This window comes from Euleptes europaea, chromosome 14 (assembly GCF_029931775.1).
Source record: "Euleptes europaea isolate rEulEur1 chromosome 14, rEulEur1.hap1, whole genome shotgun sequence".
NCBI classification, from domain to species: Eukaryota; Metazoa; Chordata; class Lepidosauria; order Squamata; family Sphaerodactylidae; genus Euleptes; species Euleptes europaea.
The window spans coordinates 28,672,399-28,816,577 of NC_079325.1; the positions used below are offsets into that span (position 1 = coordinate 28,672,399).

Consider the following 144,179-nt stretch of genomic DNA (forward strand, 5'->3'; position numbering starts at 1 on the left):
GTCAGAGGTTCTTGGGGTACAGACAAAAAAGTAGTTAAGTAGGGTAAATACAGTTGATCAGGGAAAAGCTTGCAGAAGTTTAAGAAAGTTAACTCATATCAATAAAAGATTATGGAATGATCAAACATGATAGAAAGAGCCAATTAAAGTCTCTAAAAAGTGGGTCCAGTATAATTACTAGAAATTGTAGTGAGTAAGGAAAGCGAAGTCTCTGTTTAAGCCAGGATGACAGGTGATGTTTAATTCCTTGATGAGTTCTAATTCAGCATTTTCTTGTTGTATATTCCCTTTGAAGGCTTTGTGGGGGGGGGGTAGAACTGCGACTTTCAGTTCTGTAGCAGTATGTCCGGGGAGGTTAGCACGTTCCCTTACTGGTTTCTGAATGTTGTGGTTTCTTATGTCAGATTTGTATTAATTGATTCTTTCATGCAGACACCAACCCATTTGTCCAATGTAGATAGTAGAAGGGCATTGTTGGCACATAATGGCACATATTACATTGGATGATGTGCAAGTGGATAAGCCCAGGATGGTATAGCTGATGTTATTAGGTTCCATAATAATACTGCTTGAGTCCACATGGAGAAAGGTGAGCATCTAGGTCTGTTGCAAGGTTTGGTTCCTGGATCTGTGTCTCTGTTGGGGGATCTATTGTTATTGTTAAGAAGCTGTTTTAAGTTGGGCAGCTTGCCTGTAGGCATGGAAAGGCCACCCAGTGAACATCATGGGTGAGCACTGATTTGAATCTAGATCCTACTTGTATACTCTAACAACACCAGCTGTGTATGACAGAGATTCTGGGCACAAGCTACTGAGAAAATCTTCTACACATGAAACAATGAAATGAAAAGGAACTGTGCAACATCACAGTATTAAAGATATAATCAGATGCACTACAGGACTTGGTTTGGACTAGGATTAAAATGTGCCACCTTGGGAATGTATTAAAATTAATCTGGTTTAACTGTGCCCATGCTGAAGGAGGCCAAGGAGTACTGGCCCATCAGTAGCTTGAGTGTTCCACTATGTAAAATATTCCTCTAGCATGTTGAAAATGCTGTATTTAAAAAACAAACAGCATGTTAGAAGAAAAACTAAGGTCGAAATTTCCACTGAATATGCTAATTTTTGTATGCTTAAAAACGTTGTTTAAAAATTGAAATGGTGTTTAAAAATTGAAGGGAAAAAACCCCTCACTCCAGCAGCTGTCTGAAATGGTCTAGTCCAAGAACAAATAGTTTTGGGGTGGTCAAAAGCTGATCAAAACTATGCTAAATAAATAAATAAATAAATCCTGCTGACCTTTCTGTTTCATTGCTTGAGGTCCATGGGGGATTTGCTTTCAGCTCTGTGGGACATGGTCTGGAAAGAGGACAGGAGGGATGAAGGTGATGGCCAAGAGAGGCTTAAAACAAAGGGACCCTCCCATAAACACACCAGTTTTTCCTTTCATTATAAGACCCTCCCAGGAAGTTGTTCTGAATTATGATTTCTCAACTATCATTGCAAAGGCTATTCTGGAAGACAGCCTGGTGGTTTGGCTAAGGAAAACTGAACGGAGGAAGGAGAACATGGTGGAAAATGTCTCCTTATTGTTCTGAATTAAACCATATGTATTTAAAAATAAAAACTAATGGAAAGGGAACAGCTCCCCAGAACGCACTCAACTGAGAGTAAAAGGTCTTGCCTGAGATTTCCACCATTGGTGGTTGGGTGTTGCAACAACTCCACTGCCTTTAGATGTATCCATTTGGAAGTGATTAGAGGGAAGGCACTTGCACCAACAAAATAAACGTACCAACATGGAGAGCTGAACATTGGCTACTAGCAAACAGCCGACATAGGCTCACAGTTCCCGACAGAGGGAGACTGCTGGAGTACTTTCCCAGAGGAGTACCTTCCCAGAGGAGAAAAGGAAGACTTCCGTTGAAGATTGCTCTCTTCAGGCTTCCACTGGGCCTAGATAAGATATTTGATGGCAAATGTGGGGCTGAAATCTTGATTGCTGCTATACCACAAAACTGTGGGGAAAGGTTACAAAGGAGAAGCAGCAGCATTTCAGCCCTCCTCTCACTATTGCTTTCCCCCTGCAACCTCCTTCCTTAGCCACTTCCCCCACATCTGGATTCCCAGAAATATTTGTTACATGAAGAACAGAGGCACAAGGATTGCTTTCTGAATGAAAAGGTTCCTTCCATTCTGTTTGCCCCTGGAAATGGTACCCAATCCCAGCTTTTGAAGGTGCGGGAATTCCAGACCAGCAGTTGTATGTTATATGAATATAGAGACCACTCTACTGTGAAAAAATGTGAGGCAGCTACTCAGGGGGCAAACTTTGTGTGCCATTAGGGGCAACAGAGTTAGAGAAAGATTTGACCCAGCAGCCAGTGTGGCATAGTGGTCAGAGTGTCAGACAGGGATCTGAGACACCCAGGTTCAAATCACCATGCTTGCTGAGAGACTTTGGACTGGTCACACACACTCAGTCTAACCTATTTCACAGGGTTGTTCTGAGGATAATATTCAGGAGAGAAGAGCAATGTAAACTGCTTTGGATCCCCACTGGGGGGAAAGGTGGGGTATAAATAAAAATAAGAAAATAAATGAGGCACTGCAAAGTTCTTCACAAGACCCATTAAAAACAATGTGCTCTCGTGCAGCTCCTGTTCTTTTCAATAGAGCCTGCAAGGGTCACCCCAATCCTCTAGATTATGCCCTATTCTAATGTGTGAGACCAGGAGGAATCATTCATATTATCTACCTTGCCCAGGATGATGATACCAACATAATAAATGGAAGTGAGGATCAAATATTCTTAAATCCAAGAAGTATCATCCATGAACAAAAGTATATTGTTCTTTAAAATATTATATAATCCCTAAAACCAATTTTCAAGACTGACGTTTGAGCTGGAGAACATCTCTTGTCATCATTCTACCGAAGATTAAATTTCCACTGACAGGCAACATCCCTTGTTTATACCACACCCTTGGGTCAAGTGGGATGACACTTCTCGTTCCCCACTGAACATACACAAGGATACATAGAGCTACCTTATACTGAACCAGACCACTGGTCCATCAAGGTTGTTATTGTCCACTCAGGCGGACAGTGGCTCCCAATGGTCTCAGGCAGTGCTCTTTCACATTAACTGATCCTTTTAAGTGGAGAGGGTGGGGACTGAACCTGGGACCTTCTGCATGCAACAACCCCTCTCAGTTCCTTGGTCTTGATTGTCTTGCGCTTAAGACATTGATGAATTTTTCTGGAATACCATATAAACCCCATGTCAGTTCTGGGAGGCCCAGTGCCTGGACCCAGCAGTAAGCACCAATTTTGCTGGAAATTCGGCAAGAGAACTTACTCTTCCCCCCAACAAAAACAACAACAGATGAATCATGGAAAGAATTATTCTAACCAAAAAGCAAGGGTAACTTGGAAATGCTGAAAACAAACCACAGTTATAGGGGGCGTTTCCTCCCTAATTAAATAAAGCCTTTTTCCTAATAAGTTCCTTTTTTCCCTTCAGTTTCCTGTTTAACTGCTTCTGCCTAATGAAATTAATGTCTTTACAGCATGTGCTGACAGTATGTTGTTGACTAATCGTTATTGTGGCTTGTTTGACTTAATGGGTTTCTTGACTGTGTGTCTTACATTTCTGCAGATTTTCACCCAATTGTTTTGTCAGGAGGACCTCTCAACAGTTCCCAGCACAGAAGACTTAGGGGGATACTTCATAAGCAGTGTGGGCAGTGTTTCTGGGGCTTGAACCACATAGCTGAAAACTAGCTGAGAGAGGTACTCCAAACTGTATGGGCACAGCCTCAATAGAATTGACACCTTTTGATCAGATATTATGGACAGTCTATTCTAGGGTTGCCAATCTCCAGGTGAGGCCTGGAGAGCTCCTGGAATTATAACTGATCAGTTTTCCTGGAGAAAATGGCTGCTTTGCAAAGTGGACCCTATGGCGTTATACCTAGGGTTGCCAGGCCCCTCTTCACCACCGGCAGGAGGCTTTTGGGGCGGAGCCTGAGGAGGGCAGGGTTTGGGAGGGGAGGGACTTCAATGCCATAGAGTTCAATTGCCAAGGCGACCATTTTTCTCCAGGTGATCTGATCTCTATTGGCTGGAGATCAGTTGAATTAGCAGGAGATCCCCTGCTACTAGGGTTGTTGAATTAAAAAAAATTCGGTATAGTTCGGATTCGGCTGAATTCGGCCCGTTTAGATTCGGGATATGCCAAAGTCCGAACTCCCCCACTTCAGGTCCGTGCAAATCGAGGGAAATTCAAAGTTCGGGGAAAACATTTGGCCGAATAAAGCCATTAAAAACACAACCGCGCCTTTCCGTGGCTCTGGGAAGGCATTTTTGGGGGTAGAGGTCCCAAACTTTCAGCGGAGCTTCAAAGGACCCTTTTTGCCAGACCCCCCAAGTTTTGTAAAGATTGGGTCAGCGGGGGCTGAGATATGGGCCCCGAAAGGGGTCCCCCCCACCCTTAATGTGCATCTCTGAGCAGAGCTTGCCCCCCACGCAAAAAGCTCCCAGCCCCGACAAACAGCTGATGAGAGCAAGGGCGGGGCAGGTGCAAAGAAGTTTGCAAAGCAACAGAACTGCAAAGCAACACTGCAAAGCAACACCCACAACTGCAAAGCAACACCTTTGCAACCATGCAAAGCAACACCTGACACCTGGGAGTTTGCAAACCATGGAAAGGGACAGAGGCAGCTAGCTATGCATAATGAGCAGGAGGGGGTGGAATTTCCCCTTTTGCATCGGACCCGGGACCAGGCAAATGCATTCTTTAAGTCACCATTTGAAAACCAGTTTTGAGCAAGCATCAAAATAGACCTAACCGATCTTATGAATGAGGGAAAACCTGAGGACACACTGAAGCCCCCCCTCAAACCAGGGAGAGAGAGACTCGAGGGGGCACACCCCCCACAGGCAGAACGGGTGAAAGCCCCCTTTGGCTTCCCCCCCCACCCACAGAAACTGCTCCCTCCCCACACACACACAGACTCTGCTTTCCCCCCCACACACACACACACACAGGCGAAAAAGTATAGATTAAAGCCCCGAAAGGGGTCTTACTGTGGCTGTCTTCTGTTCCATCAGGAGGGGCTGGGAGGAGGACTGGGCAATCCAAGACTATTCCATTTAAGCACGGGACGTTTTGCTCTGGAGATGCATACAGGATCGTGTGATCCATTCATCCCAATAGGGAAAAGGGAAAAGGGGAAAGCCCATATCTCGGGGGGGCCTGACCCAATGTTTACAAAACTTGGGGGGTCTCTTAAGAAGGCTTGTCTGAAGCTCCGCTGAAAGTTTGGGGTCTGTACCCCCAAAAATGCACCCCCTGCAGCCACGGAAAGAGAAAAGGGGGGAGCTGATATTTCTGCCCCACTGAACCCATCTTTACAAAACTTGGGGGGTCTCTTAAGAAGGCTCGTCTGAAGATATCCTGAAGGTTTGGGGGCTGCACCCCCAAAAAAGCTCCCCATGCAGCCACGGAAATGGAAAAGGGGGGAGGGAAAAGGGGTGGAGCCCATATCTTGGGACCCCCTGACCCAAAGTCTACAACACTTGGGGGTCTCTTAAGAAGGCTCATCTAAAGCTCCGCTGAACGTTTGGGGTCTATACCCAAAAAAATGCGCCCCCTGCAGCCACGGAAAGAGAAAAGGGGGGAGCCCATATCTCGGGACCCCCTGACCCAATGTTTACAAAACTTGGGGGGTCTCTTAAGAAGGCTTGTCTGAAGCTCCGAATAAGGCAATAGACAATGGATAGCAGCCAGCAAAACAGCGAAAGCTATAACTATATTACATAAAGATGAAAATAATATACGACGATAAGCAACCGAGGTTACAAAGCGGAGGAATAACAACATATAGAAGAAAAAGAACCAGCTTAAAAAGCTGATGATATTTGCAAAAAAGTTCATATAAGACATAGTCATGTTCTAGTCAATGTCAACTCTAATTATACCCCACTTTCCCCCCCCCTCCCCAAACCCTCCCCAGGTTCTACCCTCAAATCTCGAGGCATTTCCCAACATGGAGTTGGCAACCCTATTCCTTTACCACTTCAGTGGGTAAGGCTGCCAACAGGCCTGGAGAAAAAAACCCTGTCCTTTTAATAGAGCCTTAATGTGTGGAAAGGGGAAGCTGAAGCTTCTCATGGTATGGAAGGAAATAACATCGTACTCATTCGCTATTAAAGGGACAGGGCATTTTCCCCTCCATTCCTGGCCATTGGCAACCCTATGAGTGAAGTAAAATAAGCAGGATACCAAAAGGGTAGGGTTGCCAGGTCCCTCTTTGCCACCGGCGGGAGGTTTTCGGGGTAGAGCCTGAGGAGGCCGGGGTTTGGGGGAGGGGAGGGACTTCAGTGCCATAGAGTCCAATTGCCAAAGCGGCCATTTTCTCCAGGTGAACTGATCTGGAGATCAGTTGTAATAGCAGGAGATCTCCAGCTAGTACCTGGCAGTTAAACCAAAATTCACACAGAAAACAAATATTCCAAGCAATTTCAATATAATTCCAATATTACCATCATAATGCAAAAGTCATATCCAAGCACAGGTCATAAATTACAAAGTCACATGTATTGTTCACCAGTAGGTGCATACAAACAGGTAAAATTTCTTCTTCTTTAGCAACAATATATTAATCAGAAGTCAGATTCCTGTCTATTATATACACAGAAGTGTCTACCTTTATAATAGTACCTGGCAGTTGGCAGCCCTACAAAAGGCCTATTGCATGGGCAGTACCTGATCTCTCTCTCTCACACACACACACACTCAAGCAAAGAAGTGGTTAGTGTGCCAGGCTAGGGCTGGGGAAACTTGGGTTCACATTTCCACTCTTACATGAGGCCTAATTTAGCTCACAGAATTGTTGTGAGGAGGGGGCTGGCTTTACACCACCCTGAGCTCCTTGAAGGAATGGCAATGTTAAAAAAAAATAAAATTAAAAATCCTGGTTTCCTAATGCTTACCTCACACGGTTCTTTACAGTCTGCCTTGTTTCCCTGCACTGCTTATCAATGCAGTTATATATATTGGGTGCAAAAAATATATATGCAGTGACTACATAAATAACAAACAATACATAAAAGACAAAAATTCACTTAATAAAGGTAAGTACTAAATGTAGTCACTTTATATCTATATATTTGTGTGTGTGTGTGTGTGTTGTATATATTTTAATAACAAATAATAAATAAATAACAAACAATAACAAACAATACATAAAAGACAAAAATGACAAAAATTCACTAATAAACGTAAGTACTAAACATAGTCACTGTATATATATATATATATATATATATATATATATATATATATATATTGTATATATATTTTTGCACCCAATATCTATAACTGCATTGATAATTTATGCTGTTGCTGTTTCTTTCCCACATTATACAGCACAAGAGCCTTTTTTCTTCCGATGTTTCCCTGCACTGACATGTCAGTTTTTTCAGAGTGGTGGTTATAACAAGCAACCTAATACTATTTATTACATTTTGACATAACTTACCATTATTAGGCTGCGACGTTTAGAAAACACATTTGCTGTTGCTCTTTGTTGTTTCTAAAACCTCTCTCTCTCTCTCACACACACACACACACACACAGTTTTTCAAAATACAAGCGGACGAGTCACAGTTGGACGCACAATTCTGCCTTCACCCACAAACAATTTTGACAAACTCCAGCTGTAATTTCTATTTCTGAGGGCAGCCCCTGAAAAAGCCTGCTCAACATATAGACCAGGGGTGCCCAATCTTTTGGCTTCCCTGGGCCACATTGGAAGAAGAATTGTCTTGGGCCGTACATATAATACACTAACGATAGCTGATTCATAATGTTTTAAGTAAGTTTACGATTTTGTGTTGGGCCGCATTCTTCCCCATCCCCAAGATATTTTATTAATATTTTAAACAAACAAGAAAGAGGAAAAAAAAACATACATACGCTTACAGTCACACAGATTATAGTCTTTCGGTGAATAAATTTCACCTTACATCTAATACCTCTTGTAAAATTATGTCGGTGTTATGCAATATGCTTAATTATTAAATTCAATAACTCCATAATCTAAACCTTATCTATGTTATCTCTGTTTATCAGATTTTAATCTATTCTTTCCATTTAGCATATTCAAAATAACATTCCCATTTCTTCCTTCCGTCGGAAGCTGTCCGTTGGCAGGCATGCTGGCAGTATGAACCCTTTGGGTTGGCCAGGCCTGGTATAAATACCGAGGGCCTGGCCTTCAGTCCTTGTGTAGTGCCCAAATATATGAGGGCTAGTATAAAACTGTACTATATGCACACATATGTAGATGTTTGGGAATGTTGGCATCCACAACTATAAGTTGCCAACAGCTTACACTTGCTTACCTGGTACTGCCTCACACCAGTAGAGAGAAAGCTGTCTCTGAGTTACTTCTATCCTTAGAAATGTGGTTTCTGGTTACTAGCTCACAAGATCAAGCACTCACTCAGTGACGCCTTCGGGCAATATCTATAGGCTATGCTAATTAACACAGGAGTAGACACCTAATGTGTATTGGTGCTTTTGTGTATCAATCTGCTTGTCAGTGTAATGTCCAGATATAAGGGCTGGTTTAGAACACTATGTATTCATATGCACACACATGGAAGCTTTGGGGAACTTGGCATCCAGGAGCCATGAACCAACAAATCATGCTCTCTGTGTCTGGTACGGGCTTTCACCAGTAGAGAGCTCTGAATTACCTTCATCTTTAGGAATGTGGTTTCTAGTTACTAAGATCACAAGACCTAGCACTTGCTTAGAGACAGCCTTCGGCCAAGATCTATAGGTTATGCTAATTAGCGTGAAGTAGACACCTAATGTGCATTGGTGCTTTTGTGTATCAATCTGCTTGTCAGCAGCCATGGTCCTGCCCCATGCGAATGCATAAATATTTCTGAGCTTCCTTTGTTTCTCGGGTGAGTAACTCTGCATCTTATTTGTGGGTTATTTCACCCCCAGGTCTGTGTTTAGCTAAATAAAGAACTGTTGCTTATTTTAACCTCCTCCTAGTTGTCTTCATTGGACTCTATAAGACAACCAGGCACTTCATCAGCAGCTATGGGCCTGCCCCATTCGAATGCATAAATGATACTGAGTTTCCTTTGTTCTCTGGTGAGTAACCCTGCATCTTATCTGTGGTTATTTCACCCCAGGTCTGTGTTTAGCTGAATAAAGAACTGTTGCTTTTAACTTAACCTCCTCCTTGTTGTCTATCATTGGACTCTATAAGACAACCAGGCACTTCACTTGTCAGGTCAACAGAGCAGCACTTTCTTTTACCGCATGTCTAGTTCCAGCCCTCATGCCTGTTCCAGCAACTTACCTCAGGCTGGGCAGGGGATCATACTTGCCAAAAGTAGATTTGGCTACGACTGCTTATAGTTGCAGCCTGGCTATGCAATGGTGAGAGTTCCATGCAAGGGCTGTAACTTTGGTCCTCTGCCCATAAATGCCAACAGTCCACATAGGGTTGCCAACCTCCAGGTAACAGCTAGAGATCTCCTGCTATTCCAACTCATCTCCAGCTGATAGAGATCACCTGGAGAAAATGGCCACCTTGGCAATTGAACTCTAGGGCACTGAAATCCCTCCCCTCTGCAAACCCCGCACTCTTCAGGCTCCAACCCAAAAACCTCCAGGTATTTCCCAACCTTGAGCTGGCAACTCTAAGTCCACAGAAGAATGTGGTGGTAAGGCAGACAATAGACTGCCATGACCAGATTTTCTTCCTTCCAAATGATTAATTTTTTTTAATAGTAATGGGAATAGAAAGCAAGGCCATTATTAATTATCTGTTTAGTTATTACTTAATGGGTTGGATTTAGGCTAAATTTTCCATCAGCCGAAGAGAACTTTCCTGCCATCCCTCCCACGGCAACTCACTAATCTCCAAGACATGCTGCCCCTGGGGGTATGGTTGCCAACCTCTAGGTACTAGCTGGAGATCTCCTGCTATTACAACTGATCTCCAGCCAACAGAGATCAGTTCACCTGGAGAAAATGGACGCTTTGGCAATTGCACTCTATGGCATTGAAGTCCCTCCCCTCCCCAAACCCTGCCTACCTCAGGCTCCACCCCAAAAATCTCCTGCCGGTGGCGAAGAGGGACCTGGCAACCCTAGTAAGCCTAGACATACCTGGATCAGCCAGGCCTGATAAAAATACAGGAAGACTGGACCAGACAACAGATGAGGGCCATTCTGTTTGGTGCTTGAGCCCCTGGCTGCAGAGCCCTTCTGCTAGAGAACATAAACTACTGATCTTTCTTTTCCTTTACTATTAAGCTCATATGACCAAAGATCTTGAGCATGAAGAATACATAAACAAAACATGACAAAATCTTAAAAGACTTAAAACATTATATTACAAATATAAACAATAAAAGAGATAATACCTCCAGTTAGCGCATAAGAAAATAAATACATAGACCCATCCCATTGGTATATAATCAGCAATAAAATAGTTTTAATGTAACTGTAAAGAAACTACTATTGCCAGATATTTTACAACACATCTAGTTATTTCTGGGTCAGAGTGTGCTAGTAATAGTGATACCACCCATGGTTCAACAGGAAGCCGATATTTAGATAAAATAGGAGCAATCCAGATTCTACTGATCTGAATCTTGATACAGCCATCTCTCTGCCCATCCCTGACAGAGATGTTATTCAGGGTGGTACTGTTAACCATGTATGCAACCAAAGCCAATAGTAGACGTCACTTCTTGTTCAGTAGAAAAAATCATGCTTGTATCCAACTGAGGGTTATCCTAGTTATGAGAGTAAACCAGATTCTTTCCAATGAAAGTCCCCCCCCCCCTCTCTCTCTCTCTGCAACCCGAGGAGTTGTGAATTGATAAAGGTTTCCTATCGGTCTATAAAATCTGCCGATCTTTTAGCCAGGCCATAAACTCATAATCGCATGCAGGCTCGTAAGTGCAAGCAGATGTATCTCCCTGCTGAAATGCTAAATTGGAGCACAAAGGCCCTCACTGTTATCTCCAATCATTGATTTATACAAAAAGCAAAGAACAGATTTTTGCAAAATAGAGCTGGGAGATTAAATTCCCGGCAAACGAGTCTTCCCTAAACACTTCAAGAAAACAAGACAGCTCAGGACAACAAAGACGTTTTGGGGAGTTTACAAAAAAAAAACCTCAAACCTAAACCCTATGCTAAATGAACAGCCTTTTTGTGACACCCCCACGCCCCCCAAAAAGCACAAAATGAATTTGTTGAAAGGAATCCCATTCCAAGCCTGTGGCAGACCTTTTTGGATCTGCAGTAATGCTCAGCAAAGGTTAGGCTATCAAGCTGACATCTTTTCAGCATTAGCTTTCTTGCCTTACACAATGTATAAGCAATGTTGGCTTTCAGATGTCTATATTAGCATGTGTAAAAACTGAAAGCTACCTCCCAATGAGCAGAGTGCTAGAGCTGAACAGCCCCCAACTCCAGGGAATCTGTAGGCTCAGTGGTGGCCTCTTGTCCTGTATAACCCAGGGCCCTCCTGCCCCATACCAAGAATCTCAAAAGCCTGAGGTTTCCATTGGGACAAAGGCTGCTAAAGAGCCTTCCAGCGAGCAGGAAATGCAGAGTGCTTGTGCCATTCAGAGGCAGTCACCCAGCAAAAAAGCAGGGGCAGAATCTAATCTCCTCACAGTTACCCAGGGAGATTATCCATTCTTTGCCGTTTATTGTGACAGAAATTGTCTGTGTTAGTGACAAGAGGGAATGGAACCTGCAAGGCTTTGTGGCCACCAATGCCCAGGGCATTTTCTCTGTCGCCAAAAGAAAAAGGAATGTGAGGCTGCTGCTGCTAAAACTGCCTCCTTGTCAGTTCTAGCCTGGAGGATTTTGGATATGGATGTTCTTCCGCCGTTCATAGAGGATGGCAGTCTGCAACTTGGGAATCTATGCAGAGTAGACAACAAGATTCTGTCCCAAAAGACATGTTAGATTGGCTTCTCTCCCATCAGGTCTCATCTGTTCTGGGAAGTTGCATGAAGAAGTGGTGCTGAAAGGCAATGACCTTGTAAGGAGTTCACCAAAGTTACTAGCTCACAAAAATGCTCACTAGCCCGACTTCGCACATATACCTATACTAGTCAGCTGTTGCTCCAAAGATTAAAAGAGTACACTTTTGTAGTACTTCATAGACTGCTCACCTGGAGGTAGTTCTTACTTTTGGTGACAAGGGTTATTTACATGTCTGAGTTAAGGTTTGGTGGTCTTTTCTTGGCACTGCTTGCAGTGCTGCAGAATGTGGTTGCAGGGGAAATGAGACTAACCTTTGATAAAAGGAACAATGAGGCATAGCTAGGGTTGGCCCAACACACACACACACACCATGCATAGGGACATTAATTAATATGAATCTTAATCTGCTAAGAAAGTTCTTCTGCACTTGCACTGCTAACACGAACTGCAGTTGCCCATGGGCACAGTAGTGGATTGTGCCATATCGGTCAGACCTCTTTATCTGTCACTCTGCTGCCCTTAACAGTGTCCTAAATCCAGTTCCTGAGACAGGTATTGCACCTTAAATCATGGGACAGCCTCCTCTGGGTATCGTGGGATTCTGTGTTATCATTCCCCTGGATCCAGTGCATAGTCCCCATAGCTAGTGTTCCACTGATATCCTTTGGCATGGGTCCTGCTGAGTGTCAATTTACAACCAATGCTTAGATCGCTAATGGCTAAAAAATTCAGGACAGCTGAAACCACTCCTGAAAAAGCTACCTTCCTCTTTGATGCTTGTAGCCACTTTTCCTCCCATTATTACTGCTTTGACAGCCATAATTTCCTTCTCAAATACTACGACATAACCAAGGATCACATTCTGGATGTGATGCCTTCATGATGCAATGTCACCAATCTGAACTGGCTATTTGCTGACGTCAATAAAGTGAAACTAGTTTAGAGAGAAGTACATATTGCCTGTACAAAACTGTGAGCATAAGCGGGGATAATAAAACAAACATTTTCACAGCCCTTTCACAATAATCCACAAAAAAAAAACCAGTAGAAAGAGGGTGCCGGCTTTCAATTCTGACTTTTTGCAAACTCATGAGTCCTGGTTTTACTACATGTGCCATCAATGTTATATTTATGTCACATCCGGACCTCGTAACAACTGAGTTTGATGCCCCTGCTCTATACCATACAGGAGGCAAGACAGGCTACTGAAGATGGGGAGAGGTCAGAAGCCCAGAGTGAGAGTTCAGAGAAAGAAACAAAACTAGGAATAGGCAAATAGCAGTCCAAGTGCTCAGTCTGGCTCTTGGGGGTCCCCATCTGTCCGCTAGCGTAGCCCCTGGTCTTAAACTTCCCTAATCCTCAGTGACCTCGGCCACTTTCTCCCATATCAGGTATGAGAAAGACAAAGGACACTTCATCCAGTATAAATAGCAACGGGAACTCCTTCAAGGTCCTGCGCTTACAACATGCCACAAATGCTCCCCCTCAGTGGCATCCTAAGGGGAATGCTCTTCCAGAGCCTCTGTTGCTCTTTATGCTGGGGTGGATAAGGTTAAAGAGTTCTTTGGCTTAGCTCGTGTGGCTATAGCCAATGTTTGTGGCCTTTCTTCCCTTGCACAGTTCAAAACAGGATGTCAAGGCCAAATCAGGCATGATCCTTTCTACACTTATAGGTCATGTGGAAGTACCATATCTTTTGGGTTATGGCCACTAGCATGGAAGTCGTGGGCCCTCCAGTACCTTGGTGGGGTGAATGTGCAGTGTGAATGTGTGAATGTGCTGTATGAATAGGGTTGCCAGGTCCTTCTTCGCTACCGGCAGGAGGTTTTTGGGGTGGAGCCTGAGGAGGGCGGGGTTTGGGGAGGGTAGGGACTTCAATGCCATAGAGTCCAATTGGAAAAGCAGCCATTTTCTCCAGCTGAACTGATCTTTATCCGCTGGAGATCAGTTGTAATAGCAAGAGATCTCCAGCTAGTACCTGGAGGCTGGCAACCCTATGCATGGAAAGAAGGAAGCTCAGAATTCCCTTATTCTTCACTGACATTTTCAGGTTCCCTAAGTAAAGTGAGAATGGAAGCACCTGGGGTGGGTGGGGAGGTGGGTCATTTGGGATCACAGCAAATGCTAACCTTGCCACCCTCTGGAACCAGCTTTCAGTGATTACCAAACTGTGTAAAACCAAGGCATGTTAAATTCATAGACCAAACTGTAGAGTAACCCACTGAGTTGCAACACGGGCTCAGAAGCAGCTACTCTGGCCCCAGCGCTGGCCTTGTCATGGATCAACTAATCACAGCCATATGTGCTCACAACTAAGCATGGCACAGTGACCCTGTGCTGTTAATTGGAGGCTGATCTGACAGGCTTAATCTCTTCCTCATCCATTAATTCAGTTCTAGGAACTCTTAGAATATTTAGCTGTGGATATTTAGACCACGTTTGGAAGTAGGATTGCCAGGTCCTTCTTCGCCATCGGTGGGAGATTTTTGGGGCGGAGCCTGAGGAGGGCGGGGTTTGAGGAGGGGAGGGACTTCAATGCCATAGAGTTTGATTGCCAAAGCAGCCATTTTTCTCCAGGTGATCTGATCTCTATCTGCTGGAGATCAGTTGAATTAGCAGGAGATCTCCTGCTACTACCTGGCAGGTGTAGAAAGAATAATACCCAGCTCAAAATATTCAAAATTGAAACTTATATTTTAACAGTGTATAAGTGAACAAGTGAGAAATAAAATTCAAAGAAAACTTACTAATGTAAACAACATACAAAGAACGAAAATACAAACGCTACAATGTTTTACAAGGCAACAAAGTCCAAGGTTTCAAGGTAAGTATAAATATCAATATCAAAATCTTTTTTTGCTTTTCAGAGTCAATTGAACGTGTAGAATCGAAGAACAAGATCAAGTTTCAATTTTGAATATTTCGAGCTTGGTATTTTTCTTTCTACAGCTAGTCTATTTAATACCAGTGCATTTTTAGGTTTAACTACCTGGCAGTTGGCAACCCTATTTGGAAGGATGAGGGGAGGCAGGAGTAAATTTCTCACCTCCCTCTAAAGACCCGAAAGCTTCATTTGTTGCGAACGTTCTCAACCGGAGTAGAACTGACAGGGTATTTAGCAAACATTTAAACCCAGGAAGCTTAATAGCTCTTTCAGGATTATTAAATAAACATTTAGAATGAGTGAAGAGGTAGGGGAGGAAATGGGGAGGGGGTTAATGTAAACTTTCCAAGACTCGGGGCCAGGGTGAGTAGGGTAGGGCAGGGCCGAATCCTGCCAAGCTGCAGTCCTTTACAAATTTGAAAAGCACCACCAGGCTTTGAAACAACGCACCACCAGCTAGTGTTAATTCTGGAAGAGAGACGAGACCGAGTGCAAATGTTTAGTCTGGTGCTAACATTCTGTTAAGGTCAAGGCCGCTTTCAGCAGAGCTGCCAACTGGCAAGGCTTTGTTAAATTCAATTAAACTGGCCTTTCCACAGGTGTTAAAGGAGTTTTGTGTTGGTGAACCACGATCTTTCCTTATTAGGACACTTTCAAGAGTTTGTATTATATATCAATAGATACTCAGGGACAGGGAGAGAGAGCCACTGCAATGTAGTAAGCAGTGGTCCCCAATCTTTTGGGCCTCTGCTAGGGTTGCCAACCGCCAGGTAGTAGCAGAAGATCTCTTGCTATGACAACTGATCTCCAGCCAATAGAGATCGGTTCACCTGGAGAAAATGGTCGCTTTGGCAATTGGACTCTATGGCATTGAAGTCCCTCCCCAAACCCTGCCCTCCTCAGGCTCTGCCCCCAAAACCGCCCGCTGGTGGCGAAGAGGAACCTGGCAACCCTAGCCTCTGCACACCTTTGAAATTCTGAAAGTAGTAGGCAAAGCCACAAAATGTAGTGTTTCCAGGTCCCTCTTCACCACTGGTGGGAGATTTTTGGGGTGGAGCCTGAGGAGGGCGGGGTTTGGGGAGGGGAGGGACCTCAATGCCATAGAGTCCAATTGGAAAAGCAGCCATTTCCTCCAGGTGAACTGATCTCTATCAGCTGGAGATCAGTTGTAATAGCAGGAGATCTCCAGCTAGTACCTAACCCTAACAAAATGACTGCTGCTGAAGGTGGAGCCACACACATAGAGGAGGCCCAAGTGCAGGGAGAAGAGGGGTAATTTTAAAAACGCACTGGGAAAGAGGAGTGAAAGAGATTTAAACCTACCCTGTGGCCAGCCTGATCTTGTCAGATCTCAGAAGCTAAGCAGGGTTAGCCCTGCTTAGTACTTTGATGGGGGACGACCGAGGAATACCAGGATCGCTACGCAGAGGCAGGCAATGGCAAACCACCTCTGTTAGTCTCTTGCCTTGAAAATCCTACTGAGTTGCCATACGTCAACTGCAACTTTACACACACACACACACACACACACACACACACATTTAAAACGCTTGGGAGAGTCATTCACAGGTCTTCCAGTGTCTTGTCTATTTTAACCCTGATTGCTAAGAAAACATGATATATCCACAACAGAAGTGCATCCCTGAGTGAAGACATTTACGATATGATTTAGATCCAACTAGTTTTTAAACTGATTAAAAAGGAAGGAGGTGTCCTCTTGAGCACTTAAAAGGCTATGCTGAGAATCACGAGACCTGCATGTACAAAAGCCATGTGGGCTGTAGTATAAAGGGGAACTGAATGAGACTGAGTAAAAAGTTGGCTGGATTCAACCCTATATCTATATCATACCATTCAGTAGTGATTCCCTCTGTCCCTTGGGAGCTGTAGTTCTGCGAATGGGCCTAGGCATCTCTAACAGGTTTCTTATCTCCCTCATCAAACTACTATTCCCAGGATTCTTTGAGGGAAGCCAGCATAGTTAAATTGGTATAACAACAGCTTAAGTATATAGAATGGCAATAGGCCCACAGATGATGTATAATAAACAAGAGCCAAATGTACATTTTGTTGCAAAGCAAAACCGTTTGCATGGAAAGAGCCTGAAGCGTTTCTCCAAGGTACGAGTGCTGCAAGAATCTCGTTATTATTTGAATACAGACACCATGATTTCTAATGATAGAAAGAACCAGATTTCAGCCATTTGGTCTAGGCCTTCCCTCTTTGCCAAGCAGGTGGATGCCTTGGGGGGGTTGTGGGTTAAACATCTGGATTCTGTCTGTAGAATTCATGAAGCAAATCACAAAAATGTAGGAACTATAGCTTGGATCTGTTTTTTTAACAACCACCCTTTTTCTCGACAATTCCAGAAAGGGAGCCATATGAAGTATGAGGGGGAAATAGATCACAGTGGATAAGAAGCTACTGTTTTCAGGTGAGGGATCATAGCTCACCTGCTTTATATGAGTAAGATCCCAGCTTCATAAATTGGCACCCTGAACGAGGAAATTATTACGACTTAGCATTCACATAGTGCTTATCAAGGGTTTAAGGGCTGTGGAATGGTATAGTATAGCCCGTGTTGGTGAACCTATGGCACGCGTGCCGGACTTGGCACACCAAGCCCTCTCTGTGGGCACGCGCAGCCATCGCATCAGCTGGGCGGCGGGGGCTTTGAACTGTTCCACGCTGCTTGCAGTTCAAAGTGCCCCGCCTTCCCTGGACTCCCTGCCGCCCAGCTGGGAGTAACCCACTGCCCCCCCTTCCCTGGACTCCCCACCACCCAGCTGGGAGGAAACCTCAGTATTCAGGTTAAATTGCCGTGTTGGCACTTTGCAATAAATAAGTGGGTTTTGGGTTCAGTTTGGGCACTCAGTCTCTAAAAGGTTCGCCATCACTGGTATAGCCTGATCTCGTCAGAGCTCGGAAGCTAAGCTGGGTCAGTATTGGAAGGGAGACCTCCAAGGAAGACTCTGCGGAGGAAGGCAATGGCAAACCACCTCTGCTTAATCACTTGCCTTGAAAACCCCACAAGGGGTTGCTATAAGTCAGCTGAGACTTGATGGCACTTTACACACACACAAAGGGCTAAAGTGGGGACACTGCAGAAACTGAGTGCCACCATTTTGAAGGTGACAATAACTTCTATCTCCCTACTTGGATTGGCAGCAGGCAGAGCTCCCACTCCCTCACCCCCACTTAAAGAAGAAAGCCCTAGGAGCCCCACAAGCTGGGCATGGAAAGAACATGGCATCTTGTGGAAAGTCCTAAATCAAGTGGGGGGCATGTTGTGTGCCATTAGGGTTGCCAACCTCCAGATAGTAGCTGGAGAATGCCACAGGAGAAACAGGGTGCGCATACTACACTCAGAGCAGATAGATGCACCAGTGGGGCTTCAGCAGGCATCCGACAGCATGCTTTTCAAAAGTGCTAGACATGCTCACGGAGCTTATAAATAAGAAATGAGCTGACGAAGCGTGTCGAAACGTGACACGGCTGGCTTCACGTTCTCAATTGCGAAACCATTTGCCTTCCGGTTCTCCTTGGACTTTCGTGCACCTATCTTTGCAACAGATTCTTTCATCTTGCTTGGAACCTTCGTGGTCAAGATTGGTGCAGACACTAGTGCATGTTGAAATTCCTACATGGACTTGCTTGCGTCAGTGTTGAATTGCAATTCCTTATTGTATTGTTCCCCTTGTATGCTTCTGTAACTAGGATGCTCAATAGTGAGATAGCATTTTATGTTTGAACTGTTTGATTTATGTTGTTGGCAACAGCATGACTTAATGCTATTAGTGCCTATGAATAAATAATATTTTGCAGTTTAAGATTCACCATTTTTCGACCTTTACTGTTGGAGCCTCCGTGCAACCTCCAGATAGTAGCTGGAGATCTCCTGCTATTGCAACTGATCTCCAGCCAATAGAGATTGGTTCACCTGGAGAAAATGGCCACTTTGGCAATTGGAATCTATGGCATTGAAATCCCTCCCCTCCCCAATCTCCACCCTCCTCAGGCTCCACCCCCAAAACCTCCTGCCGGTGGTGGAGAGGGACCTGGCAACCCTATGTGCCACCTAGGGGGAAATCCCAGTGTGGAAACAGCTCAAGTTTCTTTTTTTAAAATGTGTAGCCTGTCTCTGGCACTTTCCCACTTTCCTCAATTAAAAGGAAAAAAGAAAACCTAATTACAGGTAAATTGTTGTATCGATTTATTTCCAAATGGGTGATTAAATGCACTCCTTCATGAACAGCCATTTGGATCATTTGAAACACAACAAACCAGGGTTAGTAAACAGCATCCCTTTATAAAATACACACAGATTCTTGACACAGCAATTTTAGCAACTTTAGTTTAATGACTGACTGTGAATACACGGCAGGGAAAGTGTTAGAGAGGAAACAGAAAAATATCCATCTTGTTGTGTATAAAAATAAATTGTGCTACTGCAGGCAAGTTGTGTGAATCTGACCAAAATAGTTGATTTTTGTTTAGTGGGGGGAGCATTTCCAAAATTTTCAGCATCTTTTGGAACATCCATTATTAAGGGCTCCCTGATAATTTTCTTGGGAGTCTAACTTGTCAAAGAAGTTAATCCAGTAGTAATTTTTGCCAACAGCCACATACATGCACGGGGATGTTACTTAAAAAAAAATCTAAAAGATAACCCCTGAAAAAGCTGCATGTGAAACACCTAGAGCCGTGTTGGCGAACCTATGGCACGCGTGCCACAAGCGGCACGCTGAGCCCTTTCTATGGGCACGCATGGAGCCGCCGGGCCCCCCCGCCCGTCCCCCGCTCCCTCCTTGCAGCCTCGACGCCATCTGCCTCCGTTGCCCCGCTCCGCCTTAGCAGCAGCAGCAGCGCCGCCGCCCCACCCAGGCGCCGCTCCAGATCCGCCGCCGCCCGCTCATGCTCAGCCCCGAGGGCTGCCCTGCCGGCCGCACCGCTACGCCCACCGAATCGCCCCCGCCCCCTCCTCCGCCCCCTTGGCTGCCCGTCCCCCTCCTCCGCCCCTCCTCGCGGCCTCGGCGCACGTTTCCGCTGCGCTGCAGCCAACTTTGTCGAGGGGCGGGGGCGACTCGGCGGGCGTAGTGGTGTGGCTGGCAGGACAGCCCTCGGGGCCAAGCATGAGCGGCCGGTGGCGGCGGCAGGTCCAGAGCGGCGCCTGGGTGGGGCGGCGGCGCTGCTGCTGAGGCGGAGCGGGGCGGCGGGAGGCTTGCGGGAGGCTGGCGGCGGGCGGCTCTTTCGCTTGGACTTGCCACTGAGATGCACATTTACCCCATCCAGTCTCAAAACTGCATGGGGGGGTTGTCTATTTGTGAAAGAGAGGTTTTGCCTTGGACTTGCCACTGAGATGCACATTTACCCCATCCAGAGTCTCAAAACTGCATGGGGGGGGGTTTGTTGTCTATTTGTGAAAGAGAGGTTTTGCCTTGGACTTGCCACTGAGATGCACATTTACCCCATCCAGAGTCTCAAAACTGCATGGGTGGGGGTTGTCTATTTGTGAAAGAGAGGTTTTGCCTTGGACTTGCCACTGAGATGCACATTTATCCCATCCAGATTCTCAAAACTGCATTGGGGGGGTTGTTGTCCATTTGTGAATGGGAGGTTTTGCCTTGGACTTGCCACTCAGATGCACAACTCAACAATAAGCCCCCTGCAGAGTTTTGAGAATGAAGATGGGGAAAATGGTGTTTGTCAGTCATTGCCATGATTTAATTTTATGGATGACAAAGGATAGTACAGTTAGTTCTGAAAATGAAATCCTTAAAGTGTGGGATTCTCTGCCAAATAATTTTAAATCAATGAAAGCACTTGGGATTGCTTTCCTTACTTTGTTTGGATCATTTTATGCTTGTGAGCATAAGATGTTAACGTATGAGTTGTTTTTTCTAAACTAAAACCTCAGTATTCAGGTTAAATTGCCGTGCTGGCACTTTACGATGAATAAGTGGGTTTTGGGTTGCAGTTTGGGCACTCGGTCTCTAAAAGGTTCGCCATCACTGACCTAGAGGTTGCAAAAATTATTAAAGAATTCATTTCCCACTGCACAATTTGTTTCCCTGCCTTTGTCTTGCCTGGTGTGCCCCCCTTCTTTTCTTCACTGAGTCCAAAGTAAACCAGCGGTAACATAGCATAGAGGGCTTTTGAACCTGGACATCTCAGATCCTAGTCCAATACTCTTAACCATTACAACACACCGGCTGTTTTTAGGCATCTTTTAGAACAGGGGTCTCCAACGTCTTTGAGCCTGTGGGCACCTGTGGAATTCTGACATAGCTAGGGTTGCCAACCTCTAAGTGGTGGCTGGAGATGTCCCGCTAATACAGCTGATCTCCAGGCAACAGACATCAGTTCCCCTGGAGAAAATGGCTGCTTTGGCAATTGGACTCTATGGCATTGAAGTTCCTCCCGTCCCCAAACCCTGCCCTCCTCAGGCTCTCCCCCCAAAATCGCCAGTATTTCCCAATCCGGAATTGGCAACCCTAGACATAGCATGTTGGGTGCTGCCACAGCTTACCTTCAGTCACACAGTGAAAGTCCTTGTGCTGTGGTGGCAGCTGCTGCCAAAGCAAGGTTTTTTAACAATCCACACAGCCAATCAGTTCTGTAATGGCCAATCAATGGCCCATCTGGCCCTGCCCACTTTCTGAAAACATTTGGCGGGAACTAAGAAAGGTGTTGGCGGGCGGCATGGTACCCATGGGAACCATGTTGGGGACCCCATTCTAGAATAATGTTCCATACCTCAGCACATTTCTTCTCTACTAGTGAACTGTCATAGGCAGAAGATGTTCAGTGAGAAAGCTTGTGGGGAGGACCGTTTGGGAAAACTGAATTGTTCATCTAGGAAAGACCCCCTCATGTCTCTTTTTCCTACAAACTCCATAGGGGGACAATGCTAATTCATCATGCTTTACAGAGCTATCAGAAACTTGCTATGTCAGCCTGTTACCCAAATCCTTAAGCTCTTCTCAGATACATCCTAATGCACCTCAGGCTAAGGGAAGGGTCAACTATTTCCATGATTAATCTAGTCTGGAAATAAAGAATTATGAATGAATATGGCCACAGAGAAGCAAAAATAAACAAACAAGCAGGACTCCTATTGCCTATCCAGATAGCTAACTGCCTTGAAAAGGAAGGGATAAATTCTCTAGGCTTATGGGCCACAACCACAATTAGAAGAAAGATAACAGTAAGAAAAATTAGAAACATTCATATTATGCAAGTCCTTGCTAACTTCTTTTCAGGACACATTACCGCTAAAAAAAATATGTTGGTGGTCACCCTGCTAAAAAAAAAAGTAGCTGCTGCTGACACTTTGGGGCAATTTTCAAATGGTGTGAGGGGGTGTTCTTTAGCTGTTTGAAATCAACATATGCCCAAGTAGGGGTCCTGCAAGGAAGAAAACAATTGGGGCCATTCTCTTCACCTTTAGTGCAGTGGCATAAAATCTTTGAGTCCAATTGCTAGACCATTAGCTTCCTGCACATTGATACCAGAACCTCACCAGTTTAGAACTAGAACATCATTGCCCTGACTGATGAAATCCAGGGCAGGTAAGAAGGAAGTAGATGAACAGGGAGTAGGTAATGTATTCCTAAATCCAAGTGACAGAGTATGGGGAGGGTTCTTTAAATGGTACATCAAGCGGGCCTGTTTTCTCCCACTCTCTGTTTCATGGTATTTTAAACTATTAGAGGATCTTAAGAGAGTCCTTGGGGAAGATGCAGTTAACTAATTAATACACCTGGTGTTTTTCACACATCAGGTCTCTGATGTGTAATACCCTGGGTTGGGAAGACATCCATTATGAGGTGGTCATTCCCCAATCCTAATTCCCCCCTCCAAGATGCTATGAACTAAAAGGGGCTAAAGTAAGCCACACTCCCCCCCCATTTTCCCCCCATTCGGCACTTAACTTCAACATTGTGCACTTTTTGGTGGACAAGGAATATGCCCTGTCCTCATCAACTAAAGGGGGTTTAATTCACAAACTAATATTTTTCTGCTTATGTAGGTAGACTGCCTAGTATGAAAAATACTAATCTTATCTTGCGGGGGGGGGGTCCCTTTAATTTGACCATTGTCTGCTATAACAGCGAAAAAGCTTGGGACACTTGAAGGTGGAGGGGAAATAATCTGGGAAATCCCCATCCCTTATCTGAATTGCCCCCTACAAGATATTATAAGTGCTCATGAGTTTTAGTTTTTCTTTAACACCATCCTCAAGTGATTCTTGCTATCAAGATTTCATGCCTGCTAAAGCATGCTCAGTCCTTATCAAGCCATTTTTTCCCTTTTGATTAATGTATAAAGTCGTATTTCTATATACCCAGGGAGTCCTTTGAGTCTACATATCCAGAGATACAGTGCATGTGAGCATGGAGTGTTCATTTAGCCATCATGGGCAATAGCTGTTGATAGACCCATCACCCATGAGTTAGTCTAGTCACCTTTTGAAGCCATCTAAGCCATTGGCTCTCACCACATCTTAAGACCCTGAATGCCATGCTAATTAGGTGTTATGTGAAGAACTTCCTGTTCTCTAACCTTTTCAGGGCATCCACAGCCAGATGATCAGTAGTAGCAGGCTAGCTTCCTCAAAAGACAATTTGGCATCTGCTATGCACCTTCCCCTTTAATATGCAGCTGAAGAAGGACAGAAGCGTACCAATCTGTTTCCCCAATTCATGCAGGGCCCCAGAGAAGCTCACCAGACACAGTATTCTGGGTAAAGTGAGGGAACACCCTGGAACATGCCCTGGAATCCTTTCATGGGGCTCCTCAGCAGATAAATTGATGCAGGAAGTGGTCTCTGCCTGAAAATCACTGCCCAGTTTCAGGATAGATTCAAAACAGACAAAATGAAGTATTTCTTCATATAGTGCATAGTTAAATTGTAGAACTCTCTGCCCCCAGGATATGGTGATGGCCGCCAACTTGGAAGGCTTTAAGGGGTTCATGGATGATAGGGCTATTTATGGCTACTAGTCCAAATGGATACTAGTCATGATGCATACCTATTCTCTCCAAGATCAGAGGAGCATGTCTATTATATTAGGTGCTGTGGAACACAGGCAACATAATGCTGCTGCAGTTGTCATGCTTGTGGGCTTCCTAGAAGCACTTGGATGGCCACTGTGTGAACACACTGCTGGACTTGATGGGCCTTTGTCTGATTCAGAATGGCTTTTCTTATGTTCTTATGACATTCCAAAGTCAATTATCAAATCCTGCATTTATTCTGGTCAGAATTAATTATGCTGATTACTTGCAGTAGTTTCTCCCCCCCCCCCCACACACACACACGTTGAATGTTCATTTCTGGGAGTGGGTTTTTTCTAAGGCATTTTGTATTTTTCAGATGCAGAGAGACCCGATAAGCAAAGAAGTCAAGCAGAATGGAGTGGAGAATGGAGTGCAAAATTCATAAAATAATAGTGGGAAGAATTTGAACAGCTGAACACATGAACACATGAAGCTGTCTTATACTGAATCAGACCCTTGGTCCATCAAGGTCAGCATTGTCTACTCAGACCAGCAGTGGTTCTCCAGGGTCTCAGGCAGAGGTCTTTCACATCACTTACTTGTCTAGACCCTTTAATTGGAGATTCCGGGGATTGAACCTGGGACCTTCTGCATGTCAAGCAAATGCTCTACCACTGAGCCACAGCCCCTCTGGTCTCCATCAGGCAAACTACCTAAGGGGAGGTGGGAAGACTGAACTAAAAACTGACTTCAGAAGTCCTGAGCACTACTACTAGGGAGTAAGTCCTATTGAGCTGAGTGGTACCTTCTTCTTGAGCAAATGTGTCCATATCTCAACTAGGCAGGCACATGTGAAGTTTCATACACAATTACACAAGACAGAGCAGGTGGCCTGATGCTGACCCAATATACTGGCCGTTAAATATCTGCAGAGCTGAAAGGGGGCATCACTCTGCAGATCAGCTACTGCCACGTGGCACCAGTGTCTGGACAGCTGATTGCTTAATCGGCAGAAAATGTCACATCAGTCCTGATCAGAAATGGTCAAATCAAATCATCCTTGGCTTTGCCACAACTGGCCCTGTTGCTTGGATAGCTGAACAGGGCAGGAGCCGCTATTGTACAAGTTGCTGTATCCTTCTCTTCATTTCTTGGTCCCTAATTTCAACCTGCCCTGCCCTTGATGGCCCAGGCTAGCCTGATCTCGTCAGATCTCAGAAGCTAAGCAGGGTCAGCCCTGGTTAGTATTTGAATGGGAGACTACCAAGGAATACCAGGGTTGCTGTGCAGAGGAAGGCACTGGCAAAACACCCGTTAGTCTCTTGCCATGAAAACCCCAAAAGGGGTCACCATAAGTCAGCTGCGACTTGAAGGCATTTTACACACACACACAATTTCAACCTGCAGCACCTCACAGGAAGAAGAGCTCCTGAATCAGTTGCTGTGATCTCTTAGTAAGCCTGAACCCTGCCATACCTCAAGTAAGCACTTTCTAGAAGATGGGAGGAAGCTATCAAAACTAAGCAGCAAGACCTCTCCTTTCAATGGCATACTTGGGTCTCTCTTTTTTCATCCTTCTAAAAGGGGCTCCTAGATTCTGTAAACACAGAATATATGAAGCTGCATTATAGACCACCGGTCTATCTCACATTGTCTATTCTGACCACAACCGGCTCTCCAAAATCTCACACAAACATCCTGCTATTTGAGTGGAAAGTCTAGAGATTGAACTTAAGACCTTCTGCACGCAACACCCCATCTTTGCATGCCCAGTTCTTGTTATTCATGGATTCGTGTGCCAGGGTTGATATAGAGACAGGCCAATCAACTTTGAAATCGAAGCAGTTGTAACTATCTCCTGTGTGACAAAAAGCATGAAGCCAGAGCTAGGTTCAAAATAATGGCCAAGGAAAGTGACTGTGCCAATTCCTGAAAAGCCGGCCAAAGCGCAACGTCAGTTCCCAAGAGAAGAGTTTGCTGGACTTTTCTGGAAACATTCCAGCACACTTACTTGATTAGCTTGCTGATCAGACAACCTCCACTTGCACTCCTGAAGGGACACACATCCAGTATGTATCAGTGACGTGCGAGGGTGTTTGTTACAAAATCCAGATGGTTAATTTCGTTCACAATAATAATGAGCTCTTCCCTCTAGAGCCAAGACTGGCTTGTCCTGCACATGTCATTTGGCGCTTCCACTGCTGATGAGGGCACGGGATACCCTTTGTTAGTTATAAGTAGGAAAAGGCAGGACAAAAGATTGTAAAAGCCTATCACTTTTTAAAAGAAAGTTATACAATACAGGATAGTAAAATGGGGGTGGGGCAAGGAGAAAGGGCACCTTGAGTAGGCCAACACACCCTGGTGCTGAGGATGCTAGGGTTGCTGGAAAAAAATGTTCTGCCCTTTTAACCCATACTGCATCTCCTTCCCACATTAACCTCAACTCCTTCCCACAAGGGTGTACACTCAGTGTGAGACTGCACTGCAAGAGTGACTCTGTGCTCTTGGTTATATCTTAAATTAGAATTCGAGTTTGGTCTATATCTCAGTGTTACAGTTCCTTATTCCATATTCAGTGTTCCCCATATATGTAGATGAAATATTCTATGACTAGGGAAAGGTTAAGCAGAGTCCTACAAAATTTGCATAGTTCTGGTTGCAGCATTTTTTTTCTGCCCTTCAGATATCAAGCTGCCTTCTCCTCCTAAAGAGGAGGAAGTATATTTCCCCTGTATACTCCTGTTCCAATCAATCTTTCACATTTCATGGCCTCCAAGAATTGCTGCTTGCATAAAGAACTTTCTGAGGGCTAAACTACACCAAGAGATCTGCGATCAGACCTCGTGCCATATTTTTGCACGTTAAAAAAGCAACTGCAAGGAGATGGGGATTTGAATTGGGACCACAGCATAACAAGAAGGGCGGTTAACACTTCCCTTCCACTGTTTTCCTGATAGAAATCAACCTTTCCTTCAAGATGCTATTAGTTTTAGTATAGGGAAAAGACATGTACCGTGCTGATGCCTGTCTTTTTTTCCCCTCTAGGAAGGCTAACATCAGCTTCCTATCAGGAAAATGGTATCGGAAGGGAAGGATTAAGCCCCTCTTTCCTGCCACCCTTACACACACACTGAAGCCCCAAATCATACTTCAGAGATCTCCAATGTAGGACACAGTTCAGCCCTAAATTCACCAGTTTTAAAATTAAGGAATCTAAAATCTAAATAAAAACAAATCTACACTAAAAATGCAAATGGATGAGATGGAAATAAAATATGGATGTTATACAAATCTACATAAATTTATTAATTTGCAAAGCTAGCTCTGGCTGTTTTAGGTAACAAAGAATATTGTGCCAGTTCGGGGCTGGGATGGAAATTGGCGCAAGATTGCTGGGGCTCATGGCAAATGGGGGATAGTAATTAAGTGTGCAGAGACAAGGAAGTGTCTGGGGAAAGCAGGAAGTGCAACTAAGTGTGGTACCAAGCCATGAATCCCAGCCAGTTTCCTTTCTAAATTTTGGACAGTTTGGTCATGCTTTCTGCTTCTTCCAAACAACCATGAGACCCAGAAACCTGATTTTGTTCTAAAGTAAAATTTGAAGGCATCCAAGAATCTGCCAGAGCTATAAAGTTTTGTGTTAAGGGCCTTCTGCTAAGAATCGTGACGCCATTGTGGTTGAGTAGACTGAGACCACGTGAACAACAAATCAAAAAGGTACATGAATAGCCTTAAAAGAAAGCAGAATGATATCAGATGTATTTTTCTTTGAGGCACTGTTAGTTTTAGGAAAAACAATGCTACAGAAGAGGGGGGAGAACAGATGCATTAAGGCACACACTCCAATCTTAAATGTGGATCTTCATAATCTCACACTTACCAACAAAAGAACTGGACAAAAAGGAAACAAGCTGGAAAAACAAGAAACTAATATACTTTGAATCTTGAAATCTACTAAAAACAAATTCCAAAAGTCCTTCCTGCAAAACAACAACAACAAAACCCCCACACAAAAGGATTATACACAAATATGGCAATTCTGCCTCTTGGGAAAAGGACCGGACACACAGCAGAGTTAAAGCACTGTTAAAATAACTCAACACAGTAACTAGCAATATTCCATTAGATTACATTGTTAAGTAAATAACTAGAGCAGGGATTGGCAACTGGAAACCACTGACCAGATCCAGCCCGCGTGGCCATTTTTTCTGGCCTCCCCGGCTGTACTATGAAAGTTTAGTCAAGGTGAAGAAAGAAAGAAAGAAAGAAAGAAAGAAAGAAAGAAAGAAAGAAAGAAAGAAAGAAAGAAAGAAAGAAAGAAAGAAAGAAAGAAAGAAAGAAAGAAAGAAAGAAAGAAAGAAAGAAAGAGAAAAAGAAAGAAAGAAAGAGAAAAAGAAAGAAAGAAAGAGAAAAAGAAAGAAAGAGGAAGAAAGAAAGAAAGAAAGAAAGAAAGAAAGAAAGAAAGAAAGAAAGAAAGAAAGAAAGAAAGAAAGAAAGAAAGAAAGAAAGATTGACCCATTTTACTCATAAGGAAAAAGAAAAAGAAATGTTTACAAATTATGAGAAATAGTCCACACCTTTAATGTTACATATCTTTTTTGGATTTTGTATGCATCCTGCAAAGGTACATAAGAGCATGTTCTCCATCACTGTGAAGATGTTCGTGTTACATGGCGCCAACTTCATTTCAGAGTCTGACCGCTTTGGGGAGGGGAGGGTTTGTACAGTGAAATACACTTCTGCCACAACCTCAGAAGAAGTGGGGGGCTTCTACGATACAGATGCTGATCCACTCTTCATCTGCAATACAAAACTTTCTTTGCCCCATTCTGCCATGATGACAGACAACTCCTGTTACTTTCTGTTGCCCCACCTCCTGCCTTTGCAATTTCCTTTCCAGGAGGCAGGGTACAAAGCCCCAGTGAGTCAATGACTACAAAACTCTGCGGCTCTCACTCCTCCCATCTCCCCCCCTTTCTGAACTTCCTCTACTACTCTGTGGGGGGTCCCAACAAAACATAGATAATTTGTTCCAGAGTTGAGCATATGGCGATCTTTGTGCACCTCTCAGGCAACTTCCTTATGTAGGAGCCCAACTCTGCATTTGAAAAGAAACAAAACAGAATAGTAGACCCACCCTTCTAATAGTGGACCCACACATAGGGAAATTTCATAAGAACAAAGTAGCTGCTCTTCCTTAACTCCTTTCCTCCAGAATTATTTTTAGGTAGTGGGCCAGTGAAGAGGCCATCGCCCTCGCAAATCCAATCTGACCAAAGTTTCTCTGCCAGGGATCATTGAACCCGACCATGTCTTGGATGGTGTAGCAGGAGGAAGCCTCTCCACCTGCCTCATCCCTCCTCAAACTTCATGCTCCCTGCTTTCAAGTATCCCATTGCTTCCAAAGGGGAAAGGGACTGTCTTTTTGAGAACCACTGTAGTGATACTGGCCTTCACTGAATGATAGGGCATCAGTTACTGCTGCTGTCTGCAGAAATCAGGTGTTTTAAGATTAGGGTGGGTTCAAGATATTTTACCAACTGAAGCAGCAAGTGCAAATGGCACTCTCCTTTCACTAATGAACATGATGGTGACAATCCACCACAAAATTCCCTTGTACAAGCCTCACTGAAATGAATGGGAGCTCATGTTCAGCTCCTGTTCATTTCAATTGGCCCTCCTGTTGTCTCATTTCACAGAACTGCACATGTAAATGTTCCTGCTCTCTTGGTGACCTCTTCTTATGAGTATGAATGCCTTCTGATGTTGCAAACTACAGCTGAGCCAAAATGGCTTGGTTTCTCCATGAATGATCCCATCAGCAATTTTCTTGGCACTCCTTACTTTAAAAAAGTTTGTTTATGCTGTCTTTGCTTGTTCCCAGTGACATCATCAGACATCCATATTCAATTGGCTATGTCATATTGCAATGACATACTATCCATTGCATGATCCCTGATTGGGTGAGATCATTCATGTGACTAACAGAGAAAGGAAGATGAAGGAGCATGAGCACCTCATAAACAACTGAGGCAGGGGTGTTGAGCATTCACACACAATCTCTATGGTTCTGAGGGATTTCTACCCCACTGAAAATGCTGGCTTCTACCAGAAAACTGGATAACAATAAATGCAGGTCTATTGAAACAAATCCCCAGGACAGCCATGTTAGTCTGCTGCAGCCAAAACAACACAAGAGTCTTTGCTGCCTTACATACTAATGAATTTATTGTGGCAAATGTTTTCATGAGCTACAGCTTGCTTAGTCACACTTTGTGCATCTGACCAAGTGGCATGTGGTTCACAGAAGCCTCTGCCACAATAAATCCATTGATTCTTCAGATGCCACCAGATTCTTTGTTATTCTATGCAAAGAGTCACTTTCCACATGACCTCAGATGCCAAGACAGTAAACCCCAAGACCTACCTACATACCTTTGCACAGTCTCTTATGGGGATGAAACTGGGGCCAAGCAAGGGAAGGGGGAAGGCGCAGGAAACAGAAAGATCTACAAACACAAAGAGAAAGAAACACAACAGATTCAAGGGAGAGTGTCCGCTATGGCAGAAGGAGCCAAAATGTATGGGCCACCAAGTCAAGATCTGTGCAAGTTCAGGGCCAGCAAGAAGTTCCAAATCTGGCAGCAACCGATCATTTGAAGACTGACTGGAATGTAGGACACTCAGGGGTTTTCATTTTCTTCATGAATTTTTTGAACTCTTTGTTCTTCTTATCCCACTTATGAATAGCCGTCAGCAGGTACTGGGTCTTCACCTTGCGCCCCATGATAAGAAAGTTGTTGTTCAGGTTGTCCAGCTGGTGGCAAGGGCAGTCCGCTCCATTCTTTAAGTACAGCACCAGCTTCTTCAGGTCTTTCTTTTTGATGGTGCCCAGCTTCAAAGGCTTCTTCTTCTTTGGGATGATTTTCTTGTCTCCGTTTTCTTTTTTTACCTCCTTTATTTTCATCTTTAAAGCTGGAAGACAAGAAAAAGATAAACCTCAAAAGGATGACATTGTTCCTTGCAGGAAAAATTGGGAAGTGTAACCAGAAGTCAATGGGCTCAGAAGGGTATAGCTGAGTTTAGAATTGCGCTGCAAAAGTCCCCACCCCCAATTTAAAGAATTAAAAATTGGGTCTATATTTAAATATGTGGTTGTGTGTGTGTGTGTGTGAGTGAGTGTGTGAGAGAGAAAGCAGGGTTGAGGGTTGTTTTTTTAAAAAAAATAAATAACCTGCTTTAAAATGAAATCTGAATTTAATCCTAACAAGAATGCCAAAGTCTATACTCATAACTTCAGACTTGAATTAATTGCCTTTTATTAAATACATTGAGTTAAAGCCAGTTTTTTTTAATGTAAAAAGGCCAAAAATAGCTGACCTTTGAATTGAAACATTGTAAATATAACTCAAGAGGTCGTGCATTGTATTTATTACTCCACAAATTATGAACATTTATGACATCAACCAAAAAGTTTGTATACTTTCCGTCTCATGGGAATATACAGTTCTGCTGAGCAACCGCTTGCTCTCATATGCAGAAAGTTCTCAGCTGCTCTTCCCAACTAAGTTTTGCGCACTTGGTTGGATCCAGTGATCTGTCAGCGGAAGGTACTGATGGTCATGGATCTTTCCAGCGCTTCTCTCCTCCCAGCCCTTTCTAACCCTAAGAAAGTTTATTCCCATGTTGCAGGAACTGCATACAGCCACACAAGTCTGGAGGCTGCGGAGAGGCGAGGGAAAGTAATGAAACCACCTTTTATGCCTCTGCCATCAGTGCTGTTGAGAGCAGAGGGAGATTTCTCCTGTCCCCAGTGCAGCCCCTCTACTCTCCACCCTCTACATATGGGTCCTGCAACCCCGGGAATCCATGGATCACCCCCAGTCCTTACACCTGTGCAGAAAGCCAAAGAACACTCCATTAATTTCACTGTAGCCCTTTCCCCTTTGTCTGTAACCCCATACAAGTGGGCAGCTCAAAAGGCATTATGGGTTCAAGACCAAAGGTTTTCAATTATGCTCCTCAGTAGCATTTAGCTGCGAACTAAATAGGTCTGAACTGTTACAGCAACTGAGCAGGATGTTCCTTTGGTCAGCAAGGAAATGAATGCCGCTGTAAGATGCAGATGTTGCGTTACTGACATAAAATAGAGAACACACATATTAAGAGGATCACAGATCACATGCTGTTCCAGTACACGTGGTAAGAGCAATAAATAACTGGAAAGGGCTTCTCTCTTTTTGAAACCCTTAGTTCCACACTCTTCAGAAACTGAAGCTACTATACACAGCCTATGTCTCCTCCCCTGCCTTCCCTTGGTTGTCCTCCTTCTGTCAAAATGTAGATTGTAAGTGCCTCCGGGCAGGGATCTGCCTTCACTGTTGCTTGTGCTCTGTAAAGCCATTGCATACCTTGACAGTGCTCCAAAGATATAAATGATAACAACAAGGAAAAGACAACAGATTCATGCTTCAAATTTGGAGCATCCACGAGCTGAAAAACCCTCCTGAAAGACATTAGCATTGGGGGGCCCATATGTGCTTGATCAAGAAAGGAGCCAAGTGGCACAGAAAGGGATCTTTTAATGTGCAACACATTGTCGTCATTTTACCCCATAAACCAAATTCCACTGTACAGCCGCCACAAAAGGAACATAAACTTGGGACTGAAGCTGCAATCAATAACTTGGGGAAAGTACTGAGCCCAAAGAAGGGAATATTTTCCATTGAGGTCACATCAGATTAGCTTTCCTGCTCTCAGGAGACAGAGCCTGAAATGACCTTTGTTTACTCACTGTGAAGGGTCCTTCTCTCTGAGGTAAGAAGGACATCTTCAATTCTGGGTGGTTCTCATTTGCTTGCCCGGGGAGGCAGGAAGAAAAGGGTTAAAAAGGGTTCCGCCCCCTGCTCCACGGGCGGGAAACCATCCCTTTCAGTTTTTTATTCTTAACAAGCTGAAAATCAACATTGAAAGAACAGGAACAACTGACTAAAAAACTCGACAATAGGTTGCAACAGTTAAACAACAAGAATAAACATCATGAGTTAGTAACTGGGTTTCCTAGTTGATCTAAGTAATCCCTTGTCAATATACTGCCTTTTCCCCTTTTTTATTTTATTTTATTTGTATTACATTTCATTTCCAGTCTCTTCTTCAGTCTTCTCATCCGGGTGGGGAAGATGCCCTTCTTACCTCAGAGAGAAGGACCCTTCACAGTGAGTAAACAAGGGTCATTCTCCACTGAGGGCAGGGCATCGTCAATTCTGGGGCCTCCAAGAGCTGTCCCTTGTTACGGGTGGGAATGTCATTCGCTCGTCATCTGTTGAAGGACTCGCCTTCCAAAGGCTGCATCTGCTGAAGAAAAGTAATTTATTCTATAGTGACGTACGAAGGTTGAAATAGACGACCAAGTGGCCGCTTTACAGATGTCCTCCACAGAGGCTTGTCTTGCGAAGGCTGCAGAGGTCGCCGCACTACGCACTGAATGTGCTGTAATGCCCTCCGGAACCGGAATCCGACTGGAGGAGTATGCTTGGACTATGCATTGTTTGATGACCTGGCTGATTGAAGACTTAGATAACTTGTTACCCTTGCTGGCCGGTGACAAGGAGATAAACATCGCTTCGGTCTTTCTAATGGATGCCGTGCAGGCGATGTAAATCTTTAAGGCCCTGCACACGTCCAAGGTATTCCAGTCCTTCTCCATTTGGCAGGACGGATTTGGGCAAAAGGACAGAAGGTGGAGCTCCTGGTCTCTGTGAAAGGGGTTATTTACCTTTGGAATAAAGGTTGGGTCTGGGCGCAGAACCACTTTGTCTTTATGGAAGACACATAGTCCCTTGTTAACAGAAAGAGCGCCCAGTTCAGATACTCTTCGTGCCGAAGTGATGGCTACTAGGAATAGCATTTTCATCCTGAGTAGGATTATTGAGGTCTCCTTGAGGGGCTCGAAGGGCACCTTGGTTAATGCAGACAGTACAATATGTAACCGCCAGGTTGGAATCTGTGTACTGTGGCTGGAGAAACTTGGGTTGCTCCCTTCAAAAAGGCCCTAATGTGAGGATGGTGAGCTAAGTCGAAGCCATCCAAAGAAGGAATCACCATTGTGATAGCGGCTACTTGACGTTTCAAGGTGGTGGCCTTAAGTTTCTGTTTCAGTCCCTCTTGCAGAAAGGAAAGGACCTCAGACGTCTGTGGGTGTATAGGATCTATTGATTTCCTCCTGCACCACTGAATGAAGGCCTTCCAGGAGCAGTTGTATATCCTTCTAGTGGAGGAACAACGTGCTTCCATTATGGTGTCTACTACATCAGAGCTATATCCCGCATCTAAGAACAGCTTCCTTTCAAGAACCACGCGGTCAGCCTTTACCATCCTGGCTTTGGATGGTATAGAGGACCCTGTGTCAGGAGCTGAGGATGAACAGGCAATGTCCACGGCTCACGGACGGATAGTTCCTTCAGGGATGGATACCAGGGCCTTAGAGGCCAATCCGGAGCCACTAGGATCACGTTTGCCTGTTCCCGTAGAATCTTTCGAATAACCCGAGGTAGCAGAGGGAGAGGCGGGAATGCATACAGGATGCCCTTTGGCCATGGAACCATCAGTGCGTCCGTCTGCTCGGTCTTCCTGTCATGGAATCTCGAGTAGAACCTCGGGAGCTGATTGTTGCAGCTGGATGCGAATAAGTCCACTACTGGACTGCCGAATCTGTGAGCTAGTTCCTGGAAAATCTCTTTGTTGAGTGTCCATTCCACTTTGTCGACCATTGCCAGCTCAACCAGTTGGCGTGACTGTTCAGGATTCCCCTGATGTGCTCCACCTTTAAGGACTTCAGATGGTTCTCTGCCCAGGACAAGATGGGTTCCATCTCCCGGTGTAGCCTGGAGGACTGAGAGCCCCCCTGCTTGTTTAAGTGGGCTTTGGCCGAGATGTTGTCTGTGCGTACTAGGATGTGGTGACCTTTCAGAATGGATTGGAAGGAAAGTAATGCTTTCCAGATCGCCCTGATCTCCAGCACATTTATATGTAGGGTCTTCTCCTGCACTGACCAGATGCCTTGGGCCATGTGTCCCTCTAGGGTAGCCCCTCAGCCCTCCAGGCTCACATCGGAGAACAGCTGTTTCGGTTCTTTGTGAAAGAATTCTAGGCCCTTCTGCAGGCTGGAAAGTCTGGTCCACCATCTGAGACTCCGTCTGACTTGCGGTGTGATGATGACTCCCCTTGTCTCTTTGGCTAGGATCTGTAGCTGGTAGGGACGCAGGAGCCATTGAAGAGGCCTGGCATGAAATAGGGCCCACGGCACACATCCGATGCAGGCAATCATCAACCCTTGCAGTCGAGCAAGGGACATCAGTTGCACCGACGAGGACCTGATGACTTCTTTGGATGCGCATGCAATCTTTCTGGCTTTCTCCGCTGGCAGGGAGACCGTGTTGTTTTGAGTATTGATAACTACTCCAAGGTAAGATGTAAGATGTTCTGTTGAGGTGACAGGCAACTATTTTCCCAATTGATGAGATAGCCATGAGATTTTAAGGCTTGAATCACTCTTCGGGTATGTTCTGAGGTGAGAGTTTTCGAAAGAGCGCTGATCAAGCTGTCATCAAAATACGGGAACAACTGAAGACCTTCCTTGTGCAGGTGAGCAATCAGCGTCACCATGACCTTGGAAAATACCCGAGGTGCTAATGTGAGGCCGAAGGGTAGGGCCCAAAACTGACAGTACATCCCTTGATAACAGAAGTGCAGGAACCTTCTGTGGGAAATATGTATTGGCAGGTGTAGATATGCCTCTGTCAAGTCGATTGAAGTCAGAAAGGATCCTGGACGAAGATGGACTTTAACGTTTCCATGCAGAAATGTTTTTTGATGATGTATCTGTTTACGAACTTTAAGTTTAGAATGGCCCTCCAGTCCCCGTTCTTCTTGGGGGCTGTGAAAAATACAGAGTAAACTCCTTGCTGATGTTCCTCCGGAGGTACCATTTCTATGGCCTTTATTTGAAGCAGATGTTGAATGGCCTTAACAGTTCTTAGTTGCTTTGCTGGTTTCTGGGATGCTGGAGACTGAATGAACTTGTCTGGGGGAAGACTGCGAAATTCTATACCAGTGATGGCGAACCTTTTAGAGACCGAGTGCCCAAACTGCAACCCAAAACCCACTTATTTATTGCAAAGTGTCAACATGGAAATTTAACCTGAATACTGAGGTTTCCTCCCAGCTGGGGGGCAGGGAGTCCAGGGAAGGGGGGGTGGCAGGTTACTCCCAGCTGGGCAGCGGGGAGTCCAGGGAAGGGGGGGCTTTGAACTGCTCCGAGCTGCCTGCAGGCAGCCCGGAGCAGTTCAAAGCCCCCGCCGCCCAGCTGGGGGCGGGGAGTCCAGGGAAGGCAGACGCGACGGCTGCTCAACTTACCCGCGCGTGCCCACAGAGAGGGCTCGGCGTGCCAAGTCCGGCACGCGTGCCATAGGTTCACCAACACGGTTCTATACAATAACCATCCTGTATCAAATTTTTCACCCACTGGTCCGGCTGTAGTGTTTCCCATTGAGTCTGGTATTGTTGAAGTCCTCCCCCAATGTCTTGCGTCTTGGCATCATTGCTTGAATGACTTTTGTTGTTTATCAATGTTGTTGTTGTTGCCGCCGCATCCACTAGAGCTGGCGTACCTGTTGAACCTACTTCTTCGAAAATAACCCCTCCCACTAGACCAGCCCCCTCTCCTCTGGTCCTGTTGTGTCTGGGAAGGGTATGGAAGGATCAAAAGGAAGGATAGGATGAGGAAGAAGACCTCCCTCTGAAATGATTTAGGCATAGCCTTCTTTTTGTCTCTTGTTTCAACCAAAATCTTTTCTAAGGCGTCACCTACAAGGCGACCTCCCTGGAAGGGATATGCCATGACCGCACTCTTAGAATTGCACCCTGCTTGCCAGACTCTTAGCCAAAGAGCTCTTCTGGTGGCAGTAGCCGAAGCCAGGGCCCTTGCTGCAAAGGTCATTGAGTCCAGCGTGGCGTCCACCATGAAATTGGTGGCCTTCAGAACTCTGCTGAAGCCCTCTACCACCCTTCTATTTTCACTGGGAATCAATTGGATGAACTTCTTCAGCCATATCAAGGACACCCTGGTGAATATGGAGGCTGTAGCTGAAGCCTGAACAGCTAGAGCTGCTGCTTCATGCATTTTCTTACAAGTAAAATCAGCCTTTCTATCCCAGGGGTCCTTAATGGTCCCCATGCCATCATCAGACACGAGTTCTGCTGATTGCAGGGTTGTGATGGGACCGTCAACCAGAGGAACCTTGAGAAGATCCATGGCCTTCAGGTCCAGGGTGTAGAACTTCCTGACATTGGCATGGAACTGGCGATTTGAAGTGGGCTTCTCCCACTCCGCAGTTAGCAGCTTTCTAAAGTAAGCTGGGAAGGGGACAGTATCGCTCTGTTCCTCTACCGCAGGGAAATAGTCCTTATGGCTCACAGGCCCCGGTTGCCCTTTAGGGTCCTCTGCCTGTGTCTGTTGATTAAGATCCAGAGCAGGCAAGGCTTTTGCCAAAAGGGACTGATAGTCATCACTAGAAAACAGTGTAGTCTTTTGATTCTCTATGGGAGGTGCCTCTTCGTCAGAAGAGAACTCCCTTTCTTCTTTATCTTCCATATCAGACCCCTGTAGGGAGTCAGAAAGATCATGCTGCCCATAATCCACATAATAATGCCCCCACCTTTCTGGCTGCCTTGGTTGGCCAAGGGCCACTGTGATCTTCTTGGCTCTGCTCCCCTTCCCCTCTAAAGCTAGGGTGCCCAGGAGAGCCTTGATGGCTGGCACTGATAAGGGAAGCCTGAGAGGCAACCTGTGATAGGGAGAAGGAAACCTGCAAGTGGTCTCTAAAGACGCTCCCTGATGGTTCTGCGCTCCGTCAAAGTCGGTCTTGGCTCGACAGAGCGCTGCAGCGGCGTCTTCGGGGGCCGGCGCCATTTTTGCGGCTTTTTCTCTCGGCCCGCTTTGCCACTTCTTTTTGGTCACTCCGGCCTCACCAGAGGGTTCCTCATTGGCAAAACCACGTTTGGGGCTGCCAGGTGGGCTGGGGCCATCGTCCTGATTGGCTGTTAATTGCCCGTCATCGTAGTCTCCTTCTGAGAGGAAATCTCTTGAAGAAGCAGCATCCACCATTTTTTTTTAATTTAAGATGAACAGACAAGGACTGGGAGGAATTAGTGAGGACGGAAGGAAAAACAAGAGGTAAGCCACTCACACACACAGAGGAATAGGAACAAAGAGGGTAAAAGGTACAGAATCTAACTCTCTAGGAAAAATAGTGCAGAGCTGCTACAAAGCATGCACTCCCCGGCAAAGGCAGGAAGAGAAACTGAAAGGGACGGTTTCCCACCTGTGGAGCAGGGGGCAGAACCCTTTTTAACCCTTTTCTTCCTGCCTCCCCGGGCAAGCAAATGAGAACCACCCAGAACTGAAGATGCCCTTCCCTCAGTGGAGAATGGCAAACTGTTCCAAGCACCTTTGTGTGTGTGTGTGTGTGTGAGTGTGTGTGTGTGAGAGAGAGGGGGGGAGGCTGCTTGAGTCTACTAAAAGGACAGGGCCATACCATACATGGCTTTTCTACAACAGCCCTGCCATGCAACTGTGAACAAAACTTCTGGAACAATAAAAGAGTCTTGTGGTACGCTTAAAAGTACATGAGATATTACAGCTTCACCTTGCATGGGCCAGAGCAGTTTTGGTCTGGGAACACAGTCACCAACCTCCAGGTCATGGCTGAAAATCTCCCGCTACTACAACTGATCTCCAGGTGACAGAGATCACCTGGAGAAAATGGTCGCTTTGGAAGGTGGACTCTATGGCATTCTACCCCATTGAAGGCTGTCCCTTCCCCAAACCCTGCCTTCCCCAGGCTCCACCCCCAAAATTTCCAGGTATTTCCAAGCCCAGAGCTGGCAACCCTATCTGTGTGTGAAGCCTGGTCCATGGATTCCCTGGGGTGGAAATGCAACTAAAATAGAGAAAATTTAACAGGCCCCCAGTTTAGGATCATAAGGCTGCTTCCTTTCATACCATTCTGTGGCTCCAGGTTCATGGGTATTTTGCAGACATTTAGCCACAATTTATACCCACTGGATACCCCTCATCAGTAACTCTATCTATTTGCAAATTCCTAAACAGAGGCTTGGTTCATCTTTTAAGCTATGGCTATATAAATGAGATAAATGAGGGATTAAGGTACGTGTCGATTTTTCAGATGGAAAAAGAGGAAATCAATTTTTGTGGCATCGTTTATCGTCTTGGTAAATTATGACTCAGGAGGTAATGGATAATTTCTTTGTGTTTATTATTATTATTTATTAGTGTGGTTGTTTCTTTTCTTTCTTTCTTTCTTTTAAGATAACCACATAAAACACAAGGTAATCGTTTATTTAAAACTGTGAGACAATTTATGAGGGAAAAGATGAGATAAATTGGGGGGGGCAGCCTGCACATTACCATAGATGTTGGCTGTGCGAGCTTTGCCCACAGCCGATAGAACTTACCGAAGGGTAAGCTGTAGATGAGGAGTTGGATCCAGGCTAAAAATTTTCCCATCAGCAGAACAGAACACTCCTGCTTTCCCAATGCAAGCCACTAACCTCCACAAAATGCTGCTCCTTGGGGTTAGGGAACCCTGACGTACAACACGGGGGGTGGGGGTGCAGTGGGAAGGATGAAATTGGTCAAAATTGCCAATTCAGTATGGATTTATCTCAGTGTGCCGGAACAACTTACCTTAGGTCACCTAATCAACTCCTCAGCTGAAGGGAGATGTGAACCCAGGTACTTTCAAGATAGGGTTGCCAACCTCCGGGTACCAGCTGGAGATCTCCTGCTATCACAACTGATCTCCAGCCGACATAGATCAGTTCACCTGGAGAAAATGGCTGCCTTGGCAACTGGACTCTATGCCATTGAAGTCCCTCCCCTCCCCAAACCCTGCCCACCTCAGGCTCCGCCCCAAAACCCTCCCACTGGTGGCAAAGAGGGACCTGGCAACCCTATTTCAAGCTCATATATCACACTCAAAAACATTATGCTACACCAAAGTCTTTAGATCCTAAGGTTGCCAACTCTGGTTTAGGAAATTCCTTGGTTTTTCAGTAATTTTCTTCCCTTTTCATCTATACATGGCTTCTTTATTGTTATTCTGTTTTCCCCTCTGATTCAAGTGCTTAAAAATAATTTTACAGCTTTTTAATGGCTGTTGGAAAATTTTCACGTGATCTTTCATGTTATTTATTGGTTTTATTTATTGTTTCATCTATGTATGGAAACCTCTACCATGGCATTATGCTGGGTGCATTTTATTTTAATTAAAATATCTAAACCGGATGTCAGCCTACCATTGTCAGAAAAATAAAACAGGACTTCAGTGACACCTTAAAGACTAACATTTATTCCAGCATAAGCTTTCATGAGTCAGATCTCACTTCTTCAGATGTTATGAAGAGGAAATCATATTGCACACCTTTATAGGAAACATTACAAAACAGGATGGGGGGAAGGGAGTAGTTGGGGGGCAGAGAGAGGCTTGGTGTGAATCCTACCATACTTTTTTAGGTAGTGATTCTCTGTGTGAGGGACTGGAACGGATTAGGCTATTACACATAACAGATTATGAGAGAGGTCAGAGTTCCAGGCCTCTTCTCACAGGGTGCAGATAAACAAAAATGCAATAAACCGTTATTACAAGGCTACCCCTTCTGTTATTACTATTATCCGCAACAGCTCATGGACTGGATCCCACCGAACATTTCCACTTGTACAACAACCTCTGATAAAACTAAACTGTGCAGTGAGCTTGCACTAAGTGTACCCTATTTATGCCAACGTTCTTTTCTGTTTGCGCACAACATAGCGCAAGGTGTTTTTTCAGTCAGGTCAGTACTGTCTGTTCCTTTCTGTTGCATAGACCTTTTTGATGAAGTCACAGGCGCAACTTCCTCTGTTCCAAAACGGCCACCAGAATGATGGCCTGAGAAAGGGCTGAGGCTGTCATTTAAAAAAAAATTATTTTATGCGCTATGAAAATGCACTTTTGATTAATTATTAATTTGCATGGAACAAACACAAAACTGAAACTGAAGTAAGAACTTTCACTATGTTTATCAGTGATAGGCCCAACAGTCATTGAAGCGCTGCGGTAATCCTTTTGCTATTGGCTGAGCAAGCGGAACTGCGCAAAGTGCATTTCTCTTTCCACACATACATCACTGGATCCAGCCTCTGAATCATTCCAGCCTGACACTTGCCCACCCAACTCCTTTGCATTTCTAGGCTTGGTTCGTCCTTTCCATTTGCTGCTGAGACCAAATACGTTGAGTCAGGGGCTAATGCAGCATTGCCTGGCCAAAGGACTGACTGTAACAAGGACTTTGTTGTCATGACTAATTAATTCTGGCATCAACATTAACCATCATGCAAGCAGTTGAAGGAGAAAAGCTGGCTTGGAATTTTCCAGTCCCCCCTGGAGAAAAACGCCTTCACACACGCCTAGCACAAGGGACAGAGAAGTTTAAATACAGCCACTTATCAATACAGATTGAATCTTGGCTTCCTGTCTGTAATAGGGTTGCCAAAGCTAACAGCTCCTCTTTGTGGAACCCCCTAACTTTCCCATCAGCTTGGCAGACTCCTAAGCATCATATCCCAGATGGGATCTCAACAGCGCAGTGATGGAGAAACTGGAAATCCATCCAGGTTCAGAGATGTTTATTCCCTCCAATTGACCCCCCTACCTTTAGTCATTTCCATCCAACTCTTTATTCACCCAAACGAGAGTTCAGCAAGATGCTAATTTACAACATAACACAATAAGGTACAGGATTTCCCAGCTGGATGTAGCTAGATACATACACAGAAAGACAATGTGCATGTGGATATGACTGAAAAAGAATGCATTGGGCTGCAGACAACCAACCGTAGCGGGAGTTGAAGCAGGAGTTCAGGCAGGATGCAGACCAGAGGTGGTTAGAGCATTGGGGCAGATCCACCATAGAGTCAACGAAAAGGCAGAGCCAACTGCAGGCCACAATCTGAGCTGGGAAGGCTGGATGAAGTGGGATTTGAATAAAAATCCAGACAGGGCAAGCAAATGGATAGGGAACATGAGAACGAAGCCTTGTTTACTTACCATGAAGGCTCCTTCTGTTATGGGTCGAAGGGCATCTTGATACTCGCGGGTATTACCATCACGTGTCCAGGGAGGCAGGACAACAAATCTTTCAATTTCATGTCTCCCTGGGCGGGAAGCCCAGTTTTCGGACTCACCGAGGTAAAAGAGACAGGTAAGTACAACAAACCAGGCAACAATAATGTGCCTAGCGACAAGGAGATAAACTCCTGCGGGCAAAGAACGATAATATGTAACAATTAACACGCAAAGGGGGAAGAACCATATTAGAACCGGGTAAGATGGCGAATGTAAGGGGCATCCTGTACTATGCATCTAAATTTGGACCTTCTGTTCTCTGGTCGTTCTTCCCAACATGGGTAGCTAAGTCTTGGATTGGCAATCCCCCCCTTTTTTTTTTAATTGGGCAGGCAAGATGCCCTTCAACCCAGAACAGAAGGAGCATGTCTTGGATAAGCCTTAGGTCCCACCCAGGGACATCCCGCGAGTATCAAGATGCCCTTCTCCCAGAATGAGAATGGAGCCTACTTTACTTACCAGGTGGCCGCTCTGCATATTTCTTCCAGTGGAGCTTGCCTGTCAAAAGCTGTTGACATGGCCGCACTGCGCACCAAATGGGCAGTGATGCCTGACGGGTCTGGAATTTTACTGGCCCTATATGCCTCAGTAATGCATTGCCTAACTGCAGAACTGATAGCGGCTCTAGACATTTTTTGCCCTTTTGAAAGACAGGTCAAGGAGATGAACAATGCGTCAGAGCGTCTGATACGTTCTGTGCAGTGAAGGTACACCTTTAGGAGCCGTCGCAAGTCTAAATGGTGCCACTCTTTCTCCTTAGGATGAACTGGATTGGGGCAGAAGGAAGAGAGGTGGATCTCCTGAGAACGGTGAAAGATGGAATTCACCTTTGGGATGAAGGTGGGATCCGGTCTAAGAACCACCTTGTCTCCATGAAACACACAGAAACCTTTGCGTGCCGAAAGAGCACTAAGCTCGGAGACTTGATGCGCGGAGGTCACCTCTGTTAGAAAAATAGTTTTTATCTTCAATACCTGCAATGGAATTTCCCTGATGGGCTCGAAGGGAGGCTGAGTTAAGGCTGAGAACCACGTTAAGCCACCACATGGGAAAGCGGTGGACTACTGGAGGTTTAGTCTGGATTACACCTTTAAGGAATGCTAGTATATGGAGATGCCTGGAGAGTGGAAAACCATCAATGGAAGTTATGATGGTGGATATGGCCGCCACCTACCTGCGCAGGGGGGAGGCTTTGAGACTTTGATCGACCCCATCTTGGAGGAACTCTAAAATCTTGGGAATCCCCGGAGAAAGGGGGTCTATGTGTTTGCGTCTACACCATAGCACAAAGGCTCGCCAAGAGGTGTTATAGATCCTTCTGGTAGAAGGTTTCCTTGCCTCAATCATAGTATCTACCACTACTGTGCTGTATCCTTCGTCTAAGAGGAACCTGCGTTCAATTTCCACACGGTTAAGCAAAGCCATTGAGGGTCTGGATGAAACAGGGGACCCTGGTGTAGAAGGTCTGAGAGGATCGGGAGTTCCCACGGCTCCTGGGCTGGCAGCTCCCTCAGGCTGGGGAACCAAGGTCTCCTCGGCCATAGAGGGGTAATGAGTATTACTGTTGCCCTCTCCTTCCTGATCTTTCTTATTACTCTTGGAAGGATGGGAATGGGAGGGAAGGCAAATAACAGTTCCTTTGGCCATGGAGACAATAGGGCGTCCATGGTCTCCGCCTCTGGGTGAAAATAACGCGTGAGGAACCGAGGTAGAAGGTGATTGGACGCCGATGCAAAGAGATCCACCATGGGTAGGCCGAACCTCTCCACAATCTGACTGAACACCAACTTGTTGAGGGACCATTCCCCTTTGTCTAACACTTGCCGACTCAACCAGTATGCTTGCAGATTGAATACGCCTCTGACATGTTCTGCTGCGAGGGACAGGAGGCTTGATTCCGCCCATGAGAGAATGATCTCCGCTTCCTCATGTAATTTGGAGGACCTCGATCCGTCTGTTGAGATAAGCTTTGGCTGACACATTGTCCGTGCGAACCAGTAGGTGCCTGTGAAGGATGAGGTGTTTGAAGTGTTGAAGGGCCAAACAAATGGCCCTCAGCTCCAGAATGTTTATGTGCAGTTTTTTCTCTCCCATCGACCACCTGCCCTGAGCCGTGTGGTGCTGACATGTTGCACCCCACCCCTTTAGACTGGCGTCTGAATAGATCTGGATTTGGTTCTCTATTACAAAATGCATCCCTTTGTTGAGGTTGCTGGATTTGCACCACCAAAGGAGAGTGTGCCAGAAATTTGGGGGAAGCGGGATGGACTTGTCCCTGCTTTGAGTAATGAGGGCCTGATAAGGTTGAAGGAGTCTCTGAAGTGGCCTCGAATGGAATCTGGCCCATAGTACAGAGCTGAGGCATGCCACCATCTTCCCCAATAACTTGGCCAGGAACATTATCCTGCTCTGTTTGGATTTGATTGTGGTTTGCATCTTGACTATTTTGTCTGGGGGAAGGATAACTAAGTTCCTGTGAGTGTCTAGGATGACCCCTAGATGTTCCAATCTCTGAGTTGGAATAAGGTGGCTCTTTTCCATGTTTACAAGGAAGCCGTGGTCCGTGAGAACCTGGACTACTCTGTCTGTGTTTGCAATGGCTTCCTCCCTTGATTTGGAACAAATAAGGGTGTCGTCCAGGTAGGGAAATATCGTTATTCCCTCCTGGTGGAGCAATGCCACCAGCGTCACCAGAATCTTGGTGAAGACGTGTGGGGTGGACGCCAGGCCAAAGGGGAGTGCCCTGAACTGGTAATGCTTCTTTGCATAGGTGAACCTGAGAAACCTCCAGTGAGTGTGGTGAACTGGGACGTGAAGGTAGGCTTCCTTCAGGTCCAGGGAGGTTAGGAATTGGTCTATTTGTAAGGCCTCTAGTATGGACCGAAGGGTTTCCATGCAGAACTTTCTGTATTTGACCATCTTGTTGAGTTGTTTTAGGTCCAAGATAGCTCTCCAGTCCCCATTTTTCTTTGGGACTGTAAAGAAAATTGAATATACCCCTCTGCCAATTTCGGGTTGGGGAACTGGTTCTATGGCTTATATCTGGACTAGGTGTAGAATGGTGTCCAGGGTTCGTTGGTGTTTCTCCCTGTTTAAGGACCTTGGAGAATTTACAAACTTGTCTTTTGGGAGACTTGTGAACTCTATGATGTATCCTGATGAAATCACATGAGATACCCAGGCGTCTGTGTAGGGGCTGGCCCACATTTGATGGAATTGCAGCAGCCTGCCCCCCACTGCCAGTGACCTGGCATCACTGCTTTGGGGCTTTTGGGAACTTGTCGCCCCTGTTGCCATGGAAATGCTGTTGTCCTTGGGAGGAACGAAAAAATCTACCTCGTCCTCTACGAAAGGAGCCTCTACTATTATTCCAGGCACCTCTTCATTGCTCTGGTCTGAAAGGTGCAAGAGAGTGAGAAGATATGAAGTTGGGGAAGGAGGAGGATATCCTTCCATCCTTTTTGAATGACTTGGGGAGAACCTTTTTCTTATCCTTATTCTCAACCAGTTATCTTCTCTAATCTATCCCCAAACAACTCATTTTGCCAGGGGTGAATCCATAGTGCCCTTCTGATGGCTATGTTGGAGGATGTGGCACGAGCTGAGAAGGACATGACGTCCAGGGAAGCGTCGGCCATGAATGCAGAGGCCTTGAGCAACCTGTTGAGTCCCTCTGAGATTTTATGGTTTTCTCCCGGGTAAAGTTGTATGATTTTTCTAAGCCAAACAATGGAGGCTCTGGCCATGACAGAAGTTGCCGCGGAGGCCTGAATGGCCAAGGTGGAGGCCTCGTGTACCTTTTTAGAAAGAATCTCGGCTTTCCTAATCGTCCCCATTCCATCCTCAGAGGGGAGGTCAGGAGAGTGAACAGCCGCTACAGGGGCGTCTATCAGGGGAAATTGAAAGAGAGACATAGCCTGAGGAACCATGGTGTATAGTCTCTTGGTGTTGGCTTGGAACTGCCTATTAGCTAGGGGTTTGTCGAATTCTGCCTGAACCTGATTTTCAAAGAACTCTGGAAAAGGAATTTCCCATGTGCGTGGCTTAGTACTAGGGAAAAATTCCTTAGTTCCCTTTTTTCTGGACTTAGAGCTGGGTTCAGTCACAGGATCTGGATCCTCATTAAGATCTAAGGCCACTAGGGCCTTACTCAATTATCCTTGAAAATCCTCAGCCGAGAATAGGCAGGGGTGTTGCTCTTCTAATAGAACAGGGCTCTCTTCATCTGAATTGAATTCCCCTTCCTCTCTGCTCTCTGTCTCTGAGGCCACAGAGAAGCCATCCTCAAGAGCCTGTAGGTTTTGTGAAATAGGGGGGGGAGGCCTTTTAATGCCGCCTTTGTACGCCAGTGGGACCCAGAGGGGCCCTCCTGTCCCTGTTGGGAATGGGGGGAGGGAGAAGGGGAAGTACTCGAGTCTGTTCCTTGGAAAAGAGGAGCAAGGGAGTCCTTAAATGCCTGCATCATTTGGGTTTGTTTATCAAGTACACCATTAAAAAGTTCAAACATTTCCCGCCGAGAAGGAGGGGCCTCCAACTCATAACGCGATACATTACCCCCCTGCCGACTATCGGTAATGGTGGGCGACGTGCCTTCTCTATGAGGACTCCCTGTGTCCTGATCTGCTGCTTCTGCGGTAACGCGTTGCTGGCCGCGTTTCGCGCCATTTTTAGGCGGCTCATTGCAGCGCGCCTTCTTCGGCGCACTCGCCCCCTCCGCGCCATGTGCCGTGGAACCGCAGCTGCGGCAGTTGGTGCTTTCTCTAGACGGTCGCCCTGTCGAGGCGATAAGTCATGGTCCTCCTCTGAAAGGAGGTCTGAATCTGAGTCTCTCCTGCCGTCCGCCATCTTGCCCTGCAGGGCGAAGTGGGGGCGGGGTGGGAAAGATGGAGCGGGAAGAGTCAAGCGGGAAAGGTAGCACTTGCGGCTGCAAGCGGCAAAGGGAAGGGGGGGGGAAGACAAACTCAAATACCGACAAAGGTTGACACCAAAGGAAAAAACAAGAAACACAGGTAATTTCGTCAATCAAGACGGAGTCTACTAACAAAGCTGCCACCATAACCAAGGCAGGACAGAAACTGGGCTTCCCGCCCAGGGAGACAGGAAATTGAAAGATTTGTAGTCCTGCCTCCCTGGGCACATGATGGTAATACCCGCGAGTATCAAGATGCCCTTCTCCCAGAACGAGAAAGGCCCTGCTGGATCACACCAAGGCCCATCAAATCCAGCAGTCTGTTCACACAGTGGCCAACCAGGTGCCTCTAAGAAGCCACAAACAAGACGACTGCAGCAGCACCGAAGATAACAGGCATGTTCCTCTGATCCTGGAGAGAACAGGTATGCATCATGACTAGTATCCGTTTTAACTAGTAGCCATGAATACCCCTTTCCTCCATGAACATGTCCACTCCCCTCTTAAAGCCCTCCAAGTTGGCAGCCATCACCACATCCTGGGGCAGGAAGTTCCACAGTTTAACTATGCGTTGTGTGAAAAAATACTTCCTTTTATCTGTTTTGAATCTGTCACCCTCCAGCTTCAACAGATGACCTCGCGTTCTAGTATTATGGGAGAGGGAGAAAAACGTCTCCCTGTCCACTCTCTCCAAATCATGCATAATTGTATAGACCTCTATCATGTCTCCCCTTAGCTGCCTTCTTTCCAAGTTAAACAGCCCTAAGAGTCTTAACCACTCCCCATAGGACAGTTGCTCTAGTCCCCTAATAATTTTGGAAGTAAGAAACCCCGGGAAGGGAGCAGATAAACCGAGCAACAGAGGAGGAAGAGAGACTGACAAACCAGGATACCTGAAACAAAGATGGGAAGCTACCCAAACAAGGCCAGAGCCTCGGAGGCAGAGTCTGGCCAAATGCCCAATCTGAAAGCCCGGGTAACTTGATAACTGTGAGCCATGCTCACTCTCAAACCAAGCCCTATTCCTGGTCAGCAAGCCATGCTTCACCACTGAGCCAAGGGATCAAAATGTCTGTATTATAAAAGTCCAAATTCAATTAGCAGAAAACCTACATTTTTTACAGAGAATAACCCTATGCAAAAACAGTTATGCATAAGATTAGTAGTATTGGCTTTTAAGTATGGGGATGTCAAGCTCTATGGGAGTAACTGGGCTGAATAATCTGTGGGGTCTCTTTTGATTCCAGGTTCCCATGGTTTTATACGAGACCGTGGAATTCTGGATACAATTTTCATTGCATTGTTATCACAGGGGGAAAAAGCTTAACGTTTGGAGAGATGGCTATTTTAGGCTAGAGACCCAGAATAATCCCTAATAGTTCTGGAAGTGATTTGACAGAGGCTTCACTTCCTTGGCGCACGCACACACACACACACACACTTCTTTCATCCTGTTGTTGCTTCTGGTCAAACAGGCTTTGCAGGTTTTTTTGAAAAATACAAACACTTATCAAACCTGTTGGCCACAGGGAAAAGCGGGATGAGTGAACCAATCATGTGCAATTGCTGAGACTTTTGAACCACCTTCAACTGCTTGGGGGGAAAATCTGTCTCCAGAGGGCCCCCCCCACATGCATGCAAACACACACAGAGAGAGATGCTTCACACACACAGATGTTTCACCAAGGAACTTTCTCTAACATCAGCCAAGCCTCAACAAATGGGAAGTCATTAACTCCCTGTGGGGCCAGCCATGAAAAGAACAGAACATAATTCCTGTCAGTTTTTCATGGGCTTCTCCGAACAGAGCCATTTTTCAGTCTTGTTCCCTCTTGCAGCTGAATGAACTGCTCTAGCCATTCCTAGATGATTCTCAGCCCTTTAGAAGGTCATTGCCAAAAGGATGACAAAGCCCATCCTTCCTTTCAGTACATGGAACAGAAGACCCCCCACACACACACCCAAGGCCAGCAAAGAGAAACTATAGCCGTTGCAGTGTTAACACAGCGATATTTTTCCTATAGTGTAATTTTTCCAACCTAAAACTGGAGAAACACTTCACTTTTACAGCCAAAAAGATCAAGAATGCCAAAATATAAGAATTATTCACCCGCGAAAAACCTACCCTTTGTACTTCTGCACAAATCATTCATCTGAATGATGCAAACCCAGGGGTATAACAAAGCATCCTCTTCTCATGGTGGGGGAGTCTTCTATACTGGAGGGTTTGAACACTCCAATCGCATTCAGAGTTGTAGAGATAAACAACATTACCCATCCTCCCTTAAAGACTGACTGGAAGAAGCAATAAAAGTTGGAGCGGTGAGTTGTACAGTCCTCTTGTGGGTGAGAGCTTTGGTCTTAGGAGTTTGAACTATCTTCTACAGAGTGCCCACAACTTGGTAGCTACTGTCACACAGACACAACAGAGTCCACTTACAGGACCAATCTAGAAATTATGTTAGTGGGCGTTCTAAAATCCCCCTGGCAATGTAATGTATGAGCTTCTAGTTCTGATATATCTGACTATCACATTCTTATCCTGCCCTTCCTCCAAGCAGCTCCAGTTGGTACATGCAGTTCTCTCCTCCTCTGTTTTATTCTTACAGCTATGCTGTCAATTAAGTCAGGCTGAGAGAGGGACTAGCTGAAGGTCACCCACCCATAGCCACAACAACCAAGGACACTATTTGCAAATTACAGATAAAGACAGAAAGAGAGAAATTAGCTAGTGTTCCAGCACCCAGATTGTTAGTACTACAGCAAGTTATTTTGAGATGTGCACAAATTACATAATGAAATTAAAAAACCCTATTTTTGTTATTGTCAGCATTAACGTATGCCCATAAGCTAAAAGGGACAATCTCTGGAAATAATGAGAAACGTTTGTTGTAATTTCTGGTAACAGTGCTATTGCTTTTCACAGCTGTATGAGGTAGTAGCAGGAGGGGAAGAACTATTGGGGGATGTGGGAATGGCACATACTTTATCCAACCAGAAGAGTTAGCAAAATTACCCACAAAAATTAATTGCGGCATCAGACTGTCTGTGCATAGGCCAATAATTAACACAGAGAAGGTGCCACAGCGATGGGCTCTGGATTCTACACCAACAGTACCATTTCACTGCTTGCACAAATGTTTCACTGAGGCCATCTGTATAGGTTCCCATTTCTGTATCTTGCTTTGCCATTAGCAGTTACTTGCTTGTTGCCATACTGCATCAAGGCTTTGGAACAAGAACTTCCTGGGGAGTTTTGCTACTGGTGAATTAGCAGGAGGGGAGATGACAACTGGGTATTTTTGCTTGGTGTTAGCACTAATTAAAAAAAAAACCTAAAAACGCTTCTCCAGGCCAAGCTACACATTAAATGGAGTTCCAGATAACTTTCACCCATTTTTTTTAATGAAAAGCAGCTGCTAGAGGCTGCAACCAGAAGCCAACAAACAGCAGGTGGGAAAGAGTTACTAAATTCTTTCCTTGCAGGCCCTTTTCCCCTCTCAAAATAATGCTTCTTCCAAACCATATAAGTTAGGAGGCCTTATGCTTTCCCCTGTGAGAAAAAAAGCAGCTTAAGGAGGGGGATTTTTGAAGGGGGGGGGGGACAGGTCCCTACCTTGACTGCAGTTTCTTAATGCAGCTTTGCATTTAAAAAAAAAAACTGAGGGAAAGTTACATGGAACTTTATATAATGTGCAATTGGACCCTACGTAAGCCTAAAGTTGGTTCCCACTTCCTTGTTTGATCCAAGCCTGCATCTGCATAAGTATTTGGGCTAGGAAACCTCCTATCTCACAGCTCTGTGCTGCTGGGGGACTGGGTCTTGCATGGGGGTCTCCTCCCAACTACAGCTTCATCTTGAACTCTGTGTACTTTAGAGAGCAGCTCCTCCACAGGACCACTCTGTTCCCCTTAAACATTTTGAAGCTGAAAAAAAAAGCCACACATGTCAAAGAACGCCTCCACTGTGTGTGGATGGTTCTTCCACCCACCCTGGCACAGCTTCACAGGATTGTTATCAGAAGGCCCCAGGATAGGATTGAGAGGCTCTGGAGTTGTACTGTGTAGTGATCCAGATCTAGGTAACCTCACGATGCAGTCAGAAGGTTACTTAGTTATGCTACGCTGATGGGCTCTGGAACGACTAAGCATAGGCTCACGAGTCAAGACGTTTTCTGTTTTGAAAAAAAGATGACTAAACCATGATGGAGGTTTATAAAATTATGCATGGGGTACAGGCAATAGACCGATATAAATAAAAAATGCACTATCTCATAATGCTAGAACTGGGGGTCACTCAGTGAAGTTGATGGGCAGTAGTTTCAGGACAGACAAAAGGAAATACAAGTAATTAAATTGTGGAATCCACTCCCACTGTACGTTGTGACGGCCATGAGCATAGATGGAGGACAGGTCCATCAATGGCTTCTAACCATGGTGACTAAAGGGAAGGCTCCACATCCAAAGGCAGCAAGCCTCTAAATACCAGCACTAGGAGGCAACATCAGGGGAAATCCTTGGCCTCTATGCCCTATTTGCTGGCTCTCTTGGGCAACTGGTTGGCCACTGTGAGAGACAGGATTCTGGACTAGACGGACCACTGCTCTTATGTTCTTATGACTCCACCTATTCATATTGACTACACAGCAGTTCTTCCTCACTTGGAAAAACAAACTCGAGTCTTGTGGCACAGACTAACAACCAAACAGCTTTATCCAAGCATAAGCTTTCACAGGCTATAGCCTACTTCATTAGATGCACAAAGTGAATTCTCAATCAGCAGACATCTACATATGTTGAGGAAGGAAAAAATATGGCTTAAGTTAAGCATCATGAAATGTCACAAACGACACTTCTTGCATTCCATGCATTTACCTACTGTTCATGTTTTTCTTTCCCTCTCCAGGCATACGTATATCTGCTAGTTGTGGACTGCATGTGACAAAACAGGCACTAGCCCACAAAAGCTTGGGCTTCAATTAATATGTCAGTCTAAGGTATCACATTACTCCTTTTTGGTTTTTTGCTCTAATGGACTAATATAGTTACAATTCAATGGAATTCCTGAACTAGTAGTAAAGGCTTCTAGGTCAGGCTGGGACTTTGCTGAGGTAACAGGCATTTGTGACCAAGTCTGGCTCTATGGCCCTTCCAGATGCAGAACCCACCCACCCCCAGCTACCCATGACCTGGCACCACTGACAAATGCAACTGCTGACTTTTGATTTGATAGTGTGGGTGCAACAAAAAAAGTTGGTAATGCACAAAGAACAAGCAAACCAGAACGCTGGTTCCTAATACAGCATAGCTGAAGAACCACGACCCTGACATTCTCACTCCTACATTTTCAACAGGGCAGTGTTCTTTATTTCCTGGCTATCCCTTTCCCACCCCAGATATGGCTGCATTCCGACACCAGGCACACCAATTTCCAAGGCAACTTTGGAAGGTGCCTCCCCCCCCACCCCCAGCGCTCAACAAAAACGAAAGTGTACGCACAAGAGGGATGAGGTACCGTAACTGACTGCTACCACTGACAATATGGTGCAAGCTTATACTTTTCAGGGAAGACACAGAAGTAGGGATGTACACCTGAGGGTAAACTTGTATTTTTCAGATTTGGATTTCAGGAAGGACATAAAACTAGTATTTGCAGGTATTCAGGTTCTCCGATACTGTTCTTGGATTTGGTTTGGGTTCAGGGTGGGATTCCAGGATTATTTGGATTCCATTGTATACCATGGGGCGGGAGGGGGGACTGGAGTGATTTTTTTCAAGTAAATGACACCAAAATTGGAGGAGGCATAGTGCTGCCTGTTCGCTAAAGGTAAAGTAAAGGTCCCCTGTGCAAGCACCGGGTCATTCCTGACCCATGGGGTGATGTCACATCCCGATGTTTACGAGGCAGACTTTGTTTACGGGGTGGTTTGCCAGTGCCTTCCCCAGTCATCTTCCCTTTACCCCCAGCAAGCTGGGTACTCCTTTTACCGACCTCGGAAGGATGGAAGGCTGAGTCAACCTTGAGCCAGCTACTTGAAACCAACTTCTTCCGGGATCGAACTCAGGTCATGAGCAGAGCTTGGACTGCAGTACTGCAGCTTACCACTCTGCACCACAGGGCTCTGCCTGTTTGCTAAGGACCCCCTAAATCTCAAGCAATTGGACTACGGGGTCCATGAACAAGGTGTCCCCAACCATCCTACTTGTCTCCTTTGTTTCCTATGGGGGGGGGGAACTCCATGCTTTCTACTGGGAAAGCAAAATGCACAAGAGCAACCAACCACTAGTCAAAAGCCTCCAAATGCAAACAGAACCCACAAGCGCGACTGAAGCAACGTCAAACCAGAGAAACCCAGCAGAACCACTGGACAATGTGACAAGCCCAATACTATCTAAGCCAAGCCCACTTAAGCAAGGTCACTGTTACAAGCCAACAGAACCAATGTCAAATTAGATAGCCCAACTTGGAGCTTCCCCCCGCCCCCGACACAAGCTGAACCCAACAACACAAGCCTTTTACATCTTTTTGAAAACAGCACATTACAAAGCAAAGCAAAACTATTTTTTAAAGAACCAGAACCACTATACCCCACGGCACAAACAAAAAACACAGGAAAAACTTGCAATAGTATTGTGAAACAAATTCCACCAGTCCTGAAGATTGTTCAACCAGCGAGAAGAGAACAAGACCTTCCCAGGCAGGCAGCAGGCAAATACTAAGCAGATGAGTCCAGAGCAGCAGCAAGCAGCTGCCCTGAGAGTACTTTAAAAAATCTAGCTCTGAAATGGAGTCAAGCTGTAGGAAGGCCTGGTTTTTATCCTCTTTTGCCCATGCTCAGAGAGGCAAGGAGGGATTTGAGAATTGTCATGATTGGGCAGACAGTTCAAGTGTTCCCTCTACTGTCTGATTCTATTGCCTGCCTGCCTCCTCCCTCCCTCCCATTGCCAGGGAACCCTGAGAAATTCAAGAACAGGCCTGGGAGTAGGGTTGCCAACCTCCAGGTACTAGCTGGCGATCTCCTGCTATTACAACTGATCTCCAGCTGATAGAGACCAGTTCACCTGGAGAAAATGGCCGCTTTGGCAATTGGACTCTATGGCATTGAAGTACCTCCCCTCCCCAAACCCTGCCCTCTTCAGGCTCTGCCCAGAAAATCTCCCACTGGTTGGGAAGGGGGACCTGGCATCCCTACCTGGGAGCCTTAAAATGAAGTCCCTTAATAGTCCCAAATATTTTTAGATTTTTTGGCAATCGATACTCGGTATTCTAGAATCTCAAGCACCATTTCAGCTGACTGCGATATACCTGAAAAAACTGATAAGTTATATTTTTTTGAGGGGCCAGTATATTTTCAGCCTAGAAATATCCAGGTGCACACAGAAGATGGGGGCTCAAATTTCAAGGGTCTTGTGAATGATAATCCCAAGTGGGGTGTAGTGGTTAAGAGTGGCAGACTCTAACCTGGAGAACCGGGTTTGATTCCCCACTCCTCCACATGAAGCCAGCTGGGTGACCTTGGGCTAGTCACAGGTTGCTCCGAACTCACTCAGCCTCACCTACCTCACAAGGTGTCTGTTGTGATGAGGGCTAGGGACGGTGATTGTAAGCTGCTTTGAGACTCCTTAAAGGTAGAGAAAAGTAGGATATAAAAACCAACTCCTTTTCGTCTTTCTCCAAGTGGGATTTCTTCACTTAGCATAAGTTGTTGGACAGGCACAGGAAAAGCACCCCAGCCTCCCCTCTCCCCCCCCCCCCAGCCCTAATAGTGAAAGCTTTTGTAATATCTACCTGGCTTTGCCCCCAGAAACTGTTACCTGCCAGATAGCCTTGTTTACCTTGGTGGAAATTCATGGGAATTCTGAATCAGAACAGATTAGTTTACGCTAGGGCCAGACATAAGGTTTTGCCTGATAAGACATCCGCCAGGGAACACTGTTCCTTAAAAGACAAAAGAAAACAAAATCTGTTCAGGCTTTCGGGGGGTGGGGAGGAGGGCTTTCTAAAGCTGGTGGTTGCCCTGAGCTCTGTGAACAGGCTGGGCCTGAATCTGAACACAGGAATTGACAACTGTGTATTTTCTATATATCTTTCTTGACAGCCTGTTAGAAAAAAAAATGGAAACCTGTGTATATTTGCAAGTGTAGGGTTGTTGTTTCTTTGTGTGGTTAGTACCTTCCTCATTCCTCTTTCGCTGTCTCTCGCGCATACTAATCATTCACACAATATTCTTATCAGCATACACAGAACCTTTTATGCAACAGTACTCTGTACTGAGTCCTGGCTCCTTTTTTTCGTGGCTCTCCCAAGTCCTGATCCTTCTGCAACAGCCCACCCCACTCGGCCAGAGAAAGACCGATGAGGAAGTAGGTTGGAGGTCAGACATGCGCAGAGTCACCAGGACAGGCACACAGGAACCCAAGCTGCCACTGCTGGGGCAGGTGCACAGCCCTGGGCACACCACAAGTCAAGCTGCCACAGGTGGCAGACATGGACCCAGGGTGCACCCTGAGCCACCATGCCTTAGCCAGGTGGGAAGAAGGGGCCCAGCCAGTGCCACCCTGCAAACTGGGTGAGTGGAGAGCCCTATACTCTCTTTCTTCCTCCTTTATGGAGTGGGGGCAGGCCAGGTGGTGGCAGGCCAGGTGATGGGCAAGTTTCCTTAGGCCCAGGCAGGCCCAGGAACTGCAACTGCCCCATAAGCCTGGTGGGCATGGAGCTCAGCAGCAGTGATGGAGGAACTTGCAGGCAAAAAGGCCAGATTGGAGGGGGGCAGGTGGGAAGCCAGAGTCAGAAAAGTATCTGACAGTCTCCTGCTCTTATTGCCCCCCTTGTGGGCAGGCAGGCAAAGAAGCTGGGCAGGGAAAGGCAGGCTGGGAAATGGAGAGAGCTGCCACAGCCCCACAAACTGGGTGGGTGTGGAATAGGGTTGCCAGCTCTGATATGCTGAATGCATATCAACAGGTTACTTTAATAGCTGAGCATCAATGCACATGGCATATTTGTTGTAAACCACATTGTGCACATATACTGAGATGCTCTCGTTCTCTCCATTGGAATTTAGGGGCCATCTCATGAATTTAATTAACAATAGGTCAAGGTTTGACAAAAAGATTGTTGTTTTACACAGTGTAACTGTGCCTCGGTGTTACTGCACCTGCTTTGCATACAAATGATCCCAGGTTCAACCCTGGTTATCTCCAGCTGAAAGGAAAGATGTTTCACTTTTTGAGGCTCTGGAGAGTCACTGTCTATCAAAGTCAACAGTACTAAGCTAGATGGATCAAAAGTCTGACACAATATAAGACATTTTCATACATATTCACTGCCACAGCAGCTATTAGCCATGCTTAGTAGAATGAGCCTCCATATTTAAGAGTCAGTATATACTTCTGAATAACGTGTTGACTGCAAGAAGCCTAGGGTGGCTATTTCCTTCTTGTGCTGTTTGTGAATGGGTGGCTATTGGTGACATAGCACAGGATGTTTCTAGCCCGGATCAATAATCTATCAAAATTTAGCTTGATCCAGCAAAGGCAGTTCTAGTGTAGTTTTTGAACTCTGCCTTGGCATTGGAAAAACAATGAACCCACAGCTTGTGCGGTGTGACATACTGGATATAAGATTTCTACACAAAATCTGTCCATGTGCATTCTAACATGTCAACATATTGTGATTAAAAATGAAGACTGTTCAGACAGAAAGAGCCTTTTGGACAAATGCCTCACAGATGACATAAAACAGTAATTTGCAAATTGCATGCCAGGAAGGAATAGGCAATGTGCTGAAAGAAATAAGCTGATTTAATAATGAAAGCATGAGCCTCATGGCGCAGAGCGGTAAGCTGCAGTACTGCAGTCCAAGCTCTGCTCACGAACTGAGTTTGATCCCGACACAAGTCGGTTTCAGGTAGCCGGCTCAAGGTTCACTCAGCCTTCCATCCTTCTGAGGTCGATAAAATGAGTACCCAGCTTGCTGGGGGTAAAGGGAAGATGACTAGGGAAGGCACTGGCAAACCACCCCGTAAAACAAAGTCTGCCTCGTAAACGTCGGGATGTGACGTCACCCCATGGGTCAGGAATGACCCGGTGCTTGCACAGGGGACCTTTACCTTTAATAACGAAAGGCTTCTGAGAGCCTATGGTACCCACCCAGCCAAAGATGAAGATGTCCACTGTACCTCTGCATGAATCAATACGCCATCCTCATCTCTTTCCAGTCAGCCTCTGGCAGTGGGGGTGGAGTGGGTAATTCAATCCCTCTTGATGCAAAAGCAACAACAGACATAGTTGGCCCCAGATGAGGCTTCCTGTTGCCTATCTTCATGAAAAATTGTTCTAGAGTTCCCTGTTTCCAATCAGGAAGTATGCCCAAATCATGCAGATACAGAGGGGGCAGGCTTCTCTAAAAGTAGATAATTCTTAGACATGCTAAAACTAAACCTTTTCAAGTCCAAACGTGAAGGGTGCCTCAATTTTAATTCAGACACTTTCAGTGACCAGAAGCTTGGGAAACCCCAGCACAAATTACCTGGTCTGCAAATTAACTATCCTATTTTTTAGGATTTTGGACCAGGCAACTTCATACCAGGCTTACAAGCTAACAGGCTTCAGTTACCTTGAATTAATTAAGCGAGCATTTCCGGATTTGTGGTCACGTGCTGGGTCTTTGGCAAGAAGCGCAGTTAAGCCTAGCTATGACTCTTGGCCAAAGCTGGAGGGAGGGAAATGCAGTGGGGAGGGAAACTCATTGTCTGATGCATGGCTTGGCAGGGTTCTCTCTCTCTCTCTCTCTCTCTCTTCCCCTTTCCAAAAATCAATAGGAACTATCAAAAGAAAAACAATGAGCAGAATTGCCAAATAATTCCTAACAGCCCTGTCTGCAAAAGGCCCAAGCCAAGTGCAATTAGGACCAGAAGACAGGAGAAGCAACACCAGAGACTCTGCCAAACAACAGTAATAATTTGGCGACAACCCAGTGTACATTTGCACTGAAGAAGCCCCACTGCAGGAGGACTATTGCGGGCTAACTGAATCACAGCCTTTACAGCAAGCATTTCGACACTTTCTCTTATTAGTGAAAATGAGCCAGCGCACTTACTCACCTGGGCAGAAGAGCTCTGTTTCAGGAGTCTGCAAAAGGGTATCCCCAGAAACATTTTTATTGATGTTGTTTTAAACAGTTAGGAACCCAGGTTGGCATACAATGTAAATAATATCTGGGGATCCACAATGAGATAATCAGAAACAGTGGTCAAGCTTCTCTGAAAGCTTGGCCACTAGTGCCAACCTGCCAGCCAAGTTGGATTGTGAAATGTGTTGTCTAGGGGCCCATTCTCATCCACAAGACATATGCCTCCTAAACCCTTCTGCAATGATCAGGGACCCTGGAGCAGATGCTTAGAGAGTTTCTGGGCAGAATATTAGAGTGGAAAGAGAATCTGTATTGGGGCTCGGCACTGGCAAGAGGAGTTTTAATTTTTCTCACCCATACCCATTTGGTAAAAAATGGCCTCACTTTAAGCCCAAGCAGGGGTGGGGGTGGGGAAAGACACACAACAGAGAGGCACGTTTTCTCTTTTTTCTTACATGGGCCCGAAACAGCTTAGGGGGACCAGTTTTGATTGCAGAAACAGCCCTGGAAAGGGGGGGGCTAAAGCCCCTTCCCTGGCACTACAGCCGCAGTCCTGATCTCCTACACACACACACCCTGACCCCTGGGTGCTTTTTAGGGCTCAGTTACATGTAGTTGGAGTCATCATGGAAATCCAGGGTTGCATGGAAATCCAGGGTTGCGCAGGTTGGCCCTCATGCAGCAGGGCTAGCAAAAGCCTCTCTGCCAGAGACCCTGGGAAGTCAATGCCAGTCACAGTAGACAGTATTGGGCAAAAAATACTCCAGCACTGCAAATTCCCACACCAGCTGATCTGCTGGTTTGGGCTTTGTGGCCCAGGTCCAAACCACCTTGCTGCATTGCACACATGTTATTAGCTGCAATTGTCTTCACTGCTCCTTCATGCAAACAGAGGCCTCTCTGAGGGCAGAACTACATATTACCCTGGCAAATGCACAGTGCAATTGGAATGGGGGGGGGGGTGTTTAACCCTTCCTGTACTTGCCAGTTCTTCCCTGCAAATGCATCTCCCAAAGAACTTTCCCCCAGCCAAGTATAAATCTACTCTCATTATCTGAGTGGGCAAAATCCAGCTAAAGACGTTCTTCTCCAGGGAAGAATTGGTGGACAAGGAAGTGTTATGCACCCCTTTCCCTTCCACCAGGTCTCCCCTATAAATGCCCTCTCCTTCCTGCCCTACATATGCCTTGTAAGATTTAGTTCTGTCTTAAGCAGTATAATTCAGATGTGTATCATTGTTGCACATTGCACATGGATCTTTAACTAGCTCAACTGTGCATCAGCTTGAGTTTTCAATCACTACTTTTTTTTCTTTTGTGGGTCCAGTAAAATGCTTCTATAATATGGTGCCTGATTGGGATACTTATACCTGCCAAGTACAAACATGCAGTTTGATTTATCTAGTTTCAATGTGTATCCTGCAATCTATCCAACACTAGGCCTTTGTGTTATTTTCATCAGAAAATAAACATCTTTAGAACAATTCAAAAACATAGCAAAACACCAGTTCAGCAAAGCACGATCCACCAACCAGTCAGAATTACTGCCAGCTACAAACCAAAAGGGTCCTTGAGAGAACCAGAGAACCCCAGAGAACCAACCAATTATGCCTTCCTGGCAGGGAGTTGTGGAAGAAGAGAGTTACCATGAGAAAGCCAGCTGTTGATCGTCTTACCCAGGCAACAAAGGAAGCTAAAGCAAGCCTCCTCCAAAGATGTTCAAAGTCAGAGGATGGGGCAGGGTGGGAAGGTTATATATATTTTCATATATGACATGGAAACCCTAGATAGATATTTACAGCACTCCATTGTGGAGGTCAGTTGGTTCAGAAATGACAAAACAAAATATCCACTGCCAAAGGGTGTGGTAAAGGCCTCTTTATTCAACGGCTTTTTTTAAAGGATCAGGCAACTTCATGGCAGATACATCTATTGATGGCAATCAGCCATGACAGCTAGATGGAGCCTCCCTGTTGAGAGGCAGTATAGCTCTGAATGTTGAATAGTGAGTGCAAAAACCCTGGAATGGCCATCTCACAGAGAATGGCAAACCTCTTAGCTTGTTCTAAGTTAACACAAGTGCTTTTCCCAATGGATCCACAAACATGTTTGTTTCACGGCCTACAGCTAGTAAACATTACCTTCAAGCACCTGGGCCAGAAAATTCAGAGGGAGCATCATAAGTCAGCTCAGAAGCACAAAAACTTAAATATAAATCTGATACGCTTGACTTTTAAATTTTTTAAAGGGAATTGGATTTTAAGTGCTGGGTAACCCCAAGTGTTCATGTAGCCCCTAGATTCTAGGGTAACCACTTACAAGTATTCCATTTGACTCACAGAGGTTACATCTGTCCAAAGAAGCGTTATCCAGCTACGTAATTTTTGCACTTCACAAACATAAGACCACAACCTCAATAACAGCAGCGACAATGTTTCATCCAGCTAAGCGGCAGTTAACCAAGAGGCCTCTATGCAGTTGGAGGAGTGACAATAATTTCAAAGTGGAAACGTGTCATTCCGAATTACTTCTCAAAAGTAACATCTGAGAAGAGCTCCTGTTTTCAGTTAGTGGAGAGAAGGGAGAGGATGGCAGCTGAAGGCCCAAAGATGAATGTGGTACTAAAAGCGTATCGTCCAAAATACCTTTAGTCTGAAAAATTGTTTGTGCTTCCCTTGGGAACTTTAGACCAAACTAGAGCCAACACGCTGTAGAGGTTAGCTTAGGATCTGGGAGGCCCAGGTGTGAATTCCTGCTCTGTGACTCTGGAAAAGTTGTTCTTGCTCTCAGCCTAACCTACCCCACAGAGTTGTTGTTGTTCTTCTTCTTATTATTATTATTATTTCAGTTATTTTAGTCCGCCTTTCTCACTGAGACTCATGGTGTAGAACAAGCACAATCAACAGGAGGGGACATCCGATGAGCAATACAACAGGGTTTGGACTACAGAAATCTGAAAGCAAAGAGAAATCTCAAACAGAGCTGAAACAAAGGTTGAGCTTTCAAACATGATACGTTAAGGGGTGTAGAAACTACCTAGTCTGAAGCCTACTTACAATGTTAGGTAGCAATACAGTAATGTAGGTCACAGTTCCTATCCCTTTACCAATGCAACTTTCTGACCATTTCATTACAGTACAGTTCTATTTACCTGTGCAAAAAGCACTCCGGGGTAATTCTGTTTTGCATAGTTTGCGGAAAGCCAGAGAGTGGGAACCTTCCTAACCTTGTCAGGGAGGCCATTCCATAACGGGGGCCAAAACACAGAAAGCACGAGCATGGGCGGTTATCGATTTTGCCCATTTGCAGGATGGTACCTTGCGAAGGCCCTGCTGGGATTAGTGGTGTGGCAGAGAATAGGGAGAGAGGTGGTCCCATAGATAAGAGAGACCAACGCCATGAAGGGCTTTGTATGTAATAGTCAATACCTTGAATTGAGCCTGCTAATTGATTTGCAGCCAATGGCGTGACTGCAGAATGGGAGTGATGTGCATATTCTGCCTACCTCCTGATAATAACCTAGCTGCAGCATTTTGAACTAACTGGAGTTTCCAAATTAACTTTGAAGGGAGGCCTACACAGAGTGCATTACAGTAGTCTAGTCTCAATGATACCATGGCATGGCTTCAGGTTGCCAGATCAGCCAAGACAAGCTAAGGGGCCATCTTATGGGCTAGTTGGAAGAAAGCGTTTTTTGCAGCCGCATTTAGTTTTTCTCCAGCAGTAATGCTGGATCTGGTATAATCCCAAGGCTCTTAACTGAGACAGCAAGTGTTAACTGACCCAATCGTGGGAAGCACAAGGGCCTTCAAGATAACCGCCTTCCCTACCAGCATCACTTCCATCTTGTCTGGGTTTAGTTTCTTTTTTTTTTTTTTTTTGCTTCAGCCATTCAACCACAGCAGTCACACAGCAGCTCAGGACCTCTACTGCATCACCAGGGGATTTAGATAGAGAGATGTAAAGCTGGGTGTCATCCACATATTGATGACATCCAGTTCCAGAGCTATGAATGATTTCTCCAAATGGTTTTATATAGAGGTTGAATAATTTGGAGGATAAGCGGCAACCTTTTGAGTCTGATTCATGAGGAACAATTTAAACCAGTTCAAGGCACATCCCCTGGTGTCTCCAAACACCTCAACAGGATGGTATGGTCTACTGTGTCAAAGGCTGCAGACAGATCCAGGAGAAGCAACAGAGAAACATGACCTTTGTCTACATTCAGGCGGCGCTCCTCAACTAAAGCCACTAGAGCTGTCTCTGTCCTATAGCCCAGCCTGAAACCAGATTGGGAAGGGGCTAGAGCCTGGGAGTTATCTAGGAAGTCTGGGAGTTGGTCCGCTACTGCTCTCTCAATCACTTTGCATAGAAAGGGGAGATTAGAGACTAGGCAATAATTAGCAACACCTTTTGTATCTAGGGATTTTTTAAATTATTAATGGATGGATGTCTGCCTGAGTGGTTGAGGGAAAGTGCCCTGGGTTAGTGAATGATTTATGATAGTCAACAAGGGCTAATTTATGTGGTTTTTGCATGATTTCAGCAGCCAGTATGGGCAACGATCCAGTGCACATGTGGTGGCCTTCACCAATTCCAGGATCCTGTCAACATCCATCACAATAACTAGGTCAAAATGGTCCATAAACAGACCAGATGATGTACTAGGCATTTCATCTGCCAGCCTATCTTACCAGCAGCATCCAGGTCAGAATGTATTCACATTATTTTTTTATAAACAAAGAACCTCACAAAGGTGTTACAGCTAATTATCAACTCCTGGGACAGTAAAGGTTCAGATTTAGGAGTCATCAGATGATGGGATATCTTAAACAATTGGGAGGGTCGTGAAGATGCTGATGCATTTGTTGCAGAGAAATAACATTTCTTCACCGCTATCGCCACTGCCTCGTAAGTGTTCCAGTAGGCTCTGCAGCATACTCTGTCCAATTCAGTGCAAGATTTCTGCCATCATCTTTTCAGACATCTTCCAGCCCATTAGGTCATCCAGCTCTGCAGTAAACCACGGGGCCGGCTTTCTCTCTAAGAGCAGGAGAGGTCGACAGGGAGCAACCTTGTCAATAGCATCCATCTAAGAGCTTCAGGTTCCAAGTTTCCACTGCAGCCTCAACAGGAGTCTGGAATCCCAAAAACTCCCAGTGCATTTTGGAATCCAGAAGATCCATGAGCCTTGCCTTCAGTAGATAGTGGTCAGACAATGGGTTAGGCTGAATCTCCCTCTCCCTCTCTCATAATACTAGAACGCGGGGTCATCTGCTGAAGCTGGAGGGTGAAAGATTCAAAACTGATAAAAGGATGTATTTCTTCACACACTGCATAGGTAAACTGTGGAACTCCCTGCCCCAGGATGAGGTGATGGCCGCCAGCTTGGAAGGCTTTAAGAGGAGAGTGGACATGTTCTTGGGCGATAGGGCTATCTATGGCTACTAGTCCAAATGGATACTAGTCATAATGCATACCTATTCTCTCCAGGATGAGAGGAGCATGCCTAATAAATTAGGTGCTGTGGAATACAGGCAGGATAATGCTGCTGCAGTCGTCTTGTTTGTGGGCTTCCTAGAGGCACCTGGTTGGCCACTGTGTGAACAGACTGCTGGACTTGATGGGCCTTGGTCTGATCCAGCAGGGCTTTTCTTATGTTCTTATGTTGTTTTGTAGTCTCTAATCCTGATATAAGACCTTCCTTCAGAGGCTCAGAACAAAAGATCACGTCTAAGGGATGGCTTTTTTCATGTGTTCGGCCTGTCATGATTTAAGAGAGGCCCATGGCAGTCAAAGAGGCTATAAAATCTTGGTATAACCCTGAAGAGGAGTCAGCATGAATGTTAAAGTCACCCAGAACAATCAGCCTGGGGGTCTACATTATGACATCTAAGAGCACTTCTACCAACTCAGAGAGGGCGACCACCAGGGAGCTGGGTGACCGGTAAACGAGCAGAATGCCTAATCTATTCTTATTTTAGAATGAAATAGGGTGCTTACCTGAACTTTTGGGGATTTCTGCAGCAGGAAGGATACAGAAACACACCACCGTCCTTGCTGGTGTGGAACTTGTATGCCCTTTCTCAGGAAACTTGGACTAGATTCACAATGACCCAGTGGGTGGGGCTCTCTGTAACTTGGACTTGGACTACCCCTCAACGTTCCGCACTGAACTCCAAAGCTCAATTCCCCTTTTAGAAGCCCTGTCCGAAGCGCTTGTCGCAAGCCTCAGGAGCAAACCCACATGGATCCTATGTGCCTCTCTCTCTCATGACTATGAATTAGTTCCATCTACCTGCAAGCCCCTTCCTCCAACTGAAATACTCATCCCATAATAAAAAGTTAGCAGTGGATGCCTCATGGTCACTGTGTCTGGTCTGTGGTCTTAGCATTGAGAAAAGGGCTTATCCTTGACTGAGATTTACTTATGTTCCCCTCCACACACAAACAAAGACCTTTTTTCCTTTGCACCCAGAGGTAATGGTGTTCAGGACTGCCTGGCCATGGTGTTTAGGACTGCCTGGCCATTATGTTCAATCTGTTTTCTGGCTCTGTACAATGCATTTCTGTAGTGGAAGAATTTTCCGGGGTTTAAGTCTTCCTGAGCTTCACGCCTTCTTCATCCTTTACAAATCTAGAGATGAGGACAGGAGCTTGCCAGATGTTATGCACTGGCAAAAGAAAGACATTTTGCACATGTTCCAAGACAATATTCCTTCACAGATGTGTTGCCTACTGCTCTCATGTGTCACTCCTTGCATTAAGAGACAGAGGAAGCAAACAAGAATGAAGAAAAGGGACAAGAGAGAAGGATATGGGTAAGGGCAGAAAAGCACCAACACAGTTAGCAAGGGTTTAACTGACTCAGGATAGAAGCTACTCCCGAGCTGGCTTGCAGTCTTCCATTTCACTTTGCTTACAGAGCGGAATAAATACCTTGCACACATTCTCCTATTTCTACATAAGGAAAAGAGTCAGAAACCAGAGAGTGGGTATGGGGTATCTGTAAGGGAGGCATGCCTCCCACCAGGCCCTTATAGGCACCAAAAACAGCCTTGCACTTCATGCTTTCAGGCCTTCTGAATGTATGACTAAGCCTTCATTGACTGGCTCTCAGCAATCTGGGTTGTGGTGTGCAGCACTTATTGCCAAACATCTGGTTACACCAGTATGGAAAGCAAAGAACCCACCAAAAATCCCAAGCTGGGTGGTGGAAACAGTAAATTTAGCTAAAGACTGGATGTCTTTCTGAAGCAAACAAGCTTGACAAAATTTTGGAAAAGTCTGGAATCCCTTTTAAGAATGTTATGAATAAGTACTACGCTTTTGGCATATCTACTTAGGTATCAGAATGCTCTTTCACTATTTCTGGTATCCATTTTCTCTGTGCTTGTGTGTGTTTCCCTTGTTTTAAAAGAATGTGATGATTATGCCAATTGGGCTGCTGTTATAGATAGATGTACAGACAGTGCAAAGGTTTATAATTGCTAAAAAAAAGACTTTTTGTAACGGGGCAGGAGAATGGGGGTTATTAGCACACTTACTTATATTGACATGTTTTGATGCTCTCTTTTTTTACATCAATGCTCAATAAAATAATGAATAGAAACAAAATGACAACCCCCAGCACACTTATAAGGAAGAGGTCTCATTGTGCTCAGTAGCAGGACTAACTTCCCAGAAAACATGGTTAGGACTGTGCCACGTGACAGGTATGCAATGGCAAGCTAGTATTTTTCTTGTGGGCCAGAAGCTTTTTGTGGAATTACTTACATACAAGCCTTGGGATGAGGTGTTGGACTCAGCGTCTACCCAGACAACACAACACCCTTGTGATCTTTTTTAAAGAGAATGTTTCTCTGCTGCCAAGGCTTTTGATCCCCGCAGGCTCTTCCCCCTATTTAGTCCGTCAGGAGCACAAGTTGGCGTCCTGAATAATTCTGGTTTGGCCCTCTTTTATGTTTAGCAAACATCCCGGCGACACATGGAAAAGGAACACCACAAGCATATGTCCCTTTGCGACAGTCACTTGCCAAGAAGACGCCAACAAGCAGACAGAACCACCAGCAGTTCTGAAACATGACAAATTTTCCTAGCCTGCCAGATGCATTATGGGCAACAGTGCTCCTAAATTTCCCCTCCAGCTCGTTCACTCCATTTTCATCACTAAATTTTTTTAACAAATGGTTGTCTTGGGACCAGACCAGGATGGAAAATCCAAAAGTGCACCCCCCTGCTCATTAAGAAGGGGCATAAGCCGACGGTAAAAGCTGGACCAAAACAGCCATGCAGCATGGCATAAGGCCCCATGAGTCAGCTGTGCCTGTCTAATTCTCTGACCAGATTAATAGCAACCCAAATCTGCTATCCCATCTTGCCTCTTGGCCAAGCTGCCCCCGGATACTGCTGAGCATCAGTTTGCTGCACTGTGGTTAACAGAGACGGTAACTCCAAGCCTACGTACTCACTCTGCATTATTTAGACGAATTGTATTTAAAACTGTCTTACCTCTTTGGGGGTTTCTTATTTTGTTGTTTTGTTTTGCTGACAGGTGGGTTCAAAAATCAGGGCTGGTTCTAGAGGTCAAGCCTTGGCCAAGGCTCTAAAACCAAGGAAGGATCTCCTACCCCAACAACGTCACCATTCTCATTTTGCGTGGAAGCACAAGCTAAATCAGAAGCGACGCAAGAATTCTCAGTTTCCATGTGTTGTGGCAAAAGCTTTTATAAATGCATGAAGTGTTGTCAGATGCATGAAGTGCTAGGGGAGGAGTTGTGGCTCAGTGGTAGAGTATCTGCTTGGCATGCGGAAGGTCCCAGGTTCAATCCTCGGAATCTCCAGTTAAAGGGACTAGGCAAGTAGGTGACGTTTAAGACCTCTGCCTGAGACCCTGGAGAGCCGCTGCGGGTCTGAGTAGACAGTACTGACTTTGATGGACCAAGGGTCTGATTCAGTATAAGGCAGCTTCATGTGTTTATGTGTCCTCCTCAAGTGGCAGACACACAGATGAGCACATGCACATTTTGCTGGGTGCCTGTTTTACTGGCTAATTTGTTTTAATTGCTGTAGAACAGGTTATTGTTTTATTGGTTATTTATTTATTCATTTTTAATTGAGAATTTTATTCTGTTAACTGCCTCAAAAATCAATAGGTTGTTTAAATAAAAATAATAATAATAATAACCTGCCAATTTAGGACAGCATTTCATGCATCTGACAAAGTGGGTCCCTAGTTACAAAAGGTTATGCCACCACAATAGAGCAGTTCCACGTGTTGGTCGATAAGGTGTCACTGAATTTTTTTTTCTGCAAAGGACCAATATAGGTACCCTCTGGAATCCTCTTCAGCTAATCCCTGAAATATACGCTAGGCACTGGATATCTGTTTTTGACATCCTACAATATTTGTTTTCTATATTGGATAGTGAACATGCAATCATATTTAGCATTTTGACAGTATGTAATGGTGGCAGTATTTCACAACTGACAGTTGATGAAGTCCCATGTATTTAATAACTGTTGGGGGACCAGCAGCTTAGTGACAGAGTGCCTGCTTCGCCTGTACAAAGTCCCCAGTTCAGTCTCATGTCAAATGATCAGGTAACAGATGATGTGAAAGACCTCTGGAAAGTCACGGACAGGCGCTACAGATAATGCTTACTGAACAGATTAATGATCTGACTCAGCAGAGAGTAGCTTAATACATAAACTGCCAAAAGATGCCCACATCCAAATCTGGATGCACAATTTCACGGTCAAATGGCAGATCAAAATTTCACAAGCGGAATTTGAAGTCTCAGGTATTTGCAAAAGTACACTTTGGCTCTACCCTGTGGCCCAGCATGGAAAGTCTGCTGCCATCTTAAACCCAAAACCTTTTGTACTCCCATGTCTGTTTCTCCATCCAGGCTGAACCAGGAATGTTCTTGTGAAGCCAGGACATAGGAGTGGCTGTTTATATTAATTCCCTGGTATAAAAATGTTCCCAATATCCATCCTGGCCTCTAATATATTTGGCAAAGCTGATGTGCAGGAACGTCAAGAATTCCTTACAAGTGAAGAAAGTCCAGAACCCTGCCTTGACAAAAAATATGGCGCACCCAAATTGTAATTCCCAAGCAATGCACACCTAACCTTTTATTTTTGTCCAGGAAAGTTCCATTTGCCAACACACTGTAAGCATCAGTCATTTCTGTAAAGCTTTCACTGGACATAAATCAGAGCTAGCCTTGGCTATGTGGGCATCCTGGATGGGCATCCACTACTGCACTCCAGTACCACTATTAGCCCCGCGCTAGATCTTCTTTCTAAAGAGCAAGGTGGAGGAAGGCTAAAGAAATGGAAAGGGTTTCATTCTTTCTTGAAATGAGGAGCTGCTGAACAACAACAACAAAGAAACTAGGTTAGCTAGGGTTTGTTTTTGTTTTTTGCTTTCCACCCAGTTGCCAAAAAAGCAAGGCCAAGGCTGGTTACCATCCCAGATGATTTTTGTTGTTTTCAGCTGTAAACCCTAAGTGGACAGACAGATTTGGAACTAGGCTTATGCAAGACTCAGTCTTTTTGGGTGGGTTAGCTCTTGCTGATCCAGAGGGCCCCGGCTTCATCCAAGTACTGGGATATTGATCTTTAGGGATTGACAATTCGTCTGGGGAACTGGCAAAATAACCTGCTGGTCCTGCACAATGCTTTGAGTATTGACTAACTTCACTCTCAGGCACCATTTCCCAAAGGGCTCTACATTCTTTCCTAAGTAATGCACTGCATGTTTTTCAGTCTCTAACAGGGGTAGGGATTTAGTACAAAATGAGGCTTCTTCATTCTGGTGGACATCATTTCCCTGTTATGAACAGAAGTGACACAATAGTGGGGCTGTGTGTCCTCTTTGCTGGGAAAAATTATTTCTGTACCACTTAGACAATCTGAATTCTTGTACGAGGAAAAAATTAATATTCTTGTATATCTTATGCAAACTGAGAAAATTTGCATTTTGCATAATTCAGTTTTTGATTGTTACAACTTTGCATAATTAATTTTGGTTTTGCCAGTCATGGGGAAGCACAAGCAACATATATGAACATATGAAACGGCCTTACAATGAAGGCACCAAATGGTCCACCTAGCTTAGTTTTCTTTCCTCCCATGGGCAGAGGCTCTACAGGATCTCAGAAAGAGAAAAGTCTTTCTTAGAATCTGCTAGCTGAAATCAGGTCATGCCAGGGATTGTATCTCAGACTTTCCACCGGCAAATATGCATTTTACCACTAAGCCCTGCCACATTCCATCTGTCAGAAATTCTTCCACCACCTCTTCTGCCTCCAACAAGGCAGCAGGTATCACCCACATGTTCTTAAGCATACCTTCACAGCCTTAAGGGTTGGCCTGCTTTTTTTTAACTAAAAGGCTTGGAGTGGGGGGTGAGGATACAATTCTCACAAAGCTGAATTCTGCAACAATACCACACGTGCTGTGTTCTTGTGTTCTTTTGCTTAAGCATAGCATACACACAGGCTGGCAGAAAACTATACCACAACCACTATTCCCACATTTGAGCTGCAATAAGCATCAATCCAGAGATTACACCTTCACTTTCAAATGATCCACTGGTCATGCCATTTTATCTGTAATGCCAACAGACACGATCTTTTAGATCAAGTTATGACTATGCAAACAACACAGATTCCCGCACCCCCCCTCAGATGCCGGCAAGCTGGGTTGTGGTCCAACACTAGAAAGCCAGTCAAGTTCTACCTAGCTGAACTAGGAATTTGAACTTGGATTTCACCACACTGCCTTAACATGCCCCGTTGCAATAATAAGGAGACCCACAAATCAAGAGAGCTGTCTGAATGTATCTGCAGCTTCAGCATATAATTGCCAAATTCCCGGTGCAACCTGGACTTTTCTCCCAAAATTACAGTTGATCTTCACAGAGAAAGGAGGAAACCATAGAGTTTTTTGGGGAATGCTAGAACGTCAACCTGGAAGTGACATCATCACGCTGGGCGCACAGATTGCTGCCCCCAGCCCCACCCCTATGAAGCTCTTACTGGTTGCATGGAGGGACCTGGCAACCCTAATGATAATATTGCCGTATCTTGCAAAGCTGTTGTTAGGATCATGGAGATAAATATATAGGAAGCACTTTGAACCATGAAAGCGCTATACAAATGCCAAGCATTGTTACAGTGATGCATACTCTTAAGGCCAAAACACCTATTATGCAAGTGTTCTTGATTTGCATAACTATTCATGGCATCTGACTGTATCGGGGTGTGGCTGTATCACAAAATACACACAACACTAATAATATCACAACAAGAAAGCTGGAATGAAAAAATTACTAATATGACTCATTAATTATTTATATATCGCTTTTGAATATTTCACATATATTACCTGGGAAATCCTTATAACAACCCTGTAAGTAGGACTGTAGAATTATCATCTCTATATTGCATAAGGTAGGGGGGAAGACAGTAGCTTGCCTATGGCACACTAGCAAGTTCACTGCTGGAGTGAGATTTGAACTGAAGTCTTCACAATACCAAATGAGATTTTGAGCTAAATATGCAGGTGCCATTGAAAATGGCAGCCATCTCCTTACCTCTCCTCTCCGTTTCCATGGCATCTAAGTTTCTACTCATCAGAAAATTCTTAATTTTCCACCACCACCACATCATTGGATGCCCTTGAAATATGGCTGGGAAATGCAGAAAACGATAAGGCCTACTAAACATGGGATAAATCCTACTAAATATTATAGAGTAGGGAATTATACACCAGCCTGCCATTTTTGGCAGTAGCTGCGTGTTTAATATAATGTTCAGACATGGTGCTACATTAGTTCTTGAGAATAAGCTTCATAAATAAAGGTGTCAGTTTTCTGGACAGTCATACTACAGTTGCCCATGAGACTCAATGGCACACCAAATCTGAGCGACAAGCACCATCAGCCTCTCCCTTTCGGCATGTGACACAACAGTGACATCTAGAGGTGAACCAATATCATAAGTGACCCATCTATGCTAGGAACGAGAGCAATGGTCCAAGGCAGGATATCCAAAGCAATCACCACATTAAATGTCGTCATGCCACTATGAAACTTCAGATTTCTGCATCTGCAAATGGTGGGTGGATCAGCTTGTTTACCTCCCAAATACAAAAGGAGGTTCATATGCAGGGTCAGAGTTAAGGGTTATTACTATTAACAAAGCACACTACATTCTTCTGTAGGACATTGTTGAGTGGGTGATTTTCCAAAGTTACCACATCATAAACAAACATTTTTGTTTCTGAGAAGAGTTATGCAATTCGAACACACGCAGCCACACACAAAGAGTGTATAACTTTCACTACTCTTAGGGCAACAGATCCATAAAAGTCTGGGGAAGCAGCAGAACCGGGAACCAGCCAAGGCCCTTAAAAAGTCAGGCCAGCCAACATCATTACAGCACTAAAATCCCTTCCTTGGAATTTTAGTTTGAATGTCAAACTTTCGCAAACACGTGTTGGTGTCCAGGGACCATTTTGACTCACAAAACCCTAAAAGATCAGGGACTACATTGTTTTAAGCACTGTTTTCTCCAGAATGAGTCAGCCTACCATCAGATAAAACACTGAACATGCCACAGTTACTAAGAACCATCGTTTAGTTTGCTGCCCTGTTACCCACGGATGGCTAAGAATGCAGATGGACAGTTCAGCACCTGTGGCCCAGATCCAGCTTTAGAAGGAATGAGTTCACTTTTCAGCGAAAGAAGCCATGAGTCTTCATGTATATTTCTAAACATGTTACTGTATTGTTTACATGTGTACATTCTGGAAAGACAAAGGGCTACTGCCAGTCTGGCTCCAGAGAGGATCGTTCAAGAAGTATATTAGCGCAAGAAGTATATTAGTTTCCGTCTAGACATTAGGAAGAATTTTCTAACAGTTAGAGCTAGGGCTGTTGGGAAAAAAAATCGGTAAAGTTCGGCTTCGGCAAAATTCGGCCCTTTTAAATTCAGGCCGTGCCGAAGTCCGAACTCCCCCGCTTCGGATCCCCAAAATTCGAGCGAGATCCGGAGTTCGGGGGGAAATTCGCCCCCCCCCGCGCCCCTTCAGGGGGCTTCCATGAAGCCGGGCGGGGGGCCCTTTAAACAGACCTGCGCTTCCCAGCTGGGAGCTCCCGGCCAGGAGGCGATCTGTTTAAAGGGCCCCCCGCCCGGCTTCAGCGAAGCCCCGTGAAGGCGCGCGCGGGGGGGAGCCGAACCCCAAAGTTGCTGAATTTATTTCCCGAACACCCCGAAGTCGGGGAATTCGGCTCCCCTCGTTTCCCACCTTTTTTGAATTCGGTTCGTCCCGAACCGGAAACCGCCGAATCGGGGGAAATTCGGCGGTTTTTCAGTTCGGGATGAACCGAATCGACAGCCCTAGTTAGAGCGGTTCCTCAGTGGAACAGGCTTCCTCAGGAGGTGGTGGGCTCTCCTTCCCTGGAGGTTTTTAAGAAGAGGCTAGATGGCCACCTGTCAGCAGTACTGATTCTATGACCTTAGGCAGATCATGAGAGGGAGGGCACCTTGGGCATCTTCTGGGCATGAAGTATGGGTCACTAGGGGTGGGGGTGGGTAGTTTGGAATTTCCTGCATGGTTCCGAGGGGTTGGACTAGATGACCCTGGTGGTCCCTTCCAACTCTATGATTCTATGATTCCTCAACTGATTACCTCACAGCATCCCCAAGCAATCATGCTCCACATACGTGAAACCCTGACTGCTAGTCAATGCCAGGTCCATTCTAGAGCCTGAACATTGGTGAAGTGAATAAGATTGCCCCAGTACCAAGACCTGGTTATCTGGAGGATTATATCAGCTAGATATTCCAGAAGTTGGTCATCCTAGCATAGGAAGGTTAAAAATCTGGGAATGAAGTTTTCCTTACCAAATTCACTAGCACACAAGTGCTCAAGGATAGCATCTGACTTCATCTCGTTGTCACAAGGAGGACACACGGTCGTGCCTGGAAAGAGAAGAGAGAACAGTTTAGTACACAGCATTTGTACTCGGTTTATCCAAATGTATGTTCTTCCTTTTTATATGCCAATAAAGGCTTGTGTTGTGTTGTGTAGTGTTGTGTGTAATACACAGCACAAAAGGAGAAATGGTGAGATGGCCAAACCAGGTAGCATCCTCTGGGAAGGCATCTGGAATACAGGTTATGAGGGTATATAACATTTTTTTTCAAATGAGGGTTTTTTTCCTGCTGTTTTGGGCAACAATTTTTTAACCAGACAAGCTGCTTTTGCATGTTTTGGGAGAATGGATCTCTCAAACACACAAAAGCTTGTATCTCATGAAATGAACCCAAGATTCAGTGTGTCCATTGGGCAGATTTGGCTGTGGGCAAGATAGCCATCTTATTGAAGCAAAGGAGATTTGGGTCCAGTTAGCTTCTGGATAGAAAACTGCCCTGGAGTTGAAACTTTCTGTATATTTTCATGGCTCCATGGAGGAAAGGCTGGGTGTGAATATAACAAACAAATACACTTATGGGAGCTGCCTCATCTCACTTCACGGAAAGGCGTTCTCTGGTACAAGGCTAGCACTCCTTTCTTGGTGGCTGTAAGGAATGTGGAAAAGCCTCTGCTCATGTCGATTTTCTCCTAGGAAATCTTAGCAAGGATGCAGGTCAGACTAATTAACCCCCAGATATTTCTTCCAGTTCCGAGTATGCTCCTAAGTGTTTTGAATTCATATGCCACTTTAGAAAAGCAAAATCCTTTACCAAAATTATATCTTTTGTGCATTAATTGTATGGGCTTGGGGCATAAAACAGATAATCTGCTGGTCTTGTCCCCTTGAACAACTCATACACAAGCAAAACTTTCATTTTATTGCCTGTATTCATCTTAGTTATCTGGGGATCATAATTTTGTGACGATTCTATGAATTATTTGTTGGAGATGCACAACTCTGTTGGAGAACAACAGTTTATAGATTTAACTTTCTCATTTGTTTCTTTTTCATGTTTTACTTGCCTCTTTGCTCTTTCTTTCTCCCCACCCCAACATGTTTATATAGCCCTTGAAGTCAGCCATGAAAAAATGTGGGGGAGAGTTATGAGATTTTTCTAAGTGATGCATCCAAAGAAAACTTCCTTTCCTAGTTGCAATCTTAGTATACAAACTCAAAAAAGGATGCTAGAAGTTCCCAGAATGCAATCATGGTTTAATCCCTTTGTAAGAGGGGGTGCTATCATAAATCTCTAGAAACTGTTGTTTTCCAACAGAGTAAAGCATCTCCAACAAATAATTCATAGAATCATCACAAAATTATGACCCCCAGACTTCTTTAGGGAGGTCAAGGCCTTTAAGGAGGTCTGAAACAAGTTTCAAAGTGATTCACTTTCATAATTTGGCTGTAGTGTGGTGGAGGAAGGGAGAGTACATGTTTTGGGGGAGTGGAAACATTTGTGCTTTGGGTTGCTGCTACTCTGAGAGGGGAAACTAGATCAAGGAAGATGCATATGTAAGAAACAAGGGGCTTCAGGCCTATGTTGTGGTGGGGGTCCAAGAATACATAGGGGTGTATGAGGGTGTAGAATTTCTAGCCAACAGGGATTTTACCTATGCTCTCAGTATTTTAGGCTAGGATGAAATATCAGGTATTTTGTTGGACAAACCAGGAATTGGGAGCAGTGGGCATTACACGTTGTATTTTTCTATTTACTGTACAACTTGATTCACCAAGCCCTACCTGCTGGCATACCAAACCTTGTCCCTGTACCTAGCCACTAATGAATCTACATCCTGCTCACTGACTAGGTATTTTTACTGGTAACTGTAGGAAGCCATCTTACAGGAGTGTACAACAGCAAAAATATCAAATACATGAAGCTGCTTCATTCTGAGTCAGACCCTTGTTCCATCTAGCTCAGTTTGGTCTGTTCTGATTGGCAGTGGCTCTCCAGGGTCTCAGGCACAGAAAGGTTTTTCTTAGGGTTGTCAACCACCAGGTGGTGGCTGGAGATATCCTGGGATTACAACAGATATCCAGGAAACAGAGATCAATTCGTCTGGAGAAAATGGCCACTTTGGAAGGTGGTCTCTATAGGATCATACCCCTCTGATGTCCCTCCCCTCCTCAAACCTCGCCCTCCTCAGGCTCCACCCCCTAACAACTCCAGGTATTTCCCAACCTGCTGCTGACAACCCTAGTCTTTCCCAAACACATGTTACCTGACATCCTTTAACTGCAGATGGCAGGGATCTTGCCATCCAGAAAAGGCTGCCATTGATGCACCAACTAAAGCTATATGCCACAGAGAAGATCTGGACCTCTACCTATAAAGTATCCATTCAACATGATCAATAGACCAAGACAACCCAAGGAACAAGTCTACACTACAAACTTACATCAGCTTTATACTATTTTAACTGTCTTGGTTTCCCCAATGAATCTTGGGAATTGCAGTTTGGCAAGAGAGCTGAAAATTCTCAGCTGGAGATTCCAAGCCTCTTCTCACAGAACTACAGTTCCTCAAGTAGTACGGAGTATTTATTATTAAGCCAGTTTAACACTGTAGTGTATATAGTGTACCCCCAAGACTTATTCAATGCTAATATCCACCTGTACCCAAATATGCTACTTTCCAAACTTTATGTTTTTTTCCAATCTGCTTCCATCTCAATGCCTCTGTTAACCCTTTCCAAGCACGTGGCTTGAAGCAAACTTACCCCAGGGTCAGGGCGAAGGAGAGGAATGCGTAACACTCTATTAATCGGCAACTCCCAATGAATCCAGTAGGTCTGTAGGTTTTGCAGCCCCATGTTTAAGGCCAGAGGAATTCGAGCAGTTCAGCAGTTCAGAGGCAAAAATAAAATTCAATTTCTCAGGTGTTAATAGCGGAAGGATAGGGACTAGAATGGAAATGATTTTCTTTTTTCAATTGATTTTTGGAGGGACATCAAGATTTGATACTGGTCTCTGACCTTAGTGATTTCCGCACATGAAAACTACACAACAGTTGGAACTCTCATGTTTTTAAAAAGACAAGTTAGTCTCTGCTTTCCCACAGCATGCAAATTTCTGCAAGAAATCCCTAGGTTGGAAAATCAAGCAATATATTTTGGCAGACAAGGTTAGAGATTCCCATATGCTCCAACAGACCAGTGATAGTTCTTAATTTCTGGCACCTGGGCCTAGAAAATTCACAGACTCCATTTATTTGTTGTCTTTCTAAGACACATTGTTAAAATGCTGTTTGTCTAAGTTCCTAGCATGGTCAATATTCAAGGAATAATTCTCAGCCTGGAAAACTAAATCTGAGTGGGAGAAAGATACAGCCTCTAGTTCACGTAAATCTCAATGTACGTCTATGAACACTAAGACACCATGCAATGCATAGTCTGCCATTTTCCACACTTTTTCCATACCAGGGAAGTATATTTGGAAGTGCCAATTCGTTTTTTCTAATATATGTGTAACCCAAAGAACAAACATATATTCTCCTGGATTTAAATTAAAAGGTTTTTAAAGAGTAAAGGTACACAGTTCTGTCCAGGCAATGAGGAGAATTCAGCAGTGCATTGTGGTGGAAAGGGTGGAGTTTGCAGTGATGGCTGCTATAAGAATGAGTTTGGGTCAGGTTAACAGACTCAGCTCCAACTGGCTTCCAGTTTCCTTACCAGTAGGGTTGCCAGGTCTCTCTTCGCCACTGGTGGGAGGTTTTTGGGGTGGAGCCTGAGGAGGGCAGGGTTTGGGGAGGGGTGGGACGTCAATGCCATAGAGTCCAATTGTCAAAGCGGCCATTTTCTCCAGGTGAACTCATCTCTATCAGCTGGAGATCAGCTGTAATAGCAGATCTCCAGCTAGTACCTGGAGGTTGCAACCAACAACAGCTCGAGGGCTCATAAATAAAAAATTTCTACAAGGAATATTCCAGAAAGTTCTATAATAATAACAACAAAAGGCACAATATCACAACAACAGTTCCCTCCTGGGAATTATTCACAGTCCAAGATAAATCCAAAATCCAATTTCCTTAGGATTCCAAAAGTGTAAATGAAATTAGGTTACATCACCAAAAGTCCAAAGAAAAGGTAGTTGGTAGAATTGTTCCAAAACAAAGATAATCCAAAGAGCATAAAGTTGATACGTAGAATAATTCCAGAAACATTCCAAGACGATACCTCTAGATCGGTAATCGTTTCGCATACATATTTCTTCTTCAGATGAATTAAAGGCAAATTGCTTCTGCAAAAATATGTACATGCATTTAGGAAATAAAATTATATACATCAATTTCAATTTGCAAAGACAATGTATATTCATGCTATCTAAAATCTATGTAAATTCTTACCAACACAATTTCAAATCAGACCCCAAAGGGTTCCAGACCCATAGGTTCTTCTGTCCTACTGAGAGGTAACAGTGTGTATGTTCGCAGCAAGAGAGTTGAATATAATGAAACAAACTAGACTCAGCTGTCCTTAATTCAGTGATATGAAATTCTTAAAGTGACCCTTCTTCTAACAATTCAAAGAAAACATGCCAAATCAAACTCATTATTGAGACCAGCAGGGGTCATCGTTTTAAAGAGAAAAATCAGTTTCATTTCTTCTTTGTGTAATATTTTCATTATGTCCTGGTGATGATGAGGTTTAGATTTGTATTTCCAAAGGGCAAAGAAAAGCATATCATTTTCTGAATGGCCTTTTTGGAGATTATGCGCCGTGAGAGGGGCATCCATATTTTTTGCGTGCAGACGCGCCCTGTGTTCCCCAATCCTTAATTTTAATTGTCTAGATGTTAAACCGATGTAGAGAAGAGAACACGGGCACGAGATTGCGTAAACAACGTTACGTGATAGACAGTTACTAAAATGTCTAAGCTGATACTTAAATTTGAAAGCCGAAGAACTCACTTCCTTCACTGGTAAGCTATAAGCACAAATGGAACATGAGCCACATTTGTGATGGCCAATCACATTAACCCCTGATGTGCTCTCTGGGGAATCAGTTTTGACCAATCGATCTTTAAGAGATGACTTTTTTTAAGGCCAAATAAAGGAAGCTCTTGGCATCCTGGTACATCTTGCAAAATGTGCCAATGTCGAGTTATAATTTTCTTAAGATCATTCATAAGGTGGTTATATTCTAAAGATGCATAGATCCTAGGGACTGTGATACCAGGAACTCTGTCCGGTCATAAAAGAATGAAATTGATGTATATAATTTTATTTCCTAAATGCATGTACATATTTTTGCAGAAGCAATTTGCCTTTAATTCAACTGAAGAAGCAATATGTATGCGAAACGATTACCGATCTAGAGATATCGTCTCGGAATGTTTCTGGAATTATTCTACGTATCAACTTTATGCTCTTTGGATTATCCTTGTTTTGGAACAATTCTACCAACTACCTTTTCTTTGGACTTTTGGTGATGTAGCCTAATTTCGTTTACACTTTTGGAATCCTAAGGAAATTGGACTTTGAACTTATCTTGGACTGTGAATAATTCCCAGGAGGGAACTGTAGTTGTGATATTGTGCCTTTTGTTGTTAATATTATTATAGAACTTTCTGGAATTATTCCTTGTAGAAGTTTATTTATGAGCCCTCGTGCTGTTGTTGGTTGCAACTACGTTGATTTCAGCATAGGTAACTTGGTTATTCAGAGTACCTGGAGGTTGGCAACCCTACAGATAATGGATTTATTTTTTTTTGTAAAAGAACATCGGGAGTTACCATAGCCACTAATTTCTCACAAATTAAAAATAAGGATATCCCTCTTGTAGTACTCATATTCTCACCGATTCCGTCTGTTTCTCTATTTGCTCCTTTTGTCTTCGTTTCTGTTGTGTGCTGCCTCTTTAATATACTAACCCAGAAGGTCTCAGGCCTTGTTTGAGAATGGGCGGGGAAACAGTTTCACCTTTGTTGCTGGTCACCTGTAGGAGTTGTGGGCCTGTATAATTTGTTCAGACCCAAACCAGAGCAATTCTTGGCCTAGATGGACCATCAAGGAAATTTTCAGTTAAGTATTTGTTATATTTCCCCCTTTCCAGTCATCTTGCAAGCCTTGTTTCTCAGTACTGTTAAAAATGAATCCTGTGGTTGGAAAAATGTTGGAGTTTTGTTACTGCCCTGCACAATCATTTTTGTCCTCTTTTTGTCCACATTGATAAGTGAAAATATTGGACAAAAAACTGGGGTGAGCTTTGTATTATTTTGGGATCACCTCCTGTTTACAGTAGGGAATTTGACTCAGGAATAGCAGGAGAGACAATGGGAAAAGAGGAAAGGATCAGAAAAATGCACTCCCAGTTTCAGCCTGTTTCTGGTTTTCATTGTTAACTACAGACCACCTTGCTGTAAGTTGCCTGTGTAAAGTAGGGTTGCCAGGTCCCTCCTCGCCACCAGCAGGGTTTTTTTGGGGGGAGGAGCCTGAGGGCAGGGTTTGGGGAAGGGAGGGACTTCAGTGCCATACAGTCCAATTGCCAAAGCAACCATTTTCTCCAGGTGAACTGATCTCTATCAGCTAGAGATCAATTGTAATAGCAGGAGATCTCCAGCTAGTACCTGGAGGTTGGCAACCTTAGTGTAAAGGAATGCAAGCCACTGAGCATACGCAGAATGCCTTTTACTCGCAAATGAATAACCACTGTCAAATTTCTGGTCATTTGCCCCACCCTGTTCCCAAATTTGGGATCAGGGATAAAAGACTGAAGAGGCATAATGCTCAGGCAGGTTTAAACTCCAGAACCTCTCTCAACAGAAATTCTTCACTGCAGAAGGGATAATATCCAGACAGACATAAGGGGCACCATCGCTCACTAGAGAAAAGCAAGGTCTTTGGGAAGATCTAAATAAATGAACCAAGAATAATCACTTCTTTGAATGCTGAGACTGCTTTTCTTTTGCTACACAGTAATCATATACATCTATTTTCGTGGTCTTGGGGGATAATTAATGTGTTGGAAGGAGTGATTTCACTTTGATACTATTGACCACAGTATCCTATTGAGCCGCATCTCAGCACTGGGATGGAGGGGCAAGATGTTATGGTGGTTTGAGTCTTATCTGGGGGTCAGTGCCAGAAGGTGGAGCTGGGGGATTCCTGCTCTGCCCCATGGTCATTGGCCTGTGAGGTTCTGCAAGGTTTGATCTTACCCCCATGCCATTTAATATATTTGTGAAGCTGCTGGGAGAGGTCATCAGGTTTAGGCTGCAGTGTCATCAATATACGGATGATAGCCAGCTCTATCTAATTCCAAGGATGCCGTTGATGTTCTGTGAACCAGTGGTTGGAGTCAGTAATCAGATGGATGAGGGTGAACAAGCTGAAATTTAATCCTGACAAGACAGACATTCTGTGAGTTAGCAGAAAGGCAGACCAGGGACTTCAGATCTCTCCTGTCTTGGATGGGGTTGCACTTCCCTTGAAAAGCCAGATTTGTAGCTTGGGAGTGCTACTCAACACAGCAGTGACCTTAGAGAACCACGTGACTGCAGTGGTTCAGACTGCTTTTGCTCAGCTTTGGCTGATGGGTAAACTGTTCCTGATTCAATCAGATATAACCACAGTGATTCATGCCTTAGTTACATCTAGACTGGACTATTGCAATGCCCTCTACTTGGGGCTGCCCTTGAAGAGTGTTTGGAAGCTGCAGCTAATGCAGAATGCTGTGGCTAGCCTGATGGTCGGGGCCAGCTAGTGAGAGTATATAACCTTGATACTACATCAATTATACCAGTTACCAATCCACTCCACCTGGCCCCCTTACTTTCCATTTTTAGGAGGCAGTTGAAGATGGTTTTATTTAGGACGGCATTTGAATAATTTCCTGGCAATCCTAAATCCTGTTTAATTTCCTAGATTGGACAACCTGTCCATTTATTTCTCTCTGCTTCCTGCCATTTAACCAATTTTTAATCCATGAGAGGGGGTGTGGCTTTCTCCCAGGTGATAGAACTTGGTTCCTCTGCGGAAAAGGATACTACATAGCACTCTTGATTTCCTTGCCCTGATGATGACCTTCAGCAGGAGCTTAACTCATGTCCTTTTTCAAGAAGCTTCATTTCTAGGGTCCTCTCTTGTCCTGCTCAAACTTCCCCACTAAACTCCCACACAAACCCCCCTTATTAGCACACCCAATTCATATGCTTTACTCCTGTACTACCAGAAAGACTGCGCAACACAGCCGAGAAAGGGTTGTGTAACACCCTAGAGAGTAAATAGGACTTATTAGGACTTAGTCCTAGGAAAGTGCATATGCTTTAAAAAAAAAAAAACCTATCAGTGGCGTAATCTGTACTTGCCCCATTAATTAACAAAACCAGTAAGGGCCATTCACACATGTATGTCTAGCCCTTGATGACTGCAGCATCAAATGGTGTGATGCACCCGTCATTAATCAAACACCACCAAAAGATCTTTTGTGACCTCTCTCGTCACTCAACTCCTTAATGGTTAATATATTTTACTACGAGAGTCTTTTGGGTCTTAGTGAGAAAGGCAGAGTATAAATAAAGTAAATGAAAAATTTCCAGATGAATATGTAAGATTCTTTAATTGAACACCAAAAAAAATCAAGACTGTAACAGTTTGCCAATTAATAAATGAGAGATATTTCATCAATTTAAAAGGTGCCTTTGAGCAGATTTTTCCAGGGTAGGTAGGTGCCACCGGATAAGCCGCATTCCTTCCTCTCTTTGGAGGGGATGCTTCTCCTGAGGTCATGCCTGCTATGCATCATTTCAAAACCTGTGGAACATCCTTCCTCATGAGGTCTGCTTGGCACATTCAGTGTCAGCATTTAAGAGCCAAGCAAAGATCTTTCTGTTCCATCTGGCTTTCAATGAAGTTCTGGTTTTGATTTTGAATGGTGGCAGCCATTATCCACTTGCTGGCATTAGGGATGAGCAAATGGTTGCTATTCCATTTCGTTTTCATGCTTGTTTATATTGTTGTCAACAACAATTTCAGTCCTCTGATTTTTTGCAGTTGGGGTTTTTTTCATACTGTTTGCTCATGTTGTAGCGTTTTTATACACAATTCGTATGGAAGTTACATGCCCAATATACATCATTTGTACACAGAATTTACAGAGCATATGATTTATTGACATACGTAGCACTGAAAATGTGTACATTTTAAAGGACAAATTCAATATGAGAAACAGGAAGTTGTGAAAATAATATGGTTTAATTTGTAGAAGAAAGAAGTGAAATTAAAATGGGGGTTTTAAAGGTAAAACAGCAGAGAAGACACATTCAAAATTTTGTCGAAGGCTTTCACGGTCAGAGTTCATCAGTTTTTGTAGGTTATCCAGGCTGCGTGACCGTGGTCTTGGTATTCTCTTTCCTGACGTTTCACCAGCAGCTGTGGCAGACATCTTCAGAGGAGTAACACTGAAGAAAAACCCTTTCTTAAACAATAAATTTTTCAAAGTTGCTTAAAACAGAGTTATAATATAAAATAAAACAATGTACAGTAAAATACAACTAAATGTATTATGTAGCAGATAAACTAAATGAACCACCTCAGGCTTTAAACTCAGCAGATGAAATCATAAGCCAAAATAGTACAGCAGGATGATACTAGTCAGGAATAATTTTGAATGTTCTTGTAGGTTATTCGGGCTGTGTGTCCGTGGTGCAAATACCAAGACCACGGTCACACAGCCCGGATAACCTACAAGAACATTCAAAATTATTCCTGACTGGTATCATCCTGCTGTAGTATTTTGGCTTATGCTTTCATCTGCTGAGTTTAAAGCCTGAGGTGGTTCATTTAGTTTATCTGCTACATAATACATTTAGTTGTATTTTACAGTACATTGTTTTATTTTATATTATAACTCTGTTTTAAGCAACTTTGAAAAATTGATTATTTAAGAAAGGGTTTTTTTCCTTCAGATCTATTGTTTTATTAACATGAAAATATATGCAGAATAGTTTGATGGAGTAAAACTCATTATGACTGACAGTGCCATCCTATGCAGAATTATTCCATTCTAATTCATTAAAATTAATTCTGTTTAATATTGCACTATAAATCTATTAAGTCAAGTGACAGCCCTACTAACAGGAAGGGTGAACACAACACATTCATGTTGCAAAATTGTACAGGCATGCTTATTGAGAACCTGCAGTTGATTAAAACTCCTTGTTAAGCATACCTTTGGCATCCAACCTGGATTTGCTTTTGTATCATGTGTGAAATTACTCTGAACGTGTGAACCAATCCTAAGTGTACACCGGTAAATATGCAATAATAGGGTTGCCAACTCTAGGCTGGGAAATTCCTGGAGATTTTGGGGGTGGAGCCTGAAAAGGGTAGGGTTTGGAGAGGGGAGGGACCTCAGCAGGGTATAATGCCATAAAGCCCACCCTCCAAGGGAGCCATTTTCTCCAGGCTACTGATCCCTGTAGCCTGGAAATGAGTTGTAATTCCAGGAGCTCTCCAGCCACCATCTGGAGGGTGGCAACCCTATAAACATGCATGTGCACTAGAGATGGAATTCATGAGCTGTCTGCTCTGAGATTTATATTTTGAAGTTCCTGGTGGAGGCCCTAACCCTAAAGAACGACAACTCTTAGCAATCAACGTTAATCATTTTAAGAAGGCACACCTAACCTATGACTTGAGTCAGCTTCTGGTCCCCGCAAAACTATTTACATAATGGAACGGCCACCGTGAATGCAGAAATTGGCCACCCCACCCAATGATGTCAGGGCCAGCCCTATCATTAGGCAGGTTAAGACGGCAGCCAGTTGTCACATGCTTAGTTTCCATATGAACCTTCTCAATTATTGGGACCACGGTACGATAAAAGGCTGGTGCTGACAAAAGACAGGGCCTTTTCTGCAGTGGCAACTTGGTTATGTGACTGAATGAACAATTAATTACCGTCAAAGACCAGCACACCTTCACCACTATTCAGCTGGCACCTAGCCTGCTAAGTGTTCAGAACCGGTTTAATACCTTTTAACAATCTACCCAGGTTCTTACCAGAATTTCAGGGAAGTGGCTGGTTTCTCTTTTAGATCACATTTAATCTGCTGTTGCGGTTCTTTTGAAGGATGCCAAATTGTTTTTTGTTGTTGTTATTGTTTTATAATGTGCTTTTAATGCTGCTTATTTCCCTAAAGTCTTGTTTGTTTTGACGTGGTGTAATTATTTTTTGAGCACCAGTGCAAGGACCTTCAAGTTGAGAGTGTGGCCTAGAAGTAGACTAAATAAATACAAACGTTATTACATTTTAACTCCATAGTGGGGAGGGGATGCCACTTGGATTTCCTGCCTCAAGTACCAACATCATCTTTATTTTGCTTCTGTCTCATAACATCCCAAACACTTGCTTTGCAATTTAACCATTTGCCGTCTCTTCATGATAAACTCGAATCTGCTGCTTCCCGTGGCAGTCCACCTCACCTTGCCTCATGAGAAGTTAAAAACATAATGTAAAATTCCCAGTGTGTTTCAAGACTCTTCCTCAGGAAAAATCTACAAATTCTACAATCGCATATAAATAAGGGACATTAAAAATGCTAATCACATATGTTAAAGTGTTACCGTATGCGAATAGGTGACACACTTTTAAGAAGATTTATACATTATACTGCTAACTATAAAAATGAATTTTACATAAAATTGTCCGCAGCACATTTTGCCTTGGCTTCTTCTCTGGTGTTTGGTGCGCCCCTTTGGAAACTCAATTTTAAACATTATTTCAATTATATAATATATAGAAACCTAAAGGACTAAAACCAGCAAGACACAGGAAGTTATCCAAAATCCGCAATATAAAGTACAGTGTTGAACTGAGAATGGAAGCGGATAATCACAGAAGGAGGGCAGCCTCTTTCAGTAATGTTTCCAGACTAGTCTCTGCATTTTCTGCTTTCATTTCCCAACCCCAAAAGTTTTTAGCACTGTTGCTTTGACGTTATAAGGAAAAGCATGAAGGTAGGATCCCTATTTATCAAAATTATTATTGCTTCGTCAGTATACTCCATTCAAAGCAAAGTCTGTTTGCTTAGAAGTAAACTTCTTGAGCCTCCCAGTGTTCCAGCCAACTAAGGATAAGTCAAAGCGGCTATTTTCATTTCTTTTTATTGTGTACAATTATTGTTGCCAAATGCTTTGATCTACCTCCAGGGTAGGGAACCTTTTTTTCCGCCAAGGGCCATTTGGATATTTATAACATCATTTGCGGGCCATACAAAATTATCAACTTAAAAATTAGCCGACCAAGCCCCAAGCAGGCAGCTGCCCCAGATGACCCCCCTGGCGCAGACAAGCAGGCAGGCATCCAACCTGAGGTACACTCGCCCACCTGGTGGCACAGGATGGTCTGTTGCACCGGCCAGGCATAGCAGTCCAGCCAGCCGGAGTTGCCCCTGCTCTGCATGGTCGGGGCCGGATTCTACAGCCAGCTCCTGCTACCTCCGCCTGCAGGGATGAAATGAGGACACACTGGCTAAGAACTCACCCCCCCACGTGTATTCTGGCCCTGCCCCCTTTAACCTCTCCATTGTCGCCACTTCTGCCCCTAGCCCTCTTGTAGTACAGAGGGAATACGTTTCTCCATGGCCCAGGTGGGAAAGGGTTAATACAGTTTCTTGGGCGGTCCCAGCAGCTCCATAGCTAACGACTCTTCTACAAGGGGGGAAAAGGGTTCCTTTTCTCGGTAAAACAAACTCATATCTGCCTTGAATAGAGGCTATTCCTGTCCGCGGGAGGGGGCGGATCTCCGGTCTTAGACCGGCCCCCAGGCCTGACATTCCCCACTCCTGATATACCTCATCTTTACCATCACCCTTGAAGATTCTTCTGTTTCTTTTATACCATTTAAATGTCATGTATATACAACGGAGGCAATTAAATAATACACCTACGCTTTTATGCCATTTCACAACACTTGCACACATTCGATGCACACTTTTATTGGGGAAAATTCAGCACAAGGAAACAGACACTGGTTTGAAAATAAAGCCTGGTGGATACAATTCTCACAAGGGAGAAGTGAAATCAAAATGGAGATCTTCTAAATTTATTTATTAGTTATGTACATATCATGGAAATTAGATTAACCAAGCCATGATTTTTTATTGTATGCATATATTTTCTTTATCTGTCATTGACTTTGTTGACTACTTTATTGCTGGCTGATGTAGGATCATAATGAAATTAAGTAAAGTATTCAAACAGAACCAGCAAGTTTGCAAAATTCAGTATGACCCCCAAGGAATAGTCAAAGAACACTCGTTCCCTTATTCTTATTTTAATTGCATAAATTTCAATTTTATGTTATTAATGTTAATCAAATCCTAAACAACAATCTAAAAAAATACCAGTTTTTAGATTCTGGCTGTTCTGCTCTTATTCTTACCCCACCACCTCTCTACTGTGATGTACCATCAAGCCGCCACCCCACCCCCCTGCAAGAAATCTTGCTGTGGGACAGGATGGAAAGCGTTCTAGAACTGCATTTCTCCCAGAAGAAAATTCCAGAGCATAGAAACAGCTGCAAGTTGTAACAAGGTGCAAAAGCAAAGGTCTGTATTGAAGGAGAAATTATAGAGAGAGCCAGCATGGTGTAGTGGTTAAGAGCGGCGGACTCTAATATGGAGAACTGGGTTTGATTCCCCACTCCTGCACATGAAGACTGCTAGGTCACCTTGGGCTAGTCACAGTTCTATGAAATCTCAGCCCTACCTACCTCACAAGGTGCCTTTTTTGGGGGTGAGGAGGCAATTGTAAGTCGCTTTGAGACTCCTTAAAGAGAAAAAGTGGAGTATAAAAAATGACTGTTCTTCTTCTATATCATTTATCAGATGGAATTCTTATGACGTTCTATCAGAAATAAAGTTCAAAACAAAGTCCGTCACTCAGCCAATTCACAGCTGGAAGTTGCTGGGATGCTTCTTGAACTATGCCCATAAGCTTGGAGTTAGATATTCCCCCATCTGCACAGGACAGAATCATTCAAGGCAGACATGAATGCCAAAACCATGAAGGGCGCAGGCCCCTCAGGACAGTATGCTCTGTCTCAAAGTTTCACTTGCAGAGAGCACCATGGCCCTTGTGGGTCAGGACTGAGGAATCACATACACACAACACACATACAGCAAGCACATAAAAGAGATATTTGTTTGTTTAAAAGGTTATTGTGCTTCAGGAACCTATGCAGAGAATAGCATACTTCCCTGTTCACAGAGATCCTGAAAACGTTGCTTGTAAATCACATAAGAACATAAGAAAGGCCCTGCTGGATCAGACCAAGGCCCATCAAGTCCAGCTGTCTGTTCACACAGTGGCCAACCAGGTGCCTCTAGGAAGCCCCCAAACAAGACAACTGCAGCAGCACCATCCTGCCTGTGTCCACAGCACCTAATATATTCGGCATGCTCCTCTGATCCTGGAGAGAATAGGTATGCATCATGACTAGTAGCCATGAATAGCCCTCTCCTCCATGAACATGTCCACTCCCCTCTTAAAGCCTTCCAAGTTGGTAGCCATCACCACATCCTGGGGCAGGGAGTTCCACAATTTAACTATGCGTTGCGTGAAGAAATACTTCATTTTATCAGTCCTTTTGTCCAAACAAAAGAGATGGGGGATTTTAGACACGAGAAAGATCATACAACAACATACAGCAAGTGCAATGATGCTTTTACTAGGTGAGATAGTCCCTTAAAATTTTGGAAGCAAGCTTTGGGTATGACAGCTTTCTTCCTCCACGTTTTCAGCTCTTCAGAGCAAAACAGGCAGAGACGAATGTGTACAAATGCGTACTTTGCATTGCTAGTCGAAGCTCAGATATTTGCAGTCTGTGCAAGATCAGGAATAACTTCTCGTCTTCTGTCCATTTCACATATCGAATTGAGAGACAGCCAGATTTATTCCCCCCACCCCAGCGCAGCCAACCCCAGCTCTCTAACGCAAGTACTTGTATTTAATGATTCAGTGTGCACATCTGAAAATCACAAAATGTGTGAATTGTGTCACGTGCATTTTTCTACTACTTCACAGTTTAGGACTGAAAAACAATGTAACTTAATATAATATTGAGGATCAGGTTTTTTAAAAAAAAGTTTTATAAGAACCAATTAAACATTGTTTAACCCACCTTGAAGGACACATTAGAATCCACTGAACACGTCCTATCTGAGTGCACGTTATATGATCATATACGATCAGGCCCTCTGATTCCCTTGTTAGTGGATTGCCCCAGACCTCTCAGAAAACATCGTCTAGAGCTCCTTTTGTCAGACACAATACCAAATTTATCTGTTAGTATGGCTAGATTTGCCTGGCTGGCAACTAAAATAAGACAAAAGGCACTGAAGGCTCTAGAATAATGAATCTATGATTAGAATCTCTACTGTGTTATGTATGTGTGTAAAGTGCCTTCAGGTCGCAGCAACCCCTTTTGGGGTTTTCATGGCAAGAGACTATCAGAGGTGATTTGCCAGTGCCTTCCTCTGCACAGCAACCCTGGTATTCCTTGGTGGTCTCCCATCCAAATACTAACCAGGGCTGACCCTGCTTAGCTTCTGAGATCTGACAAGATCAGGCTAGCCTGGGCCATCCTGGTCAGGTGTTATGTATACTTTGGAGGATTTTATCCCTTTATTCCAGTTTTTAATCTCCTCTACATCTTAATTTTTTTGCATTATCAGTTCATAATTATTTATGTATATATTTAATTACAATGATTTGGGATATTTGATGGTCTATGACTTCAAATAAAGTGTTGTTGTTGTTGAACCCACCTTGACGCTACTTCCGTAAAACCAATGTAAAGATTGTGTTTTGGAACAGCGGAACGGTACATATACACACACAGTAGTTTTTCAGAGAGGGGGGCAGCTTTGGCCACGTGTAGACGCACATTTCTTTTGTTCCACTGTCATTCAGAGAACTGCAGAAACCTGCCGGACCTGTTGAACAGAGAAAACAATGGGTACAGCAAAGGAAGCTGTACTCATCATGACCAGTGCTGGCTCTATCATACCAGCTTCAACTCTCTGAAAAATTACAGTCTTTGAAGTGATGAGATAGAACCACCATTTCCTTTGGGCATATAAAATAGTATTTTTATGTTCTGCTGTAATCTCTAGTAAAACAGGTTTGGCAGGTTTTTGAATCTCCCTTGCCTGGGGATTCGCTGTAATTATTTCATGATAAAGGAAATGAACTCTGCACTTGCTCAGTGGCACTTTTGATTCTCAATACTTATACTCTGGTTTCTCTTCAGATCGTATAAATCTTTCGCCTTAAGGATTCTCAATACTTCACGTTTCAGAGTCGAGCCCTGACAGTGAAAATAGATGTGGAGGCTCAGGGCCAAACCAATAAAGATGAGGCCATTATTTGCATGTTGGATTCATTCACAATAAAGCAGGGAGGTCTTCATTTAACAATAAAAGGAGTACATGAGAAAGGGGTGCTGGACTTTCCCCCCTACCACACCTTACCTCCCCACCATCACCGGGTACTTTTCTCCCGTCCTGACTGCAAGACCAGAAATGAGCCAGGAACAGAGAAAAGGCAAGGGAAAGTTCAGCACATCTCTCTTTTTAACAGTTCAATACATATATACCCACATCCACTTTATATGTGACCTGGTGGACACACAAAAAAGAAATACGTGTCCACCGCATTGACATCTGGTTTGGCCCTGTGCCCGGGCACAAATTAGGCCATAGATATGTCTAATAATAGTACCTCCATCTCTTTTTAAAATGTTGTCTATAATGTCGTCTTTTTTTGTAAAACCCTTAATCAGAAAACTGGACTAGACTTGTTCAGCGTTGGTATATAACTGAAACAAATAGGTCTTGTTTTAAAAGAAAGGTTTTGGAGCCTGCACTGCTGAGACAGCTATGCAGAAATGACCAGAAACAAATCCCTCCGGCTTTAAACTTCGGAGCAGTTATGAAAATAACTTCTTCCTGTCCAGAGATTAGCCTACTTTATTTTTTTTAAAAGAAGTCCACCCTGAAGCATTACGCTAGATGGTTCAGAAAAGCTCAGGAATGTGAGTGAACGGACCTTTTTAAAAGAGAGTTAGAGAGAGAGAGAGAGACCACCTCTGTGCTATCGAATTATTTTCTGAATCTGAAGACTGGCATCCACTTCAGAAATGACATTTCAAGCTACACAAATCAGATCCAGGGAAAAATGCATCCTACACAAGTTAAGTGTCTTACCTTTTAAAGATACTCAGGATTTATGTCTTAAAATGCACTGAATGGCACAGGCTGACTCTAGCCAAGCAAAACATCCAGAGACAGAAATCTGAGCCATAGAATGCAATTCATCAGGAGCTTGTCTTGTGTGAGCCTCACTGAAATGAATGCGAATCACACAAAATTGTCCCTGTGTTTTGTGCTGCTCTTGTTCATTTCACTGGTGCTTGTACAGAAGAACTTCCCAAAGTGTCGGACCCTGAACGAGTTCATTAGCAGTAATTGGCTCCATTTGGATGCTTCTACCTGCAGAACATCTTAGGGTGACCCTGACAGCTTAACCACAGGATCAGGCTTGCACTTCTGTATCACAGCAAAAAGTACATTCTGCCAAAAGCACAAAAACCATCAAGAAAAGACAGGCCTGGAGTTTAACAGAAACCTGTGTGTGGAACCCTTCCTGCAGCAGATCTGCTGATGCTGTTAAGACTCTGGTCAGCAACCAGTTTTGCCAGCTGGCCGTGTCTACAAGAGAGTAGGAGCTTGGGGGCCAAAGCCCAGTGCCCCGGTTCCAAAATGGCTTGATGCCAAGGCCCATTGCTAGCTGTGCTCCCCTGCACCTTTCCTTTCTCTCTAGGACTGGCAACTTGGGGGCCAGCGTGGCACCACTCAACAGGTGACATTCGGCCCAGGTTGCTGTAAGTTGCTGAACCCTATCTGAAAACGACTGCAGATCATAAGGGGCATGGTTTCAAAAAGTAGCATTAATTCTAGCTTGCCCAAAGCTACTCAACGAGGGTCATAGCCTAGCAGGGATTCGAACCCGGCATTTGCTCAGGCAAGGCCAAACTTGTAGCTAGTATACCACATGGTCTTCTGGGCTGGCCTGAGATATTTTGGTGCTCGGGACAGAAAACGCAGCTGGCTCCCCAGTTCCCACTAGTTAACACAGGAAACTTCTGTGAAAGTGTGTAAGAAGCAAGTAACACTGTGCTGTGATTCTCGAGCTATGTTGGCAGTGGGCTTTTAGTGTGCTTGGGGGCATCCTTTAGCTATGCTAATCCATAGTAGCCACAAGCCAGCAGATGTAAAGCAGGCAAGGGCTGCACAAGCCCCCCCAGGGAAATACACCCCTCTTCCCACTATGCCTGCTTTCTGGGAATATGTACAGTATTCTTCCAAGTGCATACTAATATAGGCTAATATAGGCTAATTCACACACACATGGAATCCCTGCGTGTTCATTGCCTGCTTTCCCTACACTTTATTACAGCTCACTTGAGGAAGGGCAACCAAACGTCTGAAACTGGCTCTGTTGGAAAGCATGGCGCTCGGGCAGATAGAACGTGAAATTAAAAGACTTAGCTGCAGTGGCTTATTGCTGGTCATTACTATGGCAATCCAGTGATGCGTGTGCAAACAAGCCCTAAGGCACTGAACTTGTCAGGTGCCAAGCCTACCCTCCATCAATAAAACTTCCTAAGCAGATAAACAAAATAGCCATGCTCCAGTTCAACCACAATCTCACTAAGTGGCTTTAAGCTGGTGCTCTTCTCTCAGCCCTCTTCTCATCTTCTGTGATAGGAGCACAGTAACAATGGCCCGCCTCTCAAGGTTGTTGTCAAAAGACTGTAGACAAAGCTGTTTCAACATTTCAAAGTGCCATATAAATGTAGTTGTGTTTGGCTGTTATTAGCGGCCTTTGGGCAGTGATTTATATATGGGGCAACCAGGTAGCCCCATATATCTAGGGGACAGGTTTTAGGTTACTGAGGAGCCAGGGGAAAGCATTTTTCTTGCACTTAGGAGAACAACTGCCTCTTGTGCAATGACTTTCATCGTCCATGGCTGAGCACCATCTCGAGCCAAGCCCTGTTCCTTGTGAAAAGAAGAACACCCAGGCACAGCTTGTGCTGAGAGGCAGTCATCTAAAACTTGTTGGTGCCATGTTTGGGTCTCACCTGTCCTGCAAGGAGCTCAGAGCAGCATTTTTGTTTTCACAACAACCCTGTGTGACAGGTAAAGAGAAAGTGACTTGCCTAAGACCACCAGTTGAGGTTCAGAGTGGAGGTTATCTTGGGTTTCCCAAGCCCGAAATGGAACATCACACTGGCTCCAGACTGCTTGAGGTTCTCGAGTTGGAAAATCCAAAAGAATGGCCCTGGGTGCATGCAGGGCACATTCCAGGAGGGTATTCCCCAGCTGGGCCTCAGTGAAAAGAAAGGGAGTTGTGCACAAGCAAATAAGTGCATGTCGTCCTTTTCAATGGGGTTTACATGGGAGAACTTAATTGTATCTGGCATTTACATATATAGTGTTCTCGTATTCAAAACACTGCACACATGACAACAATCTTGTAAGGAAGTATTATCCCCAAATTGCAGACAGGAGAGGGTTAAAAAGTGTGTGTCTCATCCAAAGCAGATGCAAAGCATAGTTTACTTGGAAGAAAGTTCCGTTGAGAGCGGGCATATGCACGATTGCCACAGTAGTGAGTTTACGGCAAAAGTGATATCTGCAGGAGGAATCAGCTCAGCAGCAAAGTGTCTTAGCCGTTACACACATCCTAGCTCTCATTTGAACAAGTACGCAAGAGGTGGTGATTACCATTGGCTTAAATCACTTTAAAACGGGATTTGGCACACCCGTTGAAGAGAGGTTTACTCATAAGCTACAAGACACTGCAGATACATCTAACCATTACTTTTTTATCCCACACTTCATCGAAGGAGCTGAGGATGGCATACGTGGCTCTATATTCCTCGTTTTACCTTCATACCAACCCTGGAAAATAGATTTTGCTGAGAGAGTGATTGACCCAAGGTCACTCAGTAAGCTTCATGGCAGAGGGGGGATTTGAACCAAGGTTGCCAAGATCCTAGTCTAACCAATACCTGGCTCCACATGGAACAACCATTTACAAGAGGACAAACTGTCACCCTCTTGCGCTATTTCTGCATTTCCTGGAACCGTCTAACAATTCATTGTGAAAAACAGATGTTGGACTAGACGGACCTTTGATCTGACATGATCCTGCAGGGTTCTTATGTATGTGCGAATGACACTATAACATGCCAGTGGATGATCCCCCACAGACCACATCTGCCACTCTCTTCCACACTCAATGGCAGCCAAGCGCCCTGCCTGAAGCATCCATCTCACCCTTGCTCCAGGGAACGGCCACCTGCCAACATCTCGATCTTGGGATGGCCCACAAGATGCCTTACCTGTCTTAGCTCAGACAGGCAGGATGACAGGGAATTGGCAAGACTTACCTTGAGGCTTCGAGGCCTCTGTGGCGTTGGGGCCCGTCATAGCAATGCACACTTCGTCCTGAGGGAACTGGTCGCACTTGAGCATCTCTGGCCAGTAGAAGCCAAAGAACTGCATGACGGGCTCGCAGGAGTCGCGCACCGCCTCGCAGAGCCAGCGGCAAGGGTAGATGGGCCGCTCCAGGCAGACCGGGGCGAAGAGGGAGCAAAGGAAGACCTGGGTCCCTTTGTGGCAGTTCTTGTTGAGCAAGGGCACCCAGCTGCTGGCTTGCTGCTTCACCTCGGCCATGGTCTCGTGGTCCAGGAGGTTGGGCAAGACCATCTTGTCGTAGCCCACGCTGTGGCACAGGCGCAGGTCGGCGGGGATGGCTACGCACTGGGGGGGCTTGGTGTAGAAGCGCCCGCTTTGGTAAGAGCTGATGTCGGACTGGAAGCTCACGTAATCGTACTCGCTGGCCCTGGCAGCGCCAGGGGCAAGAAGCACACCTAAGGCCAACAGCAGCATCCCGGGCACATCCCAAACAGGGCCTCCTGGGCACACGGCAGTGCCCATTCTCAAAGGGCAATCACAGCAACTTTCCAGGTGTTGTATTTTTTTCCTCTTTCCTGCCCTTTTCTTCTGCTCCTGGTTTTGGAGGTTTGCAAAAAATAATAGGGAAATATTAAAAAAATGCAAACTCCCCCAGCCAGCCCAAGCAGAGGCAGGCCGGCCAGTCGGCTGCGGTTGCTGCAGCGGCTCCTACCCAGCTTTCCTCCAAGATGCCTCGAGGAAAAAGGGGAAAGAGCGTCTCGTTGCTCGAATCGCTCACAAAGCAGCGAGACCCGAGTGCGGCCACCAAGAGCAATTTCTTTTAAGAGTTTCGGAGCCCTTCCCCCCGGCAGCCAATCAGCGCCGAGCTGCTCCCTTCCCCTCCTCTCGCGGCCCCCTCCCCTCCAGAGCCGACCTGCCACTCAGGGAGGCGGGGAGCCAATCGCGTCCCCGCTGCGGGCTGGTTTCTAGGCTGGGCGGGTGGTCCCCTCCCTCCCCTTCGAAGCGGCGTCGAGGAGGACGGTGCGATCCGGTGCCGCCCGATTTCTGGCAGGCTTGCGAAACCAATAAGACTTCCGACTAAAGCGGCTAAGAGGTCACGTCAAACCCATGCCCGCTTTCTTAGAATCCTAGAACGGAATCCTAGAGTTGTAGAAAAGGGCAAGAGTCCAGTAGCACCTTAAAGACTAACAAAAATATTTTCTGGTAGGGTATGAGCTTTCGTGAGCCACAGCTCACTTCTTCAGATACAAATCCTAGCGTTGGAAGGGACCACCAGGGTCATCTAGTCCAACCCCTGCCCAATGCAGGACATTCACAACTACCTCCCCCCCGCACACCCCCAGTGACCCCTACTCCACACCCCCAGTGACCCCCCTGCTCCATGCCAATTTCTTCCGAGAAAGCCCTGCTGAACTGTATTTATTCATGGGAGGTTTTGCCTTGGATTCGCCACTCTATAGATGCACCTTTTCCCCATCCGAATTCTCAAAACTCTGCATGGGGGGGCTTATTGTTGAGTTTTGAGAATATGGATGGGGGGAAAGTGCCTCTAAAGAGCGGCACATCCAATGCAAAGCCGTCCATGAATAAATGTGCAAGTGTGGCGGACTTCTGCGGCGAAACACAACACCCAGGTGCGGAGAAACACTTTTTTGCGAGCGAAGGGAACTTCCGAGCGCGCACGCCTGGGATCGGCCTTGCAGCGCCGGTAAATGCCAGCATGCTTATCATGGGAGGTTTCGCCTTGGATTTGCTGCTCTGTACTAGATGCACATTTTCCCCATCTGAATTCTCACAACTCTGCGTGGGGTGTGTGTGTGTGTTATTTTTTGGTTTTGAGAATTTGGATGGGGGAAATGTGCATTTGGCAAATCCAAGGCAACCCCCCCCCCAGGCGTTTTCGCCCCAAGAGCAGCGAAGTCCGGTTTGCTCCACGGGGAGGCGAGAGAGCGGCCGCTTCGCAGGCGGCCTCGAAGCATATTTACTCGGAAGTAAGCCCCCCCTCGCCTTCAGGATGGCTCGCTTCCCAGATAAGCATGCTGGCGGTCGCCGGCGCTGCAAGTCCGATCCCAGGCGTGCTCGCTCGGAAGTTCCCTTCGCTCGCAAAGTGTTTCTCTGCACCTGGGTGTTGTGTTTCGCCGCAGAAGTCCGCCCCGCTGAGTTCGGCAGGGCTTTCTCGGAAGAAAAGGGCATGGAGTAAGGGTCACTGGTGGGGGGAGGTCGTTGTGAATTTCCTGCATTATGCAGGTGTCTCCAGCATCGATGAATGCGGCAACAGACAACAGCTGTATTCTAGCTGCATTCTAGCTGTATCTGAAGAAGTGAGCTGTGGCTCACGAAAGCTCATACCCTACCAGAAAATATTTTTGTTAGTCTTTAAGGTGCTACTGGACTCTTGCCCTTTTCTACTAATGCAGGGGGTTGGACTAGATGACCCTGATGGTCCCTTCCAACTCTATGATTCTATTCTATGATTCTAAGGGCGAAAATGCATGGTCACTTTAGCCTCCTTTATTCCCTGTTTTAGCCAGGATCGAACGCGTGGGAATAAAGGAGGCTAAAGCGACCATGCGTTTTCGCCCTAAGAAAGTGGGCATGGGTTTGACGTGGTCTATGAGCAGCTTGACTCATTCTTGGTTGAGCCTTCTTGGTTTCGCAAGCCTGCCAGAGATTGGGGTGCAGGAGCGCAGCATATTTACTTGAAAGTCTATCGGAGTTTAATGTGAGAAGTAAGGGGTGTCACAGCCCGAGCATCGATTATTCTTTGGCACAGTCCCCTCTCCAAAAATAACGTGCTTAGCTTTTTGCTGGGAGATGGACAAGTGGGAGACTCTGGTGCTGTGTCTGTTGCCGCATTCATCGATGCTGGAGAGTCTCAGCCTGGTTGTAAAGTTGAACACAGTCAGGATTGCAGCCACCACCGACGCCCGTGAAAATCTCTACAGGCGTCAGTTTGCCCAAATAAGTCGCTTTTTTACTGGATGGTAGTCCATCTACCCTGGACCGCCAAAAAAACAAATCAGTGGTTTATAGATCAAATCAAGCCTGAACTGACCCTAGAAGCTAAAACGACTAAACTGAGGCTGTCATACTTTGGACACATTCTGTGAAGACAAGAGTCACTGGAAAAGACAGTCATGCTTGGAAAAGTTGAAGGCAGACGGAAAAGAGGAAGACCCAACAAGAGATGGGGTGACTCAATAAAGGAAGCCACAGCCCTCAGTTTGCAAGATCTGAGCAAGGCTGTTAAGGATAGGACACTTTGGAGGACATTGATTCATAGAGTCGGCATGAGTCAGAAGTGACTTGAGGGCACTTCACACACACACACACACACACACAGTCCATCTAACCAAGAGATGTTCCAGCTAGGGGCGCTTTCACACATGCCGAATAATGCACTTTCAGTCCACTTTCAATGTACTATGAAGCTGGATTTTGCTGTGTGAAATGGCAAAATCCACTTGCAGACAATCGTTAAAGTGCATTGAATCGTTAAAGTGCATTAATACACTAAAAGTGTATTATTTGGCATTTGTGAAAGTGCCCCAGCTGTTGCAAAGAGCTACGTGCCGTCTCTAGTAGCATTCCCTTATGCAAACTTAGGTCTGCATGCTGATTATGGCCCAATCCAGGTCTGTGGACTGCCTTATTTCTGGATATGGGGAGGGGAACTTCAAAGAAACGAATGGGGAAAAACCTTTCTTCATAAACAACAAGAACTTCTAGAACCCAAAAGGGTCACAGATATTTTGTGTCTTGCACTTTGGGGCCATTTGACACAACTGTATGATCAGCAGAAAGCCCCTTCTAAGGAGTACCAAGAAGATTCAGATCTCACTTCAGCTGACAATCTGTTCCACAAAAGTGGGGCCACCACTAAAAATGCCCTAGAATGACCAGTCAGTCTTTCATATATGTTGTACTATAATGTGTACAAAGTGTTAGAATTTGCAACATGGAATTAGTACACTCACTTTGAGTACAGAAGCTTTTTCCTACTGACAAGAAACATCTTTAAATAAATAAGAACTTTCTTAAGTTATTCCGACTCCTCCTTTAAGCATCTTGCCATGCACATAGCCCTGTTTGCTTGAAAATAAAAGTGATTTCCTGGAAACCCTTGGGGGTGCTGGTTTGCAAGTCGGGAGGCAGGATATGCATGGGAAATCTACACATTGCTGAACTCACACAGCAGCCATATATACGGGGTGCATTGTGGAGACGGCATGGTCACAGTTCATGAGAACATTGCAGAGGGCTTGGGTTAATACTGTTCTGAACAATGAAATGGCATGACAAAGGTATAAATCCCTTTGTTAAAGAAAAAAATGGGTGTCTTAGGGAGTAGGTTTCAAGGCCAGCAGGTCAAGTCTGCAGACCACGTTGTAGCAGACTCATTGTTCAAGATTTTAATTTCTTATTTTGGATGTCCCAAACCAATAAGACTTTACTCTTAGATGTTCCCAGGATGTGTTTAAGAAACCAAGTGCGCACACCGAACTGTCTGAACTGGTCCCTGGCAGCCTTGTGGACTGGTGTGATGTGAAGCAACCACCACCTATGGATGGCTACCAGCTTTCCTAGTCTCCAAAGCAGGAGTAATTTGATTGGCCTTGCAACTCCAAAGTCTTTACCGCTTCTAGATCTGAGCCAACCATGGACAAATCCTTTTCCCCATTATTGACTGGTTTTTTCTTTGTATGTCTGCTTACAGCAGTGGTGGGCAGAAGATTGATTGTGGTCCAATTTCTGGTGGACCTCTTAATGCCTACTGGTTGCAAAGATTCATGCATAGTCTAAGTTACACTTCTCATGTTCAACAAGAGTATGTGGTCAAGACTGTTTAACATAAATGGGTTTCTGCATGAATTTTGATCTTGGCTGAAATGTAAAAGACGTAGGTTAACCATGGCAGTTCTAGTTTGGTTTTCTTGTTTGTATTTTTAAGCAGAGCCCAGAAAATTCCTGTTGTAGACACTATTTGTATTTATCCTGAAAGAAATTGCCAGAGGGTGATTTTGGACGAGGGCTTTTAAATTGATGAATTTGTGGGCTAAGTTGTATATAAAGGTGATGTTAATATCTAGTGACTGGCAACAGCCATGGGAGCTGTGTTAGAAGTGTTTCTAACTGCTTTTGTAAGCTACCTTGACAACGCTTGTGGAGAAAAGCAAAATAAAAATATTTTAAGGAGACTAGTGCACCATATTTCACTAATGGCTGTGCTGCATCGCAGCTTTCATTGTTTTAAAGTGATGAGTTCTAAGTACTAATATTTGTATTTATATTTCTTAGCATACAAAATTGACAAGTGATCATTGGAACCATGGATCAGGTCCCTAGGTCATTTATCCCAATATTCTCTTTCATTGGTTTTCTCTAGAGAGAAACAAGATACTGGATTCTCAGAGAGCCACGTGTATGTTAAATGGTGTTCCCATCTTTCTGTGCAGCATTAGAAATACTGGTCTCAGGTCCCACAGGCAGCAAGGACCTGCTTTTGATTCATCTCCAGCCCTGCCTCAATTTGCTTTGTAGCAAAGCCCCTTAACTCCCAAGGAGCAGAGTGACCAGTTTTCCTTAATCAAGCATTCCACTGAGCAATCACAATGAGAAGCAAAGAAAGCAGATGATGGTGCTATTGTTGGGATGCCATAGACACAGGGAAGAGTTGCACAGAAATTACAAGGAAATTCAGTTTGTGCCTCAAATTTCAGACTGTAGGGAAGCTCCTCAAAAATCCACCTGTAACCAAGTCAACTGGTTTTAGATGGATTCCCTTGTCTCAGCAGGTATAGGAAATAGATTTTTGAAAGTACTTTCTGTTTGTTTACTTTGGAAAATAGGAAGATCTCTTTAGATTCAATCTGTACCACCTTCCTCAAAACCTCTGTGAGGTCCTGAAACTCAGCCAGGCTGTGGAGCATTATGAATAGGGCCTAGGCCTACCGGGAGGTCGGTTTCCCCCACATTCACACACTTTCCTCCACCCAATATTTCTGGTCTCCTCCTGCTCCCGCTCAGAGCGCTCACTGATATAGAACACAGCTGTGAAATTTGGCTTCTACAGATGTGCATTCAAAGTCTGAGAACTGGCTAGACTCTAGCACACAGGCCGTTGCACTTGTGTGAAAATCTATTGCTCGGGGGACAGAAGTGGAATCCCCATGAGAGTCGACAGCAGAAGGGGTCTCTGGAAATCATGTTCCGCAGGCGGAAATGCTAGTCTGCATCCAAGCCAGAGTCTATTTAGCCCATCTTTTCCGCTTTCAACAGGTTTTTGGCCAGCACACACAGCAGATCCTGAAACCAGAGCACAAGGGTTGTAAAGCAAGGGATTCAGCCCACTCACCATCATCAAGCTCTGGCCAAAGGTGGGAACTACTCCAAGAGCAGCCCGGCCATCCAAGAAGCCTCTTGAACAGCTAGAATAGCCCAGAGCTGAACCTGTGGTGAAGCTTGGCACTTACAAAACCTTTCAGGTCCATCATTGTCTCTGCTTTGGTCCATTGTGTGCATTGAGGGGAATTTTATTAGACAGAAGGGGAAAGGACTTTTCTCAAGATGTGACAAACAGGTAGGAGCAGCCAGATTTTGCCCAGCTCAAGACAGCAGGACTTCCTGACCCAGCATCAGTATAGTGACAACATGCATGCTGCAATGACAAAAACAAGAAATATGAAGGCCCAATGTGCATTTTTATTTTAGAGGAAATGTTGTATGCAACAATTAAAAAGTTTTTTGACAAAAATGTTTTAGTGTGTGTATATTGAGTTACTTTATTTTGAATTATTGCTGGTGTTCTATTTTTCTATTGTTGTTATTGTCCTCCGGGAGTGTGGACTGCCTTAGCATCGAACTACACATGACATTGGCGTTTTGTGAGAGGAGCTCTAGACGTGTAATTTGGACCTTAAAAGCTGCAGTGTGAGGAGGGAGCAATATGGACCTGAGCTGTGGCGTGGAGGAAGAGTGATTTAACCTTTCCCCATTTATTCTTTATTCAATCAGAAATAGGACTCCAATGCTGCTTTAAGGAAAAAGACAGGTATCCACATCTGCCAGTCTTTTTCCCCCCCTGTGTGTGTGTAAAGTGCCGTCAAGTCACAGCCGACTTATGGCGACCCCTTTTTAGGGGGGTTTTCATGGCAAGAGACTAACAGAGGTGGTTTGCCAGTGCCTTCCTCTGCACAGCAACCCTGGTATTCCTTGGTGGTCTCCCATCCAAATACTAACCAGGGCTGATCCTGCTTAGCTTCTGCGATCTGATAAGATCAGGCTAGCCTGGGCCATCCAGGTGAGGGCTTTTTTTCCCCCTACTAAGGCTAAAAACACCCTCAAGAAACGGGAATTTTGATGAAAGAATTGGCATGCTTGACCTTAAAATACTGGCTTTCTTTACATGAGTACTGTTGTGTACGAAAAGGTTTCTTCATTTTAAAAAAAGATTCATTTAATGCATAAATACACAATATTAAGATCAGGTTACATATACTGAAACATTGTGGTCGTGTATCCGTTGCGAATCATTACAATCTGTGCTAGAATTTCTCAATTTCTTCCTAATGTACTGCAGTTCTAATCTCCGGATATTCAAAACTTCATAGAATGTGCAGAAAGGGAAAATAAGAACAGAGGGAAAACTGACTAGTTTAGAAAATATATGGGGATTATTCAATATGGTAAAATTAACAGCATTCTCAACTAATTTGGGGTATAATTGACATGGGAGAGATTTGTCATTGTATTCTTTAATGCACTCTAATGGCTTGGTTTTTTAAAAAAATCTTTTAGTAAGAATTCATTGTGCAATATCTCCTCTGAATTGCAACTGAGTTGCAGGTTGCAAGCAACACTCTCTCAAAATAAAAAAGGTTAAATTTTCTAACTAAGCACTCAAAATGTTCTAAATTGGGGCCTGCGGATTCTCGCATGAATTTTCTGTGGTTGTTCTTTATGCAAGGAAGAAGAAGGAAGAAAGAGGAGAAGTTATTTTTTATATGCCGACTTTCTCTACCCCTTAAGGGAGACTCAAACCGGCTTACAATCCCCTTCCCTTCCCCTCCCCACAACAGACACCCTGTGAGGTAGGTGGGGCTGAGAGAGCTCTAACAGAGCTGTAACTTGCTCAAGGTCACCCAGCTGGCTTTGTGTGTAGGAGTGGGGAAACAAATCCAGTTCACCAGATTTGCCTCCGCTGCTCATGTGGAGGAGTGGAGAATCAAACCCGGTTCTCCAGATCAGAGTCCACCGTTCCAAACCACCGCTCTTAACCACTACAAATATAGAAAGGTTTTTTTGTTGTCTCAGCCCTGCTTAGACAGAAGCGTACTAAGTGCCTTGTCTTTTGAGTACTCCAACCTTTCCCATTTTCCCTTCTGACTTCCAAAACTGAAAAAGTTTGTATTCATTGAGTGTCCTAAATTGAATCACATTTCCTCTCCATAGGAACTGCAGTTCAATCAAATAACTTCTGAGCATGTGTCAACATGTTTAATGCCACTTACTGTGCATGTGCAAAAGCAGTACATATACTCAAAATACAGCTGGTCTTGAATGTTATAAGACCTGTCTATGATGACTGCCGGCCATCCCACCAATTACCCCAGCATACACCAACAATGGCCATCCAATCAGCTGCCATGCTGAAGGCCACCAACTGTGTAGAAGCAAAATAATCCAAAGCACAGCTTCTTTTAAACTGGGGGAAAGCCATGGCTGCAAGCATATGATGTGCTCAGTTTGAAAGATCACAGATCCACTGGTCGAGAGATGCATCATGCTTCCCTTCTTGTTTTTCATGCGTGCATGCTTTGGAAAAAAAGACTGGAAAACAGGGACAGCTGGAACATATGTTGTCCGGGTGGTCTGAAATTACTGACACCATGACAGAGGCACCTAACCATGCAGCTGGTTTTGGCCTGAAATAGCCTGTGAGTTTTGTCAAGGACATCAGTTCTAGATCTGCACAGTCGTAGCTAGCAGCTCTTTCCTCTCAACACTTTGTGACCGAGGCAGGCTTGTTATTTAACTGTGGCTACCAAAACAAAATCATGATTAATTCGGCAGAATATGCTGGGAGGAGGGCAGGGGAGAAAGCAGGGAAGAGCCTGCTAGTTTGCTTAAATGCAGCTGAGTAAGAACTGGCTGCCTGTGTTTCCCCTCTGCTTACAGGTACTTAAGGATTGCTTGTGCCTACAGGATTGAGCCAAAGGGCTCTTAGCCTGAGGGTCATAGCCTAGAGCTGGGTGGGAAGATCTGCTCTTCACTCTAAAGCCTCCCCGCCAAAATTTGTTACTGTTGTATTTGTTTTTTGTATTGTAAGTCCCTTTGGGTCCCCATTAGGGAGAAAGGCAATATAGAAATGATTCAGTAAATGAATGAATTAATTAATTAATCAAATGTAGAGATGAGTAGCTCAACCCACCCATATTAAAAGCAGTGAAGGGATTCCAGTGACTTTTAGGGCCATCCAGCTGTTTTCCTCATGTTTGAGACCTGGTCTACACATATAGCAGAAGTAGGTGACGGAATAGTGGGCGATTGAATAATTTGTACCAATGGAAGACTTCAGGTCGAACCGCATTTTGAATGCTCCCCCATGTACATATTCCTTACAAAGTTTGTACATTAGGGAGAAAGTACTAGCTTAGCCCTTTGAATGTTGTGCTGGGTTTTCCAGGAGAAGGGGATTATTCATGAAGAGGAATTTAAAACAATGTAATCCCTCCAGATGGTACCTGGAGATCTCCCAGAATTACAACTGACCTTGAGGCTACAGAGATAATTTTGTCTGGAGAAAATGGCTGCTTCGGCAGGTGGACTCTATGACATTATACCCCACTAAGGTCTCCTCCCTCCCCAAGCCCCACCTTCCCAAGCTCCATCCCCAGGCTCCATCCCCCAGAAAGCCAGGGTGGTGTAGCTGTTAAGAGTGGTGGATTCTAATCTGGAGAACCAGGTTTGATTCCCCACTCCTCCACATGAAGCCTTCTGGGTGACTTTTAGGTATGATGCCCCCCCCCTCTCCTCCGGCGGGAGGCTTTTGGGGCAGAGCTGAGGAAAAGTTTGAGTGGCATAAGGCTCCTTGCGATGCGGCACTTCCGGGTGTAAACCAGAAGTGCCGTGCCACAGTGTGTAGGCATGCGCGCACATGTGCTCACCAACCCTCAACTGGTTGGCGGGCAGGGGGGTGGATTGGTGGGGGTTTGCCCGCCACCACCAGGCACCTGGCAACCCTAGCTTGGTCTGATCACAGTTCTCTCAGAGCTCTCTCAGCCCCATCTGTTGTGGGGGGGGGAGGGGAATGCAATTGTAGGACGCTTTGAGACTCCTTATGGTAGAGAAAACTAGGGTATAAAAACCAAACTCTTCTTCTCATTCTGTGCAATGTGTAGTAGAATGGCTCTGAAGCTCCTCTTCCTCCCAGGTCCCTGAATCTATCCAACCAGAACTGATACAAATTTGGGGGGAGGGGAATCCCACCCCCAAAAGGGAAGGCGAATAGAGAGAGAAAATGAATATTTACAAACCCAAACAGCATTCAGCATTTGTTTACGGAGCCCAAAGTCCAAATCAGAATTAGCAGAGGTCCTCTCCCACCGTGGAAATAAAATCCGCAGCACAGCTAGACCATTGAGAGAACTGTTACACCAAATATTACCATTAATATGAAACAGATGAGCCAAAGCCTCATAGACTGTGGAGTCAGTATTGCAGAATGACCTGACCTTTAGAACTTGCTGAAAGTTGCCTTGAAATCCACCAGAGCACATTGCAACTTCTGTAACGGGTTATTTATTGCAAGCCCATAAATAATATTTGTTATGGATTTTCCCCGTCAATCTAGAAAATGAATTAGATTTGGAACAAAACAAAAAAGCTGCATGTGCCAGTGTTGGGCAGATATGTCTGAGGAACAAGAGGAGACAAAAAAAAACCTTACTAGTGCCTTCTGGTTTTGCTGTTCAACTAGATAGATTTATTAAGTGCCTGCTGCAGAAAAGTTTAATGTCCGTTGTGAGGAGGGAGATGCTGTTCTTCATACCCTTTTCAACTCTTTCTAGTTAGCATCTGCACGGAGTAAAGAACGGTCCCCTCCCGCCACTGCTTCATCTTCATCCGTTGAGACAATAAATATCATGTTTTGGTTTTCAGAAATTGCTGGATTATTAATTTGAGCAATTGTTTTTATCCTGTATATTCAGCTTGAGCAAAAACAGTTGTTTCCCAAAACCTGCCATGGAAGTCTTGCAGCTGGGAAGGGACAGGTTTCATGAATTTGCTTTGGAAATTATTGAAAATAACAAAATTCATTTCCTGGATGTTTTCTGTATGCCTACAAAATTAATGTGGATGACAGATTAAATCCAGATTGGACCCCTAGGCTGTGGCATGTAACAATGACAATATCCCCCTTTGCCAGGAACTAAAAGCTGGTTTCAGAATGGGGTCCTCCCCTCCCTGCCACCCAGGATTGCCAATTCCATGTTGAGGAATTCCTGGGGATTTGGGGGTGGAACCTGGGGAGGGCAGAGTTGGGGAGTAGAGTTGCCAACTTCCAGGTGGCACCCGGAGATCTCCGGCTATTACAATTGATCTCCGCACAACCAAGATCAGTTCCCTTGGAGAAAATGGCTGCTTTGGAGGGTGGGCTTTATGGCATTATACCCTGCTAAGGGACCTCCCCTCCCCAAACCTCACCCATCCCAGGCTCAACCTCCAAAGTCTCCAGGTATTTCCTATCCCAGAGCTGGCAACCCTAGGTGCCATCCAGCCCATACTCTAAAGCTGGCATTTTCTCCAGTGGAGCTAATCTCTGTCATCTGGAGATAAACTGTAATTCTGGGAGAACTCCAGGCCCCACTTCTCAGTGTCCCTGTGTACAATACATCATACCTGGAGTCCATGGGGTTTTGAAATCATGAGCCCAGTCACCGTTTCTTTAAGCCAGTTACTTTATTTATCATTACAGACCTACCTCTTACTTCTTCTCCTGCTAACCACTCCTCCTACTTGCCCTTACTTCTTTTTTATAGCCCCAGCTTCACACCTTGAGTTAAGCTCTGCCCTCTTCTTCCCTGCCCTACCTCAAAACACCTGGGCCCAGAAAACCATTATTCTTTCACCTAGGCTCGCTTACTGCTGCCACACCCTTTGGCTTCCCTAGACTAGATTACAAAGGCTGCCCTTGATCCCAGTCTGCTCTACCCAGGTGAGTCTTGCTGCTGGGTCTAAGGGCCTGCCCTGACAGGCAGTTTGTTTCTGGGTAGCCTATAGGGTTGCCAGGTCCCCCCTCTCCTCCGCCAATTGCCCACCAATCCAAGCAACCTGACAACCCTAGTAGCCTGCCACACCTTCATAATCTCCAGATGGAGAAGAGCAGTGATAGCCGGTGAGGTGATGCTGCACGAAGTAGTTGGCTGCTGTGGGCAACCAAGTGGGAAAGGCCCCCCCCCCCAAGACCTTACTTCATATGAGGCTGGGCAGGTGGCTGAAACTGTGTGTCCCCGTGGTGGAGACCCAGCCAGCTCTGCCTCTGAACACATGAAGCTGCCTTATACTGAGTCAAGCCGTTGCTCTATCGTGTTGTCTACTGGCATGGCCACTGGTAAGTAGGGTTTCCAGGTCCCTCTTTGCCACCAGCGGGAGGTATTTGGGGCAGAGCTTGAGGAGGGTGAGGTTTGGGGAGGGGAGGGACTTCAATGCCATAGAGTCCAATTGCCAAAGCAGCCATTTTCTCCAGGGGAACGGATCTCTGTCAGCTGGAGATCAGTTGTAATAGCAGGAGATCTCCATCTAGTACCTGGAGGTTTGCAAAAAAGAGGAGAGTGCATGCTGAAAGTGTAGGTATGGCAAAAAAGAATGGCCAAAAAACCAATGAAGTTGACACGCGTAGTATCTGCGTGTTCTGATGATGGGTAATTTCCCAGATACTATGTGTGTCAACTTCACTCCTCAGAAGCAACTGATGAAGAAAAGCTTGTGGCTTGAAAGGGATTGAGAAGCCGGCCCTACCCTCTTGCATCTGTCATTGTGCCAACATGCGGACATTAGGGTTCCTATTGTATCCTTTCATGGATGTTGCTTTTGCCCTTGGGCAATTGTTCCCTTGAACCTTGTTCTTTTGTTCTTCCCACTATCGTAGTTTGCATGTTCATTACTGTCTTTAGGAATGTATATTACTCTCCACTAATTGACCTATGATATGCTTGTTGGTGGGCTTTTATTTTTAGCCTAGCATTTACGCATTGGCATAGTTAACAAAGGATTGCATTTGCTCAATACACATTGATATATAGATGCACATTGTTGCATTGTCCTTGGTTTTTTGGCTGTTGTGCTGTTCTTTTTTGCAGTACCTGGAGGTTGGCAACCCTACCGGTAAGGGAGTCAGTACACGTGCGGAACTCCTCCAACAGTCATTGCTCAGTGGCAGCAGGTAACACTCACCATACTGTGTCGCCATCTGCCACTGGTGAGGAACTTCTTGTCCTTCCAAGCTGCATAGTACTGCACCTACTTGCCAAAAGCTGCGGCGATGTGCCATATTGCACTGGGTTCTGTCATGCCTGTTCATGGATAAAAAGGGATACAGTCATGATTCAAGAAAACAGGCTCTCTCTGTTTCTCTCTGCTCTCACCCCATCATTCTCACCCCCAGCCACACGTTTGTTTTTTCATGCATTAAGAGGAAATAAAATGCATTCTTTTCCTCCATAGTCAAGCGCACTTCATTCTCGCGTTCCTGTTCCTGGAGGTGTTTTAGTCTATCCCAGCACACCCTGGAAACTCAGAGCCAAACTTTTAAAGCATTGGCACCCAAGTTAATGAGAAGCTATTTGAAGACATCATTGCCAGGGCTGGAAATCTGGCTGTGTTTGTGCTTTGTTTAGTTGTACAGCAGCTATACACCGCCATGTACTCCCTCCCACACACACATACACACACGGTTACCACTGTGCACAGTTTCAACAAGTGGGAGATAAAATCAGCCTCGCTTCAAGTCCTTTGGCCAGATTATACTTCCTTGCTCTTGGAAGAAGGCACAACGTGCCTAACTGAAAAGAAATGCTATCCTCAGTGTGAAGAGTCTGTTAGCAGAACCAAGCTGAAATGGCTCACAGTTCTTCACAGGCATTAACAGTGCTTGGCCCAATAGGTGGCCAGGTTTAGTCCCTACAGGCTCCAAAATCAGCAAAAAGTCACAGTTGTGAAAGCACTGCATGGTTTATGCAGGAAGCTAAGGCAACAGACTGATGGTGGCTTGCCCAAAGGCCCCCAAATTCTGGAGCCTGCACTGAAAAATGTCCCACTTTTATTTTGTTTTTTGTTCTTTAATATTCCCTGATCAATGGTTAGGGTTGCCAACTCCGGGCTGGGAATTTCTTGGAGATTCGGGGGCAGATCCTGGGGAGGGGAGGTACATCAGTTGGGTATAATGCCATAGAGTTCACTCTCCAAAGCTGCCACACTCTCCAGGGAAACTGATCTCTGTAGTTGGGAGATCAGTTGTAATTCTAGGAAATCTCCAGCTGCCACGTTGGCAACCCTATAAAATGGTTGTCTATTAATTTACAGGCCCTAACCTGGATGGCCCAGGCTAGCCTGATCTCGTCAGATCTCAGAAGCTAATGAGGGTCAGCCCTGCTTAGTATTTGGATGGGAGACCACCAAGGAAGTCCAGGGTTGCTGTGCAGAGGAAGGCATTGGCAAACCACCTCTGTTAGTCTCTTGCCATGAAAACCCCAAAAGGAGTCGCCATAAGTCAGCTGCGACTTGACGGCACTTTACACACACACACACACACACACACACACACACACACACACACACACACACACTAATTTACAGAGCTCTGACTTGTTCTCACTCTCTGATTTCACCAGCTCTCAGTGACATCATCACATGATCAAGCTGATTAGCTGTGTAGCATTGTGACATAGTAGTGTACACCAGAAGAAGAAGAAAAGTTGAAAAAGAAGAAGAGTTGGTTTTTATATGACGACTTTCTCTACCACTTAAGGGAGACTCAAACCAGCTTACAATTCCCTTTCCCTCCCCACAACAGACACCCTGTGAGGTAGGTGGGGCTGAGAGAGCTCTAACAGAGCTGTAACTTGCCCAGGGTCACCCAGCTGGCTTCGTGTGTAGGAGTGGGGAAACCAACCCGGTTCACCAGATTAGCCTCCATTGCTCATGTGGAGCAGTGGGGAATCAAACCCAGTTCTCCAGAACAGACTCCACTGCTCCAAACCAGACTCTACCGCTCCACCGCTCCAAACCACTGCTCTTAACCACTACACCATTTTTATGCCCCGCTTTTCTCTACCTTAAGGAGTCTCAAAGAGGCTTACAATCACAATCCTTTCCCCTCCCCACAACAGGCACTTTATGAGGTAGGTGGGGCTGAGAGGTCACCCAGCAGGCTTCATGTGGAGGAGCTGGGAAACAAACCCGGTTCACCAGATTGGAGTCCGTTGCTCTTAACCACTACACCACATTAGCTCTACATGATAACCACTACAACATGTGATATCCGTTGGCTGGTATCTATGTGTCTTGCCTTCACACTCAATTGGTGCTGCCTGCTCTTAGTGATACCATCATGCAGTCAAATCTGATTGTCTGTGTAGTGTCACAGTCCCTACATGATTCATGATCGATTGGAACTACCTACATGAATGAACCAAGCAGAAAGACACAACAGCCAAGTGGGAAATGGCACCAATGCAGCAACAGCCAAGGAAAATAATAGTTCTGAATAGGACTTGAGAAAAAGATAAATATCTGTAAAAGTCTGATATACTTCACCAACATTACTATTTTCATGCCAAACATTAAAACTTGAAAATATTTAATGCAGCCCCTTTGCTCATATTTTCCAGGGGCATGCTGGGCAGCTTCAAGGCCATAAGGACCCATCTGTACCCACTTAAACTTCTAGCTGGACTTCCAGGGAGGTCAGAAGCAGCAAAAAGAGGCCCCAAGGGACATCTGAGACAGCAGCTATTCTTCAAGCACTTATCAATCTGTTCTATCTATTTGTGTCAAATGCAGAGAGAGATTTTTCTTGAAAAGAGTCAAAATATGGAAGAGGAGTGTGTACATCCAGGACTGGCACAAGCTACAATGATTGAGGTTAAAAGCTGGAGACACCCCCCCCCCCAACGCACAGTCCACTCTCTCCTGGGAAGGTCTGAGTATTGTGAGAAATGGGGCATGCATTTGATACACCCAAGCCAAAATTAAACCCAAAATTAGCTGTTTCGGGTCAGGTCAGGAATATCCAAAATGACCGAAACACCCCAACATTGTGGGAGCAATTAAAATTTGTCTCCCAGAATTTTGGAGTGTTTTGGTTTCGGGCAGGGGCAGACAGGCAGCTGTTGGGAGGGAGGAAGAGAAAACTGGCCCAACAAACAGCTGTTAGTCATGGGGTGGGGAGGTCTCTGTGCCTTTAACTGCGATTTTGTTGTGAGACGCCCTGAGCCCAGCTTTGCCGGGGAAGGCAGGATATAAGAATGAATGAATGGACTAGAAGTGGGGTTGCCAACCTCCAGGTACTAGCTGGAGGTCTCCTGCTATTACAGCTGATCTCCAGCCGATAGAGATCAGTTCACCTGGAGAAAATGGCTGCTTTGGCGATTGGACTCTATGGCATTGAAGTCCCTCCCCTCCCCAAACATGACTGAAGCATTGAGGGAAACTTAAGAACATTCCCTTTGCTTTTGGTCATCCCTATCTGCCCATTTTTTGGCAATGTAACAGGGTCTCTTAAACTTGGCATAGTTTAGTGGCCTCATCATGTCATATCCCAGTGCTGGAGGCAGCCTTCCATGTTGTGAACGTTATTTTTATAGCGGCAGCTACAGTAATTTTTAGGAGATGAGAGTTCTGAGTCAAATCAGAAACACAGAATCACACCAGAAAAGTTCTACATTCTTTTGGATATAGATGAAGATGTGGTGGGAAGTTTGACTGGGGTTGAACCAACGTCTCTGTGTATACAAAGGTACCATCTGCACAGAGCTTACATGTGTACATCCAAATGCAAGCTCCTATATGCATGATCTAGTACTATGGGAAATGAAAGGTCCCAGATTGTGCATACAACAGCCTGTACATATTCAGATGCACTCAAGTAGACTCTGTTCAAAGAGTAGCACCTTTGAACACATGGATGTGTGCACACAACCGGTTGCACACAACCGGAGACATCCTCCTCCAAGGTATTCATGTGTACCCAAATGAACATATGAAAAGGACAGGTGTTGGGGAGAATGTCACAGGTCATTTAATGCAATCAAGACTGGCACTGCCAATAGGCAGCCTCCTAGGCCCTAGGACAACACTTTGTGAGAGATAGCCCTATTTGCTACAAAAGAAAACAGAAGGATAAACAAACAATTTATTAATGGAAAGGTGCCAGGTCTTTAAGATCTGGCGTCATTCATTTCTTTGAACCCTATGCAGAAGATCCTTGTGGTCATTAGTAGGGATGAGTAGGTGTGCCACTGGGCTTTTCCACCTCTGGCACTGAAATGTCTTGAGCCAGTCCTAGATGTACACCTACTCCTCCCACAGATTACATCTTCTGTGTATGTTTGACAGAGAGACAGCTGATCAATGTGTGCCTGAACAATAGTCGCTGCTCTCCGGTGTCCAGCCCTCTGAGAGCTCCTGGCAAAGTTTGACATGAATGATTTGATGTGGCTCCATCCTTTGTTGCTGAGTCTTGCCCTTTCCCCTTTGGCCTTTGCTCATCCCCAAGGACAGCAGAGTGGGGGCCTTGTTGCCACAGATCATGCACAAGTGAGGGGCAGGTCAGTGCTCCCGTGGGAATTGAACGCACCTTTTTGGAGCTGGACGTCAGATTCTGTATTGACTTGCTCAGTTTCCATTTGGGACAACGGCAGGCTCCGCTGCTGGGAATTCTGCCACTACTGGCAGCATGCTAAGAGAGGCCTCTGCCAGTGATACAAGCTTAGGGTTGCCAACCTCCAGGTACTAACTGGAGATCTCCAGCTATTTCAACTGATCTCCATCCAATTGAGATAAGTTCACCTGGAGAAAATGGCCACCTTGGCAACTGGACTCTATGGACTCTAAGTCCCTCCCCTCCCCAAACCCCACCCTTCTTAGGCTCTGCCCAAAAAATCTCCTGCTGGTGGCAAAGAGGGACCTGGCAACCCTACACAGGCTCTTTGCATTGGCTTTTCCCACCCCACCTGACAAGGCACACCTGGGAGCAATCCTGAATCTCTCTGTGGAATGCAGATCTTTTAATGGCTTTTAAGTTTGCAATATGTATATATTCTGTTTTATCTTCTCATTTTTGATGTTAGCTAATCATTATTGCTATGGCCAGCTGAGGCTGTGCAAGACATGCTAAACAAATTCCTTTCTTCATTCTACTTCCTTTTCCACTGCAATGGATTTCCATCACCATTCCATTGTCTAACTTGACATTTCAGTGTATCTGCAAAGCATGGTTTTCAACAGGATTGAACTTGGGACCTTCTGCTTGCAAAGCTCAACCTTTGAGCCATGGCCACTCCCTAAAGGACTGCTTATTTTGTCCTTCTTGCCTTGTGTGTGGGTGCACGCGTGTGTGTTCAGATTGCCAGAGAACTTTTACAGCTGGCTGCAAGGCACAAGCTGCTTACTTTGGTGAGCTATAGCATTTTGCATAAAACTGACCTTTCAAAAAAGTACAGCCTTCCATGATGCTCGGGCAGAGATCCCAACAGGATTCAAGTGAGCTTCCACAGAGCAGGAAGGAACTTCCCCAGTGCCACCATGCCTGCTGCTAAATTAGCTGTAAATTGCCAGCGCAAAAGCCCCAGACCAGTGATAATCACCCTACTGTACAGCAGCGGAGCTACTAACCTCCTCCTTTACTCTCTGCTCATGCAAAATCAAGGCATTTTAAAGGAAGCCAAGAGTTTAGATATGACTCTGAGACTTTAAGGACAGTTAGTGTGGTGTAGTGGTTTGAGTGTTGCCCTAAGATCTGTGAGATCTGGGTTCAAATGCCACCTCTGCCATGAAGTTCACTATCACACAGGGTTGTTGTGAGGGCAAACAGACAAGGCAAGGATAACCGTGTACCGTGGTAATAACAATAGTGAGCTAGAGGGACTAATGGTCTGACTCAGCATAGGACAGCTTCAGAATAGCAGGAAGTACGGCTGAAAGTAGAGCTCATACTTTGTAGGCAGAAAAGCTTGCTGGACAAGGTGGGTTTTCAGGAAGGATTTAAAGGCAGCTCCACCTGCTGTTTTTGATGGCAAGCACACATTGAACAAAACACCTTTCAGCCTACGGAAGCAAAGGGATCCCCTATCTTGCTGCCAGTATTCCTGGGAAGTCTCAATGACACTGGAGATGCCTAGATTTACAATAAGCCATTAGGAGATGTTTACAAACCTTTAGCACTGCGCACACATTTGGTAAATCATTGGTGGTCCTTACATTATCAGCGCCTATCACTTCTGTGTTGCCCAGTGTGGCCTCATCCAAGCAGGAATCTGAGCTAGTCCCTTCCCATACATGCCTGAGCTCCCATATCAACCTGTAGGGAGGCACCAGCTTTATCGTTTAGGTCATTATTTGCAGTATATACCCAGGAGTGGGCTTAGTGATTCTAAGGCCCAGGGGGGAAAAAGTCCAGGAAGGGGCCCCCAAATCACTGCCCCTGCCACTGCCCCTTGGGCCCACCACAGGCCCTAGTAATGGACCTAGAAGAGTTTGGGGATTATCCGGCAAGCACCTGAAACTAGAATGAACATAGTCTTCCATCCACCTCCACCTTCCTTCCCCTCCACTCCTTTGTTGTCTTTGTTGTATTACATTTTGCACTGTATACTCCTCAGGACAAGGATATGACTTCTTGTTTTCTGTGAAATGTCATGCATATAGCATTTTATTATAATAATATTTACAAGTGAGGGACTCACAAGGACTTGGGGGCATCTCATTCCCTCCCCCACTGTTTCCTCTTTCCCTACTTGAAAGCCCCCATAGCCTCCCTTCCTGCTTCCTTCTCTCCTTCCCACCCAACAGCCAACCTACCTTCATCTGACCCCCACCCCACCCTGCAGCATCTACCTAGGAAAACTCTCTAGACTCCACCCCCAAAATCTCCAGGAATTTCCCAACCTGGAGCTGACAACCCTAATTCAGGCCTGGTCCCAATGAGTCCTTCCTCAAAGGCTAAAAATAGGTCTGCAAGGACCCAACCCTCTCCCCCTGCTTTTTACTCACAGAAACATAGCCCTGGAATACTGTGGTTGCCTATGAACAGCCACTGAGGGAATCCATTGCTTAAAGCTACAGGTGCTCCATTTATCATTTTCGGGTTTTATAAACCCCCCAATATTGGCTATTTGTTTTTTAGATTTCACATTTTTCTCAAACCGGAGGCATTTTTCGGCTTTGCAGAAAGATATGTCTTGCCCATTCACAGCTCCAGTCACTGGATTTAAATATCCTCAGATTTGACCGACTTCGCTATTAGTATATAGACAAGAGGGAACTCACAAAGACTTGCAGGAGGCATCTCAGTTCCCCCTCCCTCACTACATCCTTTTTTCCTTTCCTGAAAACCTCCATAGCCTCTCCTCTATTCCTACTTCCTTCTAGGGTTGTCAGATTCCAGATGAAGCCTGGAATCTCCTGGAATCACAACAGATTTCCCAACTACAGAGCTCAGTTCCCCCTTAGGGTTGCCAGCTCCAGGTTGGGAAATATTTTGGAGATTTTGGGGTGGAACCTTGGGAGGGCAAGGTCTGGGGAGGGAAGCAACCTCTGCAGGGTATAATGGCATAGAGTCCACCCCACAAAGCAGCCTTTTTCTCCACGGGAACTGATCTCTGCCATCTGAAGAGCAGTTGTAATTCTGAGTGATCTCCAGCCCCCACCTGGTGGATGGCAATGCTAGTTCCCCTGGAGGAAATTGCTTATTTGGAGGGTTGAGTCTATGACATTATACCCTTCTGAGCTCTCTCCCCTCCTCAAACCCACCTCCCCAGTCCCCAAATCTTTAGGGATTTCCTTACCTGGAGTTGGCAACCCTATCTTTATCTGCCCCTCTGTCTTCAGCTTTCTCTCTCACCCCCCCCCCCCCACACCGGCAGCCTCTAGGAAAACTGTGGCCTAGTTGTATGGTGCTGGCCACTGGGCCAGCCCCACTTGCATGGTATGGAACTAAGGTTGCCAGCCTCCAGGTAGTAGCTGGAGATCTCCTGCTTTTACAACTGATCTCCAGCCTATAGAAGTCTGTTCAGCTGGAGAAAATGGCCGCTTTGGCAATTGGACTCTATGGCATTGAAGTCCTCCCCTCCCCAAACCCCACCCTCCTCAGGCTCCGCCGCCCCAAAAACCTCCCACCGGTGGCAAAAAAGGACCTGGTAACCCTATATGGTACCCTCACAGACTTTGGGGGGGGCACCTCACTTTCTCCTGTATCCCCCTCCCCACACTATTTCCTCTTTCCCTCCTCCTGGCAACCTCCATACCCTTTTCCCTTTCCCTGCCTCATTCTGTCCTTCTCAGCCATTTACCAACCTACCTTTTATCTGCCTCCCATCTTCAGCTGTATTTATTATTTATCTATGTCATTTATATCCCACTTTTCTCCACTATGGAAACCAAAGCAGCTTCCATCATTATCCTCTCCTCCTCTTTTGTCCTCATAGCAACCCTTGGAGGTAGGTTAGGCTGAAAGTATGAGACTGCTCCCAAATCATCCAGTGAGCTTCCTCAGTAGGGTTGCCAGGTACCTTACCTCCTCCGGCAGGAGGCTCTTCTTGTTAAGTGTGTGTGTGCGCGCGCCGTGCACGCCGACGCATGCGCATCACTTCCGGAAGTGCGGCATCACAAAGGGCCTTTACCTCTCAGTTTGAGTGGTAAAGTGGCCCTTTACCACTGAAACTAAGAGGTAAAAGCCCCTCGCGAGGCGGAACTTCTGGTTCTAAACCGGAAGTGATGCGCGAGGTATGCACGCGTGTGCATGTCTGCCCGCCGACCCTCAGGTGGTCGGCGGGCAGAGGGGGAAATTGCTGGGGGTTTGCCCACCACCAGCGGGCACCTGGCAACCATATTCCTCAGCAAGATAGGGATTCGAACCTGGGTCTCCCAGACCCTACTCTGAACCTCTAACTGTTACACCACATTGGTTTTCATAGGGTGGCTGCTGTTGCGCAGTAGCAAGCAGCCAGACTTAGTTGAGTCATGCAAGCTGGGTGGTATCTAGTCACCCAGTAGTTCCTTCCAGGCCTAGTGTTGCCAACTTCCAGGTGGGAACTGGAGATCTCCCAGAATTACAATTGAACTCTAGATGACAGAGAACTGTTCCCCTGGAGAAAATGGCTGCTTTGGAGTGTGGACTATATGGCATTATATCTGGCTGAGGCCCCTCCCCCAACCCCGCCCTCCTTAGACTCTATCCCAAAATCTCCAGGAATTTCCCAACCTGGAGCTGACAACCTTACCCCCAGGCCTGGCCCCACTGAGTCCTCCCTCAGAGGCCAAAACAGCCCTGGAAAAGGTCATGCCCTCTCCCCCTGCCTTTTACTGAGATAAACTGAAGCTTGGAATGCTGTGGTTGCCCAGCAATGGCCACTGAGGGAATCTGTTTCTTAAAGTCACTAGCGCTTGGTTATCACTTGGGGTATATTCAAACCCCCCAATGTTTTTAGATTTCACTTTTTTCTTCAAACCTGGGGTGTTTTTCACAGCTCCAGTCACCAGATTTAAGTATCTTCAAGCTTGACTGACTTAGCTATTAGTATACAGATGATGATTATTGATAATCATTAATAATAATAATCATAGCTCTGCTTCCTTCTACTGTAATGTCTTGTTACGGAAATGCATGACGTGACATCACCACCAAGGATTTCTTCACCCCTTAATTCATATTACTGGGAATGCCCCAAATAATGACATCGCATCATGTGTTTCCCTAAGTGGATATTACAGCCAGGGAGGTGGGAGAGACCGAGACACCCAGCCTCTGCAGTAAATGTGCATTTGAAACATCATCTAGGTTCCCTCTTTTTTTTCCTCCAGTTGCACATGGAAATCAAAGCACAAATATCTTGAGGTTTGGCTGCCAGGATCAGGTTTTAAGGTGGGCAGTTTTTTGTTTAATTCCTCTACAGGTTCCCTGCAGATTCTTATTTTCAGGAAAGTTTGCCTCCAGAACATTTGATTTCCATTTGAGTGCCCCTGAAGTGGATGGCTGTGTTTTCACTGACGGTACTGGAAGCTTCTTTTGTAAATCACTGGAGCACGGCATCATTAGTGAGAAGTGCAGAGAAGTTATACAAAGAAGGACTTGCCAAATTACTAATCAGCAAAAACCCTCATCCATCTTAATGAGACAGGGTTAAGAAAACAGCATCCTAAGCTGGCACAATGGGGCCCTTTCCAAGCTGTTTATTTATTGTGTTCAAAAGTAGTTCAGAGCTCAGATGATGCTCCTGGGTGAGATAGTGGCTCAGTCCCCCAGGGGTACGCAGCTTATGCTCTTACAAGCAACAAGAACTAGATGTTCACAGTCCATTGGCCATACAGGCTGAAATGAGGGATTCAGATTTGGGGGCTTTTCCATGGTGCACGTCTGTAGAAAGCCATAACTGAGAAATAAGCCTGATGAAAACTTTCTCCACCATAAGAAAGGTGGAAGGAAGGGTTTTGCCCATGGTGGATAAGAGGCTAGTATTGAAGTGCCTGGTTGTCTTATAGAGTCCAATGAAGACAACTAGGAGGAGGTTAAAATAAGCAACAGATCTTTATTTAGCTAAACAGAGACCCTGGGGTGAAATAACCCACAAATAAGATGCAGAGTTACTCACCAGAAAACAAAGGAAGCTCAGAAATATTTATGCATTCGCATGGGGCAGGCCCATGGCTGCTGACAAGCAGATTGATACACAAAAGCACCAATGCACATTAGGTGTCTACTTCACTCTAATTAGCATAACCTATAGATCTTGGCCGAAGGCTGTCTCTAAGCAAGTGCTAGGTCTTGTGATCGTAGTAACTAGAAACCACATTCCTAAAGATGAAGGTAATTTAGAGCTCTCTACTGGTGAAAGGCTGTACCAAGCACAGAGAGCATGATTTGTTGGTTCATGGCTCCCGGATGCCAACTTCCCCAAAGCTTCCATGTGTGTGCATATGAGTACATAGTATTTTATACCAGCCCTTATATCTGGGCATTACAGTATCTCTCTCCCCGCTCCCTGCCCACCGGTCTCAGTTCTGAACACCCTTTGCGGGGTGCCAGGATAGGGCCCTGGAGAGGACATCGGAAGAGCTCTGCTCTCCATGTAGTCCAGCACCCTGTTTCCAGCAGTGGCCAAGCAGACACTTCCAGGATGATGTTAAGTCAAGGAATTAATGCAACAGCCACCCGCTGTTCATTGTCCCAGACATCTGGTATTTAGAGGTACACTGCCTCAGAACATGGGAGCTCCATTTAACTACCAAGGCCAATAGCTTTTCTCCATTAATTTGTCTGAAGCTTTCTTAAAATCATTGAAGATTGGACCAGTACGACTTGCTGAAGTAAATTCCCCATGTCTATTTTGTGCTATGTGAAGAAGTATTTTTTCATCTATCCAAAACCTACTGCTAGTCGTTTGTAGTGGTAACAATTCCAGAGGGGTAGCCATGTCAGTCTTTTGCAGTAAAAGTCCAATGGTACCTTAAACATGGGCAACATTGATTCCAGCATAGGCTTTGATGAGTCAGAGCTCACTTCATCAGATGCCCATATAAATCACTGCTTTGAATGTACACTTCAAGCATCTGATGAAGTGAGACCTGACCCATGACAGCCCATGCTGGAATAAATTGTGTCCATCTTGCTATACCTTTGTAGTCTATGGTTTTAATTTACAAAATTGTTTAATGAAATTGATTGTTGTATTGTGGTCATTTTGCCCCACCTGCAAAACCTACACTGGTCCCTACCAACCAAGGGACCAGAATAGTGGTCAGGAGTTCATTACTTGCAGAGGAGACTTTACAGAGCCAAAAAGAGATGGTTAAGTCTCCTGAAAGGCTACACAAACATGTCTATATAAACTAATGGTTCTGGCAGTGCTAAAAGAATCTTATTTCTGTAGGTGAAACAAGGCTGGAGAGGTGCAATTCTCACTGAGGACTTAGGATCTGGGCCAACCAAGTAAATTCCACATCACCGTGATAGGACGGATGTGCCTATGGGACGAGTTCTGCCACAATGTTCATAGGTCCCAATGACTGAGCACATGCCTTGAGGAGGGAGCCCATTGGAACAGCAGCACAACACCCTCCGCTGGAAGAATCACAAAGCCAGTGTGATGTTGCAACAAGGAAAAGAAGTCAGAGTGGGTAAAGGCCTACCGGCTGTCCACCACAGCGGTAGCCCAACGCCCTGAAGACCTGCTGAAGGCTTGGCAGAAGGACAAGTGATACACTTGCTGAAACTAAGCAGGGCTGATGTTGGGCAGTGCCTCGATGGGAGAACTCTTGGAAAACCTATGCATGCTGCTTTGAATTCTGTGACACGTGGGACATAAATAGAGTTGCCTGTTGTGGGCTGGAAAATACCTAGAAAATTTTGGGCTGAAGCTGGGGGAAGGCGGGGTTTGGGGAGGGACCTCAGCAGAGTATAATTCCATAGAGTCCACCCTCCAAAGTAGCCATTTTCTCCAAGGGAACTGAGCTTGGTCGTCTGGAGAGCCATTGTAATAGCGGGAGAACTAGACAACTAGGCAACCCTAGACAAAAATGAAACTGAGTTCTGGCAAAGGCTCTGCTCCTTGACTTTTTTGAGGGGGCATCGTCTATTTTTCAGTGTATCATGTTACCTAGATGCAATTTTATTGATGCTGTTCTTTCCCATATTATTAATTTGACAGGTTTTTTGATTATAAATTTTATTTTCAGTTGTGGGCTCCTTGAGTGTAGATGACTGGGGAAGGCAATGGCAAACCACCCGATAAACATAGTCTGCCTAGTAATAATAATAGTAACAAAAAGCAATATAGTTAATAACAAAGGAAATGAAAGGCAACTAAGTCTATTGAAAGGAAAAAAAGAAGCTGTGAAGCTGAAACAAAATCAAGTCATGGCCTTTGTTGTGTCTTCAGCAACAGGGTATTTAGAACTCTTGCTGGCTCTCCACTTTGTGGGAAGGTGCCCTGTGCTGAGATTTGTTTGAATTTGTGTTGCAGTACCATGACACACATTATTTGTACATTTACTTACTGGATTCTTTCCTTGCATATTTTCCAAGGAGATCATGGCAGTGTCTACATTGTCCCCTCCTTTTTTATTTTCAACCTTGCGAAGTAGGTTAAGTTGTGAGAGAGTAATCTGCTCAAGATCATCCAGTGAACTTCATAGTTGAGTGGGGACTTACTGCAAAAAACGCTGAAGACTATAGAGGACAGATGTACTTCCCGATAGAAAGACACTTTCAAAAGAAGGAAGAGTTGGCCCTTCTGCTAAGCAGGCCCCATGTCACAAAAGACTTCAAAAAGTTTGACCTGGCACCTTGAATTCAGCTAGGAAACTAATAGGCAACCACCGGCCATTTTAAAATTGATGTTATGTATGAATGCTGTCTAGTACCATGCAAAGGACGGGTCACTGCATTCTGTGCGAGGTGAAGATTTCAGGTGACCTTCAAGGGCAGCCCCACATTGAGGACACTGCAGTAGCCCAAACTAAAGGTTACAGAAGCTCCGATCAGTGGGGCAAAATCCAAGAAGGGAGAAAGTTTCTGAATCAAATACAGAGTGACAAAGGCAGTTTAGCAACAGCTTCAACCTGCTTTTCAAAAAGCAAGATTGGGTTCAGAAGAACCCTTAAATTATTTTATTTGATCCCATAGGGTCAATGTGACTTGATGGATAAAGTCTGCAAGAACCTCCGTCTTGCCCAAATTCGTTTCCAGTTTTATTGGCTCTTGCCCTAATTACCTTTCCAAATTAATCTTCAGATTCAGTCCCTGGTGTGTGTCTTAGCAGTTGTCTGTCAGAAAGGATTCTCCACATTACACGGAAAATGGAGAGATGCCTTCTTTCTTGATTGTTGTGTTTCTACTTCCTGCATATATTTCATTCATTGTGGCAGCTCTGTGTAACCTAAAACCTCAGGGCTAGCCCCATTTGCCAGTGTCAAGTGTTCAGTCCTGAGAGTAGGCGATTCTTGGGCAGCAGGCATGGGAGAAGTTGGATGGTGGGCAGGCTAGCTGAAGGCTAGTAGCCTGGTGGCCCAGAGCAAAGGTCTGGTGGTCTCCTTCAGAGACAACCTGCTCAGGTGGTGGGAAAGCAAAAGATCTGGCAGTCTTTATATAGGGATGGTGCAAATTTCACGGCAAACATGCATCAGGTTTTGGCAAATATGCACATGCATGAAGAAGCTGCTGATTCAATCAGATCCGCAGCCATTAATATCACCGAGGACTACTTAGAAGAAGACCAAACACAACATCTTTAAGCACAGCATTTATTTATGACTGATTTATATGACTTGTGACTGATTGGACTGTTTAAAAAAAAACTGCTTGCCAAGCAGAGACATGGCACAGCAAGGGGAGGGAGGAGTAAATCCCATTTGGGCTGTGTACGACTGCTCCTGTGCAAAAAGCCATGAACAGTACTGTAATCTACTGTCAGGAAGGGACACATAGAAGAAACCTGCAGAATAGCCACGAACAGGCCGACAGAAAACAGCCATACAGTCCATAGAAAAATTGGCTGTCTGGTCATGACTGGAGGACAGGATGTCAACTTAACCAGCAGGTGTTCGAACATCCCTAGCCCAGCAGGGGTGAGCAAATATTCCGTTTCATTTTTTTTTTACTGGTTTGTTTTTATCATTCATTCATTCATTCATTCATTCATTCATTCACTCATAGTCTTATTTATTGGCACAGTAGCTAAAACATCAAGTACAAAAATGGGACATCCAATACAAAATACAGGGCAGTTATAAAATGGCCATACTTTGTCCAGACCTATACAAATGATGACTACAAACAGCTTTAATGCTCCATATAGAGGCCAGGGAGACCATTATATAACCTGAATCCTTTGTTCATTTACTACATTCACTATTACTCCAAAGTAACCGTAAGAAATTTAGCAACCGCTTCAGAGAGCTGTGAGTTATGATCCTTCAGGAGTCGATGGGCTAGCCGTCTACTTTCACTGTCCTCGCCATTTTTTATCCATGGTGTAATTAACTTCTCTTGCTTGGCTTGATGCTTCACATAGACCAATAACACATCAATAATGTTGGTTCTCTGCTTTTCGCTATTAGTTTTATAGTTACATTTGTATTGTATGCACGTTTTATAGGCAAAGTACAAGATATGTATAATAGATTATAAAAACAATGTATATTTATATGTAAAGTTTGCATTTCATATCTATTAACCAAGGGCTGGCCACCATGCAGATTTTTAAAAAACTGCACAAAATGGGGCCATTCCCAACTGCGATTTAGGGTCCTGCAAACCTGGGGAACCCTCCTGGTCTGTGGGGGAAAATCCAGAGTTAAAGAAATTGGGGGTGGGGAGAGGATAAAAAGCCCCAAAATGATGTCTGTGTTAAGTGGAGACACTGGTTTTTTTTTTAAAAAAAAACCATTAAATGTTTGGCCAGCCTATTGGGTTCCCTTAGCAATCCAAGATGGCAACTAGTCTAGAGATGGACAAGAAGGTGAGGGTGGAGGGAGGTGAAGGAGGAACCTGAACAAAGGGGAGCAGGAAGAAGGAGGGAAGCAGAATCAGAACCAGATGATGGGAAGTAGTGCCCAGTGGATGGCAATATGTGTGTGTGTGTGTGTGTGTGTGTGTGTGTGTGTGTGTGTGTGTGTGTGTGTGTGTAGAACAGAACCAGTGCAGGTATTTTTATGTGTGTGATTTCAGGCTCATCAATTAATATATCACAGCAAACCCCTCAAAATACTAACAGTGAATCAGTTAAAACTGCTACTGCTACTCAGCCGCTCAGGAACAGCAGCAGATCCCGGACCACCCGCCAGTTGTGGATGTGGTATTTGAAGGGGAGTGCAGCCTCATCGAACAAAGGTACAACAGTTAAACCATTGGACTGTCTGTTCTTCTCTCTGTGTCATTTTCGATTAATATGATGTATATCACTTTTTTACCTAGCGATGCCGCAGTCCTAGCAAATAATGTGTTTGGAAAAATTAAACTTAATCTGCAGTGCCTGTTTCTTTCTCAAGTGGACAACCTCACATGTAAATGAAAATATGTCATATTTGCATATTTGTCTAGGTCAGTCATGTTTCCAAGGAGTAGCTCCTTGATTGGATTAAGTTTAAGCTTGTTCACACTAATCTAGTTCATCACTGATTCCAGCAGTGTTCAGTTTATCATAGGCAAGGGGGGATTATCTGCAGAGGATGCCGACTGGTTAGCTCCATTTACATTGCCGACGCATCTCCCCTGTCCGTTCAAAAACCCTAGAATGATGTTGTTACCATTTTTGCATTAAAAAAAAATTAAGGTAAATGGTGAGCTTTTTTAGTGTTGTTGTTTTTTTAAGGTTTTTTTTTAAGTTGTTTTTTTTTTTAAGTTAGACAGTCCACCTGAAGTATGAGGGATTGGGCAAGATTAATAGCTGAGCCAGCATTCAGCTTGGTGGTATGTATGCACAATAGGCACATTTCAAAGCCAAGATCAAACCACAGGTATTTGTGTGGAGGATCCTGTTAAAAAGGTATGTTCGCCTGCCCCCAACACTGGTGGAACATTGGTTTGAAATTCAACCAATGCAAGTGCCATAAACAGAAAATTCAACTTCATGTTAGGCTATTGCAGTGGATAAGTATGGTTACACCTGTACCTCTGCTTAGAACTGCCCTGGAAATGGATTTTACTAGAGCCGAAGCTTGTGGCTTTCCTGCTAGGATAAATTGTGATGGGAAGCTGGGGGTTGTGGGGGGTGGAGGCATTCCTCTCTATATTCTTTAGCTTTTAATCATTAGAATGGGAAAATGGGAAAATGAGGTAGTGTCACACTCTGGTCTCCGGGGCCCTGGTTCCATTCAGGGCTTTCAGAAAACAGGGTCAGACGTGTCTTCTGGCCTCTGACCTCTCACTTCCCTCCTCACCATAATTATCTTATACTGCGCTCCCCCCTGTCAACGACAATGAAACAATTTGTCACTTCAATTGTCTGTCAGTCAACACTGAGCCCTTTTCAACAGCCTCAACACATGTTTTTTTGAGAGCTTGTCAGCTAGGCCTGTCTAGCCAGACACCCTAACCACAGAAAATAGAACCTTTGTTAATTCTGGTTCTTAGAAAAGTAAATCCATTCACTTCTCCCCACCTTCTCTCTCCCTCTCCCTCTCTCTTTTTCAAGGCCTCCAGTTTGGAATTTCTACCCCAAAGCTTGAATTGCTCCTGATCCTTAAATGATTGGTCAAAGGATTTGCATGAGGAAGCAGAAATTAACTATTCTTTTCTTTTGCATTTTTCCTTTCTTTCTTTCCCTTTAAAAAAAAATATTCTGTAATTGTGTGTTTGGAAATGAGATTACATTATGGAACGGCGCAAAAGGTCTCCGAGGAATTGCTTTGCATTTATTTAGTTCTTTAGAGTTAAGATCCCCCTAATCATTTAAAGTGTTTCCTTAAGAGTTTCCCTTGCTTTCGACATTAATGACTAAACAAAGAGTGGAGTCCATTCCCCCGGAGATTTCTTGGCAGCTGTGTGGGACAGGAGTTGGGGAGGGGGAGGCAGAGAAGGAAGCAGAGGGCTTATCTCTCCTGTGAATTTTGTTTGTTTGTTTTATGTGGCTAATATCGTGATATCAAAAGGCCCACCTTGCCACTCAAACCGAGGGCTTTGGAAGTTGGAAAACATAACCACGGTAATGTAAGTGGGGTGGGACCTGCAAGAACTTCTAAGCAGCTGGATAAGACTAACCCAGCCAAGCTGTTGTCCAGTGCACAGGGCAATTTTATTTTTTTATTTTATTTTTTTAAAGGTTTTTTATTTGTATATTTGGGAGGGTACAAAAAGGGAAAAAAGGGAAAGGTAAAACGTTGTATATATATAAGCAATACAAAACAATACAATATAGCATTTTTCATTAGATAATAAACTCAGATCCAACTAGAATTTTAGTCAATTGTAATACTTTGTGATACATTCTCTAAATTAAGAAATGATTGTAAAATAGCATTCAGTTAATCTTCTTATGCCACGTTGGTATTCTATCATATAAAAATCTAAAATTTACTTAGCAGTTAATTTTAGTATCATTTCTAATACAGTGAGTGCAAGGAATTAGGGGCCTTGAATAAAACCCCTCAGGCTAAAATCAAGTTAAGAGTTACCTGGAATGTGTGCTCTCAGGTCCCAGAGCCCTCTCCAGGGGCAAATGAGTTATATCTCCCAGCCAGGGGCTTTCAAGGCAAGTGAGAAGCAGAGGTGGTTCCATACCTGCCAACATTTCAGGGATGAAAATAGAGGCATGCATCTAACATTCCTACACTCACTACCCAAAGCTACATCTACACGGCAACAATTTCCTGTTGTGTACTCATTGCCACTGTAAATGTAGACACATACAAAGAAGCAATGTCCATGCTTTCCATCCATTTCCCCTCATGCCTGCTATTTCACTCTCCCCTCTGACTCTGTTGGCCGTTTTACCTTTTATAAAAATTGGCAATAGCTGTATTGCTATAGCGTCATTACACCAGGGCAATACATCTACTATTGATTTTTTTAAGCTAGTAAAAGTTCCCTAGTGGCCCAGGGGTGAGTGAAATGGCAGGCATGGGGGGAAATGGATGGAAAGCACTGAGAATATTCCTGCTGCAGTTTGAGACCCAAAACAGAACAAAATATCCTTGAGTTACATGTTGCTGAAGAATTTTCCTCTGCCCTGCCTTTTGTGAAAGCCTGTGCTTCATTGTTTTTGTTCTTTTAATTAAAGATACACTGGGGCAAAAAACCCCACCATAATAGTCCTACAATCTGTCATCAACCGTTGAAAATGAGCTTCTTCAGCATGTGCAATGTGCAGCAAGAACTTGGCATCTTCCTATTTTTGTGTGTGCATTTACTTGTCTGTGGACCAGAGATAAGATGCATTGACCCTAGGGTTGCCAGGTCCCCCTTCGCCATGGGTGGGAAGTTTTGGGGGTGGAGCCTGAGGAGAGTGGGGCTTGGGGAAGGGAGGGACTTCAATGCCATAGAGTCCAATTGCCAAAGCAGCCATTTTCTCCAGGGAAACTGATCTCTGTCGCCTGGAGATCAGCTGTAATAGCAGGAGATCTCCAGCTAGTACCTGGAGGTTGGCAACCCTAATTGATCCTCCTACACCACCAAATCTTAGACTTCTTCTGTAAACCTGAAGTGGGCAGGCTGAAACCTAATAAATTACAAGATATTAATAACACCTTTTTTTGTAAAGGAAGAAAATTGGGACGGTGATTTACCAGGGACAGAGACAAGAAAATAGGCAAACCATTTGACCTTCTGTTTGCTGTGATTTAGGCTCTAGCTTCCTATCTGTACCACTTCAGGTGACACACTGGGGCTTGAAAGACTGAGCACACCTTCATACCAAAACAACAACAACAACAACAACCAACAACAACGCGATACGTTTCTGCACATGCAGAAACCATCATCTTGTGACTGCAAGGGTCATCCATTCAGATACAGCAGCCTCCAGCAGAGAAACAGTGTGTAAGGCTTGGGCACGGCCAGAGGCAAGCCAAGGCTTGGGCATGGCCAGAGGCAAGCCAAAGGGCTACAGCCAAAGTGCTTTTGATCCTTTGGCACTTATCCTGTGGCTTGCAGCTGTTGTCTTTGGATGAACCAGCAACCAAGCCCTGGGCCGAGTCCTGGAATCTCCCAGCATTTGGTGACTGACCATAGCTGGCATGGCTGATTGACCTCAGCCATTTTGTGGCTGGCCACACCCACATGGCAACTATTTTTTTTTGTTGGCGCATGCTACCTGTTTTTAAAATTATTTTATTTATTTATTTATTCGATTTATACTCCGGCATCACCGGGTTCAGGACAGCTTACAACATAATAAAAACATCAATAAATAAATGCATAATATAAATTTAAAGCATACAATTAAAACCATAATCCTAATCTAATACAGTACAGTACAACATGGTACCCTAAATTACATTACTATCCCATAGGGACAGCATGTACTCACTGGATGTTCTTACTGGAAATGAAAAAAGATAGCTGAAGGAAACCCAGAAACTCTATTGTTTTGCCATGGAGTTTCTGGTGATTCCTAGAGCTACGCTTTGTCATTTTCGGTAAGAACTTTAGATAAGTACATGAGGCTGCATTAAAAAAAATTATCCCATTATGCTGTCCCCACACCAACTCTCCCACTGGTTGCAGGTACCATGTGGAAACCCTAAGTCAAAGGAAGGAATTGGCAAAAATGACCCTCCCCTTGCCTAAATCCTCTACTGGATCCAAGTCAATAATTACACGTTTTAATAATGCCAAAAGTAAATGTGAACAGTTCATTGACTATTTCTATTATTTGGCTTTCATCCTGGACCATGAGAGTCAGTTGACCATTTAAAAAAAGTGAAACAATTCAAATAAAAAGTAAAAATATAAAAGCGATTGCTGGCTAACAACTTATACTACCCTGAATTAAAGATGCCACCTACACAGTGACATAGCATGCTTCATGAAATATTGGACTGTGGACAAACGATAAGTGAACAATTGACCAGCCAGTTGACAAGACTTGTGTAGTCAATTAACTGAAGCACCCACCTTACCCTGAGATCATTCCCAGCTTCACTATTTAGGGCTGCTCGGGCCATGAGGCTTGTTACATTTAAGCTTCAAGGTGACCAAAGCCAGACTGCCAGCCGGCCTGTCATCCCAGGGTCACCTTGGCAACCTTTTTACAGCCAATGTTTCCTCCAACCAGACATTCAGACTCCAGTCAAGGAAGCTCCGGGGAATATGGATAGAGGGCAAAGTCGTACAGAAGGTTTGTCTCGTGTTACATAGCTGATGGGGTGGGGGGGTGGAGAAAGAGAGTCTGTATTTCTTCCATATGACAAGATGAAGGAAAAGATGTGAAACTTCACCACATTGGATTACGTCTACACATTATTGCAGATCAGTGCTATTTTAGGTAAATTCTGAAGCATGCATGACCCACTGGATTTGTTTCTACGCTGGCCCAGAATCAAGTTTCTAAAAGTCCATAAACAAGGATTCACAGCAATCCTAAACAGAGACCTACCCTTCTCAATCCATTCTTGTCAATTGACTCAATCAATGGAAGCCTTTTCCAAAAAAAAAAAAAAAAATCATTTTCCATGAGAGGTCTTTCTGCCTTAAAGTAAGATAGCATCAGATCCCACCCACTTAGGCATAGGATCCCACCCAAGGTTCTCTTCTAGTTTGATATTGTTTTACATTTGTTTTAATTGGTGCTATTTATTCTGTTACTCTCATTGTTTATACTGCTAATGGTTTCACTTTTTGATGATGGCTTTAATACTGTGAGCTACTTAGAACTTTTTTTTTAAGTGGAGAGGCAGCTAAATAAATATTTTAACCAACAAACAAATACATTCGAACTTCCTGCTGTGAACTCAGTGTGCCTGTTGGCTCAGGTTCTGATTCCCATTCTGCTATTCTTCCTTGTGCTCCAGACCTTCTGCCTCTTTTTCCCTCCCAGCAGGACAGACTTTGCAAAAAAATTTCCCTCCAAACAGCCTGACAGAGACTGACATTTATTTTTCTGAAACTTCCCTCTGGGGAAACAAATTGACTCTCACTGCCCTCTCAATGGGCCAAGCCGTTGACAAAAAGAAATGGGTGAAACAAATGGATCCATGACAGCCTGACAGGTCACAAGGTTTTACACTGACTACCTGCTAAAACAGCATGTTTAAAATATTTAGCACAGCAAGGGTGGGCGGAGAGGGCATAACTGAAGATCACTGAGGCTGGAGGCAGACTGAGCTTTTGAGAGAGCTTCAGAGTGGTTTGAGAGAGGCTATGCTGCCCACAGCAGACGGAAACGTATTTCTTTTGGCCACCTCTGGTTAAACAGGTTTTGGACACAATTCAATAACCTGCACCACCTGTTTGAAAAGTGGGATGAGCATACGAACCACAAGTAGTGATGTATCTTTCAAAATCTGTGGGAAAATAAAACAGCTATCATCTGTGGCCTACGGGAGCAATCCTAAGCAGGTTGATTCAGAAACTCTGTTTTATTCAATGGGTCTTACTCCCAGGAAAGGAGTCCTTAGGATTGCACCATAAACCATGTCATCATTTAAAATGCTATCTTTATTAGCTGGCTTATAAGACAGAGCATTCAAAATGCTTTCTGCAGCTTAAAAAAACTGATCTTTTTTAAAAATAACAATTGTGAAAAGTCAGTATGGCCAATCAACCATTAAAAGTCAACAATTAAAAGTCAGTTTGACGTCTGTAATCCTGTTCTTTTGCCAAATAGCTGTGTTGTGAGCTTATTAGCAGTTTTTATTTACAATCAATACACATTGATATACATAGCACTTTACAAAGTAGCCCAAACAAAAACCTTCAAAAAGTTAAGTCTCTGCCCCAGGGAGCTTGTACTCTAAATTCCAGCGATAAGACAGGAAAGAAAGGGGGCAGGAATTAATTCATGTTCCTTGAGCACTCATTTTTTATTTAATACATTTTCTCCCACCTCTCCTCCCAGGAGCTCAGGTAGCATGCAGCCTCCTCCTGTCTTTGCTTGTAATCCAGAAAGCAACCCCCAAAAGTAAGCGAAGGACTCGTAATCGGGGCCAGTTCATTGCCCCAGTGGCCCAAGCAGCTGCTTCAGGCATCACAACCAGAAGAGGGCACTGACAAACCACTGGAACTCAGTTTGCTTCCAGCAGCATAGGAAGAGGTGACAGGTATGGCTTGTGCCCCTTTGTCACCTTTCAGACCCCTTCCGTTTAGGTCCAAGGCAAGCTCAAGAAGCTCAGTTTCCTCCTGGTCTGTGGTGACGTGGGAGGAATCAGTGGGCTTCTCTTATGCACATTGGCTGTTTATGCTTGGTAATTAGCAGTGTGTTCCAGGCTGAAGTGCCCCGCATATTTTTTTTGAAAATATCTCCTTTCTCCTATCTCCTTTCCATGATGTTCTTCTTGGGAGCAAGGGAGTACAACCTTCCAGTGGTCCTTAGTCCTCTGACAGAAGAAGAAGAGTTGGTTTTTATATGCCGACTTTCTCTACCACTTAAGGGAGACTCAAACCGGCTTACCTTACCTTCCCCTCCCCACAACAGACACCCTGTGAGGTAGGTGAAGATGAGAAAGAGTGACTGGCCCAAGGTCACCCAGCTGGCTTTGTGTGTAGGAGTGAGGAAACAAATCCAGTTCACCAGATTAGCCTCCACCGCTCATGTGGAGGAGTGGGGAATCAAACCCGGTTCTCCAGATCAGACTCCACCACTCCAAACCACCACTCTTAACCACTACACCACACTGGCCAGAGTGTCTTTTGCAACAGACCACCTTGAAATCCCATGGAACTGGGATTGCAGGGAAAGGGCCGGGGGCTCAGAAAATATAATTTCCTATCATCTTGAGCCTCAGCACCTCTCACTTTACCAATTAAACACTGGCCGGCCAAGTTAACCTGGGTGCATGAGCTCAGATGCATGCAGCAGCCCACCCGGCGAGACTGACGTTTCCTGAGAAAGGTGAAGAAAGATGAGGGTCCCACAAAAGGCTCAGTTTGGGAACCAGCAGCTAAATCCTGCCCGCTCCACCTCCCATGCCCGTCATCAGGAGGTTAGAAAAACAACACTCCAGCAAAATCCTGACATCGCCTCCCTCGGGGAATGACAGCCTAGGAAAATAAAAAAGAGAGCTTCTGTTGCAAGGGCAGCATAGGAGCAGGAATTGGCTTGCCCTCCCTAACCTGGACAGTTGAGGGAGAAACACCAAGGAAAGATTATTACTGGGGTCACTTTCTTGGAGTCAGCCATATTACCCATTTGACTGCATTTTCCCATGCATACAAGGCATCCTAAGGGTGAAGACAGACATAATATTTGTAGAGCACCCTCACCATGTTCATCAAAAACTCTTCTCCAGAATCAAGAAACTACTTTTCTTCTCCAGAATCAAGCTCTTGTGTGTGAGTGTGCAAGTCTGCAGCGAAAGCTAGCTGTAGATAGTGCCAACTGGCGAGCGCCCAGGAGGTCAGCAAGACACCTCCTCCAACAAATCCCCAGAGCAGTTTTACAGCTTATTTTTATGATGTTTCCATATTTTGATAAAGAAAGAATGTAAATTAACATGGCACTTTAGAAGATAAAGAAAAGGCAGCTAGTCCACCTGAGCCATAGACATGACCCAGTGTTTGACATGATAGAATGTACATCATCTCCCATGAAAACTGTGAACTTGGGAAGAATCTACTGTGACCTTTCATGCACAGGTTGTTCCTGTCACGGTCACCCCCTACTACTTTGAGGCTTCCTTTTAATTATGCATGTATTTTCCGACCTTCAGAAGTAACCTCACTCTCCTTTTGTGTTTCCCCCATGTTTTCAGGATGCTGTTTAACCCCGAGTTTAAAGTCTGCCTCGATCCCAAATCGAAAGCCGGTCCTGCGCACACTTGTCCCTTTGGGTTTTTCTCCCCACACCCATTCTCACTTCTCCCTCCCACATGTCTGTCCCCCTCATCCAGCCCCTCCCCTCAAAGCCATTTGCGACTGCACGAGCAAGAGAACAATGCTGGAATAACATGAGGCTGCTTATTTGGTCAGTTTCACAGCGAGTGTAGGTCATTTTAAGATCAAACAGTTGAGGGAACACTGAAATAATCACTAAGACCTATGTGGCTGCTTATTTGGTCAGTTTCACAGTGAGTGTGGGTCAATTTCTGTTCTGGGAAGGATGGAATAGAGCTGAGCTGATTTCCTGCCCTCCCTTTAAATGTATCCTCTTATAGGCATGAAAGCCTTCTTTTTTTTTTGCAAGTGCAAGACTACCAATGGAACAATGCCAGTTTTTTAATGTTCTGATGACCCCTGCATTGAAACAGCCAGAAACAAATTGGTGTGTGTGTGTACGTGGGGGGTGTCTGTACCCTTCTTTGCTTTGGCTGTAAAATGGCCATTCAGTTCAGATCGAATGAAAGAATCCCACTGCAGGGCTGGTGACGTATTTCAAAAAAGTACACCACAGCCAATTACAAAGCGGAGTTTTCAGGGGAGTAGGACTCACACGCATTTTCGTTGGGGATGCATAATTGATCACAAGGTACTCCTGGAATTTCTTTGGGGCAAAAAGGCCATGTGCATAGTATTTTGAGAATTCGACTGCAAATACTGTTAAGTACGCGTGTCGCTTCGTGAGGCGGCGTGACGGCGCCACGGTCCCGGGTACGGTCGCTCCTGGCCGTGGCTTCGGCCGCGGTGGCCTCCTCAATGGCGGTGGCCAGGGTCGATTCTTTCTTGGCAACGACGCAGCGGCTGACCTTTTCGTTGTGGAGGCCAAAGGTGAGCCGGTCCCGAAGGGTCCCATCGAGGTCAGGGAATGTGCAGAACCTCGCGATCTGGAGCAACGCTGCGAGGTACTCGGCAACGGATTCTCCGGGTTCCTGGTCCCGCAAGTGGAATTCCAGGCGACGGGCCATCTGGGTGGGCTGCGGTGCGAAGTGTTTGCCGAGAGCCTTCATGATGTCGTTAAACGGAGTGTCGCCCAGCTTCGCAGGGGCCAGGAGGTTCTGGGCCAGCTGGAATGTACGGGGGCCGCAAATGCTGAGGAAAGAGGCGCGCTTCATCCCAGCGTCCGTAACGATGTTAGCAACCAAGAAGAAGTCGATGCGGTCGGCGTAGCTCTCCCACTCGCAGGGGCGAGAAATGTCAAACACCTCCACGGATCTGATGGTGGCCATCGTGCGGTGTGTTTCGTCTCCCGGGCGTCAAAGTGAATAGGCCAAGGCGAGCCGGCCTGCCTACCGGGCACTGCGAGGTCACAGAAATGTGAAGGAGATTTCAGCAAGAGTGATTCAGCAGGGGTAGCTGGACTGCCTACCAGCCTTCAATGCCACTGTTAAGTCCGCGTGGGGAGGACACCCGAGGTTGGAGACGGAGTTCAAACAGCAACCGCGTTTATTGTGAACAGGAACAGAACTAGGGAACACAGTGAAACAACCCTGCTTATATGCCCCCCTGGCCGCCTGCGGCCACTCCCCCCCCAATCAGAGATGGGGGGAATAACCCTGGGTCACCAATGGCACAAGCCGGCTTAGGGCCAATGGCGTGTGCTGGCTTGAGCCAATGGTGTGTGCAGGAGTTAGGATCCTTCATCCTGGACTCAAGCTCCTAAGGTTCCTCCTGCAATATACATACATTACAAATACTATGCAGTTAGAAAGCAGCAGATCCAGTGGAAACAGACCATGCATAAAAGACCTGTGACTTCTCTTTAAAGATTATGTTTCTCTCCATCCTGAATCAATGTCTTAATTCTCACCGAGGTGGTTAACCAGTGGTTGAGACATACTACTTAGGACTTTTGCCCTTCAGTCTGACTTGGCAGTGTCCAGACACAGGTTGACCAGCAATAACTAAGGGTTAAACATCTCAAAGTTTGTCCTGCTAGTTTTGTGTGTTCAGATACCACCTGTTGGTTTGGCAGAATTCCAGCATCACACCTTAAATGTGCAAGTGATGTGGGCTTTGCTGGGGTGGCCCCCTTAGTGTGGGTCGCTCCGGGGCTGTGTGGCTCCTTCCTTGTCCTTAAAGTGCACCAGAAGACTCTTGTTTACCAGGTGCATCTGGAATAGGCTGTTCTTGTCCTGGAGGGCATATCTACACTACACATTGATATCAGTGTCTTACCACCTCAGTTGTTACAGTTTACTCCAAAGAATGGTGGGAGTTGTAGTTGGGTGAAGCACTCGAAAATTCTATATTAGAGATCCTTAGCATCACTAACTCCATCACCAAACTGCAGATTCTAGAGTTTCTGGGGAAGAAGGAATGATGATTAAACTTGCATAAGTGTGTCTTGTAAATGTACCTTTTATGTGTATTTTCCCTCTTTCTCAAAACCTTCCAGCACTAATGTCTTGTTGGCAAGTACTTGGCATCATTTGCAAAGTATTTAAACTCAAAACTATCACAAAATTGCCCTCAGAATTGACCTTTCCCTTTCCTGCTCCGATGTTGCCATTCCCCAGTTTATGGTTGTGCCCCACATGTGCTTCCTTTGCAGGGGCTCCCACCCCAATTGGGCAGGCTCTGCACAGCAAATTGACACCTGAAGGGGGAGGGGGAGGTGGTTAAAGCTCGCAAACACCAGCCCACTGTGAAAAGCCCGACTCAAAAGAGTAGCAACATTTGGTATTTCTCAGAGGCTGGATCTCCAACCTTTAGATCCCAGCTGGTTTGACTTACCAATAACAAATGCAATCTTGTTCCTTCAGCTTCCCACTGACACAGGTTCAAATTACCTGGGGGGGGGGATAGGAGGAGGTTCTCAGAATCCTTACTGAGGAACTTAAGATAAATATACCATAAGAGAAACAAAAAGAGAGGCTGGGAAAGAGAGGAAGGGCAGAGACTGAGGGATAAGAGTTCCTAGAAGAAAGTAGATTCCATTGAAATGTGATATTGGAGGAGAGTTTTTCAGATACCATGGACCACCAAAAAGACAAATAAGTGGATTCAAGATCAAATCAAGCCTGAACTGCCCCTAGACGCTAAAATGACTAAACTGAGGCCATTGTACTTGGGTCATGTTGTGAGAAGACAAGAGTCACTGGAACAGCCAATAATGCTAGAAAAAGAGGAAGACCCAACATGAGATAGATTGACTCTAAAAAGGAAGCCACGGCCCTCCATTTGCAAGACTGTCAAAGATAGGACATTTTGGAGGACACTGATTCATAGGGTCGCCATGAGTCGGAAGAGACAACAGCACTTAACATACACACACAGGCTTCATACACACTAGCACAGGGGTTCTCAACAAGGGGGAATTCTAGGGTTCCAGGGGGGGAATTGGGACCACTATTCAGCAAAGTGTGATGTCCTGTAGATTATGTACAATCTGTAAAATTGTAGGGTTTTTTTGAGTTAGACTATTTTAGGAAGGGGGGAATTATATTCTGAACAATGGTGAAAGGGGGGAATGGAGCAAAAAAAGGTTGAGAACTACTGCACTAGCATCTCCCTTACACACAGGGCCAAACTACACATGATGCCAGAGGTTCATGACTGAGTGCCTCATCTTTTTGTAAAACACAGCTCTGGGGAGCTCTGCATTTGGTCAGAGCGATCACACTGGGGGGAAAGAGTGTCTACCTCTGTTGCCATGTCCATGGCTTAAACTGCCCTCCCCCAAACTGCTGTTTACCCTGTTAACCCTCTCTTCCAGGAAAAGCTGCTTTAAAGAAATGCAGTCAGGAGATTCTGCCATGGATCTCCCTCGTAACACATAGTTTGGCCCTTTGTACACTGCTCTTCCTTTCAGACTAGGGCTGCCCACCTCCAGGTGGGCAGCTGGAGATCTCTCGCTATTACAACTGATCTCCAGGTGACAGAGATCCGTTCACCTGGAGAAAATGGCTGCTTTGGAAGGCGGACTATTAGGCATTATACCCCTTGAAGTCCCTCCCCTCCACAACCCTGCCCTCCTCAGGCTTCACCCCCTAAATCTCCAGGTATTTCCCAACCTGGAGCTGGCAACCCTATTTGAGACAGTGGTACAGCTCCCTAAACGTCTACTGCTGTCACAGTCTCTGACATATTACAGCACATAAACCATGGTATTTTGTTGTACATATGCAGAATTATTCACTCTAAAACTAAAAGCTACACATACAAACAGATTCACAGTTATATAATTGAAGGTGTAGTTACTTTTTTAAAAAGAAGGAACTAAAGCCTCTGGTTTCATTAAGATTATGTTTCTGAAATACACTGACAGATGGCAGGAGAAATGTTCCTTTAGCCTATATCAAAGGGAGAAATGTTCCTTTAGCCCATATCAAAAGGCTTAACAGTGAAGAGCTCTACTAGCCTTTTAGTGAAGAGCTTCATCACCTTTTTTAATGAAGGAATAAAAGCCCTCTTCATATCTTATCGGCTTTAAACAGTCTTCTTGCCCGTCCAATGCCATAAACTGTTTTTCTATCCTTTTTAATGGCATTACATGTCTTTCAACCCTTCCAATGCCATTATATGTCTTTTCACCCTTCCAATGACATTATAGGTTCTCCACCCTCCAAGCCACAAGACTTGCCAATGCTAAGTACTGCAATGTAAGCATATAATTGTGTTTTTTGGTTTAAGCTTGTAACTATAATACTATTGCTTCACAAATGAATGTAATGAATGCGTATTATGCTGGAGATGAGAATGGTGTTAAAATTGAGTATATAGAGTGCTCACAAAGCTATAAAACTGATTGTTTATAGTTTAGTAAAATGGACTAAAAGGAAAGGAAGTCCATATAAGGCAAGGGTGAAGGACTTTTCAGTCCTAGGAAAAAGGATTCCTCAACCTAGGAAAAAGGATTCCTCAACTTAATTGAGGAGAACTTCTCAGCTAGCTTTGCTCTGAGTCAGCATTTTTAAGGGGTTTGAAATAGTATAAATACAGGCACAGTAAGACTAGAATTTCAGACCTAAATCAGAGTGTCTCAGAAGAAAGGTGCCGGTATGTATGGTTTTAATTATTATTCTAGAATGTGACTTAGATACTTTATGCTAAATCAGACTTATTTGACTGTTATAATTTGAAGTTGGATTTTAAAACCGAATGGTATGTAAGACTTGCTTGCTTTATTGCATACATTGTATAATGCATTGTCACTGCATACATTGTAACAAAGTATAAAGACTTTGTAACTTGCATTTACACATTTTTACTGTTAGTATTTCAATAAAAAGACTTGCTTTTTAAAAGTAGGTAAAGTCGTTGAGTCCTGCTTAGTGAGTGACCGGCTGAATAACATATCACTTCTCAGGAAGTGGTCCTTTCTAAGAGCCTATCACTTCAACAGCACGACCCGCTTCACTGCAACCCGCTCACACATGTGAAGTTGAAGCTCCTGAACTGGGGCCTCTTGTCATTTAAAGGTAAAGGTAGTCCCCTGTGCAAGCACCTGGTCATTCCTGACCCATGGGGTGACATCAGAGGTGTGCATTCCTTCTCCACCAGGCCTTTGTTGTGTACCCGTGTCCATTCCCAGGGCTTTGGCTTGCTCCTGGCCATCAATGGAACAGCCTTCACTTATTGCCTCCCGGACTCCCACTGCCAGTAGCCTGAGAGCCAAACTAGATGTGGCAGCATCCTTGTGCCCACCATGGGGATGCCACCGCCATTTTGAAATTTAAAATGGGTGATTTAAAAATGCCACGAGGGCCCAGTCTTGACCAGGCCTGCAGCACAGCAGGGGTGAGGGTGGTCTCATGCTGTTTGAAGTAGTGAAACAGCCGCGGGGGGGGGCATTTTGGCATTTGAAGAGGCATGGGAGGAGCATGATCGCCTCATCCTGCCATGCTGTGGGCTCATGGCGGACATGAAGATGCCATCACGTCTAGTTTGGCACTTTGATGGTGGAGCTGAAAAGATAAACTTTAGAAGAGGGTCCCATTTCAAAGAACTGAAAAACCCACAGCTGTAAGGACTTGAGAACAACCCATCTAAGGCCCTTTGGTTGGAATATTAGAACAAGCTAAACAAGATGCTGGGGGATCTATGAATAGATTTCCAGAATGTTTTTATTGTTGAACACCAACAGGGAGGAGCGCACAGGGCTAAATCCTTTCCCTCTCTGTTGTCTCCCCAACTTCAAATGTCCCTCTGTTGGTGTTCTCAATGTATGTTGCTGGCAAGTAGCAGCTTTGAGGAGCAATTTGAGGTCAGTGAAATGGAGGGTTAAATCTTTCTTCCAGCGTGGTGTAGTGGTTAAGAACGTGGTTTGGAGCGGTGGAGCAATTTGATTCCCCACTCCTCCACATGAGCGGCAGAGGCTAATCTGGTGAACTGCATTGGTTTCCCCACTCCTACACGTGAAGCCTTGGACTAGTCACAGTTCTATTAAGAGCTCTCTCAGCCTCACCTACCTCACAGGGTGTCTGTTGTGGGGAAGGGAAGGTGATTGTAAGCTGGTTTGAGTCTCCCTTAAGTGGTAGAGAAAGTCGGCATATAAAAACCAACTCTTCTTCTTCTTCCTTTATGCTGTAGCCCTAAATCAAGCCCTCTGGCAGCTGTTTGCCTATTTAAAATGATCAGAAGATCTAATTACAAATCTCCAAGTATCTCATCTAGTTTGATTCTAAGATATCAACCTAGGAACCTAAGTTAACTCTCAGCTGTCCCCTTTCTCCATTTTTGGGACCACCTTTAAATTAATCTTTTTCAGTATTATTAAGCCCCTACTGCAGACAGGGAGAGAAGGTGGGTCATCCATGGTAATTCAGTTTGTGTCCAAGGTTAGATTCGACTCTTAGCTGCTATGCCAACATTCCCTGTAAGGCAACAAAATGTCTTGTTCATAACCTTGAAAATTCAGCCAGGCTAATAAGAAAACCGTCCCTGCTGCAATGCAGGCTAGAGCAGCTGGGGTGCTGGGCTGGCTCAATGGGGGGAACCGATCTGCCTTTCAGCTGAGTAAGTGCTTGCCTCTCCTTTACAATTCCACGCTATATCATTTTAACAGGCTTCCCCTGGCCATAAACCGGTGGAAATTACCCTCCACTTGTGTATGAAATCATTAAAAAAAAAAAAAAATTGCAATGCAATAAGGGGCTTAGTTAGAAACAGATCTGTTATGTGAGTGTGTTTCGAATGTTGCAAAACAGACCTCTGAATATTAAAGAGGGAAAGTAAAGCAGGAGGATTCTCAGAAATTAAGTGCTTTATTGCTTCTCTCTCTCAAAAAAAAGCAATAACAAGGACAGGGTTGGAGAAAGGGCATCCATTCCTATCCACTCACTGCCCTTGCTTTGGACTGAGATGCGGAAAAATAATATTCCCCTAGCACGTTCCTGAGGCAGAAGCAGAACCTCCAGATAGCATTAACAACACAAGTGGGAAGTGTGAAAGTTTAGCGGAGGGACTGCCTTGCACAAGAATTTACTGGGGGTTAGTGCCGACAATTGAGGCCTCTGTCACTCTCTGGACCACAGCCCAAAGCAGTTCCTAAAAAACCTGGGTTGGTCCCAAATCCCTCGGGACCCGAGTTCTCAGGAAATGCTATGGGCTCAGGTCCAGACCATAACAGAGACTTCCGGTTGCTGCCACAGATATTTAGCAAAAGGCAGGAACTATATAATATCCAGAGGGATCTGCAGTTGCCTCTGGAACGCCAACAGGCCAAAGCAGGCTATGTAATGAGCCCCCCCGCCACTATAAACACTTGTGGATCAGGGCTGGTGGCCGGGCAAAGCTGCAATCCTAAGGACGCTGTCCTGGGGGAAAGCCCCATTGAGTAAAAGGGGCTTACTTCCAAGCAGACCTGTTTAGGATTGTTCCCTAAGAGATCCAGCTTGCCTCTTGCCCTCCTACTGGCCGACTTGCTTAGCAAGTAAGTACATAAGAACATAAGAGTAGGGTTGCCAGGTCCCTCTTCACAACCGGCGGGAGGTTTCTGGGGCAGAGCCTGAAGAGGGTGGAGTTTGGGGAGGGGAGGGACTTCAATGCCATAGAGTCCAATTGCCAAAGCGGCCATTTTTCTCCAGGTGAACTGATCTCTGTCGGCTGGAGATCAGTTGTAATAGCAGGAGATCTCCTGCATTTCCTGCATTGTGCAGGGGGTTGGACTTGATGGCCCTGGTGGTCCCTTCCAACTCTATGATTCTATGCTTCTATAGCTGGAGGTTGGCAACCCTATTAGCAAGCTAGCCAGCAACTTCCATTTCACTCCCACTGATGCCAATGGAAGGGTTTTAGCATGTGCTGAAATATCTTTTCCATTGGACCAATTTGATTATTGATGTTAGTGTAAAGCTAATCTCCGCTTTACCCTTAATCTCAGACTGGGCATGGTTTAAAAAAAACAATCAAAATGCTTATTTAAAAAAAAAAAATCAGTAAAAGAAGATCCTGTTTACTCCAACCACAAAACATATGTCCATAGATAAAGATCTTCCCCCAGAACTCCCATAATGTTTCTCAGTTATCCTAAGGGCCAATTCACATTACGAAGTCCTTGTGTCCTCCCCCTTGGGTCCTGTCAATCAGGTGTTCTCTGAAAATTTTGTGCTTGGAACTTAATTCTCAGGTACTCATGGGCCCAATTCAGATCAGAACCATAGTGCATGGGGGGGAGCTTAAGCATTTTTCTGAACTGGGAAATGGTCCCAGGAGAGCCTTTATTGGACCCATTGTGGAAAATTATGTGAATAAAAATGAAGCAGCCTTATACTTAAACAAACTATCAAGGCCAGTATTGTCCACTCAGGCTGGAAGCAGCTCTCCAGGGTCTCAAGGAAGAGGTCTTTCTCATTATATACTTCCTGATCATTTCAAGTGCAGATACTGGGGATTGAATAGAGTTGCCAGCTCTTGCTTGGGAAATACCTCATAGAATCATAAAGTTGGAAGGGACCACGGAGTCATCTAGTGCAACCCCCTGCACAATGCAGGAAATGATAAACTACCTCCTCCCCACACCCCCAGTGACCCATACTTCATGGAGATATTAAGGGTGGAGCCTGAGGAGGGTGCAGTTTGGGGAGGGAAGGATTTCAGTGAGGTATAATGCCTGACCTGGATGGCCCAGGCTAACCTGATCTCATCAGATCTCAGAAGCTAAGCAGGGTCAGCCCTGGTTAGTATTTGGATGGGAGACCACCAAGGAATACCAGGGTTGCTGTGCAGAGGAAGGCACTGGCAAACCACCTCTGTTAGTCTCTTGCCATGAAAACCCCAAAAAGGGGTCGCCATAAGTAGGCTGCGACTTGATGGCACTTTACATACACATAATGCCATAGAGTCCACCTTCTAAAGTGACCACTTTCTCCAGGTGAACTGATCTCTGTTGCCTGGAGAGCAGTTGTAATCCAAGAAGATTTCCAGACACCACCTGGAGGTTGGCAACCCTAGGATTGAACCTGAGACTTGCATGCAAAGCAGATACTCTTCCACTAAGCCATGGCTCATCCCCAGCAGGTACTGGTGGATACAGACAGTTTCATACTATAAGCCAATAAGCAGGCACTCTCCTTGAACCTGCAGCATGGTCCGGTCTCTCGCTCGCTGTCTCTCTCTCTCTCACTCTGTCTCTCTCTATCTCTCTATCCTTCTCTTGAGGCAAGTTCTAACAACTATTACAATAGTTGGTCCCTCTTCGCCATCAGCAGGAGGTTTTTGGGGTGGAGCCTGAGGAGGGCGGGGTTTGGGGAGGGGAGGGACTTCAGTGCCATAGAGTCCAATGGCCAAAGGCGGCCATTTTCTCCTGGTGAACTGATCTCTGTCAGCTGTAACAGCAGATCTCTAGCCGCCACCTGGAGTTTGGCAACCTGATTACAATGGCAATAATAATAATAAAACAGCCATAATCTGTTAAAAACCACAATCACTTTATGTAATTGTGGAGGCAATTGTGAAGTGGTGACTCCCATGCCAGGAAAGAAATCAACACACGGAGGCTGTACAGAACTATGAATGAGGGTTCTGAAAAAAGAGGGGGAAACACTGGTTCCCATAAAAATATGACTTGGTACAAAGAAACCCAATTTGGATTTATTTTTTAAATCCACAAAAACTAACAACAATGTTTAGACTCCTTAAAAATTCAGATCACCCAGCGTTCAGGCACCATTTTGGTTTGTCACTGGAAGAGTGGACTGGTGTGGAGCCTCAGATGTGGGGGTCACAGTAAGGAGGAGGTGGTGAGCAGGCAGGGAAATGGCCAGCAGGAGGCTCTGCTTGAAGTCAGTAGTGCTGGTGTGTGGGTTTTTGCCATACATAGGGTTGCCAACCTCCAGGGAGTAGCTGGAGATCTCCCGCTATTACAACTGATCTCCAGCCAATAGAGATTAGTTCCCCTGGAGAAAATGGCCGCTTTGGCAATTGGATGCTATGGCATTGAAGTCCCGCCCCTCCCCAAACCACTCCCTCCTCAGGCTCCGCCCCAAAAACCTCCTGACGGTGGTGAAGGGGGACCTGGCAACCCTAGCCATACAGGACACTGCTTAAATATTCAGGAAGAGGCAAGAGGGCGCCAGTCTTGCTTGGTATACCAAAACGTGATAGCAGCATACACCAGTGCTAGAGTACTACTGTAGTATCAAATCTGGTTTTCGGTTCATTTCCGGCAGACCAACACATTAAGACCTTACTGACGCTTCAGGGCAATCTTCCAGAATCACACCATGGACCCAGCTTCAGGTTTGTATGTATTTTGTGATAAGCTAAGCATATATTGGAATTCTGTACCAAACCTTTGCACTGAAAAGATCCCAGTTCTTCAACCGTAATACATTCTTTTTCTCAACTATTTTCCTTCCAACACAGTTTATTTCTGATCTCAGAGCCCCAGCAGGAGGAATATGCTAGAGATAAGCAGTTTCAAGGATGGGACCACATAGAAGGATCTTTAAAGTCTCTCTGTCTACCCATGACCCCAATATATAAAAATGTAACAGTGGATCTAGTTCTGATACTTAAGGTTGCCAACCTCCAGGTGGGGCCTAGAGGTCTCTCAGAATTACAACTGATCTCCAGTCTACAGAGATCAGATCCCCTAGAGAAAGTGGCTGCTTTGGAGGGTGGACTCTATGGCGTTAGGCCCTGATGAGGTCCCTCCCTTCCCCAAACCCCATCCTCCCCGGGATCCACCCCTAAATCTCCAGGAATTTACTGACCTAGAATTGGCAACCCTATGGCAGGTGTACATAATCTGACTGTTCTTCAGCACCCTTCTGATTATATTTTGCTAGCGATGCAATCCTAAACAGAGATCATGAGTTCAATGGATTTAGAAGTATATAACTTTGCTTAGGATTGCACTATAAATATCTCATGTGCTCTATAAATACAGCATATGCTCTCAAGTACATTTAAGGATCCTAACAACTAGAAATTTATATTTTTTTAAATCGGCAACTGAGATTCTCATGAAACTGACTTTCAAAAGTAATTTGACGGCTTGTTTCTACTACTAAAAAAACTGTAGTATACACACAGGTCTTCCCAAATGCCTACATAAAGAAGGCAGTTTTGTTTGAAAAAGTGGCATGCCCTAAATACCAAAACAACATTTTTGCAAGATAGATGTGACCCTCTTACTTCTTAAAATGAACATTTCACTTCCAGTTGAAGCCACAAGAGATCTTCCTCGTTGTTACAGGCTAATTCAGATGACCCCCATAAGAAATTGCTTACAGCTGGAGAAAAGATCACATCAGTTTGTTTTTCCTGTGTTCATCATCACATTGTGAGAGCTATTGGACTGAAATATTGGCACATTTGCATACGAATCCAAGAGATTCCTATATAAGTCTCAAGGCAATTTTACCAACAGGGCTTTAGCATTTACTGCAAAGGCCCAAGGAGTCTGAACTCTTCTAAAAACAGACTTCTGGTTGTTGTTGTTTTTTAAATGCTAGTAAAATTGTAATTGGATCAAATTTTGTATTCAAAAGTGCATTCTTGCAGAATGTTTTATATGCGTGTAAAACTTCAGAGAAAATCTTAACATTATGATCTTAACTGCTTGCACATTTGAGAGAGCTAAAGGTTAGGGAAATGCAGTCCATCTGGTATTGTACAATAAAAATTTGATTATTTTTGTGTGGTGTACGTCTCCTTAGGGTTTAGGATGTCAGTTGTATAGGTTCCTCATTTTGCATAGCAATGCAAGCCAAAATGCTAATGATGCCACTATCAGAAATCATTCAGATATTAATCTATGTAATGTTTACATTTGGGTCTTGTTCACACATTATGCTTGCATTTGTGGTTCTGTGCCATGTGGTATATGTCTAAAAGCATCCGACTGCTGCATGTTACAAAAAAGTACTGGCTTTGCTCCATAAGAAGAGCCTTCTTGCATTGGACTTCAGGTAAGGTGTTTCTAGCAAGGTGTTTGCAGGAAACTTGCAAGGTGGATCCAAAGACAGAGCTAGACTGTCTGAATATGGTTGCATTTAGCCATTGTGGCTGATACTGAGTAGATTTGTCACCTCCATTTTTAAAGCCATCTAAAGCCTAATCTGAACATGGGCTGCCCCACTTCAGAGGGTGGGAGAGACCCTCCTACATGGGTAATATTCTCCTGTGTAAAAAAAAAAATGGTGCAAATTAAAAAATTAGCACATCAGAGAGAAAGCTCTCTAGGCCTTTGGCATGTTTTGCTAGTTTTCCATTTACAGGGAAGAATTAACATAGGGGAACTGAATGATGTGATCTCTAGGGTTGCCAACCTCCAG

General features: G+C 44.9%; 1 protein-coding gene across 1 annotated transcript; it reads right to left on the reverse strand.

Moving 5' to 3' along the window:
* Positions 1-30,185: 30,185 nt before the first annotated feature.
* On the reverse strand, positions 30,186-94,235 carry SFRP1 (secreted frizzled related protein 1). Its single transcript, XM_056860361.1, has 3 exons — positions 93,686-94,235; positions 73,147-73,224; positions 30,186-30,916 (listed from the first exon to the last, which is right to left on the reverse strand). The coding sequence occupies exons 1-3, from the start codon at positions 94,233-94,235 to the stop codon at positions 30,594-30,596; spliced, it is 951 nt and encodes a 316-aa protein (XP_056716339.1). The 3' UTR covers positions 30,186-30,593.
* Positions 94,236-144,179: the final 49,944 nt, after the last annotated feature.

Coding starts and splice junctions, on each gene's coding strand:
- SFRP1 (XM_056860361.1), bottom strand. CDS start 94,235: ATGGGCACTGCCGTGTGCCCAGGAGGCCCTGTTTGGGATGTGCCCGGG. Junction 73,225..93,685: donor AGAGGCCTCGAAGCCTCAAG/GTAAGTCTTGCC, acceptor TTCTCTTTCCAG/GCACGACCGTGTGTCCTCCT. Junction 30,917..73,146: donor CTTGTGTGCTAGTGAATTTG/GTAAGGAAAACT, acceptor CTTGTCTTCCAG/CTTTAAAGATGAAAATAAAG.